Here is a 144,179-nt window from a genome sequence, read left to right as displayed (position 1 = left end):
CAGCGGCAAATCAAAGCAAGAACCCCAGCAGAGAGAGAACCAGAACTGGAAAAGGCAGTTGGCCCCACCCCACTCTGGAGCTAATGAACCACAGCAGAAGATCAAGGGAGAAGAGCAGTAGATTGGAGCAGTCATTCAGTGGGAGCACCGGAGCAGGGAGGGGCGGCTGCTGCCTGAAATTAGGACTGAAGGCTAACAGTGTGAGATTGAAGGACAGTGGTAGATTGGTGAAATCCATTGTGCAGAGAGAGCATCAGAATAGGGAGAGGTGGTGGTTTGCCTGGGCTACCTGTGGAGGCTACGAGTGGACAGCATAAAAATGCAAAAGTTAGCAGTGTAGAAAGCACCAGAGGTAGAGGGAGAGTAAGCAGCGGCTAGTTAAGAGTATCTACCATGGAGCTGAGGGAGGATGAAAAATTATGATCGATTTAACAGTCCTACTAGGTTAAATTAAAAGAGTTGCTTTTTAAAAGTCACCTCCAAACCTCTTAAGAGTATTTCCTATTTCATACATTTTCATCATTATGCCCTCAGTCTTCCATTTTGATTGAATAACAGTTGCCTCCATTGCCATACTTTATCCTATGTCACGGCTACAACTAGTCACCGATTGGTTGTTGTAAAGAGAATTTGAATAGAAAATTCAGATTCCTGCAAATGTTTTGGTTGAACTTTGCAGTTGCATTGGTGCACTTGCTTCTTTGTATTTGCCAAAAATCTGCCTTTAGCCTTGCTAGAATCACAAGCTTTGCCTTGCTCCACCTCACAGCACCCCTGATCCATCCTCTACATACAGGAGTATCCTCTAAATTGTTTGCTCACGGCATGAAATTCATATTTGGTGTGAATTGACCTTCACAGCTTTAAGTGCTTCAGTTATTTCTCTGATTTTTATTTCTCTCATTATTAAAATCTTCCCTGAATTACCAAGATCAACACACATCTGTATACTTTACAGTGTTTTCTTTTCTATTTGTGCAGAGTACTTGAAATACATTTATATTTGTTTCTTGCTAATATTCTATTTCACAGAAACAGGGACATCATAGATCACTCACTGAAAATATTAAGTAGTCTGAACATGTTTTGTACAAAAAATTAGAGTTGTTTCAGGTCCTTTTCTTTACCCTATGAAATACTGACTTTTCTTTTCAGATGTTCCAATTTATATTTTACCAACTAGTATTTATTCATAATCTTATTTTTAATATTTTCAACATTCACTGGAGAGCTTCAAGCTATTCTGTGTGGGATGGGACTGTATTTGCTTCATCCTGGGGAGGTCTCAGCGTCCTGCTTTAGCCGCTGGCCAAACTCCCCCTAAGGAAATGGCATTACTTCAGGGAGAAGATGGAACGTCCCGTGAAACTTGTGGTGATCCCATCTGGGACTAACCTCTGACCCCTTGTCCCAGAGGATGAGAAAGGCTGTGGGGTTGTGATGAAAGGGGATAAGAGAGTGAGAAGAACACCAAGATGATTGAATTTAGTCTTTTGGTTGAAGAAGGGGGTATAAGGATTTACCAAGAAATTGAACCCCCTCCTTTCCCTTCTCTTCTTCCCCTGGTTTCTACAGCACCTTGCAGCTGTCCCTTTTCCCTCTAATTTTTCTCTGTCAGATTTCAGCCTATAATTAGCAGAAAGACCTCAGTGACTCTCCGCACACATGGAAGTGGGTGCCTGGGTTACCCAGAACTAATAGTCTAAATCCACCTCCGCACACACACTCATCTTCCCCACCAAGACCCTAGATTGAAAGAGTGACAGGTTCATATGTAGAGACTTCAAGCTTAACTTTGCTCTGACTGACCAAGCAGCCTTAAAGGGTAACCCCGCAGAGGTCTCCTCTACAACGCCTAGGGGCATCTTTAAACCCCTACTGAGTCTTTCCCCCTGCTTGACATTCCTGTCATGGCATTAAGCCCCCCACCTGCTGCCCACATCGCATTTAAAGAGCAGTTTTATAGAACCGGCTGGGATTCAGAGGTCTGGGAAGTTCCAAAGAAAATGCAGTGGCCACCATGAGTGCACTGCCTTTGGCTTCTCTGGAAACAGAGTACCAGCAAACTCGGAGAACTTTTCCATTACCACTCACCCGCCTCCAATCATGTGCAGCTTTGGTTGATAATCAAATAACAAGGTCATGCCGCGGGTAATTATGGTTTGTGTTTCGCTTTGGAAAATGCCTGGACTTTTATTGAAATCATCTTTAATTTTCCTTTATTGTCCTCTAAATGTAATTAATCTTTCACCACATTAGTTTTCCCGTGTTCAAAAGGATGTTCTCTTTCCTTCTTAAAAGATTTAATTACTTACTGGAGTACTTGTGTTGTTTCAAGTAGGCCTTTTCTGTGTGGATCTTTGAATGTGTGTTTTACTCTCATTGTACGCAGATTTCTTCACTTAGACCAACAAGTGTGAATAAATTGGAACTTCAGGCCAACGTTAGGCTTGTATCTGAAGATGGCTCCCTTTGATGTGAAGGGTAGGCCTCCTTGTCCATCAGTGTATTACATATGCTGCTCCAGCAGTCGTTGAGAGGGAGTTGGGGTACACCATTACATACCTCTACTCACAAACCCACCCTCCCCATGGACGTGTCACCATGTCTCAGAGATAAACAAGACAACCCTGCAACCACAAACCTACTCGCACCTTTGGCCAATTGAGAGACCATTTCCAACCATATTCAGAACTGAGGAATGCTTTTGGATAAGAGGTGAAGAATCGTTAAGAGACAACAGAGGGAGTCAGATTTCCCTTAACTTACGCAATAAGAAGTGAGACAAGAAGCTAGGGTAAAACAAGGCTAAGTTAACTGCTGCTTAGGGCTTGGATAAAATTTTGTACACTATTTGTTACTCAAGGGTGGTGTAATATGAGAATATTAAGATTTCTTAAAGCAAATTAAAGCACCTTGCTCATGAAAAGTGAACCAACATGTCAATAGCTGCAAAAGTCTGACTGAACATTTCTTGAACTTTGCAGAAAACACCTGATTTCGGTTATTGCTTCAAAGTGATGGTTAAAAAAATCTTTAATTCAGGAGCTTCATCATCAGGTTTGTTTATTTCTATTATGTATACATAAAATCGATGTCATGATTTCCATTTTTATAATTTAGTTTGTAAACTTTCAAGCACAACTATATATTGTTTTGTAAAGGAGAAAAACACCTTCCATTTTCTCACCCTCACCACCTTTTTTTTGGTTTTTGATTTTTGGAAAGGAGGCTGATTTTCCACTTCATGTAAAATACAATACACCCTCGCTGCATTACTTTTCTTTTCCATGTGTATAAAGGCTTCAGAGCACAGATAAAACTACATTTATTAGACCCAACGGAGAATAGATTTTTGGCCACCAGTAAGACTTTGACTTATGAGGCACAAGTTTGGAGCAATTCATCACATATGGCACTTAATTTTACACTACAGTTTATCACAGCTCAGAGACTGACAATAATATTATAAAATAAATGAATAAAATCGTTAGAACCATATTTACAATGGTTAAATCAATCAATACAAGAACAAGCAAAAGTGTTGTCTGCTCCCTGAAATGTCAAGCATAAATTTAAAAGCTTCTGCCCCAGAAAATGTATTTCGCCGATAAGCACAAATTCTTAGAGCACGGTCTACTTTTAAAGCTACAGTGTGTAATTTTCAGCGACATCTAGCGGTCAGACTGCAGACTGCAGCAACATGAACGTCTCCCCCCCACCGCTTCTCCCCCCCAACAGTACGGCGAGCGTTACGGGACAAAATGTCTTCCACGACGTCCGCATCACCTACCTTCTCAAGTGATGAGGTTTGTTTACATAGATAATTTTACAGATAGTATTTCATTAGTCTGTGTAGGGTATAGATTTCATGTAGACTTAAGATAATAAATATACCCGTTATTTTTTCTACGTCGTTGTGACGTTTTGGTGAGCTGCTTTGCATGGTGATATAAACAGACGAAGTAATTGTAGTCATTAGTTTAACAGCGAGATTGTGTTCGCTGGAAGAATATATATTCCCCGTTTACAGAGTCCAAGTCTTGTTTGTGGCACGGGGGTTACAAGGCAAGGAAGAGGGAAAGGAAGAGGGCAGAGAGGCCGGGGTGAGCCTGCAGCTGGGGCCAGGCGAGAGAGGGGAGCCAGCGGGGTGAGAGCAGAGGAGGAAAGGCTTGAAGATCTCCAAAGGAGCCGGAGAGAAGTAACCGAGGTATATATCCAGAAAATTATTTTACAGAAAATTACTGAATCATTACCTGTGAAACGTCAGGGACGTTGCTGAATAAGTATACTGGAGAGTAACAGCATCATCACGCAGCATGTTATTGTTTTAGACAGGTCTGAGCATCCTGTACTCCAAAAACTGCAGTGATATTAGACAATTGTGTGTATAGGATTAATTACCTGTCCAAGAGAAAACTGGCAACTTGAGCGTCACTTTGAAAACCTTTTTCCTCCATCAGTGACTTCCATCGTGTAAATGCCGTGCCAATGTTGATCCGTGTTTTTTGTCGTTTCTTGTCACTCTTGCGTTTATTCTCGTCGTGTTTCCGCTTCTTAGATGACGGGGGTTCGGTGTCCGCCGCTTTTCGTTGTGATACAGAGTAGGCATGATCCTCCATTCGTCTGATGTTTGGCCACACAGTGCCAAACAGTTTGCAAAGTCACTCACGCCTGCCGCCTTGTTTACCTTTCTTGTTACCGAGGCGCAGTATACCTGCTTCTTCTTCTTCTTTGGTTTCAGGCAGACTAAACGCTTCTCAGGCATAATACTGCCATCTACTGTTCAGTACCGTCTCAGTTCATCTCTCTCAACTTGCCGTAGTTATTTTCGAGCGTCATGGGAGATCTCGCAATCGCTAGTTTGTTGCCTCTGCGCTGCCGTAGCGCAAAGATGTCAGCCTCCATGGCTGCGAGACCCGCTCCTATGTAATTATAAATAACGAATTCTAAGGCAACGCAAATGTTATGGTTAAAAGGCTGAGCTCATAGGTGATGATAAATAACATAGTTATGTATAATATATTAAATTTCTGAATTTATATGCCTGTAATTATTACACACTGTAGCTTTAAAAAAGTCACAGATTAAAAAAAAAATCACAACAGGCTGAAATCCAAGCATAACTATTTCCAGCATAATACCAACTTATAAGTCAGCGTGCAAAATGAGACAAATGCCGCCCCACATTTCAGACGCCGTAATATTTCCGAGGAAACTCGACACTCATCCTAGAGTAAACCGTGTCGTTAAAGGTATTATAGAGTCATTCTTTTCCTCCTTTTTCTCACACTTCGTTTGGGCATTACTCTGGTATACAGCGGCTTTTTGTGGTTATGGTGGATTTGCGTGGTTTATCAAGTTTTGCTGGCTTTTCTGTTAAAACCCTACAACACTAAATCACACATTTGTCTAAACAGATGTAGGCTTTACTGACTATGGTGAACACATTTTATGGAGCACTTTTCTTTCAGTTTTTTTTTTTTATTCCCCTTTGTTCACCGGCTCTCACACAACAAAAGTCTGAACTTGAATTCCTGACTGGAGATATTGCAAGGCTTGGGTTTGGATCATAAAGTTCTTCCCTGCAGTTTTGATTTCCTGAGCTCTAAGTTGCATTTTAATGAGAGAGGGAGGCATCTAAAGTTAGCTGAAGAGAATTGTAAACAGAAACTTTGCTGTCCTGTAGAGAAGGTAAACGTACAATAATGTAAAAGACTAAAAATGGAAATGAGGCATGAAGAAAGAAGCAGAGACGAAAACAAAATGATAAAAGAACAACATTGAGGTGCTGCTTCTTGAGTGACAGGTTCATGTGGGGAGGTCTTTACCATAGCAACATAACTTTGGTTGCTAGGAATAACACTAGCAGATGGATGGGTCGTCTGATTTTCCGCAGTGACCGACAGCAAGACACAGCATCTGCTGGTGTGTTTATTTGTGTGCGTCAGCATGTGTGCTCCTACGTCTGAGTGCCTATACGCCCGGCGAGTGTGTGTGTAAGGACACGCCTGGCACGGTGAAATAGTATTAGATACAGGGGGACAAATAATTAAGTGACATCAGCTGGTGAGGTCTGGCAAAAGGTTGCCGCTGCAAACATAGATCCGTTTCTTTTTTTCTTTTTTTTTTTTTCTTTCAATAAATCGTTGCCGTTGTAAAGAACAGACCTTTGGATTGACAGAAAATACTGCCCGGTATTCACTTCATCCCTGATTAATGTGACAGAGAGGTCTTTCAAGTGGGCCCTGAAATAGAAATTCTTTGGACAACAGCAAAACGACGAAACCTCGACCCGTCTGACACAACCAGACAGTTCAAACTGCGCCATTAAAGTTTGAAGGACACATAAAAAAGTGTTCTTATGATCGCTTTTGTTCAAATGCTTCTACATTTTTGCACTGCAGATAAAAAGATAAATCTTACAATTTATATTTATTGAGAATTTTGGTTAAAGTTTTTCAACTATGTCCAAATAAACAAAATAATTATTATAATTTAGGTTCTTTTTTCTTTGTAGTCAAATTTTCATTTTATTCATGATCAGAAAACTCTATATAAAATAATTTATATCTAACCTAAAGCTGATTAAGTGTCAGATCTATTAGTTTTAGCATGTTAGTATGTTTCCCTGTGTATGAACCTAACAACCATCTAGGAGAGGGATTCTAAAACATTTCCCCCTTTGACTCCCTAAAAACACATGTGGTTGCTTTATGCTATATTGTTTTTTAAATAAAAAATGAGGTCATTATCATATTTAAATACATTTATTTAACCCTCACAACCCTCGGATCTAGAACATATCTATATATATATATCTCTAGACTTTGCTCTTTTAATTGGGCAGATCTTATTTGTTGGGTGAGTATAATACAAAGAAAATTTTGCTCTTTAAATTCACATTTCCTGTTTCTAACATATTTAAGTTCCAGCAGTCAGCTTATTTCACCAATTGAAAAAAAACCCTTTAACCCCATATAGATTTCAACGCTAAGAAGAAAATGCTGCACCGGCACAAATAATTTGCCTCAGTTAGTAACAAGTAACTGAATTAAGTTTACCCAACATAATTCATTAATAATTAATTAATATAAAAAAATAATACTTTTTATTTAAGTTGAACACTTATACATAAATTAGCTTGGATTTACCCAATTCAATTAATTGTTAAAAACTCGAAGCAATTAATTTGGATTTGAGCTGCATTGTTGTTGTTTAGACCGAAGACGCCTTCCTTTCTAAAGACCATGCTTACCTGCACATTTTAAAACCATTTTACAGTGACTATTTTTAATCTAAAAGACAAAATTATTTTCAATCTTATAGATAATCCTATAGCAAATAATAGTTAAAATAATTTACATATTCAGTGCAAATACTTGATTGATTTAAACAGAATAGTGTAACTGGGACCTTTGTAGGTGTTAATTATTTCTAATGTATTCAGATTCTGACACTTGTGACAATTAAACAAAATGCTTATTTCAAAATGCAAAATCATTGTCATGCTCTTACATATAACAAAAGCTCATATAATTCAAATAATTTGAAGTTAAACAGGTAAATAGTTCAAACGTACTAAACATTTATTTCTCTATCATGACTCATTTTGCTGATGTAGTACTATAATGTTTATTATTAAATTAAAACCATAAGACAGTCCTATTTTGTTATTATTTTCTATCTGCAAAATATCTTAAAATAATGCATTTAAAAAAAAATGTTTTTTTGAGTAATTATTGAGATTATGAAGTGAAGATAAATATTATCAGCAGTAATGCTAGTCTGCTGATTTACTGAACTGTTTGACCCAGTTTAATACATGTGTGAAGACTGTCAGTAAACACCTTATTGTATGAGGGTGTTGAGCCACTGTGCTGGAGGGGACTGGGTGTGAGTCAGTAGCGGCATGATATATGGCTAAGGGCCTTACATCAGCATCACTGGGACCAGCATCTGCAACGACAGGCCACCCAGTTCTCCAAAGTTAAACATTGGCATCAAACTCTTAACATATCTGTCGCCCAGAGTCATTCGCTCTCATAAAATTAGCACCTTTCTTAAAAAAAAAAAAAAAGAGTAGATTTGATTCGGAGGTGGGTGGAACATATTTGGCTGACATCTGTGCAGTAGTTAATGACAAAGCTGATGATATTTCTGTTTTTATTGACCTGTCAGTTCTTATCATAGTGCTTCTCTGTAAACTGCCTCAGGGAGTTGAGATGGGCTTAGTTCCTGGAAAGACGAGCTGGAGTGTGGCGGTGAAAACATCTCACTGTTAGGTAGAAGTGGGCTGCTTGATCTTTAAAAGAGAAAAGTCAAACAGTTTTATATAGGACCTTGGAAATTTATTTACACCCCTGACCATGATGCTCCATTACAACTACTGTGCAAACATCAATGTGTTTCATTGGGATTGTCAGTGGCAGACAAACACAAGGTTGCTGCACAAAGTGGGACTTAAAATAATGCTAAACCAACATTTGGCGCTGTAACAATTTAAGCAGCATAAGTAAGATTTTTAGCTTTATATCTCCTCAACTATCCCTGTCAGTGGCAGATTTATGATATTTGGGGCCCAAGGCAAAGACTGTCATGGGGCCCTCTAAAAAAAAACACACAAAAAAAACAGTCAAAACAGTGTGGCATGAGTTTTATTTGTTTTACTTTTATCCCTCTCTTCCTCTCCATTTTTTCCTTAGTGTTTGTCTTTCTTTACCATTGTCTCTCTTTTTTTTCTTCTTCTTCTATCTCGTTTACATCTTCCTGTCCCTTTTTCTAGATGTCATTTTCACCATGTTTTCTCTTTGTCCCTATTTTTGGAAATTGAACCCGTCTTTCTTCTTCGCCTTGTTTGTTTTCATACAGGTACTGGTCATAAAATTAGAATATCATGAAAAAGTAGATTGATTTCAGTAATTCCATTTAAAAAGTGAAACTTGTATATTATATTCATACATTACATACAAACTCATATATTTCAGATGTTTATTTTGTTTAATTTTGATGATTACAAATGACAACAAATGAAAATCTCAAATTCATCATATCAGAAAATTAGAATATTGTGAAAAGGTTCAAAATTGATGGCCCCTGGTGCCACACTCTAATCAGCTAATTAACTCAAACCACCTGCAAAAGCCTTTAAATGGTCTTTCAGTCTAGTTCTATAGGCTACACAATCATGGGGAAGACTGCTGACTTGTCAGTTGTCCAAAAGACGACCATCGACACCTTGCACAAGGAGGGCAAGACACAAAAGGTCATCGCTAAAGAGGCTGGCTGTTCACAGAGCTCAGTGTCCAAGCACATTAATAGAGAGGCGAAGGGAAGGAAAAGATGTGGTCGAAAAAAGTGTACAAGCAAGAGAGATAACCGCACCCTGGAGAGGATTGTGAAACAAAACCCATTCAAAAATGTGGGGGAGATTCACAAAGAGTGGACTGCAGCTGGAGTGAGTGCTTCAAGAACCACCACACACAGACGTATGAAAGACATGGGTTTCTGCTGTCGCATTCCTTGTGTCAAGCCACTCTTGAACCACAGACAACGTCAGAAGCGTCTTGCCTGGGCTAAAGAGAAACAGGACTGGACTGCTGGTGAGTGGTCCAAAGTCATGTTCTCTGATGAAAGTAAATTTTGCATTTCCTTTGGAAATCAAGGTCCCAGAGTCTGGAGGAAAAGAAGAGAGGCACTTCATCCACGTTGCTTGAAGTCCAGTGTAAAGTTTCCACAGTCAGTGATGGTTGGGGTGCCATGTCATCTGCTGGTGTTGGTCCATTGTGTTTTCTGAGGTCCAGGGTCAACGCAGCCACATACCAGGAAGTTTTAGAGCACTTCATGCTTCCTGCAGCTGACCAACTTTTTGGAGATGCAGATTTCATTTTCCAACAGGACTTGGCACCTGCACACAGTGCCAAAGCTACCAGTACCTGGTTGAAGGACCATGGTATCCCTGTTCTTAATTGGCCAGCAAACTCTCCTGACCTTAACCCCATAGAAAATCTATGGGGTATTGTGAAGAAGAAGATGCAATACACCAGACCCAACAATTCAGAAGAGCTAAAAGCCACTATTAGAGCAACCTGGGCTATCATAACACCTGAGCAGTGCCACAGACTGATCGACTCCATGCCACGCCGCATTGCTGCAGTAATACAGGCCAAAGGAGGCCCAACTAAATACTGAGTGCTGTACATGCTCATACTTTTCATGTTCATACTTTTCAGTTGGCCAACATTTATTTATAAATCCTTTGTTTTTATTGGTCTTCAGTAATATTCTAATTTTCTGATATGATGAATTTGAGATTTTCATTTGTTGTCATTTGTAATCATCAAAATTAAACAAAATAAACATCTGAAATATATGAGTTTGTATGTAATGTATGAATATAATATACAAGTTTCACTTTTTAAATAGAATTACTGAAATCAATCTACTTTTTCATGATATTCTAATTTTATGACCAGCACCTGTATGTTTTGCTGTGAGAGATGCAGCTCCTGGAGGAGATGATGGAATTCTCCATACTTGATCTGTCGCTGGAGAACTGATGAACCCAGGGTTAGTGATGCTGGTTGCTTTATTTTGTTAGGATACTTATCATTGATGATGTGTGAGTTTATTAAACCCTAATATTAGCTGCCTGTTGCGTGTCAGAACTGATGCTTTCGCCAGTAGTTTATCAGATTAGGCCAGTTCCTCGGTTCAACTATATACAGTTATAATCTTAATTAAAGCTTCAATGGTGTAAATAGAGCTTACCTTTAACAGTTTGGCTTTTCAAAGTAAAAATGGCACCACAACTCGCTCCATAAAATCCAGGTTTGCGCTGTAAAGGTGAAAGCAACAACCAGATTCGATGATATGATGGAGCCTTTCGGCTGCTGTACAAGTCCCACCACATCACAAATTAGTGGCGACACCTCTAACAAGCAAAAGCACCTGAAAGTAGCAACTTTTCTGTGGTTTTGTGTTTGGTGTGAATCATATCATAAAAACAGTTTATTCCCTCATCGGATATGTTTTCCAGCTGCTTTTAAAGTGACTTAGTGCCTAAAGTGCTTTAACTGATGTTACTTAGTAAGTATTAATGATTAAAGAAAACATCCAGCAGAATGCGAGAAACTCGAAAAATAACTTTGTGCTTCATTAAAAGGGGACAAAAGTGTAGGGTGCATTTGCCCTTTACTCTTTTACATCTAAATCACACAACTCCAGTAATCATTAAACCTGCCTACAAATAATAGCAGTATAAATGAAGCTTTTCTGTAAAGGTTGTTAATGTTTGTGAGAGAAAATTGAAGAAAAACAACAAAATAAAGGACAGACATTTAAAGAACCAGGGGTTTATTAAAGAATATATCAAGCTTTAAAATTGTTCAAACCATCAATTAATCAATAGAAATAATGTGGCCCAACTAAAACTTACTCAGTACCATGACATAACAACCAACCAAGAGGCCCAAAGTATCTTTAGGGTTGATGTGAAGAGCTGCTAGTGAGATTTGACAATGTGTTGATAAGAACTGCTACAAAAAAAACCTTCCCTAGTTAGAAGAAATGGCACAAAGAAAACCACAACTCACAGAAATCCAGGAACTAAGATGCTCATGTGTAGAGGAACGTTCATATAGCCAACTTAGGAAGACGGGAACTTTTTGGCCTTCTTCTTAAACATTAAAAGCACTTTAAACCTTTACCTAAATATTCATTCTAAGCATGGTGGTGGCAGCCTAATGCTTTGGTGATGCTTCTTTAAAGCAGAAACGTAAACTTCATGGGGACAGATTGAGCTAAATACGAGGGAGTCCTGAAAGGAAACCATTGATTGATTGCTGGAAGTCCCTTAATATATACCAGGAATTAAAACTGAAGGGTTTAGTTTTATGCATGTTTATCCGTCTGACATATGAGGAAAGACAATTAGTCAGTCAGTTTGACATGTCCACCCATCCATCTTTCTCCGCTTATCCGGGGTCGGGTCACGGGGCAGCAGCTTAAGAAGGGAGGCCCAGACTTCCCTCTCCCCAGCCACTTCTTCCAGCCCCTCAGGACAAACCACAAGGTGTTCCCATGCCAGCCGAGAAACATAGTCTCTCCAGCGTGTCCTGGGTCTTCCCCTGGGCCTCCTCCCAGTGGGACGTGCCCGGAACACCTCACCAGGGAGACGTCCAGGAGGCATCCTAACCAGATGCCCGAGCCATCTTAACTGGCTCCTCTCGACGTGGAGGAGCAGCGGCTCTACTCCGAGTCCCTCCCGGATGACCGAGCTTCTCACCCTATCTCTAAGGGAGAGCCCAGCTACCCTACGGAGGAAACCCATTTCGGCCGCTTGTATCCGCGATCTCGTTCTTTCGGTCATGACCCAGAGTTCATGACCATAGATGAGGGTAGGAACGTAGATCGACCGGTAAATTGAGAGCTTCGCTTTTTGACTCAGCTCTCTCTTCACCACGACGGACCGGTACAGTGCCCGCTTCACGGCAGACACTGCGCCAATCCGCCTGTCGATCTCCCGCTCCCTTCTTCCCTCATTCGTTAACAAGATCCCGAGATACTTAGACTCCTCCACTTGGGGCAGGACACCCCCCCTGACGCAGAGAAGGCACTCTACCCTTTTCCGGCTCAACACCATGGCCTCGGATTTGGAGGCACTGATCCCCATCCCGGCCGCTTCACACTCGGCTGCGAACTGATCCAGCAAGAGCTGCAGATCACGACCTGATGAAGCCAATAGGACCACATCATCTGCAAAAAGCAGAGATGCAATCCTGAGGCCACCAAAACGGATCCCCTCAACACCTTGGCTGTCATGTCAAAACTGAAATGTTGTTATTAATATTAGTTAATTTGAACCTAAGGAAATATGCAAAGGAGAACTGGCAAAGACTCTAGAGAGTCTAGATGTGAGCCAACACTCAGCCCAAAAAGTTAAAGGTTCATTACAACACAGTACAAAAAGGGAATTCAAATTGCTAAAAACTTTCAAATCTGTTTTTTCTTTGATTTCATAATAATGCACCCCTATTTTGTTGGTCTAAAATCTATAAACTACTGTCTAGATGCACTAGATAATAATGATCTATCGTTTCTGAGGGTAAGACAGATCGTTACTGCAGGGTATAAAAATTACTGCAGGGTTAGGGAAAGAAAAGCAAGAAGACATAGAGATGAGCTGAGGACCCAATAAAAACTGGCAGCTGATTGAGGCTTAAACAGGTCATAATTAAGGTGTGAATAATAGACGGAGTAATTAAAATAGGAATCATTTCTGACTCAGACTGAATTAGAAATGATTAAATGGGAACACAATGAAAAGAAGAAGCTGAAGACCACAATCCAAAACATACAAATATAATAACTAGACAAAGGAACAACCAACTAAAAACTCTAATACATGTATTGGACTTAGAAAACACCTGTCAAATGGAAACAAACCAAACAAGTATTGTTAGCCCCAAACTGAAAAATGAACAGGATAAAGTATGGCACAAAGTAACAAAACCAAACTATAACCTGACCTAAGTCGGCTTTTAGACTGATTTAAATCATGGTTTATCAGTTGAATCACTTTTTAATTTGATCTATCTCTTCACTTTTCAGGACATACTGTAATTATTCAGCACAAGGATATTTACAGATATAAATGCTGAGGAAAACACACTAGCTTTAGGAACACACCCCCACACATACACACCATCTTCTACAGTATAGGTCACAAACAGGTTATGCTGTGTAAACAAGATACAAATCCTGACAACTTTGCACACAAAGTTGAGTTCAGTCTGAGCCTCCAAAGTAAACCATCGTTCCCATTTCAGCACGTGGCCTTCACAAAGACCCACTGTAGTTATCACCTTAAGTGTGAACGCCCCACTCTCCCTGCTTTTTCATAAACAATGTGGACGGCCAAGCAAAACATCATAATTCCATTTATTTACTCTGAAAAAGATGTAATCTCTGGCGCCGCATATCTCTGAGTATATCTCAGGCCAAAGTAGGGTGAGCTTCGGTGTTGCCCACCAGTTCTCTCACTCCTCAAACTTATTTAATCTGTGCATTCCACTGCTGTGGCTCACAGAGGCTCGGTGCAGCAGTGGTAGCCTAAAGGTTAGAGACGATATGCTGCGGCCAAAGTGCCTGGAGGATAACAGCGGGATGGACAGAATGAACGAATGAATGCAGCAGGCTGGAGCTTAACAGAGCAACACTGTGACTTGGCAGTGTGGATATAGGGTGTGATTGTGTTTAACTGTGTAAAGCATGTTATAAACACCAACAGTCGCAGTTTAAAATTAGATTACTTTATTATAGATACTCCACACTGCTTCAGTTGATACACATGGAAAGTTTGTTGTTTTAAAGGTCTAACTTGTGATATTAGCTTAATGAAAGTTGGCCCTGGGTGGTGAGCTGTCATAGATTTTTACTGAATTTTGCATATAGGCAAAACGTTTATTTTGGGTCTCATCCAATTTTAGAATCTAGTAGAAAATGCTTGCTGTGTCCTCTGTAAGGCCTGGGAGAAACTAAAAACACCTGAGCCCAGGATTGCTGCAGCTTCTCCTGGGTTTCTCTAACCGATGCTCTCTGTCTCCAGACCTTTAATTTTCTTTTTGTGTATGGAAATATATTAGTAGATTTATGTGAGATCAATAAAGTTGGTTATGTTAATTTATAACCTAACCCTGCTTTTAACTTCTCTACAAGTTTCTCTAAGACCTATTAGCTGTGATCCTTGGTCTCTGTTTAATAATTTGACCACTAATGCTCTGTAAAGTTGCATGAAGAACGCAACTTTCACACCTGGATTGAAAGATTTATTTGTATGCCCATGTAGAAGGGGATTCAGGAGTGGTATGAAGTCCAGGATGCAATTCTAATGAAGCCTAAAGCTTGGTTTTTGCTTGACGCTTCCGAAAGTTCTGCTCAGCCAAATTTTGGCTTCCATTCCCCTCTGCATGGCATCCATTGGGACAAAATTTTCAAAATGTGCACCTATAAAACTGTAAGTTCCGGAACAGATTGACGCATAAAAACATGCAGAGCAAGCAACAGCTCCTACCGTCCAAGGTTTACAGATGTAAACATCTGAAGACTTCCTGTTGTTTAGCCAATACTGTACATGTGGAAAAACTCTTTCAAAGAAATGACTGTCACTCTTGAAGGGCATAAAGAGGCTTTAAAAAAGTTGTAAATGGCTGTTTTTTCTACTTCCTCGTGTAGTGTGGTTTTGTCAGCTGGCGATTTTTCCTGTAAAAGAGCGCCCTGGAGCCGGCCACAATGAGGGAAAACCCGCACAGAGTATAAAGGCTGCAGACATTTTGATGTTAGCACGTATTGTATGTACGTCAAACTAACCCAAGCTTTATAGTGAATGCAGTGAAGCAAACATGCAAGTATTGAAATTCGCAAAACTTGAAAAATTTATTTTCTTTCTTTTCATGTCCAAACGACAAATCAGCGACTAGATGAGGCTGTGTTCTTGGGTGAAGGACTGCAGCGGACACACAAGCTTTTTTCAGGTGAAAATAGAATATAGAGAAAACAATGTTGAAAAAGGATGGAGTACAAAGAGCTTTTCAATAGTTAGTAGGTGGTTTTAAAAAAAGCAGCTTTAGTTTAGCACTGAAAGGGCTGTTAAATTAAATGAATTTGTCATCCTCCCTTTGCTCCAGCTGCCACTGTTCTTGACTGTCCCTGTTCTGTTGCTCTCTGCATGGTGGCCTCCTTAATGTACCACTGTGCTTCTTAAATCTCCCACCGTTAGCTTCTGGGGCTAGCCCTGGTTGCCCACTGCCTCTCCCCCGTTCTGGCGCTCTCTCTGGTGGACTGTCCACCAGCTAAGGAGCAGTGGTTCCTTAGCTCCATAGGAGGGCACAGTCAGTAACCTTTTCCTAGTTATTGTGCTCTCTGTGCCAGGGTTCTTACACAAATTTCCTTTTGCTTCTGTGTGAGCTCCATAACTCCATCTCACCGTACCTTAAACCCTGCAGAAGGCAGCCGTAATCACGGCATAACTCCTGGACTCCCTGAACTGGAAGAATCTATGGAAATTCTGCTAGACCCAGAGATGCCGTCCCAGGGATGTTTGGTCTTTTCAAAGAAAATAAAGTACTGCAACTCGTTCTGCTCTGAAAAAAAGACCAAGCTCCGACATCTATAAACAAAGGTGTTGATGGCAGCAACACAGCTCATATTATTCTATTTCCGGATGGTGTCATAGCTAAAAAGGAATAGACCAGATGAAGATAAAGAGAAAAAGCCAAAAGAGCATAACAATACAGATTGAACTTACAAAAACTACAGAATGGGAGAACAGAGATAGAATGAAGTTAAACGAAAGAGGGTACCTATGTCTCCAGCACTCAAAGCCTATAGAAGGATAACTATAGGGTAGGTCAGCATACCCTGAGCCACTCTAAATATACGCTTTATAGAAAAGGAAAGTTTTAAGCCTAGCCTTATAAGTAGACATGGTATCTGCTTCATGGACTAAAACTGGAAGTTGGTTCCACAGGAGAGGAGCTTGATAACTAAAAGATCTGCCTCCCATTCTACTTTTAGAAATGCTAAGAACCACTTATAAACCGGCAGATTGAGGAAAGTTCAAAGTTGCTAAGTTCTCTGTTAGGAAGATAAGGTAGAATCATACCTCAGAGATGAGTTGACAGAGTTTGGCCATTTAAGGTGTTATATGAGTAGGATGATTTTTTAATTAGATTCTATATTTAAAAGTGAAGAGGAGCTAGGATGTGACTAGTATCTCACCATCAGCCCTGGGTAACATTTTTTTAATTTGGCAAAATTTCATATGGGATTAAAATGACAGGTCCTGATCAAAAATATAAAATTTTTTACTTTTTATCTGAGATCAATTTAATTCCATCCAAATGAAGTCACTGACTTATCAGCTTGATTGATTGATTGATTGATTGATTGATTGATTGATTGATGGATTGATTGATTGATTGAGTGATTGATAATTTCAGTTTCAGTACAAAGTGGTCAACACAATACATCCCATACATTGGGTTGGGGTGGGGGGGCTGAAAGGAGGAACGGTTTTACTTAGGCCATGCGTGCTGCAGAACACTGCCTTTGGAGCATTCTTATGGCTTGAAACGTTAGTTGCGTGTGTATGGTGAGTGTGTTCAATTTGTATGTGAACGCTGTCTACAGGCAATTGTCCTTGATTAACTGGAAGTTCTGGATGCATCAACAGATGTTCGTGGGTAGGGGACGGGGGGAGCAATTCTTCTGTGCCCTTACGCCATAAAATCAAGGGGAGACCTTGATGAGGGGGGAGGCCGAATCCAGAATAACACTTATTGTTTTGAGAGCAGGCTGCACAGAAATTTTTCATCAGCCTTGAGTCTTTTCTCGCTGCTGAAAGCCTGATCAATGTCCAAATTGCAGCCGACATCCTCTGTAAATGTAGATCCATCAGGTATCCTCCAAATCGAAACAGGAGAAATCTGAGTATCATAAAACCCAAAATCCATACATCTTCGATATCCTGCACTGACAGCATTGTGAAACACACCATGTTCTAAGCCTTCCAGGAGTCCATTAGGTCTATAATTGACAAAGTCATCTGGGTCAAGAGCAGTACTTGAGTTGAGGGGGGATGAGGGGGATGGCATCCCCCTTCTTTAAAAAATCTTAAAAATCCTCCCCCTTCTTAAATGACCCCCCCCCCCCAACCATACCATCCCCTGGGATATTTTATCACTGAATGTGTAAATTTCTATTATACATTAACAGTAATGGCAATAATATTGTCCTTTCAACATTTTGCAGGTTACGCTGTCGAGTAGCACACAGCCAGCACTGTTCTGAACAGCTTTACGGCCAAGTGTCAAAGACAACGCGAATTGAGGGACTGTGAAAATAAGGTGATGGGAATCTTCTAGAATGGTGTTGTTTGCAAAATCGGGAATTTCCATCCACTGAGCAGAGACTTTATTCATCGCACAATGACTGTAGCACATCTTATCTTGGAATAATGGAAAGTTTCTCAAAACATTTTTGAAACACATCTACTGGGCCAGAAAGTAATAGTTTATGTCAAAATAAACATTTGGGGTAAATTTGTCACTACCAAGTTTTTCTTGTGCTTATTGTAAAGTTGGTCTTACATTTTTATTTTAAGTGGCATTAAAAAGTCTTAAAAGGTCTTGAATTTAACTTGCCTTATGCTGTAGGAACCCTGATTTATAAATAATCCCATAAAATCCTTACTGCTAAGAGCAGGTGGCATGGACCGCTCAACAGAGCTATGGCTCTGGGTGAGTTTGGAAACTCTATAAAAAAGAAACCTAGGATTATTCTTATTATCCTCTATTAATGAGGATAAATATGCTACTCTTGCTTTATGAAGGGTCCTCTTAAACAGCAGTAAATAATTTTTCCAGACTAGGTAGGATTCCCATAGGCATGTTGATTGCCATTTTCTCTCCAGTTTTTTAGCATTTTGTTTTAAAGTCCACAGCTCTGCATTAAAAACCAGGGAGCCAGCTTTCCATTTTGAAAGTTTTTTTTTTTTTTTTTCAAATGGGCTACATTAGCAGTATGCAGAAAGTTAGCAACCCCATCAACAAAATCATCAACCTGTGAAGGGGAATAAACTAAGTGTGAACAAAAGAACAATCAATCTAAGATTTAATTAAGGTCTGCATTTAAGCTATCACCTTCAATATTGGCATGGATGTTAATATCCCCCACTATGATGACCCTGTCAGTATTCAAAACCAAATCAGGATCTCTGAAAACTCATCTAAAGAGTCAGGGTTAAGGGTTAAATGTTAAAAATGTTGGAATTCTTAACTGATTCTTGAGTAATTAGTAAGTCAGACTAAGGGATTGTTGCTGCTCCTCCTCCTCACCCAGAATTTCTGGGTATGTGAAAATTTAAATAAATAGAAGGAGTTGCTTAATTATGCCCAGATAAGGTTTTGCTGCAGCCAAGTTTCTGTAAGGCCACCTGAATCAATGTGATTATCACAAATCAAGTCATTAACTAGCAGACTTTTTAAAACGAGATTATATATTCAATGAACCACATTTAATATTTTTAGCTTTATCCCCAATTGGATTAATTTTAATAAGATTATAATGATTTAGGCTGCTCAGTGGTGTGGTGGGCACTCCGGCATCCTCCCACAGTCCAAAAACATGACTATTTGGTTAATTGGCTTCTCTAAATTCTCCTTAGGTTTGTGTGTGCACATGAATGGTTGTTTTTTCTGTTTGTTTCTGTGTTGCCTTGCGATGGTCTTGTTACCTGTCCAAGGGCGTACTCCACCTCTCGCCTGTAGACAGCTGGAGATAGGCACCACCATCCCTCGTGACCCTAGTAGGGATAAGCGAGACAGAAACTGGATGGATGGATATCATTATTTGCTTCATTAGCTTTATTTTCTAATTTATTCGATTTGGGTCGTGGGCAAGACACTGTTTGGATGCAGTAATGAGTGGGTAACAGTAGAGAAGCTAGAGAGAGGTATATTAAACTATGTGTGAACAATAATAGTGAAGGGATTTGGATTAACTAAAACCTATTTAAGGGATGAAGATTAAAGGGGCTAAATACAAATGTACAGCTCACTTCTTTGGGTTAATATTTTAGATCTATGTAATAAAATACATACAGGTTTTCAATACCAAAGAAAAAGCATGATCCACAGACCGTATCTAGTTTAACACATACAGATTCAGTGCAGGCAAAGAGTATTGTCACCACCTGCTAATATGTGTTGCAGAACATGCTGACAATTACAGCGAGCCAAGGTGGTGAGAGATGAATGTGTGCAGCGAGGAATTTCCATGTGATGTGACGATATCTGGAACATGCGATGGCTGCCGGCCAGCATGCTGCTGTTTTTTCCTCACCATCGTTCCCTCAGATTTCCACTGGCCTTTAATGTGAAAAGCCCACCCTGATGTAATTCGCACTCCCCTGAATCTTGGGAGCGACTCACTGATGGTAAAGGTTGCAGTGACCCCATGAAACGCCTCTGCAGCAGCGTATTAGAAATCCAACTGAGCAGGGCTGCTGTAATATAAACTTTATTGCAACCGCAAGTGATGCCTTTCAGGAATTTACCAAGTCTGGATGGTTAATCTTTCAACAACTGAAATATAATACACTAATGCAAAAAGAACAGATTTATTATTTTATTAATATTTCACGAAGCAAACCGGTGTTTAAAATGGCAAACATGAACAAACCGGCTGCTTGAAAAAGCAAAACTTAATAAAAAAAAGCAGATTACTTTAACTATTTCCCAATAATAGTTTTGTATTTACACCCATTACTGGAGATTTTAATATCATAGAAGGTAACATAAAAAAAAGCCCTATTATTATGCAAGTTTTCTATTTACATGCTCTCTATATTGTACATATGTGCTGTAACTTGTGCCTATCTTTATCTCCATCTAGCTGAACAGGTGTAACCCAACGCGCTGCCAAAGCCTTCTGGAAATGTATCCACATAAATCAATTTAGATATAATTACAGACAAAGCTATTCATCAGTCAGCAACAGCTCACATCATGTCTTTTGAAATTATTATCGTAGCAAGCTATTTTTGCTGATGTAAGTCATGGATGAACAAATCGTGAGCGGTTCTCAATGCAGCTTCCAGTGCTAAAGGGCATGCTTTGGTGTAATAAGCAGAGGTTTGACATTGATTCTGTTATTTGGAAGGAATTGTTATTGATGAATAGTTATAATACAAGACACATTCTGAGCCTTATGGAGGGCAGGACTTTATAAGCAGGAAGGAAATTATCTGTAATAGTTCTGTGACAGAGTGTTTGCCCACTCAAAATTTATATCAATCAAAAAGAACCTGAGTAAATACAAAATTCAATTTAATAATAATTCCCCACCAAAGATGAAATTCTCTGATTTTACCAATTTCCTTCAAATGTTTGTCTTAACTTGCAATAAGTACTTTATCCATCCACTCTGCTTTGCTGCTTTTTGTATTTAGACACACCAGAGGGTTCTTGATTATGATTGGCTTTTCTAAGTTTGCTTTTAATCTCATTTAGGTTTTACCTCGGACAGAAAAAACTAAACTTAATCTTTAATTTTATGTGATATATTTTTCTGGCCATTCAGGGTAGAACTGAAACCTGTGCTTCAGATCACCACACTGAAGTATGACCTATATTGCTTGAGTTTAAAATAAAAACAATGATGTATAAAGTCAGAACTTTTTCAAAAGGGCACACTATGACACCACTTCTCTGAACTTGTGGCTTGTTTCTTATGTATCCTCTGTCCTACTGGCATGTCGCTCTGTTTCTGTGCACTCATATTAACTTTTGTCCCTTTGAGGGTTGAAACCAACCACAGAGAGTAAACCTCCTGTGATTGGTTATTTTAAAAATAAAACACAGCAGGATTTATTGTTTCAAAAACAACAAGTGGTTCAGGTTCTGCAGCATCAATACATTAGATTAGCTTAGCTTAGATTAGATTAGATTAGATTAGATAAGATTAGATTAGATTAGATTAGATTCAACTTTATTGTCATTACACATGTACAGGTACAGGGAAACGAAATGCTGCTTAGGTATAACCAGAAGTGTAATAGCAGCAAGTGCAGGATAAATAATGGTTCCATAAATGCAGGACATGGGTTTCTACTGAATAAGTATAGAGATGAATACCATTATAAATAATGAATATAATATATATCACTAGTGTTATGAGCTAAATTTACAGCTGGATATGTACTGAATATAATATACAGGTGGATATTACAATAAAACAGGTTTTTACGGTTATGTAAAATAGCATATATGCAGATGGGTTTTACTATAAAATGAATAAATAAAGTTTGGATAGAAGCTTTCTAAATTAAAGTACAGTGGAAGGTAATTGTAAATTACAGTTAAAGTACGTTATTGTAAATGTATATGTAACAATTGTTACTGTGAATAAACAGTCGGCAGTGTAAATATAAGCAGTCGGCAGTGCAAATCAGTATTCAGTCAAACACGTTAGATATGATTTGGTTTATTCTTATGTATTTTTATATTCTATGTTGCTGAGGGAATAAAACTGAACAGGTTTAAATGTATCTTTTTTCTAGACTACATGGATGAGTTGTTGATGCAGCCTGGAAAAGTTCCTCCTTGCTAAATGTCATCTTCACTTGTAATGCTTTTTCTCTTCCGAAAGGTTCTTTCCAATAAGCCCAAGTCTGTAGGATCATAACTTTTAATATTCTTTTAAAAGTTCTTTCTAGATTTTTTTTAAATTAAGTGTTCTCTTATAAAGTGAGTATAATAGGCACTCATAAGCTCTCCACAGAAACCACGTCTTAGAAATATAGTGTGTTTGTTTGCTATAAATGAGCAGTAATTTGGGAGAAAAATATGTACATCTATGAGTAAACATGTTTACTTCAATGTAACAAATTGCTGTTGCGTGACCATAAACTGAATTGTACAGTTATTAAATGTTCATAATAAAAGTACCTCACTGGATTCAGGTGGCTGATTGATGGACTGGTGTGTCAAATGGAATCTGGCAAAGTGTTGATCAATTAGAAGGCAGCTAATTGGTTGTTGTCCGGAATAAATGTAACGACCCGCTGACACACACAGCATGAGCTGTGAAAGTGATCGGGCCAATGGCAGTCTGACAGAGAGGGGGGGTCGGCACAGGAGAGACAGGAATAATGTATAATATTACATTTTATGCACAGATGACTAGTGAAACAGGAAAACATGTACACAATCTATCGCAGATGAGTGAGACATTTCATTAGTTCCAAAGAGTCTTGGTGTTTGTTTTTTAAGTCAACTTGACGACAGAACTTTGACCCAGTCAGCTTGTCCAATATTCAGTTTATGAGCCTCTGGAACCACAAGCGACACCAAACTCTGACATCAGCCAATGTCTTTCTGCAAGGGTAAAAAATATATCAAATGATTAAAAAGCTTCCTTCTGCAGTAATCAGACTAGTTTTTATTGTATTTCTAATATATTGATTCTAACTAAATTTACAGACTTTATAATAAATGAAAAACACATTTGAAAAATAAACTACTTTTCGTTAGCCTGTAAAAACATTTTGGGCTATTTTAGTTTCAATTATTTTTTTGGTTTGTTTGTTTTGATCGTACAGTCATAAAAACTCTTAAAAAGTGTAAAATATAACTTTCATCGTTAGCTGAAGTGATATTTTATTTAGAAGTGAGCATGTGACATTTGTCGGTCTTGTTGGGCAAACATTTAAAGCAAACAGATTATAAAGAATTGATACTCAGGGTCACTATTGCAAATGCATACATGCATACATCTTGTTAACAGATGAGGAACACCAGATGCTCTTTGAAACCAAGTCCCCAACATCACAGTCAAAGATTTCAAACAATTCACTTTACAAGACATTAAGCAATAATGGACCCCATGAAAAGATATGATTCAGCCAAAGAAATCCTATATTTTGTTCCGTAAATTAACAGTATTCAGCCTTGCACTAGTAACTATCACCATTCCTCTTGCAGTTACAGATGGTTATGTGCTCGCCCTCCTGTGAAAGAGGCTAGCTAAAAAGTACTGCACTCACCTCAAAGTTGCACCAAACGCAATGCTTGAAGTAAATAGAAAATGATTCAAGCTGCATTTAAAATACTAAATATGTTTGTAAAAATTTGGAAAATAAGCCATGGAATCATACTTATTAATATAACAAAATTGGAAGAGGAGAAGCGGGCGCTCATAAGTTTAATAATATTATCTTTCCTTCGGTGTGAACCAAAATGATCAGATGCTCAGTTGAGAGCATTGCTATTATTTTAGTTTCACATTATAGCAGAAACTGATGGTTAAGGAGCAGAAACACCCCACATATTTACGGTCTGGTCCAGATTTGATGACAGTAGCATTTTAGTAGAAATGGCCAGAAAAACTCAAATGAAAATGTTGTTTTGAAAAAAATGTTAAAAAGAACACCTGAGAGAATTATGGTCATTATCAAATATATCTATTTTTTTTTAGTTCTCAACAATCTAGCCCCATTTAACAGTTGTGGGTGTCATTGGGGGAAGGATGGTCTAAACAATAGGTCTTTATAGATAAGAAAACAAACAAGGAAATCAGAAAATTCATTACTGAGGCCAAAAGCTTTATTGTTTAATACTGTAAATGTGCACACATTGGCACACCAGCATGCATGACATTTTACAATGCTGTGCAGAGCTTTGCTGCCAACCCTCATCAACACTGATGCTGCATCAAAGTGAGGCAGCCACTCTGGGATGACAGCATACAGACTCTACTTTAAAGAGGATAGCAGCCAGATTTAACTCAGTTATGGTTTTAGCTTTTTATAGATACTGACTTATAACCTTTTGAGAGCCCTGTCTTTATTAGTGTGCGCTTACAACTAAAATCAAATGTATCTCTTGAAAAGGTTTCAACTGAAGAGAAGTAAAGTGAGGAAAACACATGTTATTGTTGCTATTAAGGCCATGCTAAGAGAGCTATTCTAAAAATAAAGTCAAACTGTCACACACACACACAAATAAATATACATATATATATGCATTTTCGTGTTGCTTCTATAGAATTAGATTCCAACATATATACTGTCCCAAAAAAGATAAAACCAGTCCCCCCAGAAATGCTTGGTGCCAACTGCTCCTACCCTTTAAAACCTGCCTTGGCACTGTGGTGGTAAAGTAATTCTGGGGTGCACACTCTCTCACTCTTTTTCTCTCATCGTCTTTCCCTGGTAGTGAAACTCTATCCCTACAGCTCTGCCATGAGGTGTTTAAAGCAGATCTGAGCCAACCGCGTGAAATGCACCCTGCAGGAATGTTCCACTTGACCATCCAGAGAATACCAAGTGAGAACGGGAGGTAGCTTTTGGGACAAGGTTTAAATTTCACCAGACTGTCTAATGTTGTAGCAGTCAACAAAACATTTAAGCTAATAAAATATTAGATGGGTGCCAAGGTCGGCCAAAATAGCTGTTGTGAGAACTGCTGTTGTGATATCAGCAGACCCCAATGGGCTATATTCATATCCAAACGTCAGCTTTGATTAAGCTTTACTTTGGTTTAAATATGAAACAAACCAAATTAGTTCCTATGAATCAATGTCGGTATTATGGATTGATGCCCATCTGGGCCACAGCTTTGCAAAAACAACTCAAAGCTCTTTAAAAATCTTATTAATTTGGAATGAGTAAGGAATGAAACAAATGTATGTACATTTGATATGAAAGAATAATCATGTGTGCTCATTAAACTAATTACACTGAAGATATAAAAGTGTTAATTAAACAAAAAAAATCTCAAAAGATAGCTTGTCAGGGTAAAAAAAAGATTCTCTTTGAAGGGGGAAATAAAATAATAATAAATAGTTACAGGACACAGGCAAGAAACAAATCAAAGCAAAGTGAGAAAAAGTTCACCTCTTTGACACTATAGTTTTATCCATATGATATTATTTAATCAAAAAGTCATAATATCATGTTAACATAGTCACAGTAGTCGGTCTAGGAAAGTTAAGTTGTAATTCTATGAGAATAAAGTTGTAGCATTATGAGCATAAAGTTTTAATTAAATGAAAATATTGGCATAACGTTGTTATAAGGTACACCCCTACAATTAAATGCAGTTTGTGTTAAAATGCTAGGCTTATGCTGAAATTGAGCTTGTTTGAAAACTCTTTAAAAGCTTTCATCTTATTAAAATATTTTTTGTCTAAGGCCATAACAACTGTACTCCATTATTACTTTGTTTTCTTAATAATAAAAGCAACATTCTAATGCTCCTAATACTCTTTTCTATATCATAAACTTCTAAAGTGTAAGTTTCTTTAACAAACACAAAGTTGTTCTAGTGAGTTAAAAAAGAAGCAGCTGGGAACACGTTGAATAGCTTTGCACAATTTACTGGAGCTTCATGCATAATACTTGCTTTTGGCATCATCCCTCTACCTATTATCATCTGTCTTATCTCTTTACCATATAAAGGTGATATGTCTTAGCCTTAAAAAATAATAAGCATTGTTTCAAATAAACATATGCAGTACTGGGCAACATTAATCATTTGCATTTCCACATTTTGTAAAATTATGACTAAAGCTTCAGTGTATTGTTTCTGTTTTGTGTAAATATTCAACACAATGTAGTTTATAGTAAATGTCTTAGCTGAAAAGAAAATACTTTTCCCCCTGTTTAGAAAAGGAAATCTCAAAGCATTTTTTAAATCCCCGTTTGCATTGATGTGCATTATGTATTTTCTGTATGAGTCTGCTTAAACACTTTTCAGTTCCTCATTCTAGAGGGGAAACATTAGGACAGAACTGTAAACCAATCAAAAAAAATAGCCATTCAATAAATGGTCTGAAGTGAATATGCTCTGCTACAGGACAACTGTTATTCATGCCCTCTAAAAATCTGGTCTATATAAGAGTGTCAAGAAGGAAGATAGGGTGTTGTGCAGGTGACACCGTAAACATGGAACAATACACACCGCTGTGACAAGCAAATACCGTCATGGAAGTATTGTTCCTTGGGGATGCCTTACGTCAACAGACAGAGGGAAGCTCAGACACGATGGGAAGATGAATACAGAAATAACCAGTAAGGGAGTGAGAAAGACTTGAGGCCAGGGTATAACATACATTCTATCGCAACATTAACACTAAACATGGCAGTAGTGGCATTTTATTTGCAGACAAAGAGATAAACAAGATGAAATGTATTTATATAGCTTATACAGTAGTTTAGCAATATCAGAGTGGTTGAGGTCATCCAGAGCTATCTCTATAGCGATGCTTCTATGGGCTTAGAATACTAGAAAACATAAAGACACTTTTTTATTGTGCGTCATTCTATCTCTAGTCTCCCTTTCTGTAGTATTTATCAGTTCAACCATTAACTGGCTTCTCTTGGTTCTCTCTACTTTTTTCGCATTATTGTAGCCTCCTCTGTTCTGGTCATGTTTGGCTGAGACACCAGTTGGGCCTACTTTTCAGTGCTTAGTCCTGTTTTTCTGATAGACATAGTGATACCTATAGTCTCAGTATTCACTTTAAGTAATTGTATGTGCTTTCTTTATCCCTGTGGATATGAAAACTAGGTTAGAGGTCACCTATTTCTGTGACCCCCCAAACTTTTTATGCCACGGACCGGTTTAATATTAGACAATCTTTTCATCGACCAGTCTGTAGCAAAAAAACAAACAAACAAGAACTTGTTTTTGTAAAGTACTTTTCAAACACAACATTAACCTACCGAGAAAACACTGAAATTAAAATAAAACCTATTGAGAGACAATAAAAAGCAATTATTTTTACCTTTTTCCTTGGGTAGTGATGGCCTAGTGGTTAGGGCATAGAGCTTGGAATTCTGAGGTTCTGAGTTTGAGCCCCGCTCCCACAGACTGCCACTCTGGGTCTCTGAGCAAGACCCTTAACCCCTGATTGTGCTCCAGGTGCCCGACAGTGGCAGCCCACTGCTGCCTAAGGGGATGAGTTAAGTGCAGAGGTAAATTTCTCCAATGTGAGATCAATAAAGTTGAATTATATTATTATTATTTTTTAAACAATATGGCAAGATTTATGGGCAAGTCTTAAGAGTAGCATATTAAAAGAAAACCATTTAACAGGAAATAATGTACACAAAAGAGGACTGACTTTCAATACTGTGAACAAACCTGAGCACCTGCTTTAACACAATGACAGAACTGACACATAAGCACCCTTGTGTGTGTGTCGTCGGTGGGGGTGTGGGTGTGGGGGGCACTGTCACATTCTTTAGACAAAGACAGATTGCCTGTTGCACAGGTGCTCTTCCCACTCACCCCGTCCTGCATTCACTCACTCACACTTGCACTCAAACATATTCACACACACACAAAACAATCCTCCCCTGGCACACACACACACACACACACACACACACACATACACACACACATCCACACACGCACACTTCCCATGACGTATTCTAGTGTTCTCTCTCTCTCTGGGTATTAATCATTGCAGTCAAAGAGAAATATGGGGTTGGGACTGATGAAATACTCTAGAATTGTGACATTGGTGGACTTCAAGTTTACTATATTGCACCATTTCCTACATAAATGTATTTATTTATGAAAAGGAACTATAGATTTTTATTTTTAGTTCCAAATGGGTCTAAAAAATCTGTAAATGTTGCAATAAATATACTGAGTTGGCAATGTTAGCACAATATTTTAGAATATTTTTTTAGAAATATTTTAGCCTCAGTCTAGTGCTTCAGACATTTGTTAGTGGTATTGTGTAATTGGTTGCATTTAGGTGGCAGTGGTGGAGCCAAGAGAAGATTACAGTTTTTTACAGTCGCTAGGACCCATTTTTCAATACTTAAGTCACTTTTTCAAAACTCTTCACACAGTTCTCCAAACCAACTTTCAGCTTGGCACAGCAGTTCATTTCACATTCAAAATGCACTAACACTACCAAATCACTTCATACATATCTCAAATCAACACATTCTTCCATAACACTAGCAAAGGTTAACAGCCAACAAACACACTTTGTCACCCACAAAACAATGACCTAAAAAACACTAACAACATGTAGCATTATACAATCTCGGTTAATAATTCACTGCAATAGAGGTTACTGGAATGAATCAGACATGATGCAGAATGCTTCAATATATTTTATGTCTTTTATTTGTTTTTAGGAGTAATTCCAAAATACAAGAATTTGTATTCACATCATCCACTGATACAGATACAATAGTAATGCTAATCTACTCGGTCTTCTCCATTTGGCCACAGGTTCTCATCCACATCACATCTTATGTCATCTAGGGCAATACACCTAGGAAAGAATCTTCTGGCATGCCTGATCCATCCCTGACAATCTTCTGCTGATATGTCCAGGCATCCAGCATTCATTGCGTCCAGGAGGGACATTTGATTATGTGGATGGTGGTCATAAACCTTCCACCTCCATGAGGAAAAGAATTCCTCTATGGGGTTGAGGAATGGAGAGTAAGGTGGGAGGAAAAGTGACACCATTCTGGGATGGGCTGCAAACCACTCGGTGACTGCACGAGAGTGGTGAAATGCCACATTGTCCCATACAATTATAAATGTTGGTGGATTTCTTCTCTCTGCATCCCTTTCCTCACCTAGCACAACCCTTCCATAGAGATCATGCAGGAACGCAAGGAGACGTTCAGTGTTGTATGGCCCAATTAGTGGTTTGTGTAACAGCAGTCCATCAGTGGATATTGCTGCGCACATTGTGATGTTGGCACCCCTCTGGCCCGGGACATCCACTGTGGCTCTCTTCCCAATCACATTCCTTCCCCGTCGCCGTGTTTTGGCCAGGTTGAAACCTGCCTCATCTACAAAGATGAAAATGTGGGGCGTTTGCCTGCCTTCAATCTCCATGACTCTCTATAATAAATCCACAAGGCAACATAAGCTGTTACAGTAGTAAACATTACCTAAAATAAATTTCTTTGTATGTGTTTTGTTCAAAAACAGTTCTGTATTTTATTGTGATCTTACCTGGACATATTGGTTCCTGAGTTGCTTGACATGTTCAGAGTTCCTCTCAAAAGGCACAGTGTACAACTGTTTCATCCTTACCTGATGTTTTTTCAGGACTCTAGAAATAGTTGTGATGCTTACACTGTGAATATTTGCAAAAGTAATGTTGTCTGCCAAAACTGTGTCTCGAATCTCAGTGAGTTTTATGCCATTGTTTCTGATGACCATATCAACAATGGCAGTTTCCTGCACATCAGTGAGCATCCTTCCTCTCCCACCTTTGTGAGGTAACCGTTGAGTCCGAAGCAGAAATGCTGAAGCAATTACACACAAGTCTATTTACTTCTGTAATGTGCAACTCAGTCAAATGCCTTTGCAGAATACAAGTTACCTTTTGGTTTGCCGGAAAACTCTAACAATAGATGCCACTGTTGAGCGTTGCAGATTTGGCTGCACTCTCTGACCAGCCTCTCTCATTGAGAGACCATGATTTACTACATGATCAATTACAGTAGCTCTGATCTCATCTGAAACTACAGCTCTTGGTCTTCCTCTTATTCTTCTTCCACCACGCATACGTATTCCTCGCCCCCTCCCAGCCCCTCTTCTTCCTCTTTCAGCCACTTCTCTGTTTCTGGCTGGGTCCATGTTTACATCACAATACAAAACTATTCAGCAGTTGTCTCCTTTTGTAATGAAATTGAAAGAGTAACACCTGTGTAGATGTTCATCTACAATGAGAATCAGCTGTGGTTGGTCCAATTGTCCACTTATTTTTATAGCATTTAATTTTAAGATGTAAAATATATTTCATTAAAATATTCCTGTAGAAATGTAGCAAATTGCTGTCTTATTCAGTTTTGTATTATGTTATTGTTTTGAACATAAGTTTAACAGTTTTGAAAACAGTATGTAAGCATGTGCAAATTGTCCTGTAGGTACACAGAGTTTTGGCGGTTGTTGTGTCGAAGTGAGAAAAGAATTAATGTAATTTGAAAGATGTAGTCATTGAATGCATTTTGTGCCAAAGCAATGATAAATGATCCACAGTTTAGCCCACATATACTTCTGTTGTGCTCACTGTGTGAAGAGTTTTGAAAAAGTGACCTAAGTATTGAGAAATGTGTCCTAGCGACTGTAAAAAACTGTAAAGGTATAGTGGAAGATTTTCGTGAATTTTTGAAAAGCCCCGCCCTCTCTACTTTAACAAAAATTGCACATGCACAACCCTGTACCCACTTCTAAGAGAGAAGGCCCATTAAATGTCTGCAAGAGCATGCACTACAAGCCATGTACAAGCATGCTCTGCTTAAAACTTCCTGTTTGCATTGCTCATACAAGCTTACTTTCCAAAACAAAATGAGCTATTTTTCAACTATCTCAGACTCACCACTGTTAAGTGAAAATGGGGATGAGCACATAGGACGGCCTTACGGAAAAATATTACCAGAATGATTGACAATTTGTCATGATTTTACTAAAGTTCATACCCAAATGCAGAAGACCAAACAGGGAGTCCAGGATAAAAGGTTTAACAGGTTTTATTGAAGAGATAATGCAGAGAGAAGTGTTGCTCTGAACGCTGCTCAACCGGAACTGAAAAGTGAGGGGAAGGCACAGCGATTAGTTCAGGCTCAGTGGGAAAATAGATTCGTGAACTTGGAGAACAGGATTTGGTTGCTGACTCACGTTTCCAGAGACATTGTTAAATCTTTGACTCAAGTCTGTATGCTGTCGTTTCAGTGTTTGTCTGATTTGGTGGAGGGCGGAAAAGGGTTTACCCAGAGTGTGGTTGTTTGTATGTGAATGGAGAAACTGACTGCCACTCAGATTTCCTGCGGTACTTGAACGGGTCATAATGGAGATGAACCCCTTTCTCAGTGTGAAGCTCAAATGATCTCTTGGAGAAAGTGAATCCAAACCTCCTGTTTGAACCACAGCTCAGTTTGAAGCTCAGTTGATCCTTCCAGGGAGAGAAGGTCCAAATATCCAGCTTGCAGGATGACTTCCTGCCAAGAGGCAAAGACATGTTAAAACTCAGGTTGACAAGAACTCAGTTTGACTCAGCAAAACTCAGCTTGGCTAGAGTACCCCAAACTGGCAAACACTCTCGGTCGAGGTAGTGGCAGTCAGCAGCTTAAGAACACTCCCTTAACGAGGAAACCATCAGCAGGTGTGTGAGGAGGCGGACCAGAACCAGGCGCCTCCTGGTGGAGGAAGGGAGACAAACACAGAACACAAACACACAGACAGGAGTCCTGACACAATTAGTAGGATCACTTATTTTGATGATCCACCCAGAAAATAACATCCTCCACTATCATGATCTTGGCACTGATAACTGGCTTAATTACTCATTCCATTCACCTGTCTAACTCTTACTGGTTTCTTGTTACCTCTAATCTGATCCACCTGCTCCTGCCTCTATTTAAAGTGCTTGCATCCAGTCATCAGAGCAGATTAGTCTTGTTCTCTCCGACCAGTGGTGAGGGTGTTTTTAGAGATCCTTGGTGTTTCAGTTTCCTGATCCTGACCTGTTCTGCCTCTCAGCCACTGTGCCTGCCTGTTTCTGTCTGATCTATTTGTCTGTCCTGGTTTCAGACTCCTGGATCTCTGTGCCTGTCTCTTCCAGTTCTGGGAAGAGACAGGCATGGATTGAACTTGTAAACCCGGTTATTGATTTACGTTCATAATATTCCTCCGTTAGATTTACGTCGACACTAACCTCTGTTTCTCTCCTGCAGAACCTTATTTTATTTTATTTTTTAAGAAATGCTTTTTGAGTGATTCTTCTGTCTGTCTTGCCTTGAATACTGGGTCCCTCTGTTCGGAGTTATGACATCCACTACACCTTTAATATAGGTTATCAGGCAGGGACCAGTTTTCACTAAAGGGTGGCCAAAAACTTATAGGCCCAAAAAGTAGTTTAGGATCAATCCACATCAGGGGTCTCCTATTGTGGGTCATAAGATAAACTGTCCTGGAAGTGTTAGAGGCTCCCATGCTCTGACAAAATTGAATAAAATGAACAGTTCATTACCAGGCCTTTGCCAAAAAAGCTGATGAGATAATTAAGTAATTAGAATTAGCTGTGTTGGAGCAGGGATGCATCTAAATTCTGCATGACAGGACCAGGGTTGGAAGCTCATGAGCTAACCTTAGCACACTACAGTATACCAAAATGAACAAGCACTTCAGTATTTTCTTAACAAACAGACAGACAAGATTTTCATGAATCCCTTGGTAATAAATCTTTATTTTCTCAAGAAAACTTCTCTCAATGAAAACTACTTGGTAAATTACTAATCTATTTTTAATCTTTCTTTTCTAATGTTCTATAAAAATAGTTGCTAAATGAGTGAGTGACCACTCGTTGCTATGTAAATAAACTGAATTGAATTCAATTTACTCACATATCTGTACATATATGCTGCCTAAATTTATCATGTATTATTCTGCATAATATATTCTGATTTTTCAAAACTGTATCGACCCGCATCCGTATTGTTCAGAACAGAGACGTGACCCGTTACCCGCAATTATCCCTATGTATTCCCTGGACAGACCCGTAAATAACAAAGTGCGACCCAACCTGTGAACACAAAGGGTACGCACTTTTTTAATAACAGAAGCAGTAAAGATTATTGCCTCACGCTCACATCCAGGCTGTGCTCACAGATACCCAGAGGCGCACCTTGTCAACAGGCAAACCAAGCAACTGCTTGGAGCCCCGAGCCGCTGGGGGGCCCCCCGAGAGCCAGCTACTGTACATCCGGTAGATAAACAGCAACAGGCGAGCATGAAGTGGCAACGCTATAGTGACTGAGGAGATGCACAACTGCATTTAAAAAATTCCGATTGGATGGAATGTTGATTGACATTGGCTTAGCCCTTAATAAAAATGAACGTAGCCTAGCGAATGGGTGACGTTGTAGGCCTATCGTTCAGCAAATTGGAAAGCAATAATGTAACTAAGCTGAAGGAAAATGATTCATTTTCCATGTCTCAAGAGAGACTTTCAGGACTGGCGCTTATTTCTATAGAGTATAGCGTGCGAAGGTCTTTGGATCTGGAGGACTTAGTGTCTGCATTTGCACAAGCCAAGGCCTGTAAGCAGCAATTCTGGAAGCAGTATAGGACCTAGTGTTAATTTCGTTAACGAAAACTAAACGAAAATATTTTCGTCCACGCACATTTTTCACCAAACGAAGACGAGACGAGACGAAAATCCCCACTAATAAACAATAACAGGGAGTAAATCAGAAATCATTTTCGTGGACTAATAAAGACGAGACGAAAATGCAGTTCGGTAAATAAAGACTGGACTAAAATCTATGGACATTTTAGTTCACGAACAAAGACGAGACGAAAATTATATATTATTATTTTCTGTTTTTTTCAAATCCTGTCTCGTCTCCTCCTCCTCCTCCTCGTCAGCTCCCACACACCCACTTTCAAACCTGGAGCGGGCACAGAGTAGCCTACTCCGGGACTCGGGAGAAAGAGGAGACATGCTATATGGACACATTTTCGCTTTTAAGTGGAGAACAAACCCAAATGCTTGATTTTAGTGGAAGGGAAGGAATATGGCCACATGATAGCTGGAAAAAACACAACAAACCTGAAGAGACACGTCGCAGTTCACCACAAAGACATTACGGTAAGTTACCAGAAAGATTGGTGGTGATTGTTTATAATGTAACATTAAATCAACGGCTATAATATCCCAATGATAAACTAACTGATGTTGGCTAACTTTCATAGCATTTAGTATCCAGGCTGGCTACGTTACGTTAGCTTGTTAGCACGTAGCGACGGTAGCCACTTGTTGATAGCATTGTATGTAAAGTTAAATTTATGCTAACTTGGATATGTTATACTGGCCGGGCAACTATAGTTTCTGTTAAATTGCAAGTTTGATTAAAGCAGACAGACGTTTTAGGTTATCTAGGAGCTGCAAGTGAACTATAGTTAACAGAAAACACCTCGGCAGCTACACATGTATGCTAAATGCTAAAAGGAACTGAAACTATTTATCAGGATAAGACAAAATAAAAATAATATGCCACACATAATTCAGAGCAACTTTAACCTAGATTTTCATATACAAAATAGTCATTGCTAGGGGAACCACTGCAGGGATGTCTTTATTTGGTGACATAAAATGCTGCTCTGTTTATCTGCACATTACTATTACAAGGACATTTGAATTGAATTGGCATCAATATTAATACAACCAAAATGCATGCACACCTAAAAATGTCTGCAATTTATTCCTGCATAAAATGATAGTTAGGTTGTTTGTATGAGTTTGAAATGGATGGTCAAATGTAGTTTTTATAGAGACTTAGTTTTTGTTAAGGAAAAAAAGAGACCTATATGCTACTTATACACTTGGAATTCCTGTTATGCTGTGCATCTATCCTAACATTGTATTAATTTCTGTTCCAGATTGAAGATACACCACCACCACCAACAACAACAACCTACCAGCCACCCAGAAACAATGACAGGCCAGCTAAAGCTGGAAGGAAAGCACTTTTGTTGTATCAGTTGGAGTTTTTTTTTTTTTTTTAACAACATTGACCTCAAATCTATTTATTTTATTATTCAATGTGAACTAGCTTTAAACAGCCAGCACTTGTGTAAAGTTCATAAGACACTTTATTTTATTTATTTGTTTCCTTTGCCAGGTGTGTTTTATTTGTTTTAATGCAAGCATTTTTGTTTGTGTCTTTGAACCTTAACAGTGTTCAAAATAAATATGCAAATATTGTCAGAACATCTTCCATGTCTGCATGTGTTCCTTAAAATAGTGTTTTTTATCAAAAAGATGAGAGAAAATGTTCAAATAATTTTAGGAAATCTTAAACGTTATCTGCTGACAAAAAAGTAAAAGGTTAAAATTATGTCCTGACTAAAACTAGACTAAAATGTTGACAGTTTTTGTTGACTAAAACTAAACTAATAAAATTATGTTTTCTTGGACTAAAATAAAGACTAAAATGCTCTGACTTAAGTCGACTAAAACTAGACTAAATAAAAATGCCATGATGTCGACTAAATGTGATAAAAACTAACAAACGATGCTGAAACTGGACTAAGACTAAAACTAAATTTAAAAATGGCTGCTAAAATTAACACTAGGACCCCAATAATTTCACTACACTTACTATACTTTATATTTTGTACAAAGTTTATATTGGGTTTTTAAAGTAATTTACTGTTTTTTTTTTATTATACATTTATTTTAATTTATTAGTTTATTCTTTACTTTTATTCTTTTATATTTTCCAAAATAACAAGGTTGTTCATGTTTAGAACATTTGGAATAAAAAAAGTTTTATTTAATACATTTTTCTTTGGTGTCAGATTATTTATAGCCTAACATAATGGTGATGAACACTGGTCAGGAGGGCCCCCTAGGATTTTTTGCTTGGGGCCCCCACAGACTCTAGAATCGCCTCTGCAGATACCTGCGGGTACCTGACCCGGTGCAGGACTCTGTTGTAGATGATTACAGAGGCACCAACACATTCTCACCCCAACTTGACAAATATTGACACTTGGTCAAAGCTTCCAGGGCTTCTCATACTGAATCCTCTGGGGCTTCATATATCATCATAAATTGACTCCCAGGGTAAATAAAAGATTGCAGACTTTGTATCACATAAAAAGCACATTAACCAGGAGAACATTTTTTTTAGATTAGAACCTGAAAAGTTAATGTTGGTAGCTTTAGGCATGTATTGTAACATGTATACGAGACGTTATAAGTTTAAGGGGTTTGTGTAATGGATGGGTTAGTGTTAGTTTTTTAGTTTATGGAAATTTTTCGTATTTCCCTGCCAGCCCCTTGCTCCAACCTGTTTTTGGTAGACACCTGCAAACACCTTAATGAGCAATTAAAATGTTTCTTATTTCCCTTATTTCCCTGTTAAACATAACTGTCCCTTTAAACTTTACCCTTAATTTACTGAAATAAGCATACCACTACTTATTTTTTTTATTCAAGTAAAGTAGAAATTATTCATCACAAAAATGACTAAAGTAAGCATAATAATTGTAATTTGGAAAATCAATTTTACTTTAATGAGTAATTGTTTACCCATAACATATGCTTTAATGGTAGAGAGTTATGTGCAAAGTTTGGTATATTCAGTAATATACTGTATTCTCACCTGATATGGAATAACTTATACCTGTGAACACCAGAGACAGCTGATCAGCAAGGTGCTTAAGGATACATGGGTAAACACAGGACAAGATGGTTGAATTCCCAGATATAGAAAAAAAAACCTCAAGTAATAATCACAGTAATCTCACGAGAATACAGTATAAACAAAGTAAATAAACAGTTTTAAAAGCTAATTTCTATCTAAAAGTTACTAAAGTAAATTTAACTAAGTAAAGGTAACTAGCTACTATTTACCTTAGTCAAACATTAATTATCTTCTTTCATAAAAAAGATTGTATGTAAATGAGTGCTTATTACTGGACATACCTAAAAAAGGAAAAATCCCTTCATCATTTCATCACTCTAAAGCTTCCACTCAGCAAAGACCTATACTGTGTTCTCTCTACACCTGCCTGATCGGTTAATTAGTAAAGTCAACATCCCAAACCAAGATATCATGCCCTGGAGGAACCCTTCTGTGAGGAGAATCAAGGTGTTAAAATGGGGCACTGATTTATTAAGCGGTAATTGTTGGTGTGGATGTCCCTCCATCAGACGAGGGGTTTAGGGTAACTGACACACGCTGATGAGTGCTAACTTTTGTCAGCTGGCAGATTCACTGTGGATATAGCCGCAAAACCTCCTGCTGAAGCTTAGATATTTCCTAAAAGTTGCAAAGTTGTTGCCGCTGCTCAATCATTGCCTGGATTTGTCCTGGATGGGGAACGGTTTGTTTCTTTACACGTTCCACTCGCCAGATGATTTATGAAAAGGGAGGCCACATTTAAGAGTCAGGGATGTATAACATGGGAGAAGGAAGAGAAGGGGGTCGGTTGCCCAAAATATCCTGGTACGGGGGGAGTTGATAGCCTGGCTTCTCTGCAGACAGAATCTGTTCACAGACCAGCACATGACACAATGTGGATAGATGGAAATTGCAAAACCTAAAAGAGCCTATTGAAGAATATTCACCTTGTCCTTTTCTTTATTAAGGAAAAAAATCTAAACTTTATAAACGCTTGTAGCTCAGGAAGTTTCTCCTTTTATTATTCAAAATTAGACTGTAGATACAGCAGGGTGTAACGCTTGTAGCACCTGCCTCACATGAAGGGTTCATAGTAACAGCTTAGACCAACTAAGCAATACATCACAGTGTTAGTAGAACTAAAGGTTAAAGGCATTGTTTAATAAAGGAAAACATAATATAGTGCACATTTTATTGTTGTCCAGTTGGTCATGAAATATAGAAAAAAGGCCCCATAACTTTGCAACAGAAACCTAAGCTGTGTCAGTTTACAGTTTATTTATAAAGGGGGAAAAAAACAGCCTGGTGAACCTGTTTCCGTTGTCTTCCCTCCTCCTGTCCTCTGTGCCATCTTTGGAAGAACAGCTCGACTTGGGTTTGGAATAGTGTCATTGACCCCAGGGTCAAATGTCTACAGATCACGTCGTGGCCCTTCTGGGCCCAGTGGGCCCTGTGTGATTTATATATCTGCCCTGAATTTACAGCTTGCGAATTGCTCTCCGTTAACAGTAGGAAGAGAGAGAATGGCAGTCCAGGCTGGTGGGAACTGAGCCAATGGCTTGTTCCACTGGTCAGTAACTTTATATTATCACTTTTTGTCTGGACTGAAATAAAAATGTATTTTACTGTTTGTTTGAAGCTGAAGAAAACCTGCATATTGTATAAAGTGCACTTGTCTGCTTGATGTAGTTAAAAAAAATTTTGAGTGTATGTATGTTTTTGTTTGGGGAATCCAATGACTGACAGATATCTCTTCTGTAAGTGTTTATCTGCATATGTGTGTATGTGTGTGAGCATTCCCCAGCTTGCTGCACCTGGTGTGAAGGAGAGCTTATAAATTCCAGCGATAAGGAGAGGCGAAGTGTCACATAGCTGAGTGTCATTTTTTTAAGATGTGAGAAAATGCTGCCCTGCTTGATTTCCTTATGAAATACAGTGGGAATGAAAGCAGCAGTGGGCTCTGGACATCAATAACTGTTATTGTTGCAGCTGGAAAGTAGACATTTGGAAAAAAGTTGGCTCACCTGGAGACTATGGCACTGATGTTTCCAATCTTTCTGCTGCTTTTATATAAATAAAATGAAATTTTGTAAAAAGTTCTTGAGATATGTTTTTTAATCTTGTTTATCAAGTTATAAACCCCACAGTTTATAACACACTTAGCTAGAAATATCAAAGCAACATTATTTAATCATATAGCAAACAAAAAAACAGATGGTGGTTGGTTCAGCATTTTCTTTGTTAGTCCAGCAGAGTAATTTACCATCCTATTGCTTTTCACGGCTGCTGCTGTAAGGTACATTACGGTAATTATGTAATGTTGAGTATGCTGGTTGAAACTGTCATCATAGGTGCATGTCTACTGTGAGAGATAATCTAAAAAAAAAGTCCAGGAATCACAATATAGATTTTTTAAAACTATTTATTTGTATGATACAGCTGCAAATAAGTATTGAACACCTGTCTATCAGCTAGAATTCTGACCCTCAAAGACCCTCAAAATGTAAATCTCCACTCCATTTATTATCATAAATTAAATGCACCTGTTTGAGGTTGTTAGCTGCATAAAGACACCTGCCCACCCGATGCAATCAGTAAGAATCAAACTACTAACATGGCCAAGACCAAAGATTTGTCCAAATCTGTCAGTAGAGACTAAATTGTACACCTCCACAAGGCTGGAAAGGGCTATGGGGAAATTGCCAAGCAGCTGGGTGAAAAAAGGTCCACTGTTGGAGCAATCCTTAGAACATGGAAGAAGCTAAACATTACTGTCAATATCCCTCAGACTGGGGCTCTATGCAAGACCTCACCTAGTGGGGTCTCAGTGATCCTAAGAAAGGTGAGAAGTCAGCCCAAAACTACAGGGGAGAGAAAGCTTCCTGGAGAGGTGGCGAAACGTCTTCAAATCTTGAAAACCAAGTCCAGTGGATATTTTTTGAATTTTTACGGAATGACTATGACCTGGATGACTGAGAACCTTCATCAGCATACAGGGGAGTAGTTTGTCTAAAGATGATACTGTACGACTCTGTTGGAATCAGTTTTGTACACTGTTATAACCAAATGTTTTCATTTATATATATCATAGGAGTTTCAGGAAAGCTAAAACCTCAAAGACAAGTTCAAAGTTTGGAAATCTATGAAGGTAATTATGATCCTAAGTCGTCTGCCCATTGACCTCCTGTAAACCTGCCTCCTCACACCACACTCTGGGCATTGGTTGATTTTCTCTAAAAGAAAACAATATATAACATTCTCAACATCTAATTAAAGGATTAGTCATTTGAATTCAACAACAAAAAAAATCTGCCACAGCTTCACACCCTTCTTAACGGTCCACTTTGTGAAGTGGTTTGATATCACTGAGCCACTCATCAACGATCAGAGACAAAGCAAACAAATACATTTTACTTCCATTCATTTTATTTCATTGTCATTCCTGTAAATTTTCCTTGTTCCACACCTATATGCACCTGTTTCTTCCCTCCTTATGTATTGGTAATCATTTTGACAACTACCCTGGAAAAAAAGAATCAGCTAATATACAGGAATCAACCAGAAAAAATAGTCACATTTAGTCGTCAATGGAAAAGGTTGCAAAAATGTTCAGATAATATCAATTAGGGTCTTCTGTGGCCGAGATGTGCAAATGCTGTCTAAAATATATTATTGCTTGACAAAATAAAAAAGTTCTTCAAACTAAAAAAAATAAACTAGTAAACACAAAAATGACACTTACACACAACCATACAAAAGACATGCATAAGAAAAAATTTGCAAATGAAACAACTGCAAGTTAGGAAAAGAAAGTAGCCAGCAGAAGATTGAAAAAGTGCTGAAAACAAAAAAAAAACCTGTTGGAAATACACAAATGATGCTAACACACAGATAAACAAAACATGCAACTGAAAAATGCTGCAGAGAGCAAATAAAGACAGCGAGTTAAGAAAAGCTGCAAACTTGCTTCACATAATGGAATAGCTCCAGACCACTAGGGAAAGATAATCATGAACTCATATGGGACCAAAACAAAGACAGTATTTGGAGTTAATGTTAATTAGGAGTATGGACCAGATCTTTAGCAAAAACATACATTGGATAGCATCCAGTGGACAACTCGGGGGAGGAAACCAAAGGTAAGTCAACTTACAGTTTATTTTGCTACTAGCAGCATTTTCCCCTCTGCCTATGCTTGAACTTCTGCATGTTAGCATAATTTTTGTGTTTGCTGGTTTAATTTTCGAAGTTGCAGGCCTTTTTAAGCCCTTTTAAATTTTCAAAGAACTACTAACATTGTGTTTCCATCCCTTGGTTTATGTCATGGTTTTGGTTCTGTTGAAGTTTTATCTCTGAGTTTTCATTGGTCTTATTTCCATTTTTTATATATTTTTTATTCTATTTGCATTCTTGGATATTTCTTGTTTGCCCTCTTGTCTCAATCTCCTTCTTCCCTAGCTCCCTTCTTGTCTTTCTTCACACCTGCTCTCAATCTGCTAATTAACCTGTTCTTTGTTGCTCTCTCCCATATATCCTCCTCCTGTTCAGTCACGCTTGGCTGGTTTGTCATTATTTCTTTGCCCCCTTCTTGTGAGTATTCCTGGTTCTCTATGTTTGTGGATTCTGAGGATTTATGTTTTGGATTTTTCCTTCTGTTTTTGCTTCTTTTGGTTAATTAAACCTTTAAGTAACCACCGTAAGCGTTTGTGTCTGCATTTGGGTCCTTTCAAACCTCCCACCTTGACAGTTTAAAGAAACATTTCTTTCAGTGCAAACTAAAATTCCTTCCCAGTCGTGTGAAAGAGATACATTATGGGAGATATTGTTGCTTAGAGTCGCAAAGTGGCACATAGGGGCTGGTGTTTAAAGAATTTACAAAGTTTTTGTATTAACTCATCTTCTAATAGCTTAATATGGTGTGACATGGCCTATGTTGATAAGGAATATCAATCCTTTTGTAGTGAACATAAGAAGTAAGCGAACAGTTTTGCTTAATGTCATCATTTCCCCGCTGGGTGTTTGTTGGCGGGGGTCAAAGAGGTAGAGGGGAAAACAAGAGTGGAAATGTCATAAATCAGAAGGATTTTAGAATCTGATGACAAACCTAATTCCTGTCTGAAAAGAGCAGCGCTCTACCCCCCTCACTGTCATCGAAGCTGGCCTATAAACATCGCAGCTGTCAAACAAGCTCGAACGGACTGTGAAGGACATGCCATCGCTCCTCTCTCATGCTGTTTTCCCTGGTCCATTTCTGGATTGGAGGGGCCGGCAAATTCCAAATTGCATTTTGTCACATTCAGACCCAGTGGGGGCTGGACCGGTACACTGTTTGTGTCTCTTCTAGAACCCTTACCCTCAGCTCTCTCTACCCCAATAGCCTGTCATCTCTGACTATCTGCTGGGGGTAACTACTCCTGAAAACTCACTGCAGGATTTTACCCCAATGAAAACTGTTAGGTAAATCCTAAAAGGAAAATGGTGGTAGGGAATAAGAGGCGGGGAGGAGGGTTACAACACACTGTGCTAAATGTTGTCACTGCGAAAGGTGAGTAGAGGAGCTGTAGGGGCAATTTTCCACTCAACAAATGCTGTGACTGCCACTCTGCGCACTCCTACCTCCCCCCATCCACACACACAGTAACAAGATAGCTCCCACTGAGCCTGCTCTGTAACCTATACAACTAAAGCTGGCAACTCTCTCATTAGAAACAAAAAAAGAGAGAAATATAAAATTACACATGGACATCCAGGAATCTGAGTAGCATGTCTCACCGTTCCAAAACTGTTGCTTCAACTTTCACCTAGCGCAAGATGAGATGCTGTATGCGGTGGAGCACACATATGTTCTGGATAACTGGTGGTTTCTGAATAAGTTGATCCACTTCCAAATAAAAATCTAAACTTATCTTTCTCTGGTTCCTTGTCATAAATCAATTATCCATCTCTAATCCTGAAATGCAGAATACATTCTGTTTATAGCTATGAATAAATAGCCACACCATTCTATGGGGTAACTGAATGTAATTTAGGACCTACTGTGAACGTAGAGGTATATTTAAGCATTTTTTCAGGGGTCCAGAAATACACATCTCTCAAAAATCTTTAGAAATATTTTTAGATCCTGTGAAAACCTTGCTTATGATATTCTTTTGATCTTAAAAGTCAAGGAGGATTAATCAAACCTAAATTGTTTACTACTAAGACAGTCTATCACATAAACTAGGGTACGTCACAACTTAAAGGATGAAATTGTTTTTGGAGACATCTGTACTTGCAGGGCAAACTCCTGCATCTAATATCTGTCATATGAGACACCAAAAATTGTTTGTGACCCGGTTGATTTTGTTTTTCCAAACCTGCAAAGGAAAAGGAGCTCTTTCACCTGGTCAGGTGGATAATCTAGGAATTTACATTGATAATTGTAGGAAAGTGGGACTTTGACAAAGAAAACCTTTACTCCTACAGTTAGTGCTTGTGAAGTGTGGACAGCACAGAGTATGCACACAATACACAGAACTCTGTCGAAGCCTTAACAACTCACCCTACATTGTTTCTCAACAACTGCCATCAGCTGACGAGGGATCGGCCAGGAATGCCTTGGGAGAAATTTTAGGTTCATGCAGCGGCACAGGAAACAGACCTACTGATGCAGCAAAATTAGTTTGCACATCTTCTCTTCTTGAGATGATATTCTGGTCCACATATTTAAGAGGATAAGGCATGTCCTCACTATGTATTGATATATTCCTTATGTAATCTTAAGGTCCTGCTGTGCCTCATCGGGTCCGCTTACCTATTCCCTAAAGTACATATGGGGATTAGTCTGAATGTCCTCTCCAAACCACTCCTGCTGATCTGTTGGATTTCCAGTGCCAGTTATAACAGGTGTCAGCCAACTTACCAGAGCAGAGGAAACAATGGCTGTATGACTGTGACATTGACTCACCACTTGTACCCAGCTCTGCGGGGGGGTGGCACACCCTTGCATGGGTGTAAATGCTTTGGTGTGCCATGGGATCTTCAGTGTACCAGTCCTCCTAGCTATTGTATCCCCCATTGTGTTACTAACACAAGATGCACATGATATGAGTTACAGGGATAGCTTTATCCTTTCTAAATTGAAGTCAGGTCCTATGAATCTTCAAAAAGATGTGAAAAGTTTCAATAATTGGATCTATACTTGTTTCAAATTCCTCAAATGCATTAAAGGCTCCTAATAAGTGTGTAGGACATTGTTTTAAATTAACCTAACTTTGTAATGTTTTGATGGAAGATTTTGTATATGTTATTTATTTTATTTTAAGGTGGGATAGTAGTACTATTGACACACTGTTCAAGGCTACTCAATTCAATTTAGTTTATTTATATAGCGCCAATTCACTACACATGTCATCTCAAGGCACTTTACAGTTCACCAGATCATAGAGTCAAATTGATTAAAAGTTTTCTATCTAAGGAAAACCAGTTGATTGCATCGACTCATTGACTCAAATGCAATCCCTCACACTAAGCATGCTTGTAGCGACAGTGGAGAGGAAAAACCCCCTTTTAAAAGGAAGAAACCTCCAGCAGAACCAGGCTCAGTGTGAGCGGCCATCTGCTGAGGCCGACTGGGGTTCAAGGAGACAGAAGCAGGGATACAAAAAGCAGCTGTAAAAGGCGGCCCCGTCCAGAAAACACACAGCCACACAGACAAGCTCCGAGCCAACTTCCATGTCAAAGGATGAAGAGAGCGCATCCAGCCAGCCACAGTCAGAGAAACAGGACTACACTGAAAAACAGGCCGATCTCCAACACGTATAAACAAAGGTGTTGATGGCAGCAGAACAGCTGATATTTCTCTCCAGGATGGTGTCACAGTCAAACAGGAACAGACGAGGCAAAGCTGCAATGAGAAAAAAGCAGAGAGCAAAACATTAGAGATTAAACTAACAGATTGTGCAGAGTGGGAGAATAGAGATAGAATGAAGCAGAAAGATGACATGGAGGTCCCTATGTCCTCCATTTCCTCCATGAGGTCCTACTACATATTATTAATGTGCAGATCTGTCAAGAGTCCACTGTGCATAGTTCCCATTCTTCCATGATCTTTCTAAAGTATAAAATGCAAGGAATCAATATGATTTAATGGCAAAAATAATATATATTTGATGTCTTTGTTTTAAATAAGCAACTCATAGAAAGGGAAAGGATCAAAGAAGGAAACAAATGAAGACTTACACTTACAACTATACTACAATGGAAGGAATCAAAGGATCAGAACAATAAAACCCTCAAGCTGATAGTCAAAGGAAACAAAACAACTAAAAAGTTGAGTTATAAAGTCGGAAAATTTTTTATTTGTTCTGTTTATTTTCTTTTTCCATAACGATCAAAATCTGGAAATCAGAGAAGCCAAATTCCAGGTTACCTGTGACTGTACTTCCAAGGTTAAACCTACAAAGGCACAAACAGCAAGCTGACAACACCAAAGTACATGAGGGCCCTGTCACACCGTGACGATTTAGGCAGCCTATGCGTGATGTACGAAAAAACTAGCAAAAATGCTGGCACACGTTGGATAAGTTATGGGTATGTTTTGCATAAGTTATGAGAACGCTGAAGTAGGCTGAATTACACTGAAGCACGCTGGCACACGTCGACATACAGCAAGTACATCAAGAAATTTCAAGCATGCTCAAAATTTCCCGACGTATGCCAGCATATGCTCATAAATTCTGCATAAGTTATATGTAAGTTATGCGATCGTTGACACACGTTAAGTGTAAGTTATTCATAATTCGTGGTGTCTAGCTTATCCAAAACCTATGAGTAACTTGTACAGAACTTATCTGCAATGCCTATTGACGTATTTGACTTGTTCCAGATGAGTGCTGAACGTGTTTCTAACTTACAGCTACTGTATAATGGTGTACTGGCAGAATTTTGGGTATAAAAGGTGGTTCCCAGGAGGAAACCGTCAGTTCTCATCCAGACTTCATCCTCATCATAGGGTGAGGGAGAAACTGAGTGTGATGGATCCTCCGTGCGTTCACGCCCACCACCAACAAACTTTCTAGCAGACATGAAGCTGCATCTGCTGCGACTACAAACCTTTTTTCTTTCTTTTTCTTTTTTCTTTTGATTTATTCTTTTTTTGCGGGTGGTAAACAGTTGCTAGGTTAAGAAATACACTGCCTGGCCAAAAAAAAGTCGCCACCAAAAAAAAAAAAAGGTCACTCACTCTAATACTTTGTTGGACCGCCTTTAGCTTTGATTTCGGCACGCATTCGCTGTGGCATTGTTTCGATAAGCTTCTGCAATGTCAAAAGATTTATTTCCATCCAGTGTTGTATTAATTTTTCACCAAAATCTTGCATTGATGATGGTAGAGTCTGACCGCTGCTATAAAGCCCTCTCTTGCACATCCCAAAGATTCTCAATGGGGTTGTGGTCTGGACTCTGTGGTGGCCAATCAATGTCATGCTCCCTGAACCAGTCTTTCACAATTTGAGCCAGAAGAATCCTGGCATTGTCATCTTGGAATATGCCTGTGCCATCAAGGAAGAAAAAGTCCATGATGGAATAACCTGGTCATTCAGTATATTCAGGTAGTCAGTTGACCTCATTCTTTGAGCACATACTGTTGCTGAACCTAGACCTGACCAACTGCAGCAACCCCAGATCATAACACAGCCCCCACAGGCTTGTACAGTAGGTACTAGGCATGGTGGGTGCATCACTTCACCTGCCTCTCTTCTTACCCTGATTCGCCCATCACTCTGGAACAGGGTAAATCTGGACTAATCAGACCACATGACCTTCTTCCATTGCTCCAGAGTCCAATCTTTATGCTCCCTAGCAAATTAAAGCTTTTTTTCCCCGGTTAGCCTCACTGATTAGTGGTTTTCTTACGGCTACACAGCTGTTCAGTCCCAATCCCTTGAGTTCCCTTCGCATTGTGAGTGTGGAAATGCTTTTACTTTCAGTATTAAACATAGCCCTGAGTTCTACTGTTGTTTTTCTTCGATTTGATCTCACCACACGTTTAAGTGATTGACGATCACAATCATTCAGGATTTTTTTCTAGCCACATTTCTTCCTTGAAGATGATGGGTCCCCACTAGCCTTCCAGTTTTTAATAATGCGTTTTTTTGTCGCCCTGCGTTATGCATAAGTTAGGCTGTCGTTGGACATACACTCTGGATATACAAAAAAATTGAATAAAAACCCAAATTGAATAAAAACAGAAAGTTCATTGATTCCCGTGTTTTAGGAGATTCTAGGACTGTTGGGATCTGGAGCTGTACCACCTTCCTCCAGCAGAGTGCGCCGTGGGTCTCCTGGAGCTGGAGTCTTCCAGCACACCTGAGACGCATTTACTCATCAGGAGACCTCTCCTATATAACCAGCTGCCAGACCTTGCTTCGACGCCGCAGTGTTGACCTTAGTTTGGTTAGCAACCTGAGCCTTGAAACTGAAGAATCTTAGTTGTCTCTTGAGAGAGATTAGATTCTAACTTTCCTCTGTTCTTGCCTCACAGGAAACCTGTCTCTAGCCTGAAGCTCTGGATAAGCTTAACCTGCCAAATCTGCCCTGGTGAGCCAACCTGAAGATTCCTATGTGGATTCCCCTGCTGCTCTTAGTGAAGAGCTGGAAACTCTGATCAAGGTCTGCCATTCAAAGTCAGAAGCTAGACGCTGCAGCTGCTCTTGAACTCTACTGAACTAACAGTCTCTGGACCCAACGGTTACCTCTCTCTCTCAAAGAGAAGCCTGGACTCAGTCAAGGCATAAACCTGAATTATCAAAGACTCATAACTCATCTGCCTACCATCTAATCAAACTATCATCTCTGCAGACTTCAGTTTACCAGCCGGGACCAGTTGTGAAACCTACAATAAACTCTGTTAAACTTTTACCCAGCCTCCGTTGTGTTCTGCATGAGGGCTAAGAACATTAAACCCATCATGACAAGGACGTCAGGCATACACTGTCTGAATCAGCAAGGTGTGACAGGGGTATGACAGGGGCTTGATGAAGTAAAAAAAAAATAGCCATTACCAACTTTCTCAAAGCCTCTTTATGTGGTTTGAAATCAACAGTAATTTCTTTCCTGGAGTTTTTCCACAACCTGTTGATAGTGGTGATATTTATAAGCTAAATCATGGGATGTCTTCAGGTTTTTACATTTACACCCTCGTGAGCATGAGCTGCTCTATCCGTCCGTGTATTTACAAATTTTTCTAGGTCCATGCAGACAGAAATTCTGCATAGAGTCCGGGTAGAATTCACCAGTCTGTCATGTGCTCAGTGTGAACCTGCTTTCATCTGTGAAGAGTACAGGGCACCAGTGGGGATTCTGCCAATCTGTTAGCCCAACCCAGTTATGTGGACGTTGGGCCCTCATACCATCCTCATGGAGTCAGTCTCTAACTATTTGTGCAAACACTTTCACATTTGTGGCCTGCTGGAGGTAATTTTCCAAGGCTCTGGCTGTCCCTCCTTGCACAATGTTGGAGGTAGTGTGCCTGCTGCCGGGTTGTTGCCTTCTTACGGCCTCCTCAATGTCTCCGGGAGTACTGGCCAGTCTCCTGGTAGCACCTCCAGCCTCTGGACGCTACGCTGACAGACTCAGCAAACCTTCTTGCCACAGGTCACATTGATGTGCCATCCTGGAAGAGCTGCACCACCTGAGCCACTTGTGTGGGTTGTAGAGTCTGTCTCAGGTAACCATGAGTGGGAAAACACCACGAACATTTAAACTGACCAAGATATCAGAAAGACAGCATGGGTACTGAGAAGTTGTCTGTGGTCCCAGCCTGCAGAACTACACCTTTAATGAGTGTGTCCTCCTAATTCCCAATAATTATCCACCTGTTGCCTATTAAATTTGCACAACAGCATGTGAAATTGATTGTCAATCAATGTTGATTTCTAAGTGGACATTTTGATTTCACAGAAGTGTGATTTGATTGAAGTTATATTGTGTTGCTTACGTGTTCCCTTTATTTTTTGAGCGGTGTATAAAGCTTTTAGAAATTAAAAAGACAACCCATGCAGTCCACTTTTATTATATGTTTTTCTTCTTTGTCACTGGACTCCTGATTAGTAATACATGCTGCTCTGTTTGTCTAAAGACAAAACCTCCAGTTCTGATAGATTTTAAATGATCTTGACTGTCATAGTGGGGAGTAACTTGATGTGTCCCTCTAACCCTATAACAGAACCACAAAACACATCTGACAAGTAATTTTGCAAAAGTAGGAACTTACCTTTCAACACCTTTTGCCTTTCTGTAGCCATAACAGAGATTCTATCAGCCTGCACTGCTGCCATTAATGGAGATAACAGCCACATGGGAGAGAATTAGGTCCAGGACTGTCAGAGACAGCAGGCAGAGGACCAGAGCTGAGGCCCCTGTTCTGCTCTGTGGCTCCCTCCACCACAGGCTGCATTGTCATTTTAGGAAGGCGATCACGCTTAATAGTCTTGTAATTGGCCTTAAGCGGATTGAGTGCCAGTGAGGGCAAAGGAGAGCAGGCCAGAAACACACATGTTTGAAACGCAACCTGCTGTCTAGGCCATGAGTGAGCATGAGGTCTTAATCAGGACTATGGGCATGGCTGCTTATCTGATCAGGCCAGAACTCTTCCATTTAAAACATAAAGCACAGAGACGGGATACAAAGTGAAAAGGAGTTATTTATGAAAATATACCCAGAACATATAGAATATTAAATTAGGGTAAAACTATCTATGTTTATATTTGGTTATGGTTTGAAAGAAATAATGTTTAAAAATAATGACTTTATACACATTAAATTAAGCAGTAATGCTGAAATCTTCAACAACTGTGTGTTCATTGAAAACCTGCTTGGATTTTAATTTGATTTACTGTTATGAAGGGATAATGGATCAAACTGAATGAGGCTTCAACTCTGCAAATTGTGGGACTGCTATAGGCAAATTATGTCACTAACAGAGGGTTTTAAGATGTGATTTTAAAAAATAAATCTTACAGTGGATGATAAAAACTGACCAAAAGTCAAATTATAAGATTTTCCTTCAGACAACCAAAGTATTTAGACAGTAATTACTCATTGAATGACCAATTCTGAAAAGGTGAAGGTTGGTCTCCCACAGAAATTGGGAACTCTGTTCCAAGAGAGTAAAACTAATGAGGACCATCTGTTTATTGGAACCTTCAGTTTTCTTTCCAAAGTTCTTTGACCATCGAAGAATGCTGCAAGAGTATCCCTTACCACTCAGTTCCTGACAGCTATGATAAGAGCCATGTGTCTCTACAAATTCTAACTTGAACATTGCCATCCAAAAAGACCTAATGCATCCATATGAAAGCTTAAGGAAACTTTCAGTCAAGGTAAAAAAAAGTAATTCAAAGCTTAAATGTAAAGCTATTCATGAACTGTGCTTAAAACTAGGTAAATGGATGCTGACTTCACTGTATGGAGACAACACACCAACTTCATGACCTCAGAATGGAATTTGAACAGAGGACCTTCTTGCTGCAAGGTAGCAGCATTAAGGTAGCAGTATAAACTTCATCAGTGTGCAGTCGCCTATGTTTCTATGTTTAAATCACAGAAACATATATAACGTTTGACAGTTGTGTTTGTCCTAAAGCAAAGTAATACTTTGTTTTTCAGTTGTTGTCAACTTTGTGCCCTTCATACCCACCCAGAGAAGAATAAAGGAAATTGACTTTAAAGGACATCTAACCACATAATTGATGTTTTGTTGTTGATCAATTGTATGTAGACAATTGTCTACATATTCTGGGTATTATTTTGACTTACTATTTACTGCATAATTGCTGCACTTTGACAACTTCCTCATGCTTAATGAATTTACTGCATCTGATTTTGAGTTAGTGTTGGTATTGGCTCTAGAGTTATTTTGAAATCATCAAGAAAAGCATCTCTCATAAACCTCAAATGGTTCATCTTCCATCTCTGTAATTGACCCTGTGTCAAAACTAAGATGATGGTTTTGCTCCCATTTCCTCCCCATTGCACTTGTTTGTCACTGGCAGACAAGGCAACTGAACAAACTGAGTTGTAACAAGTCATGAGGTTTAGTACGTGTGAGCCCCAGAGTCCTGAAGGCCTGTGCATAACCTGTGGTTATTACAGCACCTATTCAACCTTAGCCTGAACAGGAGACAGTTCCAGTGATGTGGAAGACCTCCGGCCTTGTTCCAGTGCCAAAGAAGACTTGGCCAATATTCCTCAGTGACTATAGACCTGCTGCTCTGATTTCCCACATCACAAAGGTCCAAGATAGACTTCTGTTGGTTCACCTCAACAAACAAAGACCCATCAGGATTCCCTCAGAAATACTGACTGTGTCGTCAATAGGAGTGTAAATAATAATCGTTTTGTATCGATGCATCGATCCAACAGCCGACAATCCGATGCATCGACACGTCCGCAAGAGAATCGATTCATGTTTTTTTTTTCCTCCGGTCTATTTTTATCCATTTGCTCCTGGGCCTAATTCTCCTCCCATGCTGTGTACATTGAACATCTATCACTGGAGAATCAGAAAATTTGTAAATGTTGGATGCCTAGACAATAAGTGGTAACTTAAACTATCCTGTCACATTTGCAAAATACATTTTTACACTCTTAATCCCAGTTCATGTTTTTTATAAAATCATTGGTGCATTTTAATTACTCCATATACTTATACTCAAGGTACATAAAAAATAAATCAAATTTATATATGAAAATATGATGAAAAATAAAATCAGTGGTATAAATTCAGTCCAATCCTAGTAAAAATTATTGTTTATATCTTAATAAGATGTTTTACAAATGAGTAAAAAAATTTTATAGTAGCAGAAACAACATTATATATAGTTTTTATAAAATCAAAACACATCTTATTAGATATAATCAAAATTTGAACAAAAGCAAAAGCAAAGAAAAACTGGTTTGGATAAATCAGAATGATCTCAGGCTAAATTATAAGTTGAAATAAACTATTTAATAAAACTACAATCCAAAAGTCCCATTAAATAAATCCATCCATTGTTCCAACATACAAATTAATAGTACATCATAATAATAACATAGTGATTCATGCTAGCTGAATTAGCTAGTGAAGTAAAATCAGATGTTGTATTCTAGGAAACAGGCCAGGAACTAGAACAGTTTGATTTGTTGATGAATGCATTACGGCAGATTCACATCCAACGCATTTCAAACGTCAATCTGGTTTACATGCAAAGTCCATTGGAGTCAGCATTAAGGATTGTCGAGAGGTCAGGCGGCACAATTTGAGCATGGGGAGCAGCGAGTCTTGAAGCATTTCCAGAGCAGCACGTTTAGTGTGTTCAAGCATTGAGAGCAGCGGAACGCTGGAGTTAGAAAATGTGAACTTTTGCAGCTGGATGGTATGCATCAATACCATTGCAAGAGATTAAACTCCAGTTGTTTTACCTAAAAATTAAGGAGAATGTACTGTATTTTATTTTATTCACATGGAAAACAGAGTACTTTGACCATTACTCCACTGAAATATTTTTTTTACTGAAAAAAGGAGAAACAAAAAGGTTTCTAATACCTACAGTAACTATAAATAGCAAAACCTGCCAGTAAATAAATACATGTTATATCATGGAATTTGAAATTTGCAAAAACAAAACAAAACAAAAATAGCTTCATAGATGGCATAAAGCCCCATGAATGCATCATAATAATAGAGCGAGTTGTTTACTGCAGAGTTGTAATACAAAATAATTGGACAATCGGCCAACCCAACATTTTCTAAATATGCAGAACATTTTGATGGGGAATGAAAACAGCTCTACATTGCAAAATGTTATCTTGTTGCAGTGCAGGATCCTCAATGATGCTGAAAACACTTCTGGTATACATGCATTATAATTTCTTTTACCTCAAAGATGACAAGATGGAAGTGCAAGTACAGCATTTATATCTTGACACTTAATTAAATTTACCAACTACTGTTTAACATCCTCCAAGACCACAAAACAACAGGTCAAATGTCATATGATATCTAATAAAGCTGGTGTGCATTCTACAAGTTAAAACCAGAAGGGTTTATGAAAATAATGGCGATCACAAAGCCTGAAAGAACACAAGCATTACAATAGAGACTGAGCACGGACTGGTGGACATACATTCTTTCGGAGCATAGATTCGCCGTTTTTGTAATGGTTATCAAAGGTAAGGTATGTTTGATTAAAAGAAAAGTTTGAAGAAATCCTACAAGTTCTACTTCAACATAAATATTAAAATACTTTTTTATAAATCTAAAGGTTATAGCAAGTAGAAATTAACAGATTAAGCCATAATTGACAATTATTCTTAACTCCATTACACATTTTAAGGATTGATAGAAAAAAAGGCCTGCTGGTGATTTTCTCTGTGATCCAAGCCAGCAGCACCTGTACGCTTTCACTCATGCAGTCCTTTCCTCTCTGTCTCCCCGTTTAAATACTGTAACTAAATGTTGAAATCATTCACACAGCACACACAGTCCCGGGCAGTTTTCGTCTTCCAGCTGTGCATTTCAGAGACTTAAAAAGAGTGTTTGGCAGAGTTCAAGCAGTTGTTCAGTGTATGTTTTTGACAAAGGTTTCAGGAGCCCAGTGAACATGTGCAGCCGCTCCAGATTCCAGTGGAGGAAAAGAAAGAGGAGCCGGCTTCCTGTTTTCCTCTCCAAGCACACGTCGTAATGCGACCTTAGCCAAGCTGCCGGGCAGCACAATGAGCACGGGTGTGATTCAGCTTTCAACAGGCCTGTTACCGGGGATTATCCCACTGTTGTTTAATAGTGTGATCTGGACTACAATACGGTGTTGTTTTATCAGAGTAATAAGTCAGTTACTTTGCTCCCTGATGGCTTTGGAAATGTCACCGTGAAATTTCGGCGTATCTGTCCCTGGCGTCTGTCCAGCCAGCACAGGTGAGCTCCACGACACAGTGCAGCTGCTATTCTCAAACTTGCATTTAGACACGCACTGGCATGTATGGCCCCCATAGATAGATTGATGGGGATGGTGGTGGGGGACCGAGGGTTGGGTGGCTGTGCTAAAACCTCACCCACACTAATGTGGACACACTCCCAGGCCCACAGACGAAGTAGCATTTTATGTGACAAGCATTATAAAGTGGATTTATAGAAGGCATGTGTGTTTGGCTGAATACTCTGCAGAATATTAAGCTGGGCTCTTAAGTCTACACTTTTTATTGTTGTTATCGTTTTTCATGTTGGTGTTAAACAAACTTCCTGTAAAGGTAAGGAGTATATCAAAAGGAGGTTTTTCAGAGGTCCTGATGAGGACTAGGCCAGAATGCCTTTCATAACTGCACCTTATTGAAATCTCTCATAAAACCAAGCATTCAAATCTAACTTGTTGCTTTTGGTAATCATGCAAAGCTGCAGTAAATATGCAACTGCACAAGCATAGTTTCATTTATTGAACTTTCCTTTTAGGCATTTTTTTTTTTCGCAGGAAGCAGGTACACTGAATGACAGCTATTAACTGTTATTGATGGCTAAGAGTTTATGTCAATATTATGATTTATTATGTAATTTAAGAGGTAAATATTTGTTAAAAAATGGTTAAATGTTAAGAATATAATGTTTAACAAAAAGATCTGTCACACATAATGCTCTATAGCCCCCTTTTTAAAGGTTGTGACGTAATTCTGTGGAAGGAGCATAGTTTTAACAAAGGTATCAGATATTACCCGAATATCCATGGTTAGATAGTTAAGGTGCAAAGTTAACTTTAATGGGTGGAACCAGATTGATTGATTTGTATGATGATACTAAAAATTGAACTTTATTGATCTTACATTGGTGAAATGTATCTCTACATTTAACCCAGCAGTGGGCTGCCATCGTGGTGCTCCCAGGGAGCAGTGTGGGGTTAAGAGTCTTGCTGAGAAACCCAGAGTGGCAGTCAATGGCAGTGGGGCTCAAACACAGGACCTCAGGATTTCAAGCTCTATGACCTTGTAAAAACACTCAATGGATGGAGGATCCCACAGAATTACCTCTGGTTGGAAGCCTGGCATCTACACCTAAATAACTGAAAAATTGAGTATGTAAAGAGGACCAGAGTTGCATGGCGGTTTAAGTAACATCAATTAACTAAGCATCCATACCAACAAAAGACAATATTTTATTTATCTTACCTGGTGTAAGTCGTCACTGTATAGAATAGCCTGCTTGATGATTGTTTCTGTTCAGTCTCCTTGTTTTATTGCGCTGCCATCATTTATTTATTTATTTTGGTTTGGCATAGGCAGAAGGCATTCCCTAAAATGTTTAGTTGCCTGTATTTGTTGCATTCTGGCAACCAACGACACAGGAAGATGCAATTTTAAGCTTTCTGCTCTGCTTTGTTCTTCCTCCATGTAAAGCTGTGATGTAAACTGTGACGTCAACAGAAATTTGGAGGGAGAGGATTACTCTAATAGTATTGAGTTGGTAAAAAAAAAAACTCCAGATTATATTTGTAAAAAAAGAAAAAGTTCTCCATGTATTTGCATCATCAGAGTGAATCTTCTCCACTGCTCCCTTATTCAGATGTTCCCACAACAGTCTCTCTAAATATGGCCAGCGCTAAATTTTAACCCTGAGCAGCTGGACCAATGCAATACCGTCTGAATGACACAAGTCAATGTTTTTGTTGTGTGTTAAATGTCAGGTCTCACTCAGAGGACTTATCATCAGTGTGTCCCTCCAATCAAAAGCCCCACAAAGTTCCTGCAGCAACATGGATTTTTGTTTGTTTTAAATAAAAAAAGTATTATTTTAAAGTATTGTTTTAAAAAAAAAAATTCTTATTTCCTTCTGTGTATAAGTATAAGTATAATGAATATTATATACTCACCTGAGAGCTAAATAAGTTGCATTTTGACACATATTTTTCCTTGGAGTACATTTAACACCAGACGCCCCTCTTATGCCCCCCACTTAAGTTCTCATACTCAAAAATCGAGCATCTGTAGGGACTTGAGTATCCGGGTCACCTGCCCGGTCATTCACTTAATCTCCTGGATCTCTGAGGATCTGCTGCACACAGCCACGCTGCACCGGACCTCTCTCATTTAGAGCCCACAGGGGGTCTCTGTACTCAGCAGGCATGGCACCATGGGACATCCCAGGATGGGTCTGACTCCATCTGGGCCGGGGGCATTTATCAGAACCACCTGCCAGAAAGGGTAGACCATATCTTAGAAATCTTTTTTTTCTCTCTCTCTCTCTTGAGGAAGAAGAGAAATTGCCTTCAGTGTTTTCCTGTTGACCTGCATGACACGGCTGAGGGGAAGCTCTGGGAGTGTGAACATACTTGAGTGTTTTTGATGCATCTCATGTGGCTCTGTGTAGCTCCATTACATTTAGATGTTGAGGTCCTCAGAGACATAATTGGACTCAGGATTAGTTTTTTAGGTTTATTAGAGTTTAAAATTCCTTCCTTTGAACAAATTCCTTTTGTTCAAAAAACTTGGTAACTGAAGATGATTCTGTTTCTAATTTTAAAAGCTAAAGACAAAAGAATATACATTTTAGAAATAATTCACTTTTGTTCCTCCAGTACAGATACTTTAAAGTTTAAAAAGGACATTTCTTTATAAGAGGCTATTAAAACATTTCTGGATATAAATGTTTACTTTCATATGGCATTCTAAAGAAAAAAAAAACACAAACGTTATGTCTGAAAACCTGAAAAGAAATATTTGAATCCCACTTACTTTATAAAATGTTAGCTTTATATGTAAATACATGAATTTTCCAAAGTTACATGATGTTGTTTCCAATTTTAGATAATCTATCTTCTTTAAATTCTGAGTTTTTAAAGATAAGTTTTTTTAAAAGGAAGCTTTCTAACAATATGAAGTAGAAAACGATGTTTAAATACTAACTTGAAAATGATTATAAAGTCATTTTGTAGGGCTTTGGGAATCCTGAGAGCCAAAGTAAGAACCTTTATTCCAAAAGGTAAAACATGAAAAGTGGTAAAAATCTGTCCGAAAGTACATCAATGACCAGCAGAGGTGGATAGTTTTGCTTAGTTACATTTAATTACCGTAAGTAACTTTTTGACAAAAAATACTTTGAGGTGTAATTTTATTGCACCATACTTTTTGCATTTACTTGAGTTTTATATATATATATATATATATATATATATATATATATATATATATATATATATATATATATATATATATATATATAGATATATATATATATAGATATATATATATATAAATATATATATATATATATATAGAAGAGTAGATCTTGTCAATAAGGAAGATTCACACTGTTTTGATATGTTTACATTATCTAATGGGAGAACTGGTTAGATAAGCTTTGATTTTTAAATAAACCAGGTTTGGAAATGTGTTCCTTATGGCTGTAGTTGTTGTTTTTCTATTACATTATCCATTTGATTCCATTATTTCATTAGAATCTTTAAAATACCATGATTTGTACGTATCTTTACATTTTGGTCTGTCTTTATTACATCTCATTAAAAAATAATAATTCAAATGTTCCGAGGAGCTACTCAGCCCTTCTGTAGCTTTTTTGCTGAATACTTTTTTACTCAGCCTTGAGTAATTTCTGGGATGGCTGCTTTTTACTTACTTATTAAGTGAAAATATGATAAAGTAGTGTTACTCTGACTTGAGTACAATATTGACATCTAAAGCTTTGCAGAGCTCACTTTACAATTTTTAAAAGTTTTCAGAACATCATGCTGGCAGTCAGACATAGAGGTGGTGGTGGGATGGTCTGGGGCTGCGTTTCGCTTTAATGAACCAATTACCTTAAAGGTAATTTATGGATCCATTAATTCAACCTGGACAGACACACACACAGAAAAGTTGGAATTAGAAAATACTCAACTTATTTATACAGGTAACACAATCATATTCTTGAAAATATTTCTATCTAAGGAAAACCAAGTGGTAGTGATGACTCCTTGACTCTGAAATCCCTCACACTGAAGAGGAAAACTCCTTTGTAACAGGAAGGAACCTCCAGAAGAACCATTGTCAGTTTGAGCGGCCATCTGCTGAGGCTGAGTGGGATTCAAGGGGACAGAAGCAGATGAAAACTTAAACGGAATAAGTTATTTGGTGCTCAGGCCCGGGCAGAAGACTTTGATGCTGTGAATCAACATAGGCTTGGATGAGTAACCTAGAAAATGAGTAGAGTAGTATTACCCCGGGGCACGAACACTGGTGGTGGAATAACCCAGAGGATGAGTGGGACTGAGAATGAGGGAGGGGAAACTTTGCTTGTGTCTGGGAGAGAGAAGCTGGGCCAGGATCTATTCAGGATATCAGGATATTGCAAGATGAGCTAGATAAGACAAGCAAGATAAGCTTTATATCTGCTCTCTACCAGAGATGACCAGGAGGACCTTTATCAGGTTGCATATACATTAATTAAAACCTCTCCAAAGGGATATTTTGCAAAGAACAGGTTAAAAAAATAGATAAAACATGACAGGATGGATAATAAGCTGAAAAGGTTTAAGAAACAATGTCTGCCAAAAAATGCTGCACTAAAAAAAATCAAGAATCATTACAGAGTTATCAGGTATAAATATAGACTTTTTGTAACAGCCTCAAAGATAAGAGATTAAAAAGGTTTTTTTTCCATCTGAAAAAATACAACAATTGTGATTATGCCTAATTAAGCCATGAATAATAATAAAGTAAAATATTTGCCTAAATATTTTCTAAATAAACAGATCAAAACACCACTAATGTCTTCATGAAAACCCACAAAAAATATCTGATTGTATTTATCAACATCTTTACCATACCTGTAGATAATTGGGATGAAATAATTTGAAGAATTTTTGTTCCACAATGGTTTTAGAAAAATACTGCATTGCTTCCAGGCCAGAGTGGGTTTAAGGGGTTTCATCAGCTCTATATAAAAGCTGAATGGTTTAATCCAATGGTTCCCAAACGTATCTTGCTAGGGACCACCTTTTGGTTTACAAGCTACCCCTCTTCAACCTTTTTAGAAATGAAAAGAAGAGGATATATTGCACTAAAATAAAGTACAATCTTAAAAAATAAAAATGCAAACTGACACTTTTAAAGTGTAATTTCTTCATCTCTTAAATGTTGTTTTTTTTTTGCAATCAATAACTAAAAAAGATCCACTTAAAGTAGGTGATCTATTCCATTTATTTCTACCATTAAGATACAAATGAAGGTGCTTTAAGCAGCTTAGAACAGAGCAAGAAAAATCTTGAACAATAGTCAAGATCTGCAGACCTAAATCAAAATGAAATGTGGCTTGGATGAATCAACAAATACACAAAATTCATAGGTATTAATTTTGCATAAAGAAAGCAGTGATTGTCAAGGCTAAGAATAGAGGACCCAGTATTAGGACAGACAGACAGTAAGATATTTCATAGGGTATTTTATTTAAAAACGCAGATCTTCAGTGCGCAGCTAGGTCGTCTAAGACAGGAACCTCTGCAGGAGGAAAGCTCAGGTTAATGACCATGATAATCTGGCGAAGAATAATTACGAATATTTGAATCACTAACATGATCTTAAAGTTCAGTCCATGCGAAGAGGTGGATTTCAACCGGCCTGCTGCAAACATGTTGGGGTGAACTCTGCCCAGAGATTTCCAGACACCAATGCGTTGAAGACTGCAGAACTGGCAGAAGATCAGATCCAAGCAGACGCAGGAAGGCAGGACAATCCAGAGGGTAAAGCCAAAGCCAGTGTCGGGGAGATTCACAGGAGTCTGGGCCAGAATATCACAGATTCAAAGAGGTACCAAAGGGAAATCCAGGTCAGTGTCAGGAAACAGTTCCAGGGTCGGTAAACAGTAGAGACTGACACGGGATTTTCATTCCAGTACTGGATTTTTTTTCTTTCTATTTTATTTTATTTTTTGGCATCGATCCTAGTTTTTTTTAGTTACTATTGGTTTGCTCCCGCTCCCGTCTGCTCCCGTTAATGTTTAATCCTGTACCGTCCCAATCATGTGATCGTTACTAATACTGACTCCCATCCCACGGGAATCCCACGGAAATCCCGTGACCCGTGGGTTTCCCGAAAAAATGTCAGTCTCTAGTAAACAGGCAGAAGTCCTAAGTCAAGCAAGCTCAGAGGTCCAAAGACAGAACGGATCAGGATCAGGCAATCAGAACACAATCAGGTATGCTGGAGAACTCTCACCAAGAGCTCGAATAATTTGGCACAGATTACTGGAAACAGGCGGGTTAAATAGAGACTGGAGCAGGTGACACAGATGGGCGGAAACTGGGCAGAGCTAGACAGGTTATTGGAACTGGCGATCAAGCCAGTCATCAGCACCAAGATCATGACAGCAATAGTCCTTTTACCAAATAAAGCACAAAATCCTGGAAAAGTGCAGTGTCTGTTCCTAAAGGAACTCCCCGGCTTTGCAGCACGGTGTTATTCTTCGGCTCCAGCAGTGATGCTATTTTGTACCAGTCGTCCTTTGTCTTACCACCTTCACTGCATCCATGTTTCCTCCTGTTGTGATTTGGAAACCTCACACATGGATGATATTAAGGACTTTACTGATAGAATGGCAAATATGCTAAAGTAACATCACAGTAGCTAACTTTCCCTTTCTAAACAATAGATTTTAAAGATCAGCTACAGACCTATCTCTAAATTGATAAAATGGTCACAGCAGTGGCATTACTGTTCTTCATCTGAATGTTGACCATATTGTTATTTGGCTCTGCTTGTAGTCTTTAACCAACATTAACTAAGCGGCATTGGAGGAACATTATGTGCTTTCTGGATACTGCTGGGTGTAATATTCTCTACCACTGACTCTTTGATATATTGATGATCCAAAAATGGGACCCCTCTGAGGAAAATTCAGTTTATATAAAACAAAATATTGTATGACCACAAAGTCAGATCAAATCACATCTTCTCTACAAAATGTTAGTAGTGTGGTCCTAAAAGTATGAACATAACGACCTAATTGACTCTTCACACATGACGTCTAGCTTTTCTGGAACTCCTCCCCAAAACAAGTTTGCTCTGTGGTCGGCTGCATGAACAAAACTGCAAAAAAAGCTTGCAATTTTATTGTTTATCTTTTAACGAGGATAGAAGACAATGGATTACCTATGTCATCAGTATTAATGATTGTATGCTTCACTATTATAACCATAAATAGGTGTTTACTGAGTGTAAAGTGAAGTAAAATTGTATTGCTTCTCAAGTTATTCTTTATCCCATGATTTAAAATGTATGGAACCCTTAAGTTATATAAGTAATCTTGAAAAGAACATCGATATATATAAATATTACAAGCACCTAGAGATTATTTCATTAATAATTTCTAGAAATTTGCTAAATTACAACAACATTAACCTGCAAGTCTGACTGTATCTACACCATTATGGGAGTAGTAAGTTAAAAACATTGATGACAAAGTGGTTTAAATCATGTGTTGTGAACTCAGGCAAAGTCACCGATCTGATCCAATTAATGAACCAGTCTGGAGGTAAAAGGTGCGATTCTGTTTGTGGGCTAGCGACAACCAACTTTTTTAAATGCCACTATATATGAGCCCCAGTTATATGTGCTACTTCCCAAGATCAATAAGCTTGACTTGACAAAGAATTAATGGCCAATTAATGGCCAAAAAAAACTTGAGAAAACAATTTCAATACTTTTCAATACTTCCGTCTATCATTTCTGACGTCTGCCATGGCAAGCCAATGTGATTAGGTCTGTCTGTCTGTCTGACTGGGTATGTCATATGCCTTTTTTCCTTTTAATCTCTTTCTTGTCCCATCTGTAACATGACTTTTGGGCAACTGGTTGAAAATAGCAGATGTTTTGAGCTGCAAAAGAAGAAAAGGGCACAAGATTAACACACCATAACACCTCTGCATAGCCTGTATCTGCCTACTGTTTCCAGTAAGTAACATTCAATATTGAATCTAAAGCACAAGAGAAGAATAAACACAAGAGGGCAATAGTTTACCAAGGATTTTCTATCAAACTGTATGATATAAACTTTCCCTCTTTATGTAGACCAGATGCTCCAGGCTCAGAAATTAATTCAGTATCAGCTCAGAGTGTTGAGTCGCTTTGAAAATCATCAGTACCCTTGATCATTCTCGGAATCAGTACAGTTCCCCAGAGAGCAACTTCAGAGTCCTAAATGTGTGAGATGTGATCAGAGAATGGGGGATTATTGGATATCTTATGTTAAAAGTGCTCTTACTCAAACTGGGCCCAAACCGTCATCCCTGTCAGAGGATCTTGTTAAAACACCCAGGCTTGGATGTTCACTTCTTTTGGTTTTCTGGCAGTCCATGCTACGTCAAGCCGTTAATCCGTCAACAGTGCTTTTTGCTTGTGTTGTTTCTAACTGAAGACGCCACGATAAAAGGCCGACTGGCTCTCACTCATGCCTGACCATACTTTTCGAGTTAGGAGCCTGATTAATAGTTATGGTAAAAAAAGCTAGACCTGCTTTGTATTAAGTTTCTGATTCCAAAGACCAAGAAGTAAACTTGGGTTAAAGATGTGTGGGAGCAGCTAATATTGCTGGAATGAGACAAAGCAGACAGATAATGCGAATAATTATTGAAAATGATGTCCAGCTATGGGCCAAATTCTGAAATCATGCACGCCTTCTTTGTTGCCTCACCCTGCTCATTATTTGAAGTCATGGAAAACAGGTGTTTCTAATAGCAGGTCGCCGTCTCCATGATCCTGCACCCTACGTTTGCTGATGATGGTTCAGATATGATATTTCATGATTAGAGCTACGCTTATGATTCAAAGTGACTAGAGAGAGCTGTTCATAAGACATCCGTGTAATAGATGCTGATTGGCTGTGGGTAAAATCATGGAGCTTTTGCATTTGCAGCAGGAGGCGAACCACAGACTTTCAACATGAATGCGTTTGTTGTTTTTTTCTTTTCTTGGAGCTTTAAATGATTACAAGGGGATTTCTCTGCCTTAGAAACAGGTGCCATATTCATTTGCTTCAAACAGAACAGCAGAGGAGCTGATTGCACCCAGTTTGCATTGCTTTATTCTCTCCATAAGCAGAACCATCGTGGTTTGGGGTTCTCTTCTTTCAACTTGGATTACATCACATGTGGATCAGGGCAGATGGGCTTCCTCAGTGGGCATAGGATTTTTTGTCTGATTAAGTAATTTCATATGCATTAAAAAATTGTGATCATAAATGGCATGGTCTACAGTCCAAGAGCAGACAGCTTAAAAATTTTTATTATTAAGCTGTTTCTCCTATGGTTAAAATTTTATCTGCTTCTGTTTAAAACTGTCCCTCTGTTTTAGATTCTACATTCAGCTGAAAACAAGTATCTACAAAAAATATATAAAAACACTCTGAACCTTAACATCTGTTAGTTCACCGTCTAACACTAATGTTTCCTGAATGCTGAATAAGAGTTAAATGGTTTATTCTTGTTTTGTAACCAAGTTAGGAGAGAATATGCTTAAACTGTACAATCTTCTTAGCTTTGCAGGTTAACAAAAGAAGCCAAACAACCCCCATTCTAAAGGAGTGGACCCCTTCGTCCGTTTCAGTTTGCATGTTTTCAAAACAAAAACAAGGTTTTGATCGGTTACTGTATAAAACCTCGAACTCAACGCTATTCCTGACATTTTAAATAGAAAAGGCTCCCTGGATGGGAAGCGAAACATCTTAAACTTGGAAACAAAGTCCAGTTTATTGTTTTTAGCTTTCTTTTTTTTGGAATGACTAGGACTTGGATGACTGAGAATCTTAACCAGTATTCAAACTGTAATCTGAAAGATCAGCCTCACCTATACTGGCCTATATGTACAATTTGGAGGGGTGTGTGCTGCTTTCCAACTCTTACACTCATAACAATGGAAGTTTTGGACCTTTCTATTTACCTTACCCTCTCTAATAACAATTAACCTCTACCCGCTTCAAAACATACTAAAATCCCACTTTTTCATGTGTTATTGGGCCTTGTAATGTTTAAAATGTATTTCAGAAAACTGTTAAAAAACCCTGCAAAGACCAGTCTGTGGAGAATTTGGACAGTGTGCGCAGGAAAAAATGTAATTTCCAAAACATGCAGAAAGAAAAAAATAAGAGAATTTTGGCTTGAAATAAATAAAACAAACATGCAAAAAAAAAAAAAAAATGCAGGGCAAGATTTCTAGACAAAAGACATTTTAAAAGGCAAATCATAAATTAAACCACTGAAAAGAACTTTGACTATACATTTATTGAGAGCTTTTCAATTTTATAGTAAGTTTGAGAGGCCTTAAAGCAGCATCCTTCTCCTCGAATGATGCAAATTTTTTTTTTTTTTTTTACCTTATATGTCATCATCTTGTTATAATCTCACAAACCTCTGCTTCCATCAATCCTGCTCTCCAACGTCCGCTCACTGGAAAACAAAGTGGATAATGTTCAGCTGGAACTCTCATCAAAAAAGGAGATATGTAACTGCTGCACCATCATTCTGACAGGGTTGATGGTTGCATTCAGCAATACCGGTTACACACACACACACACACACAAATATATGTATATATATATATATATATATTCCCGAAAGGTACAAAGAACTAAGCAGTAAGACTCAGGGTGGTGGGCTCTGTGTTTCCATCAGCAACAGCTGGTGTAAAAATGCTAGATCGGTCGCCAGCTTCTGCTTTCCAGACATCGAGTTTCTGACTGTTAACTGCAGACCTTTCTGTCTACCCAGAGAGTTCAGTGTGGTTAGCATTACTGCTGTTTATGTGCCCCCCAGCGCTACTACAACAGAGGCTATGAAGACTCTATACCAGGCTATCTCTGAGCTCCAATCTGCACACAGAGGGTGTTTTCATCATTGCTGGGGATTTTAACCAGGCTAACTTGAAGACTGTTTTCCCTCATTTTTACCAACATGTGGACTTTGCAACTCAGGGTGAAAACATTTTAGACCTGGTTTACTCTAACATCAAAGATGCATTCAGAGCAGCCCCCCGCCCCCACCTTGGTTCATCAGATCATCTCTCGATCATGCTTATCCCTGCATATAAGCCCCAGCTGATCAGGGCTAAACCGACAGTAAAAGAGTTCCGAGTGTGGTCTGAGGGCGCCATGGAAACACTCCAAGTCTGTTTTGAATGCTCTGACTGGAACATCTTCAAGGCTGCAGCAACATATAAAAAAATTATTAAATATTGATGAGTATGCCATGACTGTTTCAGCCTACATCAACAAATGCATTGAGGACGTTAACATCAAATAGAACATCACCACCCGGGCCAGCCAACCACCCTGGATAAATGGGGAGGTTCGGTTCTTCCCTCCATAAAAGACATTTCATCCCAGCTCTCTATGTTCCAAGCCCGTAACATCATAAATGACCCCTCACACCCCCACCATGGACTGTTTTCCCTGCTGCCTTCTGAGAAGAGGCTTCGAAGCATCCAATGCAGGTCCAGCAGATTCCATAACAGTTTCTTCCTCACTGCCACTAAACTGCTGAATATTGTGTAAAATGGGTTATTTTATTTAAAAAAAAAATTTAGAACTGTAAATATACAGTAATTTGTTTATATAACTTCTTTTTAATTATTTATTGCTGTGAAATGAAATTGTCTAGAGCTGTTTTAAACAAAATTTCTTTTTGTATACACTTTGTATACAAAATGACAAAATAAATCTATCAAAGTCTAAGTCTATGTTTCTAAGTTATAAGATGTATGCAACTCATTTTCAGTAACATGCTTTTGACAATGGTATAGATTCAGGTTTGAAACCTACATGAAAAAGGATTGGAGAACTTAAATTTTATTTCGTTAATGGGTGTATTTGCCGTGAAACTGAGCAGCTTAGTGAGAATATCTGTTAATAGAAATAGTATTTTTTCTCTTAGAATAGGATTGGTATCAAACATATTAAATATATATAGTTGCAGTGCAATGGGTCAAGCAATATGAAAACAGGCATACATGGGGACAACCTTTGTTTATTTCTAATACCATCAATGGCTCTCCAAAAATTGTTATTTTGAAAAACATGTATGTTGCAAATTTATCAGTGTATAGTTTTGAATGTCAACCTCTTTCTACCGTTGGTTGAAATAATCAATATTTAGCTTATAAGATCAAAATTGCCTGCTTAACTTAAGCCCATATTTCCATAGATGCATTGATTAAACAGCATCCTTGTACGTAAATTTCAATGATAGCACATACTTTCCAATGAAGTAAAAACTCACAAAGATGATGATGATCAACTATCAACAGTTGTTGGTGTTTTGACCATCCAATGTTTTCCTGCTAAGTGAAATACTGTTGGATAGTTGTACTAATTATCTTTAACATAATGGTGTGGAGTCTCTCCACAGTAAAACCAAAGAGTTTATATAAAACAATAATTACTGTGTTTTTATAAAGTACTTGGATGTTTGGTTTGATACACATTAATGAAAAATGACTAAACTTGTTTATTTTTTCATGGTAAGCTACAAATTGATATCTTATTTTGATGCAGTTAAAATAAAGGAGATTTGTCTTAATTCAAGTTTATCCATTTTCTTAAAAAAAGATTTTACATGTTTTACAAGCTGAAAAAAAAACTTGGTATTAATTAAGTTATAACTCAAAACAAGATGGTTTCCAGACTTTCTAACGTATCAGGATTTTCCAGATGTATTGTCTTAAAAGAAGTTCTTAAGTCTCACTTAAATTTTGACTCTAAATGAGATAAATATTCTTGATTAAACTTTTTGTTTTTGCAGTGTGAAGGTGGCCTGACTGGTTATATTTTTATAATTAACCCCATAAAACTTTCCAATATCCTCTTTTAAATGGCTTGAATAATTTGGTTCTACAAAGACAGAAATGTTTCAGGCAGAAAAAATATAAAAATGGAGAGACAGAAACAAAAAGAAGAGCCATCCAGTCTGCATACATGAAATAAACTTTTATTTGTTTTTTTTTTTATGTGCTTGGCACTTATATTTACAGCTAATCCAAACTGCCTCAAAAAAGATTAACTTTGCTAATTCCCATTTGCACACATTTTAATAACAGATAGGCAAAATTGCTATAGTTGTCAACTCTTAAATACACATCTTAGTACACAGCACAACATACTTTACTCTCTTATAGTATTGCTTATTTTTCAACATTTCACACAAACACTTTTAAGCTTATAATATTGATTGCATTTGCCATTTCTTCTTTTATATATAAGCCATGAAGAAGTGTTTGTCTCCTGACGGTCCTCTTCCGTTTTTGCTTTTTTGTCACACCTAAACGTGTCTACTTTTAAATTCAGGCAACTTGAGTAAAGGTACCGTCCAGATCTTATGTACGTTTATTTACTGAGGCAAAAAGATTTCTAAATGAAGGTGGTCCTATAAAAAAAAAAAAAAAAAAAAAAAACATTCCCAAAACTTAATAGCTGGTTTTACCAACTGAAACGAAGAATGAGATCCCTGACAATGATCCTTTTTTTTTTTTTTTTTACAGAGCTGTTTCATCAAACCACACTCTTTTCAGGCCATGACATCTTACATTGAATTAATCCCAGGTTTTGACTTGACCATTTAATTGCCTTTAACTGTTTTTTTCTTTTTCTTTGTGTCCTAACATGTGAACTTGTTACTGTGCTTTGCATAGTTCGTCTTCCTTTGCCCTAAAGAACACAGAGTAATCTATGGGAAAATAAATTGCCCAGCCTCTTTCTTTCTTTTGCATTGTGAACATTAATAATACCTGAGGCAAATAAAGCCACAAGAGGTATATATTTTTTTATTCATCCATGCCCTTCAAGATAACTTTAAACTCCTAGAAACATTTATTTTCTTTTACCACGTCTTATGCAATTTTATGAAATGATTCTGACTGTTTAGCAGCAAAGATTTCAGATAAGTGGAAGACAATGGATTAATGGATTTACTCTCTTTCTGGTTTACTGGAGCATCAATGCTTTCTAAGCCTCACCAGACAATCAGATATTTCGTATATATTCTTTAATATGTATGAATCAGGAGATAATGGTTAGTCTTGAATATCTTTGTCCGCGTCATGTTGTAAAACATCTTCTATTTGTATCCTTTCATGATTCAACAAATCCCCTGTGTGGCTAGTTAAATTAGATCCAGTTTTTTATTAGTGATTATAGTTAGATTAATAAAGAAAAACAAACGTGTTTGGTATTAGCTCAGGTTATATTCACCTGATACGATCAGGAACATTTAGGTGTGATAAAACAGCAAAAGCAGGAGAAAAAAAAAACCTTTAGGAAGGCAGATACTTTTCCACTATATGTATACATATCAGACGAATCCTGCAAACATTCTGAAGAATTCCAGTTTTTAAGGAAGGTAGGTGGGTAAAGTTGCACGGTGGAGTCCTGTTCATTTACTTTTTGGAAAGAACTGGCTTTGCATTGAGGTCCTTAATTCCAGCAAGGATGTGGGGCAGTGACTAATTCACTGTTATTGTCCAGTTGTCCCTTTCATTCTGTCCTAAACCTCAGACCATGGCAGAGTTCTCCTGAACATTCGTCCATAAACGGCATAAGCGGCACTCGAAGTAAAATCCTCTGGATGACAATGATGACTCTTTGGTTTAAGCGCAGCAGCGCAAACTGATGGCTTTTTAAATTCCTAGAAAATCAAGACTGAGTCGAAAGAGCTGTTTCTACTATTGCACCGTAACATATAAACATGTCTTCTGGACCAGAGCATCTGGATTCCCTTTTCTTCTCCAAACACTAATTCGAATTTTCCTTTCAACAGTAAAAACACTGAGCTGCGGTCAAAATGTTTTTTGTCTTTATAAAAATAATTAAATAAATGTTTTTCACCTGCTTGCTCTTTGAGTGGTAGGATGTTTCTGAAACATGTTAATGTAACAAAAGGTGTAACTGCAGCACCAAGGCTCAGTGACTGCAGCTTTGATTTTCACCTGAAATACTGTATGTTTGACAACATGGAGCAGGCGGAGGTTTTTAAACCATGTGCATGGACATCTGAGAAGAGCCATACTGACGTCCATCGCAGGAGCTGCCGCCCTGCTGGCTGCTCGTGGTGTTGCCAATCATGTGCATCGTGTCCATGCTTCCATTGGGCAGGTACTGGCGCTCGGCAAAGGCGCCCGCAGGAGCAGAGGAGCAGAGTAACCCTCCTTGGGGTTTCTCAGGGCTGGCAGCCAGGCGAGGAGAAGTGGGGAAGTTGTATCCATATAGGTTGTAAGGGTTGTGGAGGGAGAAAGCATTGTAAGATCCCTGCTGCACGTGGTGGTGGCTGCCGCTGAACATGTGGGCAGAGGAAGGAGATGACCCTGATGAAGAGGATGAGGCAGAACCGGAGCTTCCTCCCGCCTGCATCACATACTGAAGCTGAGAGGCAGGGAAAGAGCCGAGTTGACTCCCGTAGGCGTCCATCTTGCTGCCAGAGCTGCTGCCGCTTCCACTGCCGGTCAAAGAGCCATGAGTGCTGCCCTGCATACCTGCAGCAATCAGGGAAGAAGTCCTTTGTGGCAAGAACGAATCAGATGGTTGGGCAGAGGCCACCGCTCCCCCTGCAGCCTGGAGACGGCCATAAGAACTGTCAGCCAGGCCGCTGTAGCCTTGCAGAGCTGCCATGTTACTTCGAGCACAAGCCGGGTACTCCGATAAGCCCAAGTTGCAAAGCTGACTTTCTCTGCAGCCAACGTTGAAAGTATTCGGGGCCAGGTGGAAGGCTGGAGGGGAGCAGGAGGGGGAAAGGAGATGTGCTGCACCAGATGGAGAAGGTGTTCCTGTGCTGGAGGTGGTGGGAGACGTCCCTGTGCTTCCACCTGGAAAACAACATACAGATCCAGGCTGTTAGAAACAGATTCATCTGCTCTTATCCCAGTAAGAACATCCAGCTGGGACCTCTGTTTGACTTTGCATGAAAGTCTAGATTAAAAGTCAAAATGGTTAAAATCAGGTTAAAAATCAAACATGACAGCAAATAATGGCTGAAGAAAAAATTAACCACAACCTTAAACATTATGTATTTTCTATCTTTAAATCAAGGGTTAAATAAAATGGTTAACTGGAAATTATTTACTGTAAGTGATATTGAACTCTAAGGTGGTAATAAACATCCATTTTGGCCATTTTCTGTAAGACCTGACCAACTTTAATGTGCTTTAATGTTCTTAAGTTAGAGTAGCAATAATGATATGCAGTGTAACACACTTTCAAACACTATCCTTGTGAACTAACAAGGTACAAACAAAAATATATGAGTTTTTCTCATGATCATAGTGTCCCATTTTTTACAAGTTCTGAGCTCCGTTTCCCATTTTTCAACAAACATTTTTAAAGGAAAACAAAAAGTAAATAGAAATAGAAATATTTTAGACTAATATAACTACCCATACTGGTCCATTTTTTCTTCTAGTTGTTTCTTTCTACTACACCTTTACATGCATTTTTTTTTCTTTAAGTGAGACTGTATTGGCTGCTGCAGCTCCCTTTACGATCTGTTTTATGTATGTTTGTCCTGTGCCCTTTTCTTTTTGCTTATTTTAATCCAGATTTTTCTTTTCTGTCTTATCTTTATTCCTGATTTTTACTTTGTATTTTCGTCTTGTACCTTTTTTTTTGTTTGTTTTTTATTGATATGCTGGCTTACATTTGCCTTCTTACTCTACCGCTAACACCTGGACTTCCCCTCAGAGGGACAATGAAGGGCTAATATGTCATAATTTATTGTTTCCATATGAGCTGGAAAGAGAGCAGCTGAAACAAAAGTCAGTAAACATAGCTGAACAGATCTGGAAGTGTATTATAAGCACGATGATCAACAAGTCATATCAAAATAGAGCGTTAATGCTACATTAGCCTAGCATTCAGCAAACGGCTCTGCACAAAGACATCATGAGCAGACAAACATTTGTATTGTGTAGCTGTCGCTGGATCAAGAATACATTTAGAAAACAAGGACCAGGTTAGTTATGCATATTTTAGACGCTGAATATGTTTATATTATTAAAGAGGTTCTCCTAATTTAGTTAAGGCTACCGAACAATGTCAGTAAATTTATAAAGGATACTGCAGTATCGCTGGAATTTGGGTAAACCACTAGTTCTAATGTACGCGCCTTGCAATACTGATGAATGTAGTCTATTATTTTACCGCACATCAAAATGTAAAGTTCATTGACACAACTTTTTCATCAAAGCAATTTTTCCTAAAATGATAAATTTACAAAATGTATAGAGAGTAAATGTATAGAGTATTAATTCTAGAAAATATATACATATGCAGTGTTTAATTAACTGCTTTCTAAATGTTGACAGGTCCAAAATAAACTAAATGTATTTCTGGATACAATACTGATTTCAACGTTAAAGAATTCTGCATCCATAGAAAGTCAGAGACGGAGCTCAGGCTTCGCCAAATCCAATGTGGTCTGTGATAAATCTGAGAAATGTCCAAAGGCTTGCATTCGAATTAGCAGACCTGGTAACCGGCTGGCAAACAGCGCCCCTTTCTGGCCAGGAGGGGTTTCACTTTTAGCAAATACCTTTACGGTTCAAGCATGCGCATGGCATTCACTTCATTAACTGATTTATTCATTTTCGATATCAGCAAAAACCTTATATATAATAACGGATAAGAATTGGGAAAAAACTATTGTGATCCTCTATCACTGGTGTAGAGGGACTGCTGGTATCTCCACCTCCATTTGCAGTCAATCAGACTAACAATTATGGCTAAACCAACAGTAGATGGACCTTCTGGCAGTTAAATATATACTGTAAGTCACTTTGTTAAACTTTCTCTCAGGATTACTGCATGTTTTTAATCTTTAAAACCTTTCTTGACACACGATCGTGTTGGCTGGTCAACAGAGTTGCTCATACAGTTTAAAATATACACACATTGTGAGGTTGTTGGAACAGATGCTAACTACGAGCCAAGCCTTTCAGAGCTCAAGAATTGCGGTGGGATATCAGTCACATACTTTCCTATTAATGAGACTCTGGCAGGAGCTCCTGCTGTCGGAGAAATTCAGTTCGAAACTAGAATGAGAAGAAGGCATAACTAAATGATCCAGGACCTGCTTGGCTGGGACTCTGATTTTGCACCATATGCCTTCGATAATATGACTATCCCAGTCCGCCAAGAGAAGAGGATAGCGTGGTGATGTCATGTTTTCCTCACGTCAGCTGGATTCAAGGTGCTTCACCACAGGAAAGAAAAAGGACAAGGTCTGTGGCCAAAAGGGTTGAAAGCTGCACGTGAACAAACACTTTTTTGACCCTTCCTACGAGGTGATGAAGAGTTCACCGGTAGTGAAACAACTTTAATTAAATTCTTATTACTGCAGAGGACTTTTAGGATGACAAAGATGTGGAGAATCATGTCATACTGGCCTCCAGAGGTAATTTAGAGGGGGAAAAAAGGTTTATTTCACAGCGGCAAACTCTTTGAAATGACCCATTACTAAACCTCTGCTGGCGACTTCGGACTGGAGAGAGAATTTGCTAACGATGACCATGAGCGGTCCAAAACCAGCAGTGCAGTGGTTTGTATTGAAGGTCTGATGTATGTGTGATGTAAAAGTTCAGAGCTGCCAGAGAAGCAGCAAAGGGCCAAGCTCAATTGAGGCACATGCATAGCCGATCAGTGTGTGGTGATATATGGGGAGAAAATATGTAGAGAAAGTTCACGTTAGGATAGTAAAGCACCTGGTTCATGAAATACACCTCTGCACAGTTCAGCTACCTTTGAATTAGAAAATCCTGTAGCTGTACAGAAAGGTATGCATACATTTCAGACTATTGAAAACACAGTAAGACAAATCAAACAGAAATAGTTGCAAACTGATCTATTCCAACTAAAGTTTGTGGCTCAAATATGAAACAAATGTCTTCCTATTAAAACTGCAAACTACAATTTACTGAGTAGGAATAACCAGCTAGAGTTTCAGCAAAAATACTAAAGGATTCATTGAAATATTGTCATGAGAAATTCTGAATGCAACTGAATATTCTCTGACATATTTTTTCTGTTAGGGCTCCCATGGCTCACTAATTTTATTATTTTATTTTTTCTCATAAAATTCTACCACATGCCATCAAATTAGAAACTTAATAACTTAACTGATAAACCATGTTCTTAAGAGGAAATGCTCAGACACATAATACGTATTTTATACCTTGCTGTTTCTGCATGTTGGTGAAATCTTCAAATGTGAGGGTCCTCACAGGAGGTCTCCAGAAAGCGTACGTCTCCATGATCGCTTCCAGGCCAGTTCTAAAGAAAAGATGTAGAAACAGGAAAGTTTCAGGTCAAATGTGTTGATCTGTGAGTTGAAACAATCAATCATCTTCGCATAACTGTGATGACAATCGTGAAAGATGACAGTGGCGGAGTTTTACACCTTTGGTAATCAGGGGTGTCTTGCATCCATTCATAGGGAAGTTTGTCGAAGAGTTTCCCACCAGCCTTACCACTCTGTTATTATAATTATTATAATAAGTTGAGATTGTTTTTGTTTTCTATGTATTTTTTTTCATTATAATCCTGTTACTACAAATTAGATGTAAGGATGTACTTTCCTCATGTGAAGAAAATTGGCTTATATTAATTTTTATACATTTGATTCACATGACTTCAACACAGGATTTTATTTATATAATTAACAATGAATACTGAGTTAATCAAGAGTATTTTCAGTTGAATATAGATAAGAGGGAGGATTAAATCGATTATTGTTATCATATCAGCCAGATAAACTCATTACCTTTGTAAACATGTTTATGGATATATACATACTGAAGATTACCTTTTTCTTTTTTCTCTGTTTCTCTCTTCTGTTGATCTATAAAGATTTTGTTTTTGTTTTAACCTGTTTTATCCAATTAAAGTAACTCTTTATGAGCTATTGATAAAAAGGGGGCGCTAAACATTTGAGCAAAGTTGATGTAAAAATGTCTTAAAGAAAGAAAGAAAGAAAGAAAGAAAGAAAGAAAGAAAGAAAGAAAGAAAGAAAGAAAGAAAGAAAGAAAGAAAGAAAGAAAGAAAGAAAGAGAGAGAGAGAGAAAGAAAGAAAAGGTAATAAATACGGTGGCTGAGAAGTGCAAAACACATTTACAATTCAAAAACACATTAACAAATAAAAAACAAAATAACATTTGAAGAAACAAAATTATATTTTGTGAAACAAATGTATTTTTGAAAAAAAAGTTTAAATTTTTAAAAACAAATGTACATTTTAGCAAACAAATTTACATTAACAAATAAACAAAATAACATTTGAAGAAACAAAATTATATTTTATGAAACAAATGTATTTTTGAAAAAAAAAGTTTAAATTTTTAAAAACACATTTACAATTCAAAAACACATTAACAAATAAAAAACAAAATAACATTTGAAGAAACAAAATTATATTTTATGAAACAATTTATTTTTGAAAAAAAAAGTTAAAATTTTCAAAAACACATTTACATTTAAGGAAACAAATTCACATTTTAAATCAGTTAGATTTTAGGTGAGAGAAAGTTTCATTTTAGAGAAAAAAAATACATCATAGGGAAACAAATTTACATCTAAAAAAAAATTGACCGTTCGGAAACACTTGTACAAGTGCAAAGACAAAACTGCAAGTGGCAAAACACAGTTACATAGCCAAAAACAAATTAACAAAAGACGGCTACACGGAAAGGGAATGTCCCAGTGGCCGGATGTGACGTCACGATTACCCTGACTTGTAGTACAAACAGCTCAATCTGTAGTCCTCCTGCTTCATGTGAAAAGTCAGCGGCGATTTTAGATGGAAAGAATTGCACTGAAGCTGTTTTTCTTAAGTTTACGCTAACCGAACAATGTTTTCAGCCAATTTACACCATTTTGTTCTTCGTGCGGACGGTCTCTGGAACTTTTACGGGACACGGTACAAGGTGGCAGGACCAAGCAGCAGGGCCGGGCGTATTACTGGCCGGAGCCACTATTATTTTGTCATGTAGTTTTTTAATTACTTTTCTTTGGTATTTAATTATTTTTTGGGTATTTTTCCTGCCGTTTTTCGGCAAATGCCTTATTTATAGTACTTCTAACTAGATTGTTTTATATAGATATATATATATATATATAGGCTATATATTGTGATGTTATCGCTTAATAACCTGTATTAAATTGTATTCTTTATGGGTTTCTTTTTATTGTGATGTTATTGCTTAATAAACTGCATTAAAACTTATAATGTCACATTTACTTGATGGAACGGAGTACTTTATCTGCGAATAAGTGGCCTCGGCCGGCAGCAGCCACCATCGGCCTCTCCGATGGCAAGCTCTGCCGGCAGCGGCCACCATCGGCCTCTCCGATGGCAGGCTCTGCCGGCAGCGGCCACCATCGGCCTCTCCGATGGCAGGCTCTGCCGGCAGCGGCCACCATCGGCCTCTCCGATGGCAGGCTCTGCCGGCAGCGGCCACCATCGGCCTCTCCGATGGCAGGCTCTGCCGGCAGCGGGCAACAACGGCCACTCCGATGGCAGGCTCTGCCGGCAGCGGGCAACAACGGCCACTCCGATGGCAGGCTCTGCCGCAGCCACTGCCACGAATTGAGCTCGGCCCTCCTGCTTGGTCCTGCCACCTTGTACCGTGTCCCGTAAAAGTTCCAGAGACCGTCCGCACAAAGAACAAAATGGTGTAAATTGGCTGAAAACATTGTTCGGTTAGCGTAAACTTAAGAAAAACAGCTTCAGTGCAATTCTTTCCATCTAAAATCGCCGCTGATTTTTCACGTGAAGCAGGAGGACTACAGATTGAGCTGTTTGTACTACAAGTCAGGGTAATCGTGACGTCACATCCGGCCACTGGGACATTCCCTTTCCGTGTAGCCGTCTTTTGTTAATTTGTTTTTGGCTATGTAACTGTGTTTTGCCACTTGCAGTTTTGTCTTTGCACTTGTACAAGTGTTTCCGAACGGTCGATTTTTTTTTAGATGTAAATTTGTTTCCCTATAATGTTTTTTTTTTCTCTAAAATGAAACTTTCTCTCACCTAAAATCTAACTTATTTAAAATGTGAATTTTTCCTTAAATGTAAATGTGTTTTTAAAAATTTAAACTTTTTTTTCCAAAAATAAATTGTTTCATAAAATATAATTTTGTTTCTTCAAATGTTATTTTGTTTTTTATTTGTTAATGTGTTTTTGAATTGCAAATGTGTTTTTAAAAATTTAAACTTTTTTTTTCAAAAATACATTTGTTTCATAAAATATAATTTTGTTTCTTCAAATGTTATTTTGTTTATTTGTTAATGTAAATTTGTTTGCTAAAATGTAAATGTGTTTTTAAAAATTGTAACTTTTTTTCAAAAATAAATTGTTTCATAAAATATAATTTTGTTTCTTCAAATGCTATTTTGTTTTTAATTTGTTAATGTGTTTTTGAATTGTAAATGTGTTTTGCACTTCTCAGCCACCGTAAATAAAAGTGGAAAAAAAGCTAAATTAATGTTAGCCTGTGAAAGAGAGACAGAAAAATTAGTGGCAGCTGTCTGAGACTGAAACTACCAGACGAAGTGCGACAGAGAGGCAGGGAACTGAAGTCTGGTTGGAGGAAATAGGGTCATTAAAAAGGAGGAAGTTTTTTACAGCACACATAAATCTGAAGTGACGTTTCATCTTGAATCTGCACATGCTTCCCTGTCCTCCTTGATTTACCTTTCCTTTAGCACCGCTATGCCTCTTCCCTGGGAGGCTAGTGTTATTTTAGGCCTGCTAACTCCCAGAGCATGGTGGCTTGTTAGTGCGTCTTGCTAATCTGCTCAGCCCTCGCCATCACTGCGATCATTCATGCATCCGGACCACGAAGGGACCAAAACACAATAAATGAGCTGTGTCCTCCTGGCTGGCCATAAAGCTCTCCCAGCAGGGTGCAGCGGAGCACAAGCCCACGCGTTACTTTGGACCCGAGCTTGAATCTATATTAGATGTTATAAGAATTCCAGGGTAATAAAGAAAGTTGTTTTTTAATGTGATAATTGGCTGTGGAGGTTTGCCCTTTCCATTAATATGGAATTTCCACTGGATGAAGGAAAAGTTGGTAATGTTTCTCTCCAAAGTAGCTACCTGAGTACTTTATTGCTATAATGGAAATACTTGCACTACAATTGTGCTTTTCTGACCACTGTTTATATAATCAATGTCCAATGATAATATTAACTCGTTAAAGTTTTTAAAAAAGTAACTAAAATTGCTAAATACGTCACAGGGTGTTTTTGATGTCACAGTTGTTGCCTTTTGCTCTCAATTTTTTTTTTTTTATTACCTGCAAAGACGTCAATGGCAGAAAATCATGGTGTTTCATAAGAGAATAGATATTTAAAAAAAAGAAACAGGCGGAATCTGTTGGTTTGCTGACAGAAATTCAGTTTTAAATCATAGTTTCAACATTTGTCAAAGTTGAGGCCAGGGCTTTGCAAAGGCTATCCAGAAAACTAACAACACTGCAATTGCAAAAAAGAGGTGTCTAATAAGAAGCTCAAAACACTCAATATGAGGGTAAAGGTACTCAAACCATGTTATTATATATATATACATACATATATATATATATATATACCATTATATTTCCATGCAGGGAGATTAGAGTTAAAAATTAAAGCCTTAAAGTATGAATAAAGTCTTATAAAATTAAATATTCTAAAATGTTTAAATGTAGTTATTTTTATCTCGGTAACAATTTTCTTACTTTCTTTTTTTCTTTTACACTGAAAACATAACATCTGACCATGTAAATGATGCATATAAAACAACATGTAATCAAGTGTGGGTCTGCATGGTTGCAGTTTGAAGCACTGTTGTCTGACAGCAAGAAGGTCACGTATTTGTGAATTTGTGTTAACTCAAAAAAAGCAAACTGGTTTAAGAAGATTTTTTTAAAGAAAAATGTTTTCTAGGACTACAGGCCGGTTGACCAGGGAGGGGACCACTGGGTCAGATGTCCCAGGCCCATGGTAGAGTTTCTTATTTTTTATAAAGCATGCTTGTGAAAAAAACACATGGACTTATGATTTAAATTAAATAAGATGAGTTTTCATTGAATTTGCTCTTACGGTATTAGGGATTTATTCCCCTTATCCCTCATTCCAATAAAATGGTTTGGCCATTTATGCAGCTTCTTTGAGTTTGTTAAGCTGCTGCAGATAGCTACCAAATACTCACTGTGCTACAGCAGAAATAAAACCAGGCCTCACAAGGTAATACAGAGCCTAAATCCTACTTCCCACTCTAGGACAGGATATGGCCCCATCACTTTGATGTGAAACCGCAACCCTCACCTGAGGAGCACACCTCAAGCCTCAGGTACACCCCACTTTAGATCGCATTCACCCATAGAGAGAACACTGTCTTTTGTCAGGGTCTGTTGTTTATATTTGCTAAATGAAGTATTACTTCATCAAGCAAACTATTGGGATGAATTAAGTAGCTGTGATCTGATTTGGTCAGGACTGACATGAGGCACGTCCACCACAGCACCTGCAGGTTCAGGCTGCAGCTAAATGGCTGTGAATAAAAGATGATGCTCCTGTAGAACCTGAACCACAGCTTTGAACTTAACATTTTCAGCTCAAATCTGAAGATGTTACGCAAGCAGACATCAGTTAATTGGGTTAACTGTGTCTGTAGCAGGTATAGTATGGAAAGACAAAAGTGCCAATAATTCATTATAATAGAAGGGGCAATATTTATATTTGTAAATGTGAAAATCTGTATGTTACTTAAAACACATGCATAATTTTAAGGAAAAAAATTATTAGATATTGAATAAATATATTTCTACTTAATGGCCATAAGTGAAAGTATTGTAAGCACGTAACAGGAAGGCTGAAAGTGTAACTTCCCAACCCTCTGCTATGGAAGCTTATGGATCTGCAAATGATTGATCTTTTTAGAAATCCAATAAAAAGTTCAACCAAAATACAGTCTCTGCAATATAAACAAATAGACGGCTGTTTAAGTAATGCTAGTTGAGTTAATTGTGGGGCTCGCTGATATAAAATGCTAATGATAGATAAAAAACATCAACACCAGAAAGTTTTGTCTTTGCTTCAAAGTTGTGAAATAAGCACAGCTAATAATTTCACAAACAAAATATTGTTGCCTCTGCTCTTAGTTCCAACAGATTAACTGAAATCGGCAGATCAAATCTTTTCAACAACCTCAGCAGCTCTAAAGAGGAAGGAGCGGATAAAAAGAAAAGGTCCGCATTGAATCGACACAGAACTGAATCATATTAAAATCAACACTTAGAGCCACATATCGACTGTAACTTTGATTGATAGAAACTGAAAATAAATTATGAAGTATTAAATTGAGAATGACTTCAAGGTAATTTTTTCTAAGTGAGGCTGAAGTAGGGTGATCAGTCTAAATTCTCAAAGGGGCGAAGTTCCATCAGAACAAACAAATCCCAGAAGCTCTGCAGAGATCCAATCCAAAGCCGCACGTGAAGATAAATTCATTTTTCCTTCCTTCTCTCCACGGACAAATAGCTTACTTTCTGTTATCTTTTCATCTGTTGCTTTCCTGCAATAAAACGAAGATGCCAGTTCATAAATCAAATGGTCCATTGTTTGAAAAATGAAAAAAGATGTCTCAAATATCTGTGCCTAATAACGCAGACCAGATGAAGGAGGCTGCTTTCATGTCAGGAGGGTCTGTTGGTTTAACATCCCTCTCATTCCCTTCCTCCTTCATCACAGGGATATCTATCCGTATTCAAAGACTGAGGGAAAACATGGCGAACCAAAAGAAGAGTGACCAAAAGCAGGGAAGGCGTGGAAGGAAATATGCTCTGTAATATAATCTATTCTTCTCTCCTCCTTGCTGCTTTGTAGTGCTGATGTCACATAGTAAAAAAAAAAAAAGAGCAAAGATCAAGGCGTTTGATGCAGGTAGATTAAGGACACCCTAAGACACATAATGTGCTCTACAGTAAGCACAGACTGCCATATTCAGTGTACGGTACTGTGTCTGAGAAGTCCAGACAGTGTTTATAACCTTACTGATGTGGTTTAAAGGGTAAAAAAAAAGTCTAGACGTGAAGGTGGTGGTGGGGGAGGGGGTTACATTTTGTTACACAAAGCCGTTATTCCAAAAACATCTTATAACCAAACGCAGGTCTGAAACCGTTATGATATTTTTAATGTTTTTTAAGAATAAAGATTTTATAACTGGGGGGAAACTTACAGTGAACTCCAGGTGGTCATAAGGCATGGAAATGGTGGATCGAGTGCAGAAACAGAACCAGAATGTATAATTACACCTGCATAGCCTTCAGCTAACTGACTCCTTTTTATAACACCTTTTTGCTTTTATAGACAAAAGGACTAAAACTTCCCTTATTGAGTATTTCTATTCTATGGTTTAAAATACAAAAATTGATCAAAGGAAAAATAACAAAAAAAGTCAATCTGTTTAAATATTTGTCAGCAAAGAAAAGGAGAGGGAAGAAACAGAAAACTAAAATATCAACGTGAGCATGATTAATAAAAGCATTGCATTGGAGGCAGCTGGACCAAAAACAGAGGTGGCATTAAAGCAAATGCTGATGGGATAATAGGAGACGTGACACTGAGATATTTGGTCTGATGCCTTCATTGTGAATTTCCTGCAACACCTGCCTTCCTTCAGTGTGTGCTCTGTGTGCGTCCTTACGCTGGTTTTTAGAAGGAAAGCTTGCTGACTTTCCTTTAACATAGAGAAACCTGCATGAGCAACAGTTCAGCAGGAACAGGGGTTACGGTGGCAGTGAAGGTGCATAAAATCTTAGATTAAAGGAGAAGCTTTATGAAGAATGTTGTAATTTGCAGTCATGAAGTAAATATAACTTCCACCATCTCTGAGCTACAACAACATTCAATTTTCAGCTGTAAAGTTTGCAGCCTGCTCCTCCCCCTATTTAAATTAATTTGCACATTTCAGTATTAAGACAATTCAACATGCCAGACATGAAACAGAAAAAAAGGGAAAGGGAAAAGTACTTTGCAGTGGCATAAAGGTAAAAAAAAATAAGGAATGGACATGAATAATTAAAGACTATACAAATTAATCATTTATAAGACAGGTGATTATTAAAATAAGTCATGATAAAATGACTGCAAAGAAAAAAAAACAAAAGTTGGACTGCAAACTTATGTTTAGATAGTACATTTAAACAAATATGTTTTAAATGTAATTTTATCCACTTTTTAGGCAGATATGTGATCCACATGCAGTGAACAACTCTACTAAAGATGAATGCATGAATTAGTTTTTCAAGGTCCTGCTGAGACACTGTTCTTCTAATTCAAGATCTTAAACTGGTAGAAGGTCGATGTTGTTACAGGGACATATTTGTCCTATAACCTTCACATCTTTTTTTACCTTTGATACAAGCAAATATTTGAGTTCTGTTCAAAATCACAAGCCTATATAAGGAAATGTTAATGTTGCATTTCTTTTTTAAATTACGAATTATTGCTTAAAATGGAGGCGACGCAAGCTTACGACAGACCAAGTTTATGAACCTTTAAACTGTTTTCATATTTGTATTGGCTTATTACATATATAATATTATTTATATACATAAAACCCAACAGTAATTCATATCAGATTTGATGAAAGTTCATTCTAATATAAAAATTAAGGCAGTCTTATAATGAAAGTATTATTAATTTAGGCTAAATAACATTTCTGCTTTTCATGAAGTCTTAGTTTAGGTTTAGTAACAAATGCAATTGGAACCCTTTTATGTTCAGCTATTTGTTTCTGTGTTATCCAGGAAGATTAATGTTGATGCACCGCCTCCAACCTATGCGGCTTCCCAGTAGTGCAAATCAGTGAGGACGGCGGTCCCTCATACAAGTGCTATCTAAATAGTGCTGACAGTAAGGAAGGAGGTAGGAAAAGGAAGCAGGAGGCTTCTTATCTATAGCTCATTTAGCATGGGGACCTCTTGATAATCCTATCCTCTTCTAAGAGGTATACTTTTATATTTTTATAAATCTCCGTGGCTCTTTTCTTTAAGGCCAATTTGAAAAGCATCATATGTGGTGTCCATCACATGATGAGCTGTCTGGATTCAGCACAGTAGTCTGGAGCTCCTTTCCTACCCTGGATAGTCTTCTTTTTGTTGACCTCACAAAAGGTGAAGGGGTTAAAGCAGCAGCTACCATTTCAGGTATTTGGAAGAAGCCAAATTGTTTCATGTAAATCAGCAAAATTGACAAAGTTCTGCAATGTCAATCTGACAAGCAGATATGATGCTTTTGATACTTAAGTATTTAAAACAACTGAATTTTAATTTGGCTTCTCCCCTCTTAGACTGGCTGTGAACTTTAGCCATTTTGGTCACATGCTAAATAAAAATGCTTAAGTAATTATTGAGCAGAGTTAAGGCATTATAACTGAGAGCTGAACCTGATCTTTGGCAAATAAATCATTTTTGGTGCTTGTCTATATTTAAAAGCAAATTCTGACCAGCTTTAGAATAACAGTACTTTTTTGTTGCCTTTCAATATGTAGTGAAAATTCTTGCCATCAAAAGAAATAAATTTGTTGAAAATTTATTTTCCAGTAAGCAGGACTGCATCGGTCAAAACCAAGTTAGAAGATTTGGTAGATGTCGCAAGAGTTCTTCTCAGGAAGCCAATTATTACAGTTCTAACTATTAGTTATGGATCTAGGCTTTTCTGAGATTAGTGCAAAAAATATAAGATAGGGTTTAGGTTCATTCTGCAAAAATTAGTGGACGGATATAAGAGAAAACGTTTTAGGGAACAAATGGAAATTTTTTCCATTTTTCACAAGAACACTTTTCTGGCTGATAACCTAAGTTTATGCATATTTTTTCGGAACATAATGTTAAACCTTAGGAATAATAAATAGGTTAGGTTGATGGATGGAAACAGATTCAGAGAGCTTGAAAAAATAAAAACAACAGGATTTATTTCTTACCTGTTTCGGCCCGAGTCCCGGAATCCTTTGGCAAAGGGGTTGCGATCAATCTTTAGTCTGGTGATCTGCACAGACAACAGACAGAACAATGTAAAATGAACTTCAGCAAGGTTCTTCTATTATAAGGTATTTCTGTTGATGCACTGAAAGAATCACTATGAGAGTTGATTCCCTTTGTTTATCAAATTGTCTCTTAAAAACCTTTTAATTTGCAAACTTAATGATTAAAAAAAGGATGTGCTTACCTGCTGATTTTGGTAGGCAGTGACGGTTGTAAAGACGGTCTCAGAGAAGCTAAAGGTCTTAACTCCCTCCCCGCTTGGCACCGGTTTGTTAGCAGACAGTTCACTGCTGAAGTCCTTCCTGATGATGTGAACACGAGGTTGATACTTGTGCATGGAGTGGAGGATGATCTGTGTGTGTAAATAAAAGATATAAGTGTGATGTACTGCAGCACGATTAAAATTCAGAGAGAATGATTTAGTCACGTTGAAACATGGTGACTGAGAGCACAAGGGCAGCTCTTGTCTAATGTGCTCAGAAATAGTATTTGCTCCCTACAAATTTGGTAATTTTTGTCCTACTTAAAATCTTAAAAAACTCTCAATATATATTCAAATCAAGAGTTGATTAAATCACTTTTCTTCAAACTGAGTTCAACTCTAGTAGCCTGTTTTATGCCAGACCTGTTCAATCAAGGAATCATTGAACAGAACCTTTCCAACAACATGAAGCAGGCTAAATATCTCCAAGAAGAAGAAAAAAAAACACAATCATGCCATGATCTAAAGCACATCTAATATTATTGGGAGGATTACAAGTCAATTTTAAGGCATTATGGTTTCAGCATTAACAACTAGCTAACATTATTCCAGGAGGCCATGGAAAATTCCTACAAGAGATGGAGTTAAAACCCCGAACAAAACCTGAAGCATTACAGGCATAACTAGGCTTAGTTAGGATAAGAGTTGATTATTCAACATTAAGAAATAGATGTAAAAAAATGGCATTGATGGAAAATGCAATGACCAAAACCACAGCTAATAGAAAACAAAAACATTTTAATCATCCCCAGGACATTTAGAAAAATATTCTGTGGACTGAGGAGATGTCTTATTACAAAAAAAAGAAAAAACAGCATCTTAGGAAATAGAAATTTTAGTCCAACAAGGTGATTGTAGTGTGAAAACCATAAATGCTGTGTTTCTGCTTCCAAATAACCTGAAAAAGACAAACTAAATTAAGCTCTTAGCATGATGTTATTATCTCTTTGATGATGTAGCATGACCATAAACAGAGTGCTAACACTCAAAAACCCTTTATTGTGGCTATTTTGGAGTAAATATATGAAGAATACTGGACCAATATTCCCTCTTGTTTTTTTCCCGAAAGGGAATATATTTGTTTAATTTACTGAAACCTAAAAAAAAATTAAGTCTGAAATGGGGCAAATACCTTTTTTACAACATTCGGAATCACAACAACATTTGCCTCCATTTTACATGAAGTCTTAAGGCTTTCTAACTCATTCTTTATGATGTCAACTAGTCATTTGTGACTAAACCTTATGCTGTCACGAAGCTCACTGCAGGATTATTTCACAGCAGAGCCGAGGCGTCAGACGATGTTTGCCCCAGTCTCGCCTCAGGGCCTCAGTCTGCTCTTGATTAATCTGAGGGTGAGAAAACCTCCCCAGAGCAAAACACCCCCAGTTCTTCCCTCATCCTGCTACAAGGGGGTTGGTGGGGGGGGGGGGGTCATTTCAAAGCACGGCCACAGGCGGAAGGAAACACCTCTGAATATCAAAAACACTACACCTCCAGACCTCAAATCACAGCTGCACACAAGAGTAGAAAATAAGGCTGGGCAGCTGCATGGAGGCAAACTGATGCACGCTTTAATCTGCAATCCTCATTTTGGAGAGCTTGTCCCCCTCCAGGCTGTTCCAGCTCGGATTTTGCTGTCTTTCACTATACCCTGTTCTTGGATCACCTGTCAATCAGAACACTATGGGAGGAGCTGCGGTGTCTTTTTACCCAGCACAGTCCACATCGCACAAATTGCTTCCCCACAGAAAGAAATGTCCCCTGACTCCATGCCATTACTCTGGTTTCACACCATGCTACACTTTCACTCTATATGTGCTGCTTCACCTCAACTTGGTAAAATGGAACCTAGAGTTAAAGCAGTCCTTCAGTAGAAAAACAGACATAGATCTGATTCCGATTTCTATGATGTTTCTTTAACCTTTCGTATCTTTTTTCTTTAATCCAAGGTAACCAGAAAGCTACTGAAAAAGATGTTCCATCTCTGTTGTTTTTAAGACTTGTTTTTGTTTTTAAGCCAAAACACTTTGATGTGCTTTATTTTGATTTTATCAAATGGAGAAACGTATAGGTTTTAGCAGTACACACAGATAAAGACCTTTTCACTGTAATCACAGCTGCAAGTCTTTTGTTGTATCTCTCTGTCAGCTTTCTAATTGGGTTTAGGCTTGAATTTGAATGGTTCATTCTGAAAACATGTTTTGATCAAAAGTCATGCCTATGTTGTGGGTTTAGGGTTGTTGTCCTGATGTTGAGTGAAACTTTGCCCCAGTTCATTTTCCTGTGCAGCTTCTTACAGCTTTTCTCCCAGTATTTTTATCTCTAACCAGGTTCCCTATATCTGGTGAGGAAAGAGATTGTCAAAGCATGATGCTGCCACCGCCGTGTTTGACAGAAACTATAGTAGTTGCAGTTGCTGGTGAAGGTTCCCCGTCATCCAGGTCATAGTCATTCCAAAAAGAAAAAAATAATCCACTGGATTTTGTTTCCCCATTTTGCTTCCCATCCAGGAAGCTTTTTCAATTCAAATAGTCAGGAATAGCGTTGAGTTCGAGGTTTTATACTGTAGCCATACAAAGCTTTGCTTTTTGTTTTAAAAACATGCAAATTGGAACAGAGGAAGGGGTCCACCAATTTGCAATAGGGGTCGTTTGGCTTCTTCTGTCAGACTGCAATGCCCCATACCCATCTAAGTATCTGAAAGGTCGGTGTTAAACGGGATTGTTGGCCTGGCTGAATAGGCGAGGTCCTCTGCTCTCCTGTACAGGGCTGGGGCTGCAATGATAACAGGAAGGGAATAACTCAATTGCTGTATTGTAGGTTTTTGAAAGCTGGAACCTGAGTCCACCCCCTCTGTTTAAGGTTGTTTTTTCTTTCGTAACATAGATGGCTTCCTTCATGCCCCTCTCAAACCACCTATTTTCTTTTCCAAAATGTGAACATTCTGGTCCCCAAGAGAAAGTCCTTTGTCTATAAGGATGATGTACTGCAGAGTCTTGTCCTTAGGAGGTAGATCTTCTGTGTTGGGTCATGCATCTGTGGAGCGGTTGTTTGGTTTCTGCAATATAAAGATCAGAGCATTCTTCACTGCACTGAACTGCATACACTACTCCGCTCTGGTTTGGGGGTTTTGTCCTTAGTACATCCTAAGGAAAAAAGGATGTAGTGCATCCTAAGGGTGGAAGCAATTTGTTCGATGCTATACATCAATGTCGATGTACGTATAGTAGTTGCAGTTGTAAACAAAGCATACTGCTCTGTATCTTGGCCCACATTTTTTTTTGTCTGATCAGAACAGAGGACTTTCTTCCACTTTCTGTTTTTACTTCATTGCTTTCGACAAACCGACTGACAGGTTTTCACATTGCATCTCGTCGTTTCTTTAGCTTACTGGAGGTGGGTTTGAGCTACAACAGCCAGCTTTGCATGTTGTTTAACGATTTTTGGAGCAGCTGGATTGTCGTATGTTTTTGCTTCATTAGTACCCTATCAACCAAGAACTGGGCTGACAACTTTGAGGTAATCCTTCCTTCCAAGCCCTGCAGCATCGTCTCTATGTATGTCCTCTTTAGTGGATTTCCTGGGTTGCTACCTGAGTTCGAAGGCTGACTTGTCTTGATTCTTTTGTAGTTTTGTGTTTCACCAGGTTCCCCGCGCACATTTGTGTTTCATTAGTTGCCTTGCCCATCTCATCACTTACAGGATGTAGAGATGTTGGTGAATTTTCTGCTGTTTTGCAAGGATTTCAGCAGAGCTCCTCCAGCATGCTGCCTACTCCATTAACCTAACTGGAACTTTTCAAATTGTATTCCCTTCAACAAAATGCAACCTTCTCAACAAGAACACTTTTTAATTGCATTGATAGTTGTCCTGTAAATAGATAATCCCACCCCTGTCACTCCTCCACAATTATCATGTGGAGTATTCAAAGCTCGGGATAATGTTTTTAAATTTAACCCTTTTATAAACCTCTCCACCCCTGTCTTCCTACTCTTCACAATGCTTATTATTTGCTAACCTTATTTAGCAAATCTTTTTACGCCTTCACAGAAAAGATTTATTCTCATATTAAATTGCACATATGTACTAAATAGGTGACATATTAATGCAACTGATTCAGGATTTTCTACTGCGTAAATACAAACCTCATATTTCACATTTAAATTATTTTTATCCTATAATCCACATTTTTGCAAAGAAATATTATGATTTCTTTTCCTTACGAAATTCAGCATGAAAGATATTAAGTATAAAGCCAATAGAAAAACTAAAACAAAACAGAAAATGGCTGAATAAATGAGGTGATACGAAGTAAAAGCAGATGCTACAGTCTCTGAACTCTAAACAAATGACTCAGGGTGCAGCCAGGGGACAAAAGGCTGTCAGTCATTCCAATTAGATTAAATTAAAAAGAGATGTTTTCATTTTTAGGGGAGATAATCATGTCCCTTCCGTCCCCTTTGAAAGGCGTCAGGGACTTGGGATCATGCATGTTCTTATAACATGTTGTAGTTAAAGCAGCTTAATGACCTTAAGAGATCAGTAATTGAATGAATTTCAGAGTGTAGATGGACTGATTAAAGTTCAGCAGAAAAGAGAAGAAACTTAGACTGATGGCTCATAACTATGAGGGCTAGAATACATCATATTGAGAAAAAAAACAGGATAAAAAGAGATTTCTTACAGGCCAATTACATGATTTTGATGGAGTATGGGCAGATGATCAAAGCTATATTTACTGGGCAATTTTAAATGATCTCACACAACAGTGCAGATATGTTACAATGCAAAGGATCATTAACTGTAAAGAACAAAAGAAAGAAAGAAAAAAAACTTGGTTCTAGTCTGGCTTGCTTTGGAGTTTTATTAGATTTTCCCATACAGCAGAGAAGAAGAAAATATGTGACAGAAGACAGAAATAGCCATGAGGGTGACCAGTGCATACAGGAACACAATTAACTTTAAGAAATAAACGAGACAACAATAAAACAAATGGTGAACCTCAGTAACTGTTGGAACTTTACAAATACATATATATTTTTACATTAATCCTGATTATTTTAGTCTATGGCTAAATTATAACAGGATGTTTTGTTCAAATATCTGGAGTGAATGTTTAATTTCTGGTTCCCCCACTGAATTTTATTGCCACACTCTCAGAATCATCCTTAGCATTAGTACTACTGCCAAGCAGATGTTTGAAAACTAGGAAAAAAAGTAATATTAAGCCTTTGGTTTGTTACTTTTTTCTTCTTTTTTTGTGTGTTTATTTGGTTGTTGTTGTTTTTTTTTTTTTTTAGGAACCATATCAGACGTTATGCTCAATACCACACTTTTATAAAACCAGCAAAAAGAATTGCCTTTTCTCTGGATTCCTCTACACATCAGTACAACAGCTGCACTCATCTAATCACCATTCAATCTTTTTCAAACAAGGCTAATTGTTATTTTTTTCATGATGTTTTAATTTTTTTGTGTGTCTCTAAAATCCTGCTTTAAACAAGGCTTTTAATAAAAGGGAATCTTTACTTATTGATTCATCATATTTTTCGTTTCATATTTATTTATATTTAAACAGGCCAAGTTTCAAAAACATCATCTAAGTACCCTATTGGCTGATAATAAAGAGCTCAGCTGTAAAATGTGGTAACCGAATAATGACATGTAACCATTGCATTACATGAATCAGCAATCGATTAAAAATATTGACTTATTTTATAATAGGGGAAAACAGGGGAAAAGTATTTGGTATTTTCTGTAATATTTTGTTAGAAAAATGGGTGGAGTCTGTTTCCTTTTAATTGTGCAATGCAGCTTTTAGCAAGTGGGTGTGCCTTCAAAGCTTCCACAGAATCTCGCTCTAACAGAGTCACTGGTTGATTCTTGCCAGCCAGAACAACACGGCCTTTTGCCATCAGGACATCCCCAACAGAGTGCTTCTGCTTTCAATGTCTGATGATTCGGTATTTACTGTATGTTTTCTGTTTAATATGATGCAGTCTTTTTTTATGGAACTTCCACCCATACAGAAAAAATTAGCAACTTCCAAGACATATCGTTTCCTTCTGCGCCTAAACCCTCACTGAAAAAATCTGAGACTTGAACAGCGGCAAAGAAAAGGAATCGCTTCCTAACCAGTGACCACATGTAATTACAGATGTGATAATCTGCAGAGACATGAAAGAACTGTGACCTTTTCAGAACACTTGGGTGCTACCATTTTGTCACAGCACTGGAAATGTCTTCCTAACGGCGCCATTAAAACATTGTGTTTTCCATCCCAATGAATCATTTGATCAGGCTAAATCTTCACGTAGCACCGTGTATACTTATACAGCCTCTACTACCGGCTTTTCCTAGGATAGGCTCCCCAAAAGTCTGGAGATATATTTTTTTTTTTTATAAAGCTAAAAGTGTGCTGGTGAAGATTCTCAGTCATCCAGGTCATAGTCATTCCAAAAAAATAAAAAATAAAAATTATAAACAATCCACTGGACTTTGTTTCCAATTTTGAAGATGTTTCTCTTCCCATCCAGGAAGCTTTTTCAATTCAAAAAACGATAGGTCCTTTTCTCTATATCCATTTTTTTAATGAAGGACATTTTCCCTGTGTTTTCCTGAGTGCACTTTGTTGCTTCTAGGCATTCATGTCAGGTCAGTATGCAGTCCTTTTTGAATTAAAAAAGCTTCCTGGATGGGAAGCAAAACGTCTTCAAACTCGGAAACAAAGTCCAGTGGATTGTTTTTAACTTTCATTTTTTTGGGAATAAAGCTAAAAGTTAGAGTGGCTCAAATTATCCTGAGCTAACGCTACAGCTGTGCTGCTATAGTCTTTGTCTGCCGGAGGACATAGGCAAGTGGATGTTTACTCCACCGCTGCTCATCCTGAGGGAGAAAATCCTGCAAAGGGAATTACTGGGTGCAGTCAGCTAGTTAGGATGGATACAAAATAATTTAAACCAATGTGACTGTATGATTTGATTGAAGTGTCTCTGTAAAGTTGCTGGAGATTACATGTATAAATAAACTGAACTGACCTGAGTACCGTATGTTTGATTACTGAAAGTAATAAAATCCAGTTACAACCACACCTTGACTGGGACATTAGTATATCCTGAGGATTGTTCCGTTTCAAAATATAATTTTTTAATGAAGGACATTTTTCCTGTGTTTTCCGGAGAACAGTTTGTGGCTTGAATGCATTCATGTTAGGTCAGTATGCGGTCCTTTAATTTGGCCCAGGACTCAATTCTAACTGCCTTAACCTAACTTGGACACCACCGTAGCAAACCACCTCTGAATGTGGGGGGATCTACTTCTCCGACCAGCCTGGGTCCACTCACAGCTGTAATCAGTTCACACAGGATGTTGTGTGATACTGAGTATGAACAGGCCATAATTGTCTTGGTTAACAAAGCCCTAAACTTCTCCGTTTTGCCTGATTAGATATTTGAAGGCAGTAAATAAAAGAGACGACAATTTTACTTGTTGCATACAGTTAAAATCGCACTTATGAAACCCACATTATCCGTTTAGATTAGGAAAGAACCACTAAGAAATCTACTTCAGATGACTACCTTTGTTAAGAACTTATTGCAAGCAAGGCAATAAATCAGGCATATTGAGGTCAGACTTCAAGTTTTAGCTGCGTTGCTGCTTGAGTGAAATACAAATCTACCTCAGCCATTAAGTTCCTTTACCCGAACCGTTTTATAACAAAATCCTTGTGCTGTGAAGGAAATAAATATTAAGTATTAAATTCAGGGCAGTGGTTCAAATTCCAGACTTCTAATATGTTTCCCGTATAATACACAGACTTCAAAAAGACAGAGTGTGGGAGGGCAATATGTGGTACAGAAGACAGAAAATCGATTTTGAACGAGTCTCATGGCTGCGTGAGTCATGAAAGCATCGAGTTCATGAAGGATCCTTTCAACTTTCCTTTCATGCAAATGTATAAAAAAAAAAACTTTCCATCCAAGAATGGCTGCACCGCTTCAGAAAAATTTCATTGCTCCAGCAGCATGAAGGGATGTGGAGCTCAAAGAATGAAAATGAAGATCACAGCTTGAACATTCAAGTGCAAAGAATGTGGCTAATGTGATAAAGTTGATATAAACATCAAAAGGCGTTGCAGAAATAATCTAACAGAATATAAAAAAAGCTTTGTGACATTCCCTGTATTTCATTGAGACAGTAAATTATTGTTTTACTGCTTTATTGATCAGAACACTAATTACATGTGAATTACAATGTTCAAATAAGAATCTCCACTTTGCATTGTTACAAAATAAAATTATTATATGCAGTAAATCAAATTAACTTGAAAAAGGCCTGACCTTCTTATTCTTACTGAGCACACAGTGCACAGCTATTTAAAATATGTAAGTGTTGATGGTGTTTCTGGAGGAAAAAGACATTAAGTTTGATATTTTCAGCATTACTAAAAAGTTCAGCGATATAAGGAGGTATTTAGAAGGAAGCAGTATTTTTACATGTTAAGACTGTCTAGTATAGCAAAGTCCTTGTAATATTATTTTTCCACCTTCATTCTCTGTCATTGAAGATGCTGGCAGTATTTTATATTATCAGAAATCATTTATGATTTTATAGACTTATAATTCTATGGAAAACATGAACAAAGTTGTTTTAATAAGGCTAGTATGTTAACTCTGCTAATTTGTTATATAAGACACTGGATAGTTTAAGAACCCGTTTTCTAATCAATTCTACCTGTTTTAAAACATAAAAAAAAAGTTTTAGTCTCACTTCTCCCCCAAACAAGCAGCATGATGAGTGATCTGTTCCCAATAAATAAACCATGTATCTTTAACTGTCCCCATTTTTTTCCTCCATTTCAAAAAAGAATAGCATAACTGTTGATGATGTACGAATAATAATCAGGTGTCTGGTTATATGAGGAGAAACTGCTAAGGATGAAGTTTAGCTGAGTGAGTGAGGCTGCATGGGATGCCGTCACCCATCCCTATTTATTCACTGGATTGGTGATTGCCCGTACATGGTGGAGTGAAGTCACCGGCTGCCATATTGGTACTCCGCAGTTAGACCAGTCGCAATGTGAACAATACGTTTGCTACAGCATCAAACAACAATGATTTTCTCGTTCTCAGGTGGGCTTAAGACTTTTAAAATAAAGATAGATTTATCAGTTTACATATACTTGCTGTCTTATACACGGGAGAAATGATGTGGAAATAAGTAAAAAAAAAATTTAAATCAAGTAATAATTAATTTGAGCAGGCAAGGTGATTTGCCAATTGAAAGACTATTTTTACTCTTAAAATAAGATAATTAGATAATATGTGCTGTAATAAAACAATGCAGTTGCTTTTTCTTATTTTAAATGTAAAACTATCTTGTTCCATTGGCAAAGTATTACACTTACCTCCTCCATTCGAGACAAAATGCACTTATTTTAAGAAAAAATGGCTTATTTAGATTAAATTTATTTTTTGCAGTGTAGCATAAGTAGATTAGTAATTTTTGATAAAAAAGATAGGCACATTACATTGCATGGTAACTATGAAGTCTATAAATCATGTAATGTAACATATTATACAAATCCATCAAACCAAAATTAATGTGTTTATGTAGCATAATAATAATAAAACAGATTTGCTAAAATTGCTAAAGTAATGATGTACATGTAATATACATGTATTGATAACATTGTTATGGCAAAATTATATATATTACATATTACATATCATTTGAACATTTTACATCAAGACTGAATTACAAATACATGTCTGTTAATGCTATAATATTTTTCTATTTGAAAAATTGTGCATGCATGATGCCTTATATTTTTATGTTGTGTCTGTGCATTAGCCTTTAAATCTGACATAGATTTACAATTGAGCTAAATTACTGAAACAATTTGATAACTCTTCAGTTTCTACACTAGCAAAATCATATTTTGTTACAGCAAGAATCTGATGGTATGTATAAACACAAACAAACACAAACACACACATAAACTAACCAGTGATTGAATGCCTTTAATGATATAACTTACACACGTAGTGTGAATTCACATTCAAATATACATATTTTACATTTCAAATATGAAAAAAATATATAGCCAAATTGTGTTTCATACTATACTATAGGATACATGGGTGTATATATGGATTTTCTTAGTTAGTAGATCCACTGGCTGTAAAATTACCTTTGAAACATCTTCCTAGAGTCAGGAAACAGCTTGTTTTTGCAGCAAAATGAAACACACATACAGTAAGCATTTTATGGCGCAACTCAGTGAGAGTGGGGAGTAGCAAGATGGCGGCAAGTGACTTCACTTTTTTTGGGCTATCAGCAATCCAGTGAATAAACAGAGACGAGTGGATGCAGTGTGCTTTGAGAAGGTGGATAGCCGGCTAATCTGTTAGCTACAAATAAAGCAAATACACCTTAGTTTTCTCCTCAGTTCCCTTCCTCCTGATTACGTTAGCAACCACACCTGCAGCATATAAACCTGCAAGTAAGAAAGATGTTTTTTTGTGTTTTTGACCAACTCCTTAGCAATGCCTCTACAAAAGACTAATAGCAGGGTAGCTAAATGGAGAAAATGAAAGTAAATTAGGCCTTAGATGCTAAGTTTTGGGGCACAGTGATACACAACAATGATCATTTCTATTATTCACTATTTGATCCTTTTTGGGACAGAATTACATTTTATAATTATGATTTCTTACAGGTGTGTAAGATGGTAAGATCAATAAGATGCTTTTTTGGCAAAGATAAAACTCTAAAATCCAGCTAAATCGCTGATCAGAATTTTTCCTTTAAAAAAACAATCTGTACCTTTAGGAACTTCTTGCAATTCTGAGGTTTATTTAAAATTAAGACCTTTTTACATTACTTTTTATCAAAACATTTTACAGAAACACTTGCCTATGTTTTTACTGCTGTAGTGTGGAATGAATGAAAGAAAACTATGCAAACTAGAAAGAAAACATCTTTATCAAAATATATTTTGAGAGTAACTTTGGTGTTTTTGTAAAACTCAACCTGAGTTGAGTTTTACAAAGTGAATTCCTTTAAAATTTGTTTCACAGATCACATTCTCTTTTCTTCCAGCTGAATAAAAACTCTTTCTTCTGACCAATAATAATGGTGAAGCTAACGTCTCTGCAGACCGGTATAAATGTTTCCTTGCTCCTTATTCCAGAGGAAAGACGTTAGCTGCAATTTTCAAATACTGCATTTTGTTAAATTTGTGTTTTCCTCTCTGTGTGTTTTTCAAAAGTCAAATATGGTTCCATTTTCATGTCAAGGCTTCTGCCGTTTGAAGCTATTTAACTGTTGCTTTCACTGTAGATTTATATCAGTAGCTATTAAAGCTGTTATTAAGTTAAAAGAATAAATGAAACAGGAAGTTAAAGATAACTAAAGAAATTTGATTCACGTGAAGAAAAAAAAAGATTCAACACTGTTTTATTTTCAATATAGTTAGGGCAATTCTTTCCATGTTAAAATAAAAAATTGTATATACATTATTTTCTACAATATTTTTTCTTTTTTAGGATATCCTATATGGGGGGATATGGGCAACAAAATACAATAAATAATTAATATAGTATCAGGTGAAGAGTGAATGTGTAATAATTCAAACAAATGTACCATGAAATAATTAAATGTAAAACTAAATAAACACATGTGCCATTTAATGTACCTTTAAATAATTAAAGGTAGCTTTACATAATTAAATCTATCATTTATTTATTTAACACATCATTAGCTACATGTACCATTGCATCATGAAATATCAAATAAATTTAATTTATTTATGTCAAGGTTTCTGAGCAGCAAACTTATCATAAAGTTATTTAAACTGTCAACTATATATTATGCTATATTTATTTTTTACGATTTTGTCTCAATTAACCTTCCATAATCCTGCTGGAATAAAAGAAGAATTTATCTGAAAGCTTTTTGCACATCTTTGCAGGCAGCTGAGCAGAAACTGATGCATGATAGAAATAAAGGCAGTTTTCTTACATGGCCTTGGTCGTCCAGCTCATTGTTGGTGAGCTTGAGCTTGTCGAAGCTGACCACCTGCCTCATCCAGGTGTCTCCTGAAGCCAGAGAGTCTGGATGGATGTAAACTCGCGGCGGTACCGGAGAATCAGCATTTCCTGCTACCATCCACTTGGAGCTGTGATAAACATACCTGCAGGAAAAACAGGACAACCCCACAGTGAGCACCTGGATTTCCACCTTGTTACCAGCGAGCCTGAAAAATCCTTCGACTCAATCCATTTATGAAGATGTTTGTCTCAATTTTGCATGACACAATAGTCATTTCATAAACTGAATAAATCCAAAATGCACTATTAAAATCTACCTTTTATTCTTTATCAGATTCTTTCAGATAAATTCTTCTAATGATGTTTAGCATTCCCTAATCATCTTCTGTTTTCAGGACTCTTTTCGGGTCACTGATTGTTTGTTTGATCCCTCTGTTGAGAAACGCTGAAAGGTCTCTGAGTTTGTTTTTCTCTAAGGAACAAACTCCAAATGCGGAGCTGCGTTGCCACAATAATGATTACAAAAACTCATCCTGCTGTTTCTTCAGACCACTTAAAACTTCCAGCAAGTCCAAGTTAAAATATCCCACATGAAATCCCATCTTAGTTGCATAGCTTCAATTAAGTTTAGTCATAATATTTGATGATGTTGTGCATGATTTCTGGTACAATGGGGAGTTCCACCCATTAAACAGCAAGAGAATGGCAAAAAAAGAAAAGGAAAAGTTTTGTTGGTGTTAGTTTAGCAAAAACAAAGGATTGAGGCTTCATTTGATATCTTAGTGCAGAGAAAAAAAAGAAGAGGGGAAGAAAAAGAAGCAATTAAAGGGAAAAATAAATGTATGGTTGTAGAAAGTGTAGTAAAGCAAACGGATCTTGTGGAGAGGGAAACTCAAAGAGAGATAAATACGGTAGAAGAAATTAAAGGAGAAAAAGGAAGTAAAATATGGTTGAGAGTATGTGAGAGAGAGGGAGAGAAAGAGAGAGACTAGGGTGCACAGCTGTTTGCTTTTAGTCCTGGCCTTGCACTTGGTTGAAAGTGTTTTATCTCCTGCGTTTCTGCCAAAGTCATCACTCAGTCCTGAAACATGGACAAGACTCCCATTTGGTCCTTTTGTCACAGCCTTCGGAAGCTGCACCACCCTTTTTAACACATCTACACTTCAGAGACAAAAATATACATTATGCCACAAAAAAAAAAAAAGCTAACAAAAAAAAACATCAAAAAAGGAGAAGTCATGCAAAGACAGTATTTCTGATCCTGAGAGTCACACTCCTTCAGACTGGCATATTGCTTACCGGTATATAGCTTTGAGTTAAAGCAGCCAATGTAACCTTTTTCCCACTTTGCTGCACAACAACCACACACTAAGTGTATTTCACTGGGATTTCACATGAGCAACAGAAAGCAGGACACAATTAATTTCAATCTGAAAAACTCACATGGAGAGAAAGGACAATTAGAAGAAATGTATTGATACAATTACTTATTCTTTGGCGCTCAGACCTCGGCAGGAAACATAGCGCTGAATTTTGATAGATATGCATGAACAGGAGTAAAGAATAGGACTGTTCCCCCCCAGGCCTGAAACTGGTGGTGGACGTAGGTGGATTAATGACTGGGCCTACCGGGCCCAGGCCCAGGGGGCCAGAGGCCCCAAGGGGCCAGGCCAACTTGGCCCCGCGGCCGCGACCCAAGCAAAACTACTTTTGCAAAAATAATAATCTTAGGCCCCAAGGGGCCAGGCCAACTTGGCCCTGCGGCCACGATCCATAGAGGGTAAGAGGCCCCAATGGGCCATGATCCATAGAGGGTAAGAGGCCCCAAGGGGCCAGGTCAACTTGGCCCCGCGGCCACGACCCACAGAGGGCCTGAGGTCCTAAGGGGTCAGGCCAACTTGGCCCCGCGGCCATGATCCATAGAGGGTAAGAGGCCCCAAGGGGTCAGGCCAACATGGCCCCGCGGCCATGATCCATAGACGGTCAGAGGCCCCAAGGGGCCAGGCCAACTTGGCCCCACGGCCACGATCCATAGACGGTCAGAGGCCCCAAGGGGCCAGGCCAACTTGGTCCCGCGGCCACGATCCATAGAGGTTCAGAGGCCCCAGGGGGCCAGATCAACTTGGCCCCGCGGCCACGATCCAAAGACGGTCAGAGGCCCCAAGGGGCCAGGCCAACTTGGCCCCGCGGCCACGACCCACAGAAGGCCAGAGGCCCCAAAAGGCCAGGCCAACTTGGCCCCGCGGCCGCAAGCCACAGAAGGCCAGAGGCCCCAAGGGGCGAGGTCAACTTGGCCCCTGCGGCCACGACCCACAGAGGGCCTGAGGTCCTAAGGGGTCAGGCCAACTTGGCCCCGCGGCCATGATCCATAGAGGGCCAGAGGCCCCGAGGGGTCAGGCCAACTTGGCCCCGATCCATAGAGGGTCAGAGACCCCAAGGGGCCAGGCCAACTTGGCCCCGCGGCCACGACCCACAGAGGCCCCAAGGGGCCAGGCAAAATTGGCCCCGCGGCCATGATCCACAGAGGGCCAGAGGCTCTCAATCATTATTATCAAAGCTAATTCTCAAATTGGATGGATCACACAACCTCACTCACATATTCTTTATCAATTATTAAAGGTTGTTTCTGAATTTTGATCACAGAACTTAATGCAAATATTCTTGATTGATTGACAAAGCTCATTCTCAAATTTTGATTACACAACCTTACTCTGACAAATTATCATGATCAAAAAGCTCTATCTCGAATTTGGATCACAGAATCTCACTCAAGTATTCTTAGCTGTGCCCCTCCCCCATCGAGTCTTTCATAAACCGGTCTGTTCTTTTAGAATCTCCTCATTTGGTATTTTGAACTCGTGAGAGACTGCTCAAAATTTGGTTTCCTTTCCCTCAGTTCAGACTCAGAGATAATTTGAAATCATTCAACAAGAAGTTTAACGCGCGCACACGCACACACACACACACACACACTTGAGTTGAGCATTACTTGGAAATTCTTATATTTTCCATTTTGCTGTTACTATCAGCATCTTCCCATTTTGTCCTTTTCTTTCGAAAAAGTTTACAGTCTGACATTTGTCACTGCTGTCAGTTAATAACTTTTTGGTCTTTGACCCATTTTGTCATTTTCTCGATTCGATCGTCACTGACCACTCTCTCCTGTCTGGCAGACATCGTTGCTGCCATCATAGCTAGCAAGCTGCCTGCAGATAGCAACATTTTGGTGTCCTTTGTGAAAATATTTAGATAGAAGACAAAAGTGCACAAAGTTGTACAATTATTATCTTTTCAAAATATTTGTTTCACTGTCAGTGTGATTGACCGACTTTGCCGCTAGATTTCGTGTCTTTTGGCCATACCTGGCTAGCGACTAAAAACATCATTTAGCGACTTTTTGGTTGTGAAGATAAGTGGTAAAAGCAGATCTGCCTGTTGGTCTTCCCACATTTTGCCATTTGGTACTTTGCACTCTTGTTGGTCACTCCAAGGCATTTGTCCCTGCCTTCAGCTAGTCACTTGGCTCTTTTGGAATATATTTCACTGTAATTGGCTCTCTCTCTCTTTCTCCTCAGTACAAATCAGTCTGTTCCCTTGCCATTTAGACATTTTCTTGATTCGATCATCACTGACCACTCTGCTCTCCTGCTGTCTATCAGACGAATCAGTTGATTCTCTGCTCTCAATTGTCTATGCTAGTAAGCTGTTATTCTCTGCTTTGGAGTGTTGATGCTGGGTTTCTAGTTTTCTAAATCACCTCACACACTTGAAGGAAGCAGCACCGATCATAAACACACAAACAAACTCACACACACACACACACACACACACACACACATAGTTGGTTTATCTGTTGTGATAGGCAAAGAGCCAATGTGCAAAGAAAGAAGGGAAATATGGATCATAAACGTTTAAGTGGAGGAGCTAGAAAAAAAATTCAGCAAGAAAAGAAAAAAAAGGAATCAGTTTTACTTGAGAGTGTTCCAAATATCTCCAGCTTCTTCAGTACAAAGACATCTGCTGAAAGCAATTCTATAAATGCTACTGCAAATTCAGCTAAGGTTAGCAATGCACCTGAGCTAGCATGTAGCTCCCAAGATCCTGAGACCACTACAAGTGTAGACACTGAACCAAATGCTTCTGATGCTTATGATTCAACCAATTCAGCAGTAGCCAGTTGCTCGGATGAATGTGAGGTCACTGCACCTCTGGACAGCATAGAAAATGAGCTGAATCTTTCTTCAACACCATCTACAGTGACAACTCTACCTAGTGATCCCGCTAAATGGGCTGAGACCCTCACTGAGTCAATGAAGGAAGTTCTTATTCAAAAAGGTGCAAAATCATTTCACAACCGTCACAGCCATTATCCAGCTTCTGTGAGGAACAGTGGGCTAGGAGGCAAAACCCGATGCCTAAACAATGAACATTTTACTTCACACTTGCCCAATGGACAACGAGTACAAAGAGAGTGGCTGATGTACTCTCCCTCTACTGGTAATGTTTACTGCTTTGCATGCAAACTGTTTTCCCCAAAAACGCATTCTTTTGTGACAGGCTATTGTGATTGGAAACACTCAGAAAGATTTGGTGAACATGAGCGAAGTGCTGAGCACATAACCTGCATGCAAGCAGTCTTGAACCGCGCCAAAGGTGCCACAGTTGATGCAGACCTGTTCAAACAGTTTCAAGCAGAGAGCAGCTATTGGAGGCAGGTGTTACAAAGAGTTGTTGCAGTCATTAAATTCCTTGCAGAAAGGGGCCTTGCATTTAGGGGTAAAAATGAATCGTTAGGGTCTCCTCTCAATGGGAACTACCTTGGTATTCTGGAGGTCCTGGCTGAATTTGATCCCTTTCTAAAGGATCACATCAGAAAGTTTGGGCAGATGGGTCGAGGTAATACCTCATATCTGTCCTCCACCATTTGTGAGGAATTCATTGAATTGATGGGTGCAAAAACCAAACAGGCTATAGCAGATGAACTGCAAGCAAGCAAATACTACTCTATCATTGTGGATTCAACCCCAGATTTATCTCATGTGGACCAATTGACATTCATATTCCGTTTTGTTAGCAAAGAGGGCAGTGTTGTTGAACGCTTTGTGGGTTTTGAGCCCATTACTAGCCATACAGGTGAAAGTTTGGCTAACTGTGTCATGTCTGTGTTGGAAAATCTAGGGTTAGAGCTGTCAAATTGCCGGGGGCAGGCTTATGATAATGCCAGCAACATGTCAGGGAGGTATAATGGGTTGCAGGCTCACTTAAAGAAAAGCAACCCATTAATACACTATATTCCATGTGCAGCTCACTCTTTGAATTTGGTGGGAGTCAACAGCATTGACAGATGTGGAAATGAAGTCTCTAAGTATTTTGACTTGATCCAGTCTATTTACAACTTCACAACTGCATCCACACACCGATGGGACAGGGTATTTGGCAATTCCAACATAGATCTCACACTTAAAGCTTTATCCAACACGCGTTGGAGTTGCCGTGCAGAATCTACCAAAGCACTGTGGCAGAACTACAGTAAAATAAAAGCAGCACTACAGGTTATTTCCACTGATGACACAGAGAAACGAGACACACGAACTGAAGCTGACAGTCTAGTGCGGAAGCTGGATTCACTTGAGATGGCCTTCATGGCAGGCTTTTGGGACACTGTTCTGTCCAGATTTCAGGCCACAAGTCTGCAACTTCAAAAAGCAGACATGGACCTTGGTACAGCAGTTAGATTGCTGGAATCTCTGCGCACCTTTGTTCTCTCCCAAAGAGATCTATTTGATCATTTTGAGCAGAAAGCCTTAAACATGTAGGGTGGCACCCCATCTTACAGGGCTGAACGGACGAGGAAACGTAAAAAGTTTGCTGATGAATCAGCATCCCCAGATGTTGTGCTTGAGGAAGGGCAACTGTTTCAAATAGAGACATTTATTGCCTCTATTGATCAACTGAGTTCAAGCCTTAATCACCGTCTGGAGGCCTACAAACATCTGAACAATTTGTTCAGTGTCCTTTTCTCTTTGGATACAGAGTCCAATGCTTCAGTCCTTCACAAGGCCAAGATTTTCACTGAATCATACCCATCTGACCTCAATGAAAGTCTTGGACAGGAGCTTATACAGTTCAAATCTTTTATACAGCTCAACAACACTGATGAGGAGAGGACCCCTTCAGGACTGCTCAAAACAATAATACATTTTGGACTACAGCCTACGTTTCCTAATACATACATTGCGCTACAGATTTTTCTCACTCTACCGGTCAGTAACTGTGAGGGAGAACGCTCATTCTCTCTTTTGTCAAGAGTAAAAAATGAGCTGCGCACAAGAATGACTCAGAAAAGATTAAATGTGTTATCTCTAATGGCAATTGCGAGTGAGCTGACAAGAGAGTTGGACTTCAATGATGTGGTGGATGATTTTGCAAAATTGAAAGCACGAAATAAACCCCTTGCTTAAAGGTGCACTGTGTAAGATTTTTTGGTTATTTCCAGAATTCACCCATTCACTAGTGTTAGGCTACCTGTTTTCATGAATACTTACCACCACCATAAAATTCTAAGTATCCATTATGACTTGCACTTTCGCCATTTCTGGGAAGTGTCACCTGGATTGTGAAGATAGGATTGACTTTAGGAAGAAGCTTGGTGCTTTCTCTGGCAAACTGAACCTCAAGCTTCATTCTCTGCAGCTTTGCATTCTTGTGCAGACTTTCATCCACAAGGAACTTTTCAACTTCCCCACTATCGTGAAGGGGCCATCAAAAGATTTCAGTGTGTCCAGCATGTCTAGTCTCTTACTCTCCTTTCTTTGAGCCTCTGAAGCTCCTGGCACTTCTGTAAAATTATTGACCTATTGACTGCGTTCAGTGTGCCCAACTTCTTCAGTTTGTAGTCCACCTTGCCACATTGTCTCTCCATCCCAATGTTGTGCACAGGGGTGCCATCAATGTTACTAGCCTGTTCACTGACAGGGTCCATTGGGAAGGTCTCCTCATCCATCCTCTGCCTGGCCAGGACAGTCTTCAGATGGGGCAGCATGAGATCTGTCAGCTGCTTCACTTCATCCAAGTATTCGGCAGCCACGTCTGACACTGAGTTCAGGACATGTCCAGTGCCTGTCCAGCCACTATAGCATTCTTGGAAATGGGCTATCTTGACCTGCATGCAGCCCTTGTACCATGAACTGGCCTACACCTTTCTTTGTGGTGCTCTCTGATGCATGTTATCATTTTACCTTTCTCCTTCTCCTCAAGCTTAACCACAAATAGATACAGACTTTGAGCCTCAATTTGCTGCACAGCTGCCGTTATGCCAAAGTGTTTTCCTAAGATATTATTTTATTTTTAATGATAGAAGGGAGGAAAAGGGGGCAAAAATCATGTCCGATTTAGTTTTTTGGGTGGGGTGGGGGGTTTATTTCATGATAGCTACCAACTTCCAATACATAATATCTCTCAAATGACCCAATGCACCATCACTGAAGTGGGCATAATCATTTTCCAAAATGTTTATTTTTAGGCCATTTATCCCCTCCCCCTGTGTCTGTGTGAAACCTGTGCTTGTCAGTGTCTGTGTGGTATACCTAATAGTGTGTGTGCAGTATGTGCACTCTTCTGTACAGGACAGTGTGCATGTCTGTTCACAGTATACAGTATTTCTTGCATAGTGCGTGCGTGTGTGTGCGCCCGCACGCGCGGGGGGTTGAGGGGCCAAGACCATGTCAGGCCCAGGGGGCCAAAATTTCTTAATCCGCCCCTGGTGGTGGAATGGAGATAGATGAAGTTGGTCAGTCTGTAGACTGCTGGTTAGCGAGACGGTATGCTGAGCTTTACGGGGAGATCCAGTGGACTGCGTGAGTTGATACTAGAGCTTCACTCAGGGACCTGGAAGATGGAAGTCCAGTTTGGATAACACAGGTTGAGAGAACCTGTCCATGGTGAGCAAGCATGAAGCGACAGTGGAGAGGAAAAACTCCCCACTGGGAAGAAACCTCTGGCAGAACCAGGCTCAACATGCCAGGCATCTGCCGGACCACTTGAAATAAGACGCGGAATGCAGTAAGAGTCCGGAGTTTTAGCTACGATGGTGGATGAGGGGCTAAAGGTGTGTTGAAACGGGGTCATCTGAATTAATTCACACCGCGCACCCACCGCCTGTGCGCCAGCAGACGAGTTGCGCATCGGAGGCCTTTTAAGATAAACTTTTGATGCTGATTGGCTTTCGTGGAGGTGTGGTTCAAAGCTGCTTGGCTGTGTTGCAGGCGAATGAAAGCCAGTAATCAGTTTATTCAGTTGAACCCCCGCCTAGGCTCCATAAAGCAAATATTGTAACTTGTGACTAAGGAGCAACGTACCAGACAGCTCAGAGTCAGGAATATTTAAACATAGTTAGGATCTGGTGTATCTGCTGGTGTATTATTTTTGTTATTTTTGTGTTTCAAGCTCAATTTGTTTTCATATTGCATAGCAGTTTACATATATTTACCGTAAATACATTGTGTGACAGGCATTATGTCACTGTGCATGCATACAGTTTGTCAATAAGCCAAAGCAGTAGAAGTGAGGGACTGTAGAATTATCAGAATAGTTGTGAAAAAAGATTATTCAAAATATAAAGTAAAAAGGAGCACGAAGATGTTTGATTCCAAGAGGGGTAAAACTTGCGAATTGCAACTGTGAAAATGGTGATAGATATGTGCATCCATGTCCTAGCTACCATAATCTAACATAAAAGATCCTTTGTTATCTTCCTGTAACTTCAGCTAGTTTAGCAGTACTGCCAATAGATGGCGCCATGTCTGTTTATGTTGGCTCATTGTGTCTGGTGTTGAGCTTCTATTTAGGCTCAAAAAAGATTATCAGGTTGTAAGGTAAAACCTACCAAAACAAGAGCATTGCTCTGATCTGAAAGGCAAAACAGAAAGAAAACTTGCAGAAAACAGAGCTGCATGGTACCTCTAGAGGAGCTTTAAAGATCCACAGCTCAGGTAGAACAACCACAAACTGCAGTTTGCTCTACAAATATCTATGCTAAGTTATGCTTGAAAGGATTCATATGAAGTCATCCAGGGGATGCAGCATAACATTGAGCAAAGTCCTCTCCTCAGATCAGAACAAAACTAAATTTAAAAAATTAACCCACATGTAAAGGTCTCGTCACACCTTCACGTTTTGATAAGTTATGAGTATGTTTTGTATAAGTTAAAAGCACGCTGGCACACATCGACATACGGCATGTACGTCCAGATTTTTGACGTACGAATTTCCCAACGTATGCCAGCTTATGCTCATACATGAACCATAAGTTACAGGTAAGTTATCAGATAGTCGACATACGTTAAGTGTAAGTTACTCAAAAGTCGTCGCGTCTAGCTTATCCAAAACCTATGAGTAACTTGTGCATAACTACATATCTGACGTCTTACAGACGACCGCTAAACGTGTTTCTAACGTACATCTACTGTTTAATGGCGTATTGGCAGCGTTTTTGTATAAAAGGGGGTTCACATGAGGAAACCATCAGTACTCCTCCAGACTTCAGATGTTCCACTAGAGCTGAAGGATCTGGCAAACCTGAGATGGGAGTACATACTGTACTAGCTGTCCTCCAACATCAGCATGATCTCACCAATTTGACTCTGTTCCAGTTATAGGGTGAGAGTGAAGGTGAGTGTGATGGATCCAATATTCACGCCCACGGCCACGATCAACAAACTTCCTAGCAGACATTACGCTGAATCTGCTGCGACTGCAAACCTTTTCTTTCTATTTCTTTCTTTATTTATTGATTCTTTTTTGGGGGGGCAGGTGGATAAGTTAATACCGTGATCAAAGAAATCTCTTTATGCAGGCTAGGTGCCTCCGGGCACATTGCCCCCCTCTCAGAATACTGGCTTGTGACATTTCATGGGCGCTGCCGTGCGTTATGCATAAGTTAGGCTGTCATTAGACATACGTTCTGGACTCGTTATAAATACACTATGTATACGCCTAAAAATGAAAAAATACATAGAAAGTCCAGTGTATGCCAGCATTTTAGGATATTATGGGATGTCAGGCATATGCTGGCTAAATCGTCAAGGTGTGACAGGGGCTAAAACGGGATCATAAAATGGCAGCGCCCATAGAAAGACGCTATCTGAGAGGAACGGAGGTCAGATTTCCCCCTAAGAAACCCTGTTAAGGCTAAAAGAAGACTTAAAGCTGGGGTAAAAGGTCTCCCTTTTCAGCAGGAGGGGACCAAAAACAGAAAAGTTTTCAGAGCTGAGATAGGATGGTGAAAAATTAAACTCAGCTGTGTGCTTTAATGGAGAAAAACCCCTTTTTATTGAACACCCTAAAAAAAAGTTTTAGGAATCTATTTCCCCAGACTTTTTTTCATACAGAGTCTAATTTTAATCAAAAAAAGAAAAGTAATTTTAGCCCTCTAGATGTGTAAACATGGGGGGAGCCGAAACCCCAAACCCAAAGAAATTAAAAAGCAAGCTATAAACCACGAAGTTTTAGCTATAATTCCCAGTGGGAAGTTTTTTCCCAAAAAATTTAAAACCCCAGGGGGACAAAAACATAAATACAAAACACAGATTATTATCTGTGCTAGATATTAAAAACAATTTTTTTTGCCCCCATTTCCTTTAACTTTAAAATTTTTGGCCCTTCTACTAAATATCCAAGTAAAGTGACTCAGTTTTGTTTTTTTTAAATATAGAATAAGGGGGTTAAAAAGCAAAATGGATATGGACATTTTTTTCCCAAAAACAGAGAAAAGGAAAAACCGGGCGGTAACTTGTGTTTGTGCAAAGTTAAACCCACCCCCCAGAACTTTTTTCCTTTCCCAACATGTTCCGAGGTATGTTTTAAAAACCACACAAACATAAACATAAATGGATTTTAAACATGAGCTACATAAAAAAAACCGGGCCTTTTATCTGCAGCCCAGAGAGACTCGGGCCCGTCCCCTCTGAAGAGAGGTTTCCTCAAGCAAGAAAAAATGCTACCTTTTAGAGAAAGTGTTTTAGTATTTTCCTTCATTTTTAAAATCTTTTTATTTTCATTTTTTTGATAGCATTTGGGGAGTAAAAAAATTTCCCGGTTTTTGGTTTAGTTATTAATCTAAGAAAAACTTTTTGATCAAGCTACTGTACTTTGAAAAAAAAAAATTTTTTTTTCATTTACAATATTATATTTTTCCCAAAATAAAATGAAATAAAACTATAGATTAAAACTAAAACCCCCTTAAAAAAACAAAATGCTTTTTTTAGTGGTAAATAAATAAAAAAGGGTGTTACCATTCTATAAAGACTCCTCTATATATATATTTGTAGATGAGATTCTAGAACGGGCCGCTTTAAACATAAAAAAAAAATATAGAAACCTGTCTAAAATCATAAGAGGGATGAGAGTGAGGTGTTAAGTGTAAATGAGAAAAAAACAATCATAAAAAATATAATAAAAAAAGGGGCCAAAAATGCTAAATAAAAAAAAAAAGGGCGACTGACTGTGTGGGAATTGGTTTAAAATTTTTAACAGACCCCCCCACCCGGGCAGACAATAGTTTAAACGGGAAAATTTAAATTATCTGCCCCATTTACTACAAAACCCCATCCATTATGTTGATTTCCCCCCCACAGGGCCCTTCCCCCCCCAGTAAAAACAACTCACCCCAGACTCTAAAGTAATTTTTCCTTTTTAAGGGCGGGGGGGCTCTTTGGGATTTTTTAAGGGGAAGAGTATCCCTGAGCTGATTGTTTCCCCAAAAACAAACACTGGGGGGGGGGGTTTATGTGAAGCCCGCTGGACAGTTTTTACTCGATATTTTTTTATTAGGAGCTTAAACGCTACTAGTTAAAAAAAAAAAAGCGCCACATGGAGCATTGTCTACGACTAATTTCACGGGTTTTGGTTAATATAATAAATTTTTTTTCACTTCTTTTTTCCCTTTCAAATCCGTTTTTTTTTAGCTGGGGGCCAAATTGCAAGTCTTTTTTTAAAACAAAAAAAGAAGTAAAGATTTAGAAATTTTGTTTTCCTTCCTAACTTTAAAGTTTTACAGATATCCACTTTATTGGTAATTTTAAATAGGGAGAAATGCAGATGTTTCCCTTTTTAAACTGTGGCGGTGCAGTTTTTCCCTCATGAACACCTAATCTTCCTCTGATGGCTCAAAAACGGGGAATAAGGATATATTTTTGAATTTATCTTTGAATAAGTTGCATAAATTTGTGTTTAAAACAAAGTAAAAACAAATGTGAAAAAGTTGTATTTTTTTTTGGGCAAAAAGAATGAGCATGCACATCTCAAAAGATCTGCAGAGCTAGAAGAGCCACAGATGTTTCCTGATAGCTATAATGGAAAAGTTTATCACCACTTTTAACAGACATTTTGAATCAATTAAGGTTTTTCCCCTAAAACCCTAAAGGGGGATTAAAAAATCTTTAAAAAACCAATCCTTTTCATTTACATCTTTTTTTTTAGTAAAAATGTTTAAACAGATATTTTTTCCAAAAAACAAATCATTTTCTGCCCTTTTTTTTTATCTTAAGAAAAATGAAAACCCTTTAACTCTTATGTTTTCACTGTAATGCCATACTGTTTTCTGTGAACTTTGCCCTTTAAACCCACCCGCTCCCCAAAACACGGGCCCCCAAAAAAAAAGGGTGCCAGGCGTTTTTTTTGAAATTTCCTTTTTGGGAGCGCTTTTTTAAGGCAAAGGCTCGACGTAGCGGGGAAAGGGTGTTAAGGAACGGGGAAAAACTCTAGCCCCAAACAGGAGGGAAATCCTATTAGTCCCCCTCGCTTTCATTTTTTCATAAATTTTGCCATCGGGTACCGGGGCGCGATCAATAAAATTGGTCTTTATGGACACTCTTACTGGACAAATGGGGATGAGAAAAGGGGGAAAGGGGGGTTTTTTACAACTTCTTCCCCAGCACCAAACCATACAGCTGACAAAACTAAACATAAATAAAACACTCGGGATTCTCCCCCTTATTATTTTAAACCACACCCCACAAACACACAGAAACACCCATGAACCCCCAAGGAAAAATTTGGTAAAACCCGAGTTTTAGTTTTGCTTTCCCGGGGGTTTTAGTTTGGGTTTGGATTTTTGATTTTACCGTACTGATAAAAGTGAGCGTTCGGGGTTTAAATTTATTTGCTCCAGCTCTTAAAAAAAAAGCCCAAAAAAAGCGGGGGAGAGACACATGTTTCTTTTTCAAAATTTTTCATATAACGGAGACCAACTATCCAAAATCTCGCTCTAAAGAACTTTTCGGGGTTACCATTTGGGGGCCCCTTTTGAAAAACGGAACCCCCTCCGAATTTAGAAATAGAATAAATTTCCCAAAATTGGGGGAAAAGGGGAACCACTTTTTGCCCTTATTAACTGCCCAAAAGAAAAAAATAGTCATTTAAAAATTTCTAAGGGAAAAAAATTGAAAAAAAGGGAAATTTTTCCATGAAAATTTAGGGGTAAACTGCCCCTGCTTTTTTTGACCAAAAAGTTTCTGCCCAACTTTAAATGAAACAATCAAGAATACCCTAAATTCAACATGTTTTTTTTTTTTTTTGTTTATAAAAAACGGTAGCCAACCGGCATTGCTTTACAACAAATATTTTTACAAGTTTGCAAAAATTTTCTGTTTTGAAACCAAAAATGGGTTTAAATTTTATTTTTTTGTTTTATTTTTCTTTCTTTACATTTTTGAATTTAAAAGGCAGGACATTTTTATTTTTAAAAACCTTATTTTTTTTCAGAAAACCCCTTTGTTTATTTTGAAATTTTAAATTGAATTTTTGGAAAAATGATTTCTTTCCATGTTTTTCATGTTATTTCCACAAAAAATGCATTTTATTAAATTTTGCAGTTTTTAAGTCAAACCAAAAGAAACAAAATTTTGTGCACGGGTTTGGTTTCATTTTTAAATTTTTTTAAATGTGATTTTCATTCAAACCATAAAGGGTCAACAAAACTTTGGTTTTTAAATTTCCCTTCTTCATGTTTTATTTCTTTGGGTTTTCAAAGATATTAACTTTTAGCCCCCCCTTTTGTTTATCAATACTTCTGTCTCTTTTATTCCAAAAAGGGGGTGATTAAAAACCTCGGGGAGTCAGCGGGTTCATTGAGTGTTGCTGCTTGTGTTTTTTTTTTTTACCCAAATCAGTACGAATACAAAAAAAATTTTGGAAAAATTTAATTATGGCTAACTGTTTTAGGGTTTTTCCCAAATTTCCCATAAAAAAAAAGGCACACCTAAAGTCGTGCCAGCTGACCCCAATTGGGCCTTTACCCCTCCTGGTTGGGGGATTTTTTTTTTTTTGGGTTGAAAATTTCGAAAAAAGGGAACGTTTTCCGTTTTTCGGGGGAAAGGGTTTGGCATCCCTACTAACGGGCCTAATTTTTGTTACATCTACATGAAGCACTAAAACACAGGTAAAAGTTCAAAACCTAGCGAGATTAAAAAAGGGGAATAAAAAGGGTGTCAGAATAACCCCAAAGGGCCTTTTTAATTTTTTTTTTTTCCCCCCCAAAAAATAAAAAAAAAAACACCAAATTTTAAAACAAAATTTCAGAAAACTACTTTTCGTAAAAAAGGTTATATTTCCTTTAATATATCGGTTTTTTTTCCCGGTTTGGGGCCCTTAAATTTTCCAAAAGTTGTGTTTTAATAAATTTTTTCATGTCTTATAAGATAACAGAGATAGGCAAGGGTAGTTTTCCCCACCAACGGGATGGAGGGGTTTTTCGTTGAAATTGATCCTTTTCCCCCAAAAATTTAAAACCTGGGATACAAACTGTTACTCTCACAAGGGCTGTGCTATTTTTAAATCTGAAATTTTTTCTTCAACCCCCAAGTCTGTTTTCACTTAAAAAATTTAAATTTAAGAATACAAAAAAAATTAGATGATTTTAGAAAAAAAATTCCCGTAAATTAACTTTTTTAAATTTTAAAAATCTTTTAAAAATTATTAAATGCCCCTTTTTTAAACGGGAAACCCCAAAAAAAAAAACAGCGGGTCCGAATAAAGAAAAACCCCTTTAACCAGTAAGGGGGTTCAAACCCTTTTTTTTTTTTAATTAATCTGTTACTTTAAAACAAAAATTTAAAACACGGGAATAAAATTAGGCTTTTTTTGCACCATGTTTTTGCAAAAACTTTTTTGGAAAAATAAAAATTTAAATAAAAAATTTTAAAAAATTTCCATTTTAAATTTTTTAAAGCTTTTTTTTTAAAATTAGAGAACAGAAATGGGTTCAGTTTTGGTATTTTCTGACAATTTCCTTTTTCCCACTTATTTTTAAAAAAAAACACCTGAACTCCCTTTTTGTTTTTTTTTTCTTTTTTTGGGTTTAAAATGAGAGCAGGGGGCTTTATGCTCCCCTAAAAGGTTTTTAAACCGGGTTTTTGAATGGAGACAAAGCCATTCTAAAGACAACCCAAGGTGCTCTTTTTTGACCCAAAACAGACCCCGAACATCTGACCCAAAGAAAATTTCGGGAAAATAACTCAGGGCCCAGTTTGCTAAATCAAATGATGAAAAAAGTCGTTAAAAAAAAGGGGGAATTTTTTTTTTTTTTTGTAAAAAATTTAAAAAAAAGGTCTCTTTAAAGAAAAAAAAAACAAAAGACCCCTTCAGAGCGGGCTTGGGGACACCTTTTTAAAAGGGTTTTTATATATATTAATATACGCCAGGGGCTAAAAAAATAGTTGTGAGGCTGCAAGAAGTGCCCCATCTATCCCCCGTTTTAAAAAGGCCCGAAATTTTAGCCAAATGATTTTTTTGATCTTGCTTTTAACCAAGCAAGACCCTGCTTCTGTTAAAAAATTAAATCTATATTTATTTTTTTTTTTAGAAGTTTTTACTCAGAATAAGTCCAATACTCTTTTTTAAGGCTTCATGAAACTTTGTAAAACCAAAGGCCCAACCTAGAGAAAATTTTTGCCCTTTAAATTTTCTTTTTCCCCCTAACTTGAGTAAAATTTCTTTTTCCTGAAGAGGATTTGAAAACTGAAATAAAAAAAATTTGAACTGGCAAAAAACTGCACTTTTAGTTCTGAAAGCTGAAATGGGGGCAATGACCCTGAAGCAACTAAAAGGGGTCCTAGTTTTTTTAGCTTAGGCTGATGCCATAAAAAAAAAAAAAAAAAAAAAAGGTAATTTTTTAAAAACCAAATTTTCCCTTGGGCTTAAAAACCCCCTCACCAGGTGTGTTGGTTCAACCCCATCGGGTGGTGGGTTGGCAAAATACCCCAAAAAGGATGAATTGAAATCCATTGGTCTTAGCAGCGCTAAATGATATTTAAAAGGGGACACTATGCAACATTTTTCAGTTAATTAATGTTTTTCCATAACGTTATGGATGACAAAAATGAGTCTTTTCCCGGGTTTGAAAAAAGGGAAATTTCTCGGCCGCCCTGGTGGCCCTGGGGGGGGAAATACCGCACTTCCCAACTGCAGGACACCGACCCCACCCACGGGGCTCAGAAGTCTCGTGAGAGTCAGTCGGGTTTTAACGGCGAAAACCCTGCAAACACCCCCCCCAATTAAAAAACCCATTCTCTTTGCTAGCACAGTGGCAATCTTTGGGGCAGTTATCCCTACTTTCCCCGCAGCAAAAGCAGCAAAATCCCCGTCTGCTTTTCCCTTTTTTGCTGCTTGTCCCATTTATTCTGACGCGAGGCTAAAAGCACTTTGCTGCTCGGGCCCGGGGGGTGCAAAAGTGTGTTTTAAACCGCCTTTGGGGCGGAGCTTCCCCTACCCTTTTCTCCTCCCTTTGCAGCTATATTTGTTTGTGATAAATTGGGAAAAAATTTAATTTTAAAATAGGGGGTTTTAAAAGTAAAAAAAAATTACACCTGAAAACCGAAAATCAGTGCAGTCATTTTCATTCAGATTATTACCCTTTTGGCCTTTTCAATATTTTTTTTTCGGGACCGCTCAGTTACCCCCCACTTTTCCCCCCACGGGCGCCGAAAAGTTTGGTTTCCCTTCAATTTTTTTTTTTCAAGCGGGGGGGGGGGGGGGGGGGGTTTTTTTTTTTTTTTTCACCCGGCCGGCGGGCCTGGTGGGTTTTTTTTTCTTTCTAAATAATCCAAACTGCATTTTTTGGGCCCGGGGCAGATTTCGGCTTTTTTAAGTTAATTTAGGCGCAATAAACTGTTTAAGGGGAGAGATCATCAGCGCTGTGTCCTCTCCCCCTGCAAAAAACGCACCCGACCGCGTTCACCATGCTCAACGTGCTGCGCCGGTGCCAAAACGCCCGCTGGCCCCTTTTGCTGCGCCTTGACTCCCCTTTAAAACCCATTTGATTTTTCCCCCTTTTTTAAACCCGGGCTCCCTTTCTGTCCCCCCCGCTAGGGCCCCCAGTGTGAACCCCGCGTTAGTCTTTTTCCCATTTTAAGCCCCAAAAACAACCGCCCCCTTTGGTTTTGACGGAAAACCCAGGAGAACAGCTTTGCATATTTACGACAGTGCACTTTTACTTTCGCCCTCGGGAAAGGGAGCCTCACTGGAAAATAAACACCGGTTCTTTAGTGTACCTTAAGTGAGGAAGTTTAGAAAAAACAAGCAAATATTCCCAAAGGGGACATTTCATGACAAAACCCAAGGGGATACTTCTACAAGGGCCAGGCAAAGGGGGGTTGATCCCAAAAAACCCCAAATTTTTCCGGGAAAGGCAGACACGGGGAAAATTTACACTAGAGCCCGGGCTCATTTTTGCAAAGCCCTGTGGAAAATTCCCCCCAGTCAGATAGAAAATCCTTTTTAAATTTTTTAAAAGACCTTCCTGGCCTCAAAAAAACCTCCATGAGGGTTTTGGGTTTGCTGGTGGGAAAAACGGGAAAGGGAAGCGCAGGGGCAGAACCCCCGGCGAACGCTTGTGGGAACTTTGATTTTTTTCAGCTATGGAAAAGAAAAAAGGGCAGCAGGAATTTTATAATGGTCCTGATTGCAGATGTGACACTATTAAAAATACCCGTTTTTTTAAAAAATTTTTTTTTAAAGGAGGCTTTTCTTTTTCTCCCCTATGACTGTTTAAAAAAAATCTCCCTTAGGGGGTGGGGGGTTTGTCTTATATCCCCTTGGAATAAACTTTTTTAAACAAAGAAAAAAAAAAAAACATCTAACCTGCATTAACCTCCTTTTGATGCTATGCTAACAATATTACCCAAAAAGGGAGAAAAAAATCGTTTTCCTAAAAAAAAAAAAAAATCAACTGACAGGGGGTTTATTTTAATTTTAATTTTTTACTCTTTTCATCATTTTAAAGATTTTAAGTGAAAAATACCCCCAAACATCATGTATTTGACTGTAAAAAGGAAGCGGAGTACCCAGAGATAATAAGCAAAAATCACGGAGACCACCTCAAAACCCAAACAATGCCCAAAAAGGAAAATCCGATTACAATCCCTTCCCACATTTTTGGGGTTCTTTTCCCATTATTTTTTTTCCCTTTTAAAAAAAAAAAATTATTTTTTCGAGTAATTTGTTTTAAATTTTTTAAAGAAAATTTCCCCTTTGGGCTGTAGTTTTTTTTAAAACCGGAAAAAAGGTTTCCTTTTTAAAAAGCTCCTTACTGTGCAAACCAACAAAAAAGACCAATTTTTTTGAAAGTTTTTCCTTTTAAAAGTCCCTTTAAATTTTTAAAACTTTCCCCCTTTTCTTTTTAAAATTTCTTTTTTCATGGGGTGTGTAAAGGGGATTTCGGGGAGATTGTTGAAAATAAATTTTTCCCCACCCTGCTGTTTCCAGCGGCTGGGGTTCTACACCCTTCCCTTGTCGCTCACAAAAAAAGACAAATTTAAAGCTGTTTGGAAATTTATTTCGGTTTTGTTTAACCAGCCCCGGGGCTGGAAATTCCCAAAAAGGGGCCCAAATTAAAAATTTAATACAATTTTTTTCCAAAGCTAACGAGGGTGGAAGCTAAACAAACATTTGTTTTGGGTTTTTAAAATTTGGAATCCGAGTAAAATGTTTTCCCCTTTTGGAGAAACCCTTCAAAAACTTTTTCTTTTGAGCTTTTTCCCCCTTTTTTGAGTTGCCCAAGTGCTCCCTTTATTAACTGCACAGCAAAAGAACATCCATTTCATTTCCCTTATTCTTTTTTTTCCCGGGAAACCCAAACCCCTGCAGATTTGCATGTCGAGAGCGACTCTGGCCCCTGTTTCCTTTTTCTCTGGGGTTTATAAAATACATTTCAATCCCCCTCTTTTGGGCTCTGACTTCGGGGAGAGGTCCCGGGGAGCCGGGATATCAGTTTTTATATTTATCCAGGGGGGAGATCCATCATACACGGGGGCCCTCCTCCAACACACACACCCACACAAACACACAAAAAAACCACACACACACACACACTCCTTAATCACTTTCATTTCGTTTCACCGAAGCAAAATGACCGGGAGGGACTTTTTTCCTTTAGAACAGTAGGGGGGGGAAAAAAAAAAAAGCCCCCTAAATATCCTTTTTTTTAAAACCAAAAAAACTTACGAATAACTGACATGAAAAAAATGGCCTAAATGAGACGTCATAACCAGGGAAAAATTTTTTGCGCTAGGGCTGATTTTTTTTGATAAATCCTCCAGGAAAAAACGGTTTTTGGGGTCCAGTTATAAACAACAGCGGGGGGGAGCCCTCACCAAAGAACCCCGGGGCCCCGAGCCCAAAATGTGGCATTTAATAAAAAAATGAAGGGTGAGCTGACTAACAGAAAAAGAGGGTTTACCGATTTTTTTTTCTGATTTTAGCTGGGATCTGTGGCTCCCGAAGCTTTTTTTCGTACAGAAAAAAAAGTTTTTTTGGGGGCAAATTTTTGTTTTTTGTAAACCAAAAAGCAAAGCTGATAAAAAATAGGGGCCCATCCCCAAAAAAGTTTTATTTCCCCCAACCACAAAAGGCCAAAACATATAAAAAACCCCTTAAAAAAACATCCTTCAGCTACAAAACTCCTGATCTGGGATCAGAAACTTTTGAGCATCAAATTAAAAAACCCAACAGTTTTTATTTAATGTCTGCCCTGACAAACCCCCTCCTTTTAGACTTTTTTTTTGTGCAAAAGGAAAAACACCTGTAAACTCTTTTTTTTGTCCACCAAAGGGCCACGATGTCCATTTAAACAATGTAATTTTAAAATGTTTTATGGGGTCCCAGGCCTGCAATTTTTTACTCCCCCTTTTGGGTGGAAAAAAAACCCCCTGGGTGGAAAAAAAAAAAAACAGCAAAGCGTCGAATTTGTGGTAATCACTTTTTCCTTTTATAAAAAAAACACCAAGGTGTTTAAAATATTTTTCCCCTTTTATAACTTAAGTAGAACGTAACCCCTACTGATAAAAAACACTTTTGTTTAAGTTGAAAGTATGAAATTTAAACCTTTTTTTTCCCTTGGGAAAAATTGGACAAATATTGGTTTTTCCCGAACTTTCTTCCCCAAAATTTTTAAAAGTTCAAATAAAGTTTTAGAATAAAAAAATGCGTTAAATCATTGGTTTTTTGGCAATGCAAAAAATTTAAAAGAACCTCTTTGGGATCCCCTTTAATCTTTGCATGTTGGGTTCCCTTCTTTAAAAACATGGTTTTTGTAAAATTTTAAGTTAAAAAAACTTGAAAGGAATGAAAAAAAGAACATTCCCAAATGGAAGGTTTTTATGCTTTTTTTAGGGTTACTTTCAGGAAATTTTGGAAATTTTAAAAAAGAAAAAAAAATGGGCAAAAAACAAATTTTTTTCCAAGGGGGTGACGTTTTGTAAAAAATTTTTTTACTTATAAAGTTTTTTCCCACACAATGGGAAAATTTTAAACAAACAAAATCAAAAATAAAATAAGTAACTAATAATCCCACTATTTTTTTAGTTTTAGTTTTTTTCAATTTTTTTTTATTTTTAATGAATCACAAATTAAAAATCCTTTTTACGTAGCAAAGAAAACCCGGATTAAAAGAAGAAAAAGTTACAATATTTTTCCTCCTTTTTAAAAAAAAAAAAAAGTATTTTTTTCAACTCAAAACTTTTTTTCCCACCTATATACTAAATAAAGTAAATTTTTCCCTTTACTCTCAGCTAATGGCAACTAAATTTTCCAAATTTAACCCTTTTCCCTCCAAACACTTCAAAAACATTTTTCTAGAGACTTTCCCCTGATGTAAAGGAGTCTTTCTTTGGCTGCCGACCTTTTCCTCGCATGGCCGGTTTGGCCATAAGCGTTTAGTTTTTAAATTCCCATTTTTGTCGTTTCTATTTTGGAAAACCTTCCCTTTCAGGCTGCCCTATTTTGCATAATAATTTTCTTTTCCCTTTTTTTTGTTGTTCTTAACATTTTTGGGGGGGGTTTTTTTTTTTCAACCCAAAAATTTTTTCCCACTTCCGCTTCCCAACCAAAATCAAATTGCCCCGTGTTAAAGGTGTTTTTTTTTTCTTTTGTGAAAACTGACAAAACCATGCCAAAAAAAAATTTTTTTTCCCGAAAGGGGAAAAAGGAAGTAACAAGTTTTTATTTTTTTTAAAACCCCTTTAAAGGGGTTTAAAAACCCAAAAAAAATTTGGGAAAAATTCATTTTTAAAAGTAAGAAGCAAAGTTTAAAAAAAAAATTAAAACCCCCAAAAAGTTTAGATATGAAAAATTAATTTTACTTAATGTAACCAAAGTTTAGTAATTTTAATAATTTAATCCGAATTTGTAAACCATTTTTTTGCACTAAAAAAAAATATCTTTATCTGAAACATTAAATTTTAAAAAAAAATTAATTTAAAATGCCTTTAAAAGGGCTAAAATCCTAGGAGGGGTTTTTTCTTTTCTCCTCAGGTTTTTCCCTTTTCTTTCCCCCCAAAAAAACAAAAAACAAATTTTTTTTTTTCTAAACCAATCTTTTTATTTTTTGTTTTTAAATTTTTTAGATATTTTCATTGTTTCAATTTTAAAAAAATAAATTAAAAGGTAAAATTTTTGTTTCCAAAGCAGCATCTTTATTAGTGATAAAACCCAACTGCAAAAAAAAAATATACTTTCTAAAGGGGGGGGTTTTAAATTTGGGGTACAAAAACTCCTACGCATCCAGGACCCGCATGAACTTTCACTTTCCCCACGGATTAAATTTTTTTTGGATAAAATTTATTTTAATTTTTTTTTTATCTTTTATTTAAATTTTATACATGGATATGTTATTTGGTTAAAGGGGTGGGACATCCATGAAAAATTTAAAACTTTGAATGGGGGTTTTTTTTTTATAATTTTTTTTTGCTTACATTTTCTTTTTAACTTTCCCTGAAATTTTTTAACCTTTTTTTCCTTCAAACGGGGTCAGAAAAGTGGGGCCCCTGTTCACTACAGGACACTTTAAAAATAAAAAAAAGGGGAATTTTAAAAATATGAGAAGAAAAATCCCACCGTTTGCTTCTCTTTTAAGTTTAACCCTTTTTTTTTAAACGTTAAACAGCTTTCTGATTCATCTTTTTTTTATTAAAAAGGGACAGAACTTTCCCCTTTGTGGGGAAAAAGAGAGCATCGGGGTTACAGAGATCTGCAAATTTAAAAACAATTTACTTAAAATCAGATTAACCTTTTCTATTTCCATTTGTAATTTATTAGCATAGCAGCACAGTTGGTGCGGTTACCCCAGGGATGAAAGCAGGAGGATAGATCCCAAAGCTCAAAGAGAAAGATGTTTAAAGTTAACCCCTCACCTTTCCAAAATACTGGGAAACCCCTTCCTCACAAGAAATTTTCAAAAAATAAAAAAATTTTTCTGTTATTTCAGCTTCCTGAAAACCCCTTTATAATTTTAGCCCTTTTCCCCTTTTTAACTTCTTTGGGACTTTTTTGCCTCTTTTTCATTTAATGCAGAAAACCCCCTCATGGAAATTTCTTTCCTTTTAGTCCCTTTCCCCTCTAAGTAACACTCTCCAAATGCAAAGTGCTAATTAGTGGGAAGTGGGAAAACCCGACCTACAAATTTTTTTTTTAAAAAGCTACCCCTTTTATTAATTACACCAAAACCCAAAAAAATAATAAATTTCAAATATCTTATGATTGGGATTTTTTTCCCCGCTTACATCTGATTTGGAACATAGGTGGGTAAATAAGGGGAAAAAATACCATCCTTTAGCCTCTCCTTTTGAGAATGAACTCATATTCTCAGATAATCATTTCACAATGAAAAAATTAGGATTTTCAATTGGGAGCCCCAACCGGTTTTTCCCCGGGGAGTTGGGGATCTATTTCCCAAAAAAAACATTTTGTTTGGGCTTTGAAAAAATTGCAAAGAAAAATCGATTTAAGGTTAAAAAAAAAAGGGTATAGAAAGGTCCAAAAAGAGCAAAAAATTGGGCCTTTTTTTTGACTGAAATTCTTTTGCACACCCTTTTTTTATATTGAACCTTTTTTTTACACAAAACTCCCAAAAAGAACAGCAGGTGAAAATGTTTAACTAAAAGGAAAAAGGGGTTCTTTTTTTAGGATTAAGCTTCTGTTAAAGTGATCAAGCATGCCTATACATGAGGCTTGATTGCATAGCCTGATCACACAAAACATTTTTGGAAAAAAAAGTTTTTTTCACAATAAACTTTTCTTAAAAAAAATTTTTTAAAAAAACACTTTTAAATTTCCCCAATTTATTAGTACATCTGCTGCAATTTTTTTGCACAGGGTCATTTTCACCAGCGGGGCAAATATTTTAAATACCCTGACAAAATTTTTTTTACAGGGTTGGTTTTCCCCGTTAAAAAGGGAATTCCCTTCTCTGCTGAATCTCTTAGGGTCAAACCCCGGAATTTTGATTTTTTTTGCTCTCTCCTTTTCTAACTCGGGCCTACAGGAGTCAGTAAGCTCAGAAAAGTATGAAGATTTTTTGCTGGTGAAGCCACACTGTCCCATTTTTATTCTTTTTAAAAGTCTGGGGATTTTCTCATTGAAAAAAAAAAAAACCAGAGTGAGTGAAATTTTTAAATGGGGGCCACCCGGATTTTTTTACTCAAAATCTTCCCGCTCTTTTTTTTTTAAAAAAACCATGATTGTACGTAAAAAAAAATTAGAATAAAAAAGAATGGGTTAGATCTAAGAAATGTTTTATGGTATTCATTTAAATTTTTTTCCCATTTTTTTTTAAACCCCAAAATGTTAGGGACCAAAAAAAAAAAAAAACATAAAAAATTCACCCCAATTAAAGCTTTACTTTTGAAATTTGGGTTCCCCTTTTTGGGCCCCAAAAATGATTAGGGGGGCCCAAAATGAATATAAAAAAAAGAAAATAAAAATAAAAATACAAATTTTTAAACATGTGGAAATCAGTGACCCAAACTAATTATTTCCCCTTTGGACTTTATTCTTTAAAAAATTAAAGAAAATTTCTAAACTGATCATTAATAAGCATTTAAAAAAAAAACATTTATTGCTGCAAAACAGTTTTAAAACTTTTTTAAACCCTTTTTTTACTTTTAAAACCCGAGGGGTGAAGGGAAATAATTAAATTTTCTAAAAAATGTTAAAAGAAATAAAAGACTAACCCTATATTAGCTTTCTCACCTTTTATTTTTGATGGAAATAAAAACTTTTAAAAGATTAAAAATAAAATACTAGTGATAAAAATGTACCCCGGAGAAACTAGTTAATTTAAAAAATTTAAATTTTGGGGGTGGTTTTAATTTTTTAAATGAATTTAAAAAAAAAATTTCAATTTAATTAAACCCATAAAAGATGAAAACAACCAAAAACGCAAAGGGAGCTTAAACGGCCCTGGGAAAAGGGTGGAAATTTTAAAACTGGGCCCCCCCGCAAACCCGCTTCAGGCCCATATATGCTTTACGCGCCTCTGATTTTAACATTTTAGGGATATTTTTTTAAATGTTTTTAAACCCTGGATCTCTCCCGTAATCATTGACTGGATTAAATTTTTGCTGCTCGTTAAAAACCCAAAGGGAAAAGATTTAAAAGGGCCACCAATTTGCTTTCTCTTCTAAAAAACGAAAAATTTCCCTTTTTTTATAAAAAACTAACTTCAAACCCAAAAAGGTTCATCTTAGCCCATGGTTTTCGCTGGAAACGCTGTTTTTTAACCCCCTTTTTTATTTTTAAAACTCGTAAAAACCGGCCCGGGAGAGAAAGCCACTCCTCTGGGGGCTCCTCTCCAGGTTTTTTGGACTCATTAGGGGCAGGGCCTGAAATGCGCACAGCGACGGGCCCTTGTCCGGGCCTCCCTTCCCAAACCGCCTTAAACACAAACCCGATTTTCCCCCTAAAATTTTTGGCCTGATTACCAATTTAATCCTAATTTAAAACCAGGGAGCCGAGGGCAGCTTGGATGTAAAAAGCGTAATTTAATTTCCCAAAGGCCGGGGTGCAGAGGGGAGGAAGGAACAGCTTTGGTTTTTGGGTTTTAAAAAGATAAAAAATACCCCGGAAAAATGTTGGCAAAAACGTTAAAAAAAGATTTATTTTAAAAGCTGCAAATTCTAAAGTGATTTATTTTCAAAGCCCGGAAAAACCCAAACCATAGTTTTTTTCAAGTTTAGAAATATTATTTCCCGAATTATTTTTGAAGGGAAAAAAGGCCCATAAAACGGGGCCTTTTAACAAACTAAAAATGATGAAATTAATTTTTAAATATCAAACTTTAAAAATATATAGGGTAAAATTTTTTTTAAAGGGAAACATTTTTAATACATTCAGAAATGACCATAAGAGATGAGTTTTTAAATCTAATATTTTTTTTTTGTTTGCTTTATTTTATGAACATATTTTTTGTCCCGAACATTTTTTTTTTCGTTTAAACAAAAAATATTTTTTTTTTTCCCGAACAAAATTTTTTTTATATTTTGAAAAAAAAAAAAATATCAGGAAATTTATCCCTGTGCCCACAGGAAGAAAAAATGTGGGGGGAAAAGGCCAAGCTGCGCGCCCCCGAGGACGGAAAAACTCCGCGGGAAAGGTCCCCCCCGCAAGGGCAAACCCTGCCTTGTTCGGGTTTTTGGGGCTGGAAACCCGTGGGGCGATAACCCCCAAAAACAAAAACAAAACACCCAAACACACACACACCACACCCCACACACACACACACACACACACACACCCCCACACACACTTAGGAAAATAAAACAAAAGGGTTAAAAATTTTTTAAAAAACAGCTCGTGCGCTTCCCAAACCCGAAAACCTCAGGAGCCAAAAAAGGTCCCAAACCCGAAAAGGAGGGACCCGCATGGGGCCAAAAAAAAATAACCGCCGAGCAAGGGGGCTCAAAGGTGAGTTTTAAAAATCTCGGTTTTGGGAAAAAAACCAAAAAAAAAAAAAAAAAAAAAAAAAAAAGCTTTTTAAACAAAAAAGTTTTGGAAATTAATGTAAAATTTTTTTTTATTTTTTTAGTTCCCTTTTTTTCCCCACTGTTTCCATTTGGTATCCTTTGTTAACCCTTTTTTGAACAAGAATTAAATAGAAAAAAAAAAAAAAAAACAATAAATGACAAAAATTTTTTTTAAAAAAAAAAAAAAATTAAAAACCCCATTTTTTACCCAAAACAATTTTATTTAAAATTTAAATTTATTGAATTTATTTTTAACCTAAAAAATCAATTTAAGGGGTTTTTAAAAATTTTTTTTTTTTGAAACACAAAATAAAAAAGAAAACCCCAAAAAAATCTTCCAAAGCATCTTTTTTTTGGAAAAAGTATGAATTATTTAAAAAAACAATTTTTAAAAGTAAATTTATCAAAGAAGATGGCCCCAAATATAAAAAAAAAACAAACTTTGGCCTTATTAGTTTTTTTTGGGTTTTTGTGTTTTTATAAATAGAATAAAAATAAAAAATAACTTTTTTAGCTGGTTTTAAAAAAATTATGTCTAGGTGAAAATCTCCAGCTCTGGGGTTTTGGGTGATCGATGGGTAAAAAAAGCAGTCCCCCCCACTTGTTTAAATGCAGTTAACAAAACCCCCAAAACCCTTTAGCATCATAAGCTGGTGGGATAAGAAACCTTTAAAAATTGGGAAAAATTTTCTTACAGTATTAGAAAAACCTGTGCAGAAGAAAAAAATTTAAACTTTTTTTTTTTTTTTTTTTTAGTTTTTGGGAATTTTTTTGCAATTTTTTTTAACTCAGCAAAAATCTCCAATATCCAAATTAAAAGCTGTTTAAATGTACACTGCATTTTTTCCCCTGTTTTTTTAAACCCTCATTTTCCACATCACAAAATACTGATGAACCCTCCCGTGCTCACAGTGTCCTTTCCCCTTTAAAACCCTGGGCAGTGAACCCACAGCTGTGGAGTCACAGCAGAGATAAACGCTTTAAAAAATGCTTCAAAAAAAACCTTTTCAATTTAAAATTTTAAAAAAAAGAAAAACACCAAGGGGGAAAACAAAAGGGTAGGGGATTTTCAGTGTTTTTTCTTTTGCCCTTTTCCTCCAAAAACTATTTTGAAAAGGGTTTAATTTTGCAGCGTGTGCTTAAAAATGCCAAAAAAAAAGAGGAGGAGGGAAAAAAACCCAAACCCTTTTTTTAAAAAAAAAAGAGTTTCACTTTATGTTTCCAGAATAGAAAATGACAACAACAAAAAAACAAAAAAAAAAATTTTTTTTTTTAATTCGTGCTAAGTGGTAGGAAAAATTTTTTTGAATTTTTTAAAAATTAAATTAACCTGGGTGATATGTAAAAAATTTCCTGTATTTTCCCAAAATGTTTTATCTGTTTCCAAATTCAGCAGGAGAACTAGTTTTCCCACCTTTCCCCGCCTTGGTGAAGATCATCTCCTTTTGCCGATGTCATGGAAAAAAGCTTCCAAGGTCAGCAAAACTGGGGGGGCCTCCACCTGGATCCCTCCCTGGAAGAAAGGGGGAAAGGCCCTCGCAGGCCCCCTGGGGCCCCGTCACTGGTGAGCCCAAAAAAAGCAGGGGCCCCCCTTCAGCCAGACCCCCACCATCCAGCCGGGAAAAAATCGCCTCCCGAAAAAATGAAATAGGAAAAAAAAAAATGGGGGGAAAAATAAAAAAGATGAAGGCGGCTCTGGAAAGGGGAACAAAAACGGCGTCCCGAGGAAAAAATTTTGGGGACATGTCAAATTTTGCGGGTGCAGTGCCCCCTCCCTCTGATTCCCCCATCACCCCCCCTCCCCACTCTGCTCCAAATGAGCTCTGATTTGGGAAAAATAAGCAGAAAAAATGTCCTTTCATTTTGGGGCCCGGAAAAATGAAAATACTACAATTTCCAAAAGAAAAAAAAAAAAGTTTTTGAAATCTCCCTTTTAAAAGGGCGTAAATCAGATTCAACATTTAAATATCAAAAGATGAATTAAAATAAAACCTCATTATGTAGAGACAAAGGCCCCAAACCCCCAGAAAAGTGCAATAAAGAAGATGACAGTTATCAATTACACTGTTAAAAAAATAATGATTTCAAAAATAATGAAAAAATATTATAAAAAAAAATACATTTAAAACTATTGTTCTTGTTTGTTTTCGTGTGACATCTTGCTAGAACATATTTATTTCAGTGATTTATCTTCGTCTCGGTTTATGTTTCTCCCCGTTATTGAGGATGATTAAAAGTTGCTAATCCTGATCTTACTGCAGCAGAGAACCCAGTGGATGTGTCTGTTGGGATAGAATAAATCCTCTGCATCTATAAAACATCTTTGTTTGCGTCTCATAAATGCATCATTAATTTCTATTTTTTCGTTCCTTTTTTCATGTAATTTAATGCAGCTTATAAAGTACCAATTTAAAGCGCATCATCATAGGGCAATTTTTAATATGAACCCTTTTATTGAGAAACAATAACATACTTATATTGCATTGCTTTTGCTATCATTTCTTTTTTTATACTTAGAAAAACACACACAAAGAAAAAACAGAGAAAAAACAAAACAAGAACTTGGGTGGAGGATGCCAGGGAAGCCAGAATACAACTGAAATTCTGACTTCACTTTTCAAATAACTTTATCCATGACACCAGGGTTGACATGTTCCTTCAAATTTTGACCATATTATGTAAAAAAAGTCTCTCTCTGCACTCTAACAGGCAGACTTAGATCTCTTTCACTATGTTAATCCAGTCTTCAATCGTTGTCTTGTTGAAGGGCCTTTTTATTGAATGCCAGTAAAATGTAATGCAAATATTTTTGGTGAATATAGTTCAGCTGATTTTAGATTTTCTTTTATTTCTATCTTATTGACTTTTAGAATAAGATCATCTTAAATAATGGCCAGACTTTCTTTATATGAAGATGCATATCTCTGCAAGCAAAGAGTGGAAACATCAGAGGACCGAGCACACGACCCTGTGGACACCCAGTGCTTTCCTAGATTTTAAGAGCAAGAATATTATATACAAATGTGTAATAATCTAATCTTTCCCTTTAATTACTTTTTTTAATTGTTGTTATTTCAGTTCTGTGTTTATTTTTCAGCTTGCATTTACAGTCAAATAATCTCAGCATAAATTGATGAACAGATATTAGAAATCCCAATATATTCTCACTAAAGATGAAATGCAGTTTTTTTCTGTCAAAAACTCCTCTTTTGAATGAATATCTTTAACCCTCCTGTTGTCCTCGGGTCAAAATGACCCGCCACTGTGTTAAAATCCCCCAAAAAATCCACTAAATGTTGTTTTTTTAACTTGAGATTTTAAGACTTTTCCTAGATTGGCCAAAACAATAGAAAAAGTTAATTGTTGCTTTTATTCACATTTCCATGTAAGCTGTACAAAAAAAGGTACAAAGATTGTCTTCGGGTCAAAATGACCCATGAGGCAAATAGAGTTGAAATCAAGGTCACAGAGTTATTTTTAAACCACAGAATGTTACAAAGTTTTAGTTGTGTCTCAGACTAATCAATAGCAGAAGTAAACAAGGCAAAAAAGGTGGTGTTCTCGCAGACTTCAGAAGACCACTTGTTATTTCCAGAGGTTATAAAGGTCCTGCATAACAGGACCCTGAAGTGTGTCTGTGCTGAAGCCATGAGTGTGCATTACAACACTGAAGAGGCTTTAGAGGTGATTTTCTTACATGTCCAGCAAGACAACTCTGATTCAGAAGAGGAAGTAGAGGATGTATCCGAAGAAGAAGATGGAGAGGAATAAAACCCAGAGCATAATGAATTATCTTCAGAAGAAGAAAAACCCTGAAGCTAAAAGTGAGACTTGGCAAAATAACATGGTCTTCAGCAGCATATGACCAACACGGCAGGCATGAAGAACAAAACATTGTAAAGATGAGCCCAGGACCCACAAGGTATGCCGTTTCTCATGCCCATGATATTGTTTCTACATTCTACCTCCAAATCTGGAGGGTTTTCTCAAATATGGAGACAGCTGGAAAAAGATGAATGAGATTGACCTCCAGGCCTATTTAGGCTGCTAATCCTAGCAGGTGTATACAGGTCCCGAGGTGAGGCTGCAGCTAGTCTATGGGATGCAGAGAGTGAAAGCCACAATGCCACTCAGACTCTTTCAGACAGCAGCTCCTGAAGAGGAAGATCTCCATGGTTGGTACAGTTCGAAAGAACAAGCCTGAGCTCCCACCTGCACTGCTTGTGTCAAAGGAGCATAGGTGGATTAATGACCGGGCCTCCCGGGCCCAGGCCCAGGGGGCCAGAGGCCCCAAGGGGCCAGGCCAACTTGGCCCCGCGGCCGCGACCCAAGCAAAACTACTTTTGCAAAAATAATAATCTTAGGCCCCAAGGGGCCAGGCCAACTTGGCCCCGCGGCCACGATCCATAGAGGGTAAGAGGCCCCAAGGGGCCATGATCCATAGAGGGTAGGAGGCCCCAAGGGGCCAGGTCAACTTGGCCCCGCGGCCACGACCCACAGAGGGCCTGAGGTCCTAAGGGGTCAGGCCAACTTGGCCCCGCGGCCATGATCCATAGAGGGTAAGAGGCCCCAAGGGGTCAGGCCAACATGGCCCCGCGGCCATGATCCATAGACGGTCAGAGGCCCCAAGGGGCCAGGCCAACTTGGCCCCGCGGCCACGATCCATAGACGGTCAGAGGCCCCAAGGGGCCAGGCCAACTTGGCCCCGCGGCCACGATCCATAGAGGGTCAGAGGCCCCAGGGGGCCAGATCAACTTGGCCCCGCGGCCACGATCCACAGAAGGCCAGAGGCCCCAAAAGGCCAGGCCAACTTGGCCCCGCGGCAGCAAGCCACAGAAGGCCAGAGGCCCCAAGGGGCGAGGTCAACTTGGCCCCGCGGCCACGACCCACACAGGGCCTGAGGTCCTAAGGGGTCAGGCCAACTTGGCCCCGCGGCCATGATCCATAGAGGGCCAGAGGCCCCGAGGGGTCAGGCCAACTTGGCCCCGATCCATAGAGGGTCAGAGGCCCCAAGGGGCCAGGCCAACTTGGCCCCACGACCCACAGAGGCCCCAAGGGGCCAGGCAAAATTGGCCCCGCGGCCATGATCCACAGAGGGCCAGAGGCTCTCAATCATTATTATCAAAGCTAATTCTCAAATTGGATGGATCACACAACCTCACTCACATATTCTTTATCAATTATTAAAGGTTGTTTCTGAATTTTGATCACAGAACTTAATGCAAATATTCTTGATTGATTGACAAAGCTCATTCTCAAATTTTGATTACACAACCTTACTCTGACAAATTATCATTATCAAAAAGCTCTATCTCGAATTTGGATCACAGAATCTCACTCAAGTATTCTTAGCTGTGCCCCTCCCCCATCGAGTCTTTCATAAACCGGTCTGTTCTTTTAGAATCTCCTCATTTGGTATTTTGAACTCGTGAGAGACTGCTCAAAATTTGGTTTCCTTTCCCTCAGTTCAGACTCAGAGATAATTTGAAATCATTCAACAAGAAGTTTAACGCGCGCACACACACACACACACACATGCACACTTGAGTTGAGCATTACTTGGAAATTCTTATATTTTCCATTTTGCTGTTACTATCAGCATCTTCCCATTTTGTCCTTTTCTTTCGAAAAAGTTTAGAGTCTGACATTTGTCACTGCTGTCAGTTAATAACTTTTTGGTCTTTGACCCATTTTCTCGATTCGATCGTCACTGACCACTCTCTCCTGTCTGGCAGACATCGTTGCTGCCATCATAGCTAGCAAGCTGCCTGCAGATAGCAACATTTTGGTGTCCTTTGTGAAAATATTTAGATAGAAGACAAAAGTGCACAAAGTTGTACAATAATTATCTTTTCAAAATATTTGTTTCACTGTCAGTGTGATTGACCGACTTTGCCGCTAGATTTCGTGTCTTTTGGCCATACCTGGCTAGCGACTAAAAACATCATTTAGCGACTTTTTGGTTGTGAAGATAAGTGGTAAAAGCAGATCTGCCTGTTGGTCTTCCCACATTTTGCCATTTGGTACTTTGCACTCTTGTTGGTCACTCCAAGGCATTTGTCCCTGCCTTCAGCTAGTCACTTGGCTCTTTTGGAATATATTTCACTGTAATTGGCTCTCTCTCTCTTTCTCCTCAGTACAAATCAGTCTGTTCCCTTGCCATTTAGACATTTTCTTGATTCGATCATCACTGACCACTCTGCTCTCCTGCTGTCTATCAGACGAATCAGTTGATTCTCTGCTCTCAATTGTCTATGCTAGTAAGCTATTATTCTCTGCTTTGGAGTGTTGATGCTGGGTTGCTTGTTTTCTAAATCACCTCACACACTTGAAGGAAGCAGCACCGATCATAAACACACAAACAAACTCACACACACACACACACACACACACACACACACACAGTTGGTTTATCTGTTGTGATAGGCAAAGAGCCAATGTGCAAAGAAAGAAGGGAAATATGGATCATAAACGTTTAAGTGGAGGAGCTAGAAAAAAAATTCAGCATGAAAAGAAAAAAAGGAATCAGTTTTACTTGAGAGTGTTCCAAATATCTCCAGCTTCTTCAGTACAAAGACATCTGCTGAAAGCAATTCTATAAATGCTACTGCAAATTCAGCTAAGGTTAGCAATGCACCTGAGCTAGCATGTAGCTCCCAAGATCCTGAGACCACTACAAGTGTAGACACTGAACCAAATGCTTCTGATGCTTATGATTCAACCAATTCAGCAGTAGCCAGTTGCTCGAATGAATGTGAGGTCACTGCACCTCTGGACAGCATAGAAAATGAGCTGAATCTTTCTTCAACACCATCTACAGTGAGAACTCTACCTAGTGATCCCGCTAAATGGGCTGAGACCCTCACTGAGTCAATGAAGGAAGTTCTTATTCAAAGAGGTGCAAAATCATTTCACAACCGTCACAGCCATTATCCAGCTTCTGTGAGGAACAGTGGGCTAGGAGGCAAAACCCGATGCCTAAACAATGAACATTTTACTTCACACTTGCCCAATGGACAACGAGTACAAAGAGAGTGGCTGATGTACTCTCCCTCTACTGGTAATGTTTACTGCTTTGCATGCAAACTGTTTTCCCCAAAAACACATTCTTTTGTGACAGGCTATTGTGATTGGAAACACTCAGAAAGATTTGGTGAACATGAGCGAAGTGCTGAGCACATAACCTGCATGCAAGCAGTCTTGATCCGCGCCAAAGGTGCCACAGTTGATGCAGACCTGTTCAAACAGTTTCAAGCAGAGAGCAGCTATTGGAGGCAGGTGTTACAAAGAGTTGTTGCAGTCATTAAATTCCTTGCAGAAAGGGGCCTTGCATTTAGGGGTAAAAATGAATCGTTAGGGTCTCCTCTCAATGGGAACTACCTTGGTATTCTGGAGGTCCTGGCTGAATTTGATCCCTTTCTAAAGGATCACATCAGAAAGTTTGGGCAGATGGGTCGAGGTAATACCTCATATCTGTCCTCCACCATTTGTGAGGAATTCATTGAATTGATGGGTGCAAAAACCAAACAGGCTATAGCAGATGAACTGCAAGCAAGCGAATACTACTCTATCATTGTGGATTCAACCCCAGATTTATCTCATGTGGACCAATTGACATTCATATTCCGTTTTGTTAGCAAAGAGGGCAGTGTTGTTGAACGCTTTGTGGGTTTTGAGCCCATTACTAGCCATACAGGTGAAAGTTTGGCTAACTGTGTCATGTCTGTGTTGGAAAATCTAGGGTTAGAGCTGTCAAATTGCCGGGGGCAGGCTTATGATAATGCCAGCAACATGTCAGGGAGGTATAATGGGTTGCAGGCTCACTTAAAGAAAAGCAACCCATTAATACACTATATTCCATGTGCAGCTCACTCTTTGAATTTGGTGGGAGTCAACAGCATTGACAGATGTGGAAATGAAGTCTCTAAGTATTTTGACTTGATTCAGTCTATTTACAACTTCACAACTGCATCCACACACCGATGGGACAGGGTATTTGGCAATTCCAACATAGATCTCACACTTAAAGCTTTATCCAACACGCGTTGGAGTTGCCGTGCAGAATCTACCAAAGCACTGTGGCAGAACTACAGTAAAATAAAAGCAGCACTACAGGTTATTTCCACTGATGACACAGAGAAACGAGACACAAGAACTGAAGCTGACAGTCTAGTACGGAAGCTGGATTCACTTGAGATGGCCTTCATGGCAGGCTTTTGGGACACTGTTCTGTCCAGATTTCAGGCCACAAGTCTGCAACTTCAAAAAGCAGACATGGACCTTGGGACAGCAGTTAGATTGCTGGAATCTCTGCGCACCTTTGTTCTCTCCCAAAGAGATCTATTTTATCATTTTGAGCAGAAAGCCTTAAACATGTTGGGTGGCACCCCATCTTACAGGGCTGAACGGACGAGGAAACGTAAAAAGTTTGCTGATGAATCAGCATCCCCAGATGTTGTGCTTGAGGGAAGGCAACTGTTTCAAATAGAGACATTTATTGCCTCTATTGATCAACTGAGTTCAAGCCTTAATCACCGTCTGGAGGCCTACAAACATCTGAACAATTTGTTCAGTGTCCTTTTCTCTTTGGATACAGAGTCCAATGCTTCAGTCCTTCACAAGGCCAAGATTCTCACTGAATCATACCCATCTGACCTCAATGAAAGTCTTGGACAGGAGCTTATACAGTTCAAATCTTTTATACAGCTCAACAACACTGATGAGGAGAGGACCCCTTCAGGACTGCTCAAAACAATAATACATTTTGGACTACAGCCTACGTTTCCTAATACATACATTGCGCTACAGATTTTTCTCACTCTACCGGTCAGTAACTGTGAGGGAGAACGCTCATTCTCTCTTTTGTCAAGAGTAAAAAATGAGCTGCGCACAAGAATGACTCAGAAAAGATTAAATGCGTTATCTCTAATGGCAATTGCGAGTGAGCTGACAAGAGAGTTGGACTTCAATGATGTGGTGGATGATTTTGCAAAATTGAAAGCACGAAAGAAACCCCTTGCTTAAAGGTGCACTGTGTAAGATTTTTAGGTTATTTCCAGAATTCACCCATTCACTAATGTTAGGCTACCTGTTTTCATGAATACTTACCACCACCATAAAATTCTAAGTATCCATTATGACTTGGAGAATTGCACTTTCGCCATTTCTGGGAAGTGTCACCTGGATTGTGAAGATAGGATTGACTTTAGGCAGAAGCTTGGTGCTTTCTCTGGCAAACTGAACCTCAAGCTTCATTCTCTGCAGCTTTGCATTCTTGTGCAGACTTTCATCCACAAGGAACTTTTCAACTTCCCCACTATCGTGAAGGGGCCATCAAAAGATTTCAGTGTGTCCAGCATGTCTAGTCTCTTACTCTCCTTTCTTTGAGCCATCTCTTGTTTCTCATCTGCCCTACTCTCGAATTTTGCCTTCATGAATTTACTCCAGTTGAGTTCAACCTCCCTTTTTGCTTGTGCTGCTGCCTTGAAACCTCTGAAGCTCCTGGCACTTCTGTAAAATTATTGACCTATTGACTGCGTTCAGTGTGCCCAACTTCTTCAGTTTGTAGTCCACCTTGCCACATTGTCTCTCCATCCCAATGTTGTGCACAGGGGTGCCATCAATGTTACTAGCCTGTTCACTGACAGGGTCCATTGGGAGGTCTCCTCATCCATCCTCTGCCTGGCCAGGACAGTCTTCAGATGGGGCAGCATGAGATCTGTCAGCTGCTTCACTTCATCCAAGTATTCGGCAGCCACGTCTGACACTGAGTTCAGGACATGTCCAGTGCCTGTCCAGCCACTATAGCATTCTTGGAAATGGGCTATCTTGACCTGCATGCAGCCCTTGTACCATGAACTGGCCTGCACCTTTCTTTGTGGTGCTCTCTGATGCATGTTATCATTTTACCTTTCTCCTTCTCCTCAAGCTTAACCACAAATAGATACAGACTTTGAGCCTCAATTTGCTGCACAGCTGCCGTTATGCCAAAGTGTTTTCCTAAGATATTATTTTATTTTTAATGATAGAAGGGAGGAAAAGGGGGCAAAAATCATGTCCGATTTAGTTTTTTGGGTGGGGTGGGGGGTTTATTTCATGATAGCTACCAACTTCCAATACATAATATCTCTCAAATGACCCAATGCACCATCACTGAAGTGGGCATAATCATTTTCCAAAATGTTTATTTTTAGGCCATTTATCCCCTCCCCCTGTGTCTGTGTGAAACCTGTGCTTGTCAGTGTCTGTGTGGTATACCTAATAGTGTGTGTGCAGTATGTGCACTCTTCTGTAAAGGACAGTGTGCATGTCTTTTCACAGTATACAGTATTTCTTGCATAGTGCGTGCGTGTGTGTGCGCCCGCACGCACGGGGGGTTGAGGGGCCAAGACCATGTCAGGCCCAGGGGGCCAAAATTTCTTAATCCGCCCCTGCAAAGGAGAGAGAGGTCTTCTCCTCAAAGTTTGCCTTCAACCTACCACAATTCTAGTTTCCTACCTCCCAAAGAAAAACAAGAATGTAGTTCTTCTGAGCACACTGCACAAAGACGGCGACATTAGTGATCGTGAGGACAGGAAGCCAATCATCATCCTGGAAAACAACCGCAACAAAGGCGGTGTGGACAACCTAGATAAGGTTATTGGAACATATAGCTGCAAAAGAATGACTGTGTTGGCCCCTGGTCATCTTCCACAAACATCATTGATGTGTCCTCCTGCAATGCCTTTGTGATTAGGAGAGAGATCAACCCAACCTGGATGTCTCATAAGCACAAAAAGAGGAGGGTGTTCCTGGAGCAGCTAGGAAAGGCACTTGTAACTCCACTCATTGAAAGAAGGAAGCATGTACCCCACACAGAAGCCTCAGCAGCAGTTGTGAAAGCTATTCAGAGTGCAGCAGCTCATGATCAACCTGAGGATTCATCAACCACAGCCACTTCCCCAGCTAGGGCAAGTAAGAAGAAGAGATGTCAGTTCTGCCCTCAAATGAAGGACTGTAAAACACATAATGTGTGCTGCAGGTGTAAGAAATAATATCTGCAAAGGCTGTGCACTTGCATACTGCCTTACATGTGCTAATTAGCTGAATGGGTGATGTTATTTCTCATATTTTTGTATTGTACATTCTCTTCAACTGTTCAGTGCAGAAAAGTAAAAGAAAATTAGTAATTGAGATGAATAAAAATGCTTTCGAAACTCCTTTTTGCACATTTTTTTTTCTTTTCTTAAAATATAGAAAATACAAGTGGAGAGGGAAAACTAAAGTTTTCACACATTTTGTGGTGGATTACAATATACAAGATGAAATTTTGTGTTTACAATTAAATTAAGCTGCTTATATTGGGGGTTTAGTGAAGATGGGTCATTTTGACCCGGAGGACACAGGGTGTATACAGAAAATGAGGACAACAAGAGGGTTAAGTAACATTTATGTGTGATCTTATTTATTTATTTCAAACTGTTTTTATGTGTTATTTTCCAGCTGGAATGTCAAACCTTTCCACACACATAATATCCTCACCTGACTGCCACACGCTTCTTCTCCTTTCATTTTGCTTAGAAATCTTATATAAATTACCATGCAGGTACCCAACGCCACCCAGGAAATAATGGAGAGAAATGTAATAATGGATTATTTATTAGCCTAAGGAAGGGGAGGGGGGGGGGGGGGGGGGGGGGGGGGGGGCACACATAAATGTAGTTATGCAAATGCTAGGAGCTGAACTGGACAGCGTCCCGGGTAAAAACCGCCGCGGTCCAGCCAAGGCTGCTGGAAGGGAGAGAAGGAAGGAAGGGAGGAGATGAAAATGGGGGAGAGAAAGACAAGGAGGCGAGGAGTGGTGAAGGGTGTAATGAGCCCGGAGAGACGGTGGGAGTCTTTCCATCATCTTCTTGTGAGCTTCTTCCAGTGTCACTGCAGCCAGGGAGGACTGTCACACATGATTAGTGTCCTCCTCCCTCTTTTAACTGTTCACACTCAGGCAGATAGACACTCAGCTGCCCCCCCTCACACTTTGTTAACACATTCTGCTCGAGTAATAGAGGAGCAAGACTCTGATTCCTAAAAGTCAAGTGTCCGCTGAAGGAAGAACAGAATCAGAATCCATTGGCTCAACAAATCATTGAATTTAAGCTATATATGTGAGATAAATATCTAATGTGTTCTCATTTTATTTTTTGCACCTAAACACTAAATCAGAAATTTGATGTAATAAGTATATTTTAAAATTGATAGCATGGACAGATGTGTTTGACTGAAGAAATCCTCTCTAAAACCTTTCAGTGCATCACATTTGTCAGACACAGCAGCATGAGATCATCTTAGAAAGTTCAATTTAAATCCTGAGGAGATCAGGACTCATAGCTGAATGAGCATAAACGCACCGTAAAGCTCTGACTTTTAGGTTTAATTTAATTATTCAAATTCTCAAATAAAACTGCTTAAGTTCGGACATGTTTTAGTAATTACCGTAATATTTGGCATTTATTTGTTTGGGATCTTTAGGAAACAGTCCATTGTGATATATTTGAAAAATAAATATATATATTTTAAAATAAAAAAAAAACAATCCTTAGCAGATTAGACTAGAAATACACACACATAAATATTGTAATCATTTTTTTTTCTTCGTGTCTATAGGCAAAGGTGTCCCTGCAAAGAAGGAAGCTTCTTAGTGAAATATCATCCATAATAAATAAAATGTTTAGGTTTATGTTTCTAATGCATTTTTTAAATCTATAAATAGAAATAAAACACCAGCTACATTAATCTTTAGTCAACAGTTAGTTAGCGTGTCAATTACTCCTGCTAGTAACACAGAAGTGGCGTCTGACTATATGTTAGTTTGACTGTAGTTTTAGTTTTACTACAGTTTTACTACAAGTAAAACCCCAAAGCTCCTAGATAATCATTTCCAGGGAGTAACAGCCACTCCAGAAATAAACAATATAAAGCTTAGTTTCAGCTGGGCCTCCTATTTCATCAACAAGCTGTATTTTATATTAGAAAATGTTGGCTTAATAAAAAAAAGATTGAAGATGTGCAAAAGCTGTAGCCTTGGATGAACTCATGTCTAACTGTAGTTAAATTATAGCAGGAGCTCAGATGCACAAAGTCAGGTCTAGGTAAGTCATTTTTTCTTGGAATAAATGTGTTTTTCCTTTATTTGTGCTGCTAAGTAAGACAATTTGCAAATGGAACAAGATTATTTATATTGAAATAAGTAAAAAAACAACTATATTATCTTATTTAAAGCGCATAATATCTAATTATCTTATTGTAAGACCAAAGATATTCCTTCTATTGGCGGATTATCTTATTTACTTTTTAAATTAGGGGTAAATAGATTTATTTTAACAAATTTTTCATTCAATTCAATTCAGTTTATTTATATAGCGCCAATTCACAACAGATTTCATCTCAGGGCACTTTACAGTTTACCAGATCATACACTCAGATTGACACTTTTACTTATGTTTAGATGGTTTTTGCAGTTCGGGGTGTGTAAATAAGTGTATTTACCTTTAATTTGAGTAGTAAAATAAGATTATCCTCCAATGGAATGGGCATTTTTACACCTAATACAAGATAATTAGATAATATGCACTTGAAATAGGACAATGTAATTGTTTTTTTCCTTGTTTTAGATCTTTCTTTGAAATGTAAAGTAAAATAAAAAGGGAACATGCAGGAATGCAGAGGACATAGAGAGGTGGAAAAGGAGCAGTCCAGCTGCCCTGTCATCAGGCTGGAGGACCTGTCCTCAGACACTCAGCACACACGCACACACACTCTGACCAACGCAGAGATTAAATGAACAAACATCAGCTCAGCAGAGAGACGAGCGTGACTGCAGATGCATCTGCTTCACAAAGCCTCAGGTTAAACATCTGATGTGAAGTCAGCCAGCTCATTTTCACTCCACTATCACTCAGCATCCACTGCTGGGTTTGAGTTTTCATTCTGCTGGCTGAAAGCACTGCACCTGTCGCCCACACACACACACACACAAACACACACACACACACACATTGGGGGGTGTTTGTCTTGCCGCTCTGATCAGCTCATGCCTTCCCTCCTTAATAATGAGGCGATGGGTCTGAATTCAACCAGCTTGGTGCTACACATCACTCTCACATTTAGACACAGGGGCGACGCTCTAAACTCTGGACGCCTGTTGGAATCCTTAAAAGTTTTCTACTCCATACATCCAAAATAAACATAACAAAGAGATAACTGAAGCAAGTAAACAAGATGATCTGCCAATGGAAGGAGTATTTCCTGCCTTAAAATAAGATTATTTTATCTTATTCACTTGATATTAGATAATACAGTCGCTTCTTATTCCAGTAGCAAATTGTCTTACTTATCTGCTCCAACACTCATTTCAAGAAAAATTAAGTGACTTAGATTTAATATTTTTGCACTGCAGAACAGTGCAAACTATCCATCCATCCATCCATCCATCCATCCATCCATCCATCCATCCATCCATCCATCCATCCATCCATCCATCTTCTCCTGCTTATTCCGTCAGGGTCGCGGCGCCTACCTTATGCAGTCTATGTGTGAGAGACAGGGCAGGCTGCAAACCATTTTGGGTCGGTTCAACGATATTTGATTTGCTTTAAAAGAAAAAAAAAATCATATTTGGAGAGATTTATGTGAGTTAAAAGTCAATTGATGTTTAGGCTAAAACCGGTTATTTTTTAGTCTAAAGGTCAAAGCTTAAGACTGATGAATGCAGAAAACAGAGGATGCAACCTTTTGATTATTATGCAACAAAGCAAAATGGCTGCACACATTTTATCTGCATGTTATCGATAGTAACGTATGTGTTCATATTCACTTTTATTCTTGAACAGATACAGCTTATTTTTTCATGCAGTGATGAGATTACAGTATTAAAGTGAAATATGTTTTATTTATTAACTGAACTAAATAAAGCTGGATTTTGATATTTCCGTATCATTTACAAATGTGGTGTGAGCTACTTTTCATTTTCCTAATTGGTTGCATGAAAGAAAATGTAATCCAAGTCATTACTTTTATTAAGTGTATTTTCAGTTTGCAGGAATCTTATTTATTTTTTTTATTTCCAGTTCATAATATCTAAATGTAATATTTTAGGGGAATCTAAATCCGTTGGCAGATCATATTATTTTGATGTAAGTCTACACCAGGCTTAAATCCATCAACCATCTTTATATGAGGCGTATAAAGGACGGTTCACTGTCTAAAACGGTCTGTTTTTATATAAAAAATAACTGAGAGAATATAGCAATTATCTTATTTAAATTTACTAACCAATTAAATAGATGTTATATGTATTACTGCCCCCTTAATGAAACTGCAAAAATGTTTGTCTAAATAAGTGATTTTCTTTTCTTGAAATAAGTATATTTAGTTATATTGAAGCAGCTAAAGGTAATTTGCAAATAAAACTATTTATGTTTGAAATAACAAACATTATATAAAATAATTTTAATTTCTTATTTCAAATAAAAACATTCTGATTAGCTTATTTTAAGACCACAAATACATTTTACTTATTTTTAGACCCGTTTTTGCAGTGTAAATCTCTTCATAAACCAAAGAAGGGCCCCTATCTAAATTGCTTGAATCACACATTCGAAACAAGAAGGAATAAATCCAGAATGAACATAATTGGGTTAAAGGATCAGATCAGATGTAATGATCTTTACTGTAATTCAAGGAGAAATGTATCATTGCTTTGCCCAACAGTAAGTGAGAAGCGGGGAAAAAAGAGTTTGCGGGTACAGAGGAGGACGATATGAATTAACTGCAAAAAGTGATCTAAAAATGACCAAAACTTCCTCAAAATACGTTTATTTTCCCTTAATATGAGCAGATCAACAGGATTATCTGCCAGTTGAATGAGTATTTTGATTATTTTAGGACTTCATTATGCGCATGAAATAAGATTATATATTATAGAATATATATAAGATTTTGTCTTATTTTAAAAGTACATAATTAAAATCAGCAATTCTGTGTAAATCATCAACTATTGAATTAAAATACAATTAGTTCAAGACGCCGGTGAAGATTCTCTGTCATCCAGGTAATTCCGAAAAAAAGAAAATAAAAAACAATCCACTGGATTTCGTTTCCAACGTCTTCAAACTTGGAAACAAAGTCCAGCGGATTGTTTTTAATTTTCTTTTTTTATTATTATTAAGATTACTTCAAGAATATTGACTCCTATACATTTCAACTATTGCTGTGTAAGAATATGAGTTCAGCAGCTAGGACGAAGTCACAGAAGTTATTGTTAAAAATCATAAAATAAAATAAAAAAACTAAACAAATTGCGCAAATTAACAGGGTGACCACAAAAAATGTGTAAATGGGTGATTAAAGCTTTCTGCTACTGTGAGTTCACGTATTGAAATTTTTTGCTGTTTTATGGAGTCATTAATTATTTAAGGAGACCAAACCCAGCTTAATGTAATGGAGTCCTGTTACTATGGAGACTGCTTAAATGTAACGTAGTCTTGTTACTATATGGAGATGTCTTATCAGACAGGATTGATGAGATGCAGTAAAAGCTGCAGCCTGCTGCTCATGTTTTTAATAAATGCAGTTTTTGTTGTTAATTGCCGTCCTACCGGCCCCCTGATAGATGTGCAGAGGAGCAGAAACATTGTGAGCTTTTAGTGCGCTAACGGGCCTGTAGAGCTGCTCCGCTCAGCCTGTAAAGCTGCTGCACACTCAGTCCTGCTCTCTGTCTCTCAGGCTAATAAACGTGTTATACGAGCAGCCGGCTTCCAGCCTAAGCCTGTTGGAGCTGAGTTTTAAAAAAAAAAGGCACATAATTCCGCTAAGGATTCCTCTAAACCACATAATGTGACCACAGAGACTCGCTGTTCTCGGCCACCGCTGCCTGATGCTCCGCAGCGGAAGGAAGGGCCTTTGGTCCGGAGCAGGAACCTGCCAGGGGCCCGACGGGTAGTGATTGGGGCCAAATGTGCGCGGGGGGAATAAAAGCCTGAGAGAGAAAATGAATAACTGAATCGATAAAAAGCTGCACGTTTCATCACCCAGTCTGTGCCCCTTAGGAGCTAAAAAAAAAAAGTCTGTTTTTAATTAGCGCGCCCTCATTTAGCCACAGCAGACAGCTCTGTGCTTCAACAACAACAAGTTTCCCGGGAGTTCAGGGGAATCAAACTATTCTCCGGAGCGGGTTCGTTTTTCAGAGGCGCTCCGAGGAAAGGCGCTGCGTTCCGGAGGTCAGACTGCAGCGATCCGGCCTCCTGCTGCAGAGGAGCAGCCCCCCCCCCCCCCCATACCTCTCCTCACAAACAGGAATTCATCACGATGCAATCAACGCGAATAAAAGAAAAAAAAAAGAAAAACGCGTTTTTATTTGAGGCATAAAACACGCAGGTTTATACCTCCAAAAACACGAACCTTTTGAAACTTGTTTCAGTCATGACTGAACCTGAAGCAAAAAGTTCAGGTTCTGAGCAGCAGATAGGGCATATGGAGAGATAATGTTGGTTATAAATTCTGTTGTCTTTAAAAATAAAACTCAGGCGCAAAAGAGGTGAGACAAAGATGCAAACTATTTTAAATTGAATTCACTCATTGTAAAAAAAAAAAAAATTACAAATAATTAGAGTAATAATATTTACTATAATATATTATACTGTAAATTATTTTGAGTATAATATATACTTTTAACAGCTTAAATATAAAAATTAATCACTCAAACTCCAAGCAGGCTTTTTTACTTGCTTACTCAGCATTAATGATTAATGGCTAAGATTGTTTTGCTGATCTTGTTTGCTTTGAAATAAAGCAAAAAATGAAAGGTGTTTTTTATTATTTGGTGAAATTGACACCGCAATAATACACGTTATAAACGCGCAGACAGATTTGTTTTTCCCCCTCTTAAGAAAGCTTAAAGCCGCGTCAATAGAGCTTTGATTCTCCAAAGGTTTCTCAACTAAGTCTGAGAGGAGTTTTAACTTCACTAAATTGCAATTTTATTTAACTAAGTATAGATATGTCTGCTTTATATAACAAAAAAAAAAAATCTACATTTATTTATCTTTTTATTCCAAAATATGGTGCGGAAACACTGGCCAACATAATCCTAATCTACATTTGTGAATTCTTTTATAAAAAGATTTTGGTGATAAATTAGGATTTTCCACAGTTTTTGAAGCATTTCATTTTAGAACAGGTGTTATATATTATATTGTTATTATCTTTCTATTATCTATTTATTTATTCTCTTTACACATTTCCTCCAGACGCTTCCGTTGCGCTTTAAGCGGCCTGTTTACCAGACTGATTGTGCATGGTTTGCACAGGAGGACTGGACCTTTCCTTACAAATATAAATATATTTAGAGCAAATGAAGTATCCTCCTGTTTAACAGTAAAGCGCATCATGGTGTCACCTTTTTGTGTGTGATGCGCCTCGGTGCAGGAACTCTGTGGCCTAATATGTCTGAAATTAACGTGCAGTTTGATGCGTTTTTACGCGTCATAGTGTTTGGATATGGCTGTTACTGGGTGGGACATGCGTGATTCCAATGCCTGGGGTCAAAATGAGCTTCTACTTTAGGTTATAGTTCTGTCTGTTGGTTTAAAAGCGTGATTGATTGAATCTGAACGCATCACGCTTTTCTTTATAAGCTCGGATAGCGTCCTCTGTCCTGTTGGGACGCAGCTGCTGAGTGAAAACGTTTTTCAGGGTAAACTGTGGAACATGTGCGCCCAGTGCCGCGCTGGGTGCCTAAATGTTTAGCCCTGTTTTGACTTTGGACCTTTTACTCAAGGCTGCAGAGATCTGACTGTTGGTGGATATATGTGTGTGTGCGCACTGACCCGGGTCCATGTCCAGACAGTGCGCTGGATCCTCTCCGTCCGTGGCGAGGCTCTCCATGGACAACTCCAGCTCCTTCTCCTCCCAGCCCCGGAGCTTCCTCTTCTTGTTGGAGCCGATCAGGGCTTCCACGGAAAAAGCGTGGGCTCTAGAGCTCAGAGCTGCGGCCGATCGCCTCCTCTCACTCATTTCTCTCAAATCCACCCGAAGGTTTGGGAGGAGGAGGAGGAGGGGGAGAACGCAGCGAAAACACAGCAGAAAACCGCACTCCGTCCGTCCAAAGCAGCGAAGCAAAACAATGAAAAGAAGGGGAAAAAAACTGCACACGTCAGTGTTTACAGCAGGGCGCAAACTCACCAAGCGTCCAAAGTAATCCCAGTAAACTGTGACTAGAAACGAAAAGTGGAGCTTTTGAAGGCGGACGGTGCCATCGTGGCTGCATGCGCACGGATTGATAGGTTGGATGCGGTCAGCCTCTTTGCGCACCCCTCTCTCAGCCCTCCTGTTTCTCTTTGTGTCCCTCTAACTTCTCCCTGATTGATACTCACTTCTGGAGGATTTTTTTCAGGCACTGAGATGGGCGGTGTCCCTTCTCTCTGTCAAAAACCAGCCTCCAATGAGGAGTTAGAACAGCAAACTAGACGGATCGTGGCAGCACAGCGGAGATGCGTGTTATGCAAAGGCCAACAAAGAGAGTTCAACCGTTTCAAACACATAAGATATCACAGAGAAAATATAAATGGGAGTTTATTCAATAACAACCTCATGCAGAAACAAATGCTGTTATTTTCCTCTCATTTATACCTTCCTGGGCATAAAAGATCCCGCAGCATCTCAGTGTTTCCTGTTGAGGCTGAAGGTTTTCAGCTGAGGTTTCAATGTTCTGGTGCAGCAGCAGCACTTAGATCACAGCTTCTGGATTCAGACATTTCAATGTCTCTGTTCGACCTGCAGGCGTTACAGAAAAAAATCCTCATTATGTGGCCACAACATTAACAAAGCCATCCGATGGTTTCCTTTTCATTAATTAGACCAATAGTTAATTAGGCCAATTGGAATTAAACAACAAACGGTCCAACTGCAGCCTTAGTATAATAATAAACCCTTTGCTCAATTATTTACATCATTCTGTAAACTGACTGTACAGTATTTAAAGCGGTATTCAGAGTTTAACTGACAGTGTCCATGCCAAGAAGGAGGTTTATACAATTAAATCTATATCCAAACTGACCTCGGGAGGGTCCGCACTAAACACACAAGCCGCAATTCAGTTTTATGATCTGATAGAGCAATGGGAGGAGGAGGTTAATCAGGGCAGATAATAATAACAGATACTAACAATAACTTTAGAAATTAAAATTTCAGTGTAATCGGAACAGAGAGATAGATAGATAGATAGATAGATAGATAGATAGATAGATAGATAGATAGATAGATAGATAGATAGATAGATAGATAGATAGATAGATAGATAGATAGATAGATAGATAGATAGATAGATAGATAGATAGATAGATAGATAGATAGATAGATAGATAGATAGATAGATAGATAGATAGATAGATAGATAGATAGATAGATAGAGTCTGACTGCACAGCTTCATTTCGTGCAACATAACTTGAAATGTTTTCTTCCATTTACAACGCATGCCTTGACTCTCTGGGCCGGACAGAGAGTGCAGCATTCAGCAGCATTCAGGTCATTTCGGCCCGTTTCGCCCGAGGCTGCGCGTCAGGGCCAAACACACCATGCAGGCAGCGGACACTTAATAATCTCACTCTGCAATTCCTTTATATATAATTCTATTTATAGATTCGGCCCTATTCATTTATTGAAGAAGTAAAAAAGCATTTCTATATACCTAAATCTCCTTAACATATCTATGTAGCCTACTCATAATCTGTAAATACATTAAAATCAAATACTTTGATGGGATGAGAGAAAATCATTGCAACAGAAAAGGTTTTAAAAATACAAGATGATTTGTAAAAGGTTTCAGCAGTAAATACCCCCCTAAAAATATAAAAAAATAAAAAATAAAATAAAAACTGCCACCTCATGTAGAAGATATATTCGATATATGCGTTAGAGAGGAGAGGATTTAAACCGGCAACAGCTGCGTAAAATCCAGCCTAATTTAACTGGGCTGATGGATCTGATGTTCCGATCAAATCTGCCGCAAACATCTACTGCACGCTGCAAAAAATGGAAATCTAAATAAGTCATTTTTCCTTAAAATGTGTGCATTTTTTCTTGACTTGAGAAGGAAAATGAGACACTTTGCCAATGGAACGAGAGAATGTACATTTAAAATAAGAAAAGAAAAACAGATGCATGGTCTTATTTCAAGTGTATATTATTCTAAGAGTGAAAATACATTCCATTGGCAAACGATCTTATTTACCTGCTCAAAGTAAGAGTAAATTCACTTAGTTTAGGACATTTTTACTTATTTCTAGATCGTTTTTGCAGTATATGACCTGAGAGATGTGCCATCATTGCCCACTAATACTGGACTAACGGATCAGTTTGAAACAATTTATGCAGAAACAAAGAAAAATAAAACTGCTACAAATAATCAAAAAAGTCAAACCATTAACAAAAAAAAAAAAAAAAATCTGCGCAAAAAAAAATTAATAATTTCAATTGAAAACAGAAAATGCAATAGGCCTAAACACAGAGCATAAAAAAACTTCTTATTTTAGTTTTATTTTTCATTCGAGGCCGCAGATTTTCCCTTCTCATTTTCCTGCTTGTCTTTAAGCATCAACTACAGCTGCTGCGTATTGCTATTTATTGAAAAAAACAGACCAGTTCGGGGTAACGAACGAGAAGGATAAACCTAAAGAAAACCTGAGGAGCTGCTGAGCTGCTCCTCAGGTTTTATGACTTCTTTTGTTTGTCTGCATCGGAGCGCATGAAGATCCACTGCGAAACACATCAGGAAGGTCTAACTGCTGGGATGAAAACTAAAAAAATAAAGTCTACAGATGTATGCATATAAGATTTATCTGTAAAGTAACTTCAACACGTGGCTTCCAGATTAAATTAATGAGGAGGAATTGAAGTATCTAATTTAGATACCAAATTTAGAAAGAAATTCATTTGAAAAGAATCACAGTGGTTCCGTTTCATCTATTTCCAAAAGCATATTAAGCCAGAAAAAAAAGGAAGGAAATAAATTGGAGCCTTGACTAGAGATCCTGAGCCTCAACAGCGACTGTCGTAAAGCAAGGAGCGCGTTTGCCCCCCAAACAACCTCACTTTGCCGCATTGCGTAATGGCGCAATGACTGACGCAGGTAAAACGGTCGTTTTCAAGCTATAATCGAGTTTCCTTTCTGCTCAGCCTAAAACCAACAGCAGTAAAAGTCCTATTTTTAAAACTGCTGTTTTTAATAGCACTGCAGCGTTTTCCATGTTTATTTAAAATAATAAAAAAAGCTTTATTATGAATCATTTAAATGCTAAAACTCTGCGCGTAAAACGGTCCAGTAAATGCGTCTCCTCCAGCCTTAAATAAACTCACACACCTTCACAATGGAGCCGTTCAAACCGCTCACTGCGCTTTTAAACATCAAAAAAGTTACTTATTATTATTATTATTATTAATGCATCCAATCAGATGATGCGTCCTGCAACCAAAGGAAAAAAAATATGTGGATTGGAATAATAATAATAAAACAATTATTAATAAAAAATAATTAAATTGCGATATGACTGATGTTTGAATGAAGAGTGCAGGGATTTAACTAAATAGATGAGTTTATTCAAGAAGAAAATACAGCAGGAGGAGGAGGAGGAGGAGGAGGATGGTCTCTTACCGGAACGGTAAATTAAGACATAATTGATGGATGGAGGAACCGGGATGTGGAATATAAAACATGTTGGAAAGAATGAAAAGAAAACACAAAAG

General features: G+C 38.2%; 2 protein-coding genes across 2 annotated transcripts; both read right to left on the bottom strand.

Annotated features, from left to right (window-relative positions):
• Positions 1–28,616: 28,616 nt before the first annotated feature.
• On the bottom strand, positions 28,617–29,813 carry LOC119774714. The gene is made up of 2 exons (XM_038272377.1): positions 29,562–29,813; positions 28,617–29,447 (listed from the first exon to the last, which is right to left on the bottom strand). Exons 1-2 carry the CDS (start codon positions 29,805–29,807, stop codon positions 28,788–28,790), a joined length of 906 nt encoding a protein of 301 aa, XP_038128305.1. The 5' UTR covers positions 29,808–29,813; the 3' UTR covers positions 28,617–28,787.
• A 37,433-nt stretch (positions 29,814–67,246) lies between these two features.
• Positions 67,247–140,452, bottom strand: tbx15 (T-box transcription factor 15). Its single transcript, XM_038272375.1, has 7 exons — positions 140,266–140,452; positions 101,969–102,209; positions 95,086–95,257; positions 82,981–83,148; positions 82,736–82,800; positions 72,943–73,040; positions 67,247–69,583 (listed from the first exon to the last, which is right to left on the bottom strand). Exons 1-7 carry the CDS (start codon positions 140,450–140,452, stop codon positions 68,754–68,756), a joined length of 1,761 nt encoding a protein of 586 aa, XP_038128303.1. The 3' UTR covers positions 67,247–68,753.
• Positions 140,453–144,179: the final 3,727 nt, after the last annotated feature.

Source organism: Cyprinodon tularosa, unplaced genomic scaffold (assembly GCF_016077235.1).
Source record: "Cyprinodon tularosa strain WSP-4 unplaced genomic scaffold, ASM1607723v1 ctg826, whole genome shotgun sequence".
Taxonomy (NCBI): Eukaryota; Metazoa; Chordata; class Actinopteri; order Cyprinodontiformes; family Cyprinodontidae; genus Cyprinodon; species Cyprinodon tularosa.
Note: the sequence above shows the minus strand (reverse complement) of the source record. Positions and strands in the feature narration are given on the sequence as shown.

Bases quoted from the DNA above. Each gene is read 5' to 3' on its own strand.
- tbx15 (XM_038272375.1), bottom strand. From the start codon at position 140,452: ATGAGTGAGAGGAGGCGATCGGCCGCAGCTCTGAGCTCTAGAGCCCAC. The intron at 102,210-140,265 runs GTCAGTGCGCAC...TCCTGAACTCAG, and splicing joins CTGTCTGGACATGGACCCGG to TGTCAGACGTGGCTGCCGAA. The intron at 69,584-72,942 runs GTATAAAATACG...GTTGTTTTCCAG, and splicing joins CAACATGCAGAAACAGCAAG to GTGGAAGCACAGGGACGTCT.
- LOC119774714 (XM_038272377.1), bottom strand. From the start codon at position 29,807: ATGCTCACTGATGTGCAGGAAACTGCCATTGTTGATATGGTCATCAGA. The intron at 29,448-29,561 runs GTAAGATCACAA...GATTTATTATAG, and splicing joins TCAGGAACCAATATGTCCAG to AGAGTCATGGAGATTGAAGG.